The sequence below is a fragment of the Geotrypetes seraphini genome, chromosome 2, assembly GCF_902459505.1.
Source record: "Geotrypetes seraphini chromosome 2, aGeoSer1.1, whole genome shotgun sequence".
NCBI classification, from domain to species: Eukaryota; Metazoa; Chordata; class Amphibia; order Gymnophiona; family Dermophiidae; genus Geotrypetes; species Geotrypetes seraphini.
Window position 1 is genome coordinate 72953903 of NC_047085.1, and position 144179 is coordinate 73098081.

Below are 144179 nucleotides of genomic sequence, written 5' to 3' on the forward strand. Positions count from 1 at the left end.
ATGGTGTCCATCCCTTGATGCTTGTTTGAAGTTAATCAGTCATTTTCATTGGCAAGTAACTGGTTACTGACACTGAAAATGACCAGTTAATGCCTAAAGAAAAACGGCTATTTTGGGAGTATTCCAGGGCAGGGTAAGCAGGGTCTAAGATGATTCATTGTGGCTATTTCACTGCAGCCAATTCATAGCCATTTCAGCGCAATGAACTGACCACGATGAATCATCCAATTTCAGCACCCCCCCCCCCTAAATTATAACCTCTCCCTTTCCTTCCTGTTCACGATCCAGCACCTCTGAGGTGGCTGGCAGAGAGCCCAAGTCCTGGATGGTTAAGCAGCCACCAGAGTTATTGAATCTGCTGCATTGACCACCCTCTATAGCAGGGACCTCAAAGTCCCTCCTTGAGGGCCGCAATCCAGTCGGGTTTTCAGGATTTCCCCAATGAATAAGCATTGAAAGCAGTGCATTCACATAGATCTCAAGCATATTCATTGGGGAAATCCTGAAAACCCGACTGGATTGCGGCCCTTAAGGAGGGACTTTGAGACCCCTGCTCTATAGGTACCGTGAAACCCAGCTTCCTTGTAATGGGATGATTCATCACAAAAAAACCCCAGAAATCCTACCAAGTTAAAATAAATAAAAATATATAAATAATGATAATAGTGCTCAGTAGAAAACACCCTTAATACCAGCAACGGTATATAGTAAGAGGTGTAATACCACACATCATTGCACCCACCCTACATCCATAACAACTAGCAAGATATTCAATATATTGAAATGGCAACAATATAGACAAAAAATTGTTGTTTTACTTATCTTTGATGATCATAGCCACACTAAAATGTCCCGCAATGAAACAGCCTTGATGAATCGTCCCATTGACTCCAAAGCTTTTTACAGTTTAATCCAGTAGAGGTGCTTTAAGATTGGTTTTAATCTGTGCAAGTTGTAGACTTGTTATTTGATATTTTAATTTTTGTTTATAGACTATAATTCTGTATTTTTATGACTATTTTTATGTAAACATCTTGGTTCATTCATTAAGCTGTATTGCACTGAATTTTAATAAAGACAAAGATAAAATACACTTGGCTGCCATCTAGTGGCTGAAGTTAATATTTATAATGTAAATCAGACAATACCACAGCAGCACACATGGAAACCTGGGACTTCTTTTGGACAGCAATGGAACTGGAATACAGAAACCTACAATAAGAAGGGTTAGAATGAGGGTGAGCCAAAGCAACTAATGAAATCATTCCCTAGTCCTATCTTACTATAGTTCCTGGGAGTAAGGTTCCATGTGTCTCTACCATGGCAAGTGATAAATGAGGGTCTGTCTAAAGAAATCTAAAGCATGCCTTTTTATTTCTTCCTTTCTGTCTTCCTCTTCTAAATTTGCAGAGACCAATCTTGGCATTCATTGTGAATCATAACCTTATGGCTATACTCAAGTACAGTTATTTAGAAAAGGGCAGTACATCACTATACTTATTGCATGGAAGAATAATCTGTGTTAGTTAAAAAGACCTCAAGTAATACAACTTGTTAATTTAAAACCGTATTTGCTATAGTTGGCTAGAGGATTATCAAAACCAAAACTGACCATTATGTTCCGCCCCACCTTGAACAGAAGCAGCCTTCACTCCCTCACCTACCACTCACCGGTAGCCCCCACATGACCTATCCCTGGTAGTGTGGTATAGTAATGGTAGGAGCAATCCCCAGTCATTCCTGCCCATCTTCACCATCAAAATGATTGCCATGACCTCTAGTGGCAGTCTCATGAGACTGCCTTTGGAGGTCACAGCAGCCATTTTGAAACTGGAGCCGACATGGACAGGAGCAATCATCTCAAGTCGCTCAACTGTATTCAGACTAGTGAAACTGACAAGAGGAGAGGAGAGGTAAAATATGCCCCCCAACCCCATCCCCACAGCACTCTTCCCAACCCTATGACACCAGCCCAAACTCAGCCTTCCTTCCTTCCTAACCTGATCCCAACACTCTCATCCCTCACCTTCAAAACTACCAGTTTGATGCTAACCATTTCTGCTTACTCCTTTCAATGTCACCCTAATAATCTACCTAGCCCCCCCTCCCCCAACAAACACACTCACAGTGGTCTTCTGTCCCCATGAGATTCCACAGCTGGAATTGTGACGCAAGCTAACAATTCCCTTTCTCAATCTTAAGATTGGACAGAATCTCTTTATAGACCATGAATCTCCAAGTTCTGTATCACAGATTCCATATCCCCCCAAATAGAGTTACCCCATTCACAACTCACCCTGCAGAAAATATTCAAATTGTGATTATTGCCTCATGAACAGAACACGGGATGTGGAGAATACTGGTATTGAGCATGTTTATTTTGGGTGATAGGGGGCCCTCAGCCTGCTTTCAAATAGGGCCAGACATTGAAATAACTCAAAACCCTGCAGAAAGGCACTCAGAACTAAGGATAGGCAGTTGGAAAATTTCTGTTTCATGGCATTTCCCATGTTATTTCTGGGAATTTTCATTTTCTTTGAGTTTGCTTGGCCATTTTACATTATGAAACAATGTCATTAGTAGTATACCCTCTTTGCAAATAATACAAATATGATGGGGTAGAGTCGTTATCACCATAATCACCACAATCACCACTGAGAGAAAGCTGCATGTAGCAGCCCTATGCTAAAACCTGCTAGGTATAGGTTCTTCCCAGCAGGCCAATCAAAGCAAGCTCATTTGCACATTGAGTAAATTTGGAAAAAATCTAACCCTAGAGAAACAGGAGCTTGCAGACAAGACCAGAGCCCAGAAAGACAAGTGAGGGCCTGAGTAACTCTTGGGGTGATGCATGCTGGCACCTGCCTAACCCCCAGTAAGCTGAAACCCAAATTGACTGGTGGTACCAGGAAAAGTTACAAGGTACCAGGAAATCCAAGTGACCAGTGGTGTCCAGAGCAGACAGGAAGAGACCCGAGTGACCAGTGGTGACCGGAAGAGACCAGAGACACCTGAGTGATCAGGCGCCAGTCTTTGCCAATAGCAATGAAGTGACCATTCATCAACACACTACAGTGCTGTACAAAAGTCTGGAATAAGTAGTTCTTAATGTCATTTTAAAGCTTCAGTATGCAGTTTTTCACATAACTTTAGATGTTAAGGTTTAATATCCTAGAAGAGCATCAAAGTACAAAAACTTAGATTGTGAGCCCACTAGGGACAGAAAAAAAACAAACTACCTATATATAGTGTATAAAGCGCTGCGTATATCCAGTAGCACTATAGACATGATTAGTAATAGTACTACTGGGAAAGTAGAACAAGCTGGACTTTTATAGGTTCCTACACAGACACCACATCCGATGTAGAATCCTTCACTTCAGTCGCTCATGCAGAACATGGACAGATTCTCACCTGAATAAGATTAGTGAACCTCAATATACTCGTACGTACAATCAAAAATTAAAATGGAGACCCCCAGCAAGGCTATACAAAAGAAGTAACCTGGACAGGCTTGGATGCATGGAGCCAAGCATAGTAGCTTTATCAACAAGCATGTGCAGGAAACTAGAACTAGCTGAAGATATCGGCAACAAAAGGATGTAAATAGCTATCAAGTTCTGGGAATAAGTAGGCTAGAAAACTGACAATATATATATGCCTTAACAGGAAAGAAGATGGCCACAAGCAGGAAGTATTGGTTACAGAGCTTAGAAGGTGTACTGGACTGCCTATGGGGAATTATATAGTACTCTATCTTAGGAGTGGTTTCTAGACATCCTCTAGGCTGTCTTGCTAGTAGTACTTCCTTAAAAGATAGGATGCATGGAAGTCATCAGCATTAACCTAAGATCTCTCCTCAGGCCTAAAACTCTTTTCCAATGGGACACCCTCATACCTAGAATATCTTTCATGTTAAATTCAAGCTTGTTTTTGATCATGGCCAGAAGGAGAGACATCTGGCTTCTTTTGCAAGGGTCATGAGTAGCAGATTCCAGTAAGGAAACATGAAATGAGGAAGGAATCTTGAGGTAGCTGAAGAGGTATGGTAACAGGGTTGACCCTCTGTAATAACTTATGGACCAATACATTTACTGGCCCACTTTATGCAGGGAAGCTTTATACATAAGTTAATAGTGGACAATTAGGCTCTTGCCCCCCTTATACTGAGGTTTCCCACCTTATACTGAGGTTCTTGTTGCCAATGTCAGTCTATGAATCTCTTCTGCCAAGTTACGACCCTTTTAAGGACCCTGCATTTGGGACAAGGTTTTCAAGCACAGCTGAACTAGATCATCCAATGTAAGTAACCTCAGTAGGTTAAGCAGAAAAAGATAAAGGGGCAGGATATCAACCGTAAACTGTGAAAAATGGGTACTGTCCTATAGATTCGCTGGCATGGTTACTGTGGGTGAACTCGGCCTACAAAGTAAGCACATGGGGGCTGATTCTATAAAAGGTGCCTAAAATTAGGTGCCATTTATAGACTGACTCAAACTAACTGGTGTTAATGATGCAGCAGAATGAGGGATAAGCCTCATTGAAAATACAACAATACTTTGTCAAAAGATGAAGAACAGAAGCAATTTGTTCTTCAGCTACTGTTCAGTCACCGAAAAAATTTCCTTCTGTATCAGAGGCAGCTCATTGATTATTTGTCAAGTGTACAATATACCATTAAGGTTAAACAGCGTGGTGAGGCGACCCCAAACTTTGTTTTAAGTAAAATTTTGTGTGTGTTTTTTTCATTTTTATATAAAGGAATAAAATTAGCCTTGTGGACAAATGGAATGGCAGGATATTGAGCTCTGAGGTAGCTATGAGACTTAACAACGATTAAGGAAAGAAGCGTACGACGATATGTATTTTCAAAAACTAGAATGTTCTGCCTTGCTGGTGTACACTTATGGAATAATTTACCTGGACATTTAAGATTGTGCATGAATTGTGCTAACTTTAAGAAGTTACTAAAGACACAACTTTTGGTTGATGCCTATTTGTAAGGAGGCTATTTCCTTCTTCAACTGCCTTGATATTCAGTCACCATACATGATGAAAAAAATAGAGATTTGTTTTGGGGTTTTTTTTTTGTTGTTAATAGGTTTTATTAGAAATTTTATGAAATTTATTATGAATTTCTGGAAATCAATTTGGGACCAAATTAATTGTTTATTAGATAACCCAGTGGCATTATCATAAGATACTGTGCTATTTGGTATGGCAATGAGAGCAAAAAGTCAGATTTCTACAAATAATAACAAATTATTACTCATAATGACTGGTGTTGCCATTCAACAAATTACGTATAATTGGAAAAATTGGAGTAGATTAAATTATAATTTCTGGTGGAATTCCTTATGTCATGTTTATTAAATGGAAAGATTTATTGCAATACAGCACAGTTTTTTCAGGAAATTTCAGGAAGTGTGGGAGCCATTTACAAAGTATTGTTCTGATTGGATGACATTTTATTTTATTTTTTTTTCCCTTGAATTTACAAGTTTGATTGTGAGGGGGGAGGGGAGGGTAAATTTATTGTTACATATTGTATAAGGTATTGATTTTATGATAAGAAAGGATGGGAAGGGTGGGAGATAAGAGCATATTATTTGTACCATTGATGGTTATTAAGTGTTATATTTATTGTTAATTTGTTTGGATATATTGTTACACTTATTGTAAATTTGAAAATGAATAAAGAATTAAAAAAAAAAAAAAGAAATTTTATGTATGTTTGTTGCTGGAAAATGCTTAGATATTAAGCGATCTATAAATGTTTTTAATTAATTAATTTTTTGCCCACCCTAATACATACTAAAATGGAAACATAATACTTATGCAGCATCTAATAAGCACAAATTTGAACACTCAAATAACATACATAGATACGACACCAATGCTTTTCTATAATGCAACTTATCCTATAGCAAAGGGTTAAATGTAGATATAGATAGGGACAAGATGTGTGGTACAGAGTGCGTTGGGATAAACAGATGGGAGGCTAAACTCAAGGCAAGTTGTTTAGACAGTTAAACAAGGTATAAGAAACTGATTTTGTTTGTGTGTGTGGCAAGCTAGTCCTAGTATAGAATGAGTGCATAGTCATTCACCCTGTGTTTTAAAGGCTTGGGTGGAAAGCCAGGCTCTCCTGCTTTCTGAAGTAGAGGTAGTCTGGAGTTAGACATAGTCCCTCTGGGAATAGATTCCAGAGCATGAGGGCTACTCCTGAGAAGGCTCACTGGCGAGTATCACATCATACATTTTCTTTTGATGAGGGTACAGATAGTGGTGCTCCTTGAGAGGACCTCAGAGGTCTCGACTGTGTATAAAGGGCTAGCTTGTTCTGTAAAAATTAAGGCCCATTTTGTCTGAGGACCTTGAAAATCAAACATAGAGATTTAAATTTAGCCCTGTAGGTACTGGCTACCAGTGTAGTTTGTGCAGGAAGGGTGTGATGTGGAGCCTTCTATCAATTGTTCTGCAACATTCTGAATTAGTTGCAGCTGATGCAATCTCTTTTTGGTTAGACCAGTATTCAGGGCATTGCAGTAGTCTAGTCATGATGTTATGATGGCACGTATGGTCCATTCAGTCTCCCCAACAAAGTGGCTAAAATTGAAGCCATGTATAAATTATATGCAGGGATATAGGCATGTAAATATACACATTTAACTTTTAATTAATTAAGGCCAATTAACACCAATAATTGATTATTGGAGCCCAATTATCAGTGATAATGTATATATGATACAATGTCAGCACAATAGAAATGAACATTTTAGTAGGCATGTATTGAAATATTCAAACAAGATAAATTGGCGGCAGTAGGCATCCTACCGCTGTCTAGCAGCCAATCGGGACACACATTTGTAGAAAAAATCTTCCAAGGAAGGGTGCCTACACTGCAGGCGTCTGTTGCAGGTCTAAGGAGACATTTAGGACACTTAAGCTCGCCCAAGGCTGAGCATGGGCATGGTTTCGCCTGGAAGTGGCCTTGGACAAGTTTAGTCTATAGGCCAGTAACTTTTTTTATATATATATATGTCCAGAATCATATAAATTAGTGTGAATTCATATGCACAAATACCATCCTATAGGAATTGTGCTGCTGTCTGGATTACACTTGGTTTTCTACTGTTTTTTAAAGGAAGCCTCAGCCCCACCACTCCACCGCAAAATGTTATTTTATTGCGAGAAGATTTGTGTGGCTCTTCATCATTGGCCGTCCTTATTATCTGGTATTCTATTATATTTTGTTTATATTCCCATTCAAAAAAGTGTTTCAATAAGTTATTCAATAAATAGTGCTGAATGTTTATACATTTGTTATGTGTTACTTAGCTTGCGTTATTCAACTTGGCTGTGATTTAAGTTGAATAACGCAAGCTAAGTAACACATAACTAATGTATAAACATTCAGCACTATTTATTGAATAACTTATTGAAACACTTTTTTGAATGGGAATATAAACAAAATATAATAGAATACCAGATAATAAGGACGGTCAATGATGAAGAGCCACACAAATCTTCTCGCAATAAAATAACATTTTGCGGTGGAGTGGTGGGGCTGAGGCTTCCTTTAAAAAACAGTAGAAAACCAAGTGTAGTCCAGACAGCAGCACAATTCCTATAGGATGGTATTTGTGCATATGAATTCACACTTGGACAAATTTAAACATCCATATGCCTCTCCCTAGAGGCACGACAGATGCCTGAAATGTAGGCCTGCAAAATGCTGGGAGTGGCCTTTGGTATGTGGCCAATCGGAGTCTTAGGCCATGCCCAGTACATTCCAGGATGCACCGGGAAGAAGGCCTAAGGCCCTGATTAGCCCAGGTGCCCACGGCCCCTCCTATGGGCGGTATCTGGGCCAATCAAAGCCTTAGGCCCCTCCCTGGTGCATCCCAGGATGCACTGGGAAGGGGAAAGCCCACCATTTTGGAAGAGGCAGGCCTGCTGGCAGGAGGGACTGTGCATCCCTCTTGCTGGTCTTCAAAAGGTACAGGGGGTTCAAAGGTGTCAGGATGGGGGGGTGGGGTGTTGAGGGGTGTTAGGCAGGAGGGAGTGGGCATCCCTCCTGCCAATCTCAGAGGTAGTGGAGTGGGTGTCGGCAGATGCTAGGCAGGAAGCATTGGGTATCCCTCCTGCCGATCTTGGAGGTGGGTGTCAGGGAGTCCTCTGCTGCAGCCGGCTCAACTGATCGCAGCAGGGGTATTTTCCCCATGATAATCTGAGCTGGCAGGACTCCCCAAAGCCACAGTTTTGAGGAGTCCTGCCAGCTCAGCTGATCGGGGATTCCTGTGCTGTGATCAGCTGATGGTTGACATGGGAGCCAGTTAGAGAATCTGTCCACGAATTTGGTCTTGGAGGATGAGATGTACAGTGTCGGCATCTATGAGACAAACTTGTTTTTTTTCTGTTGCATAGAGCGTTGTGGACCCCTGTTCGGTTGCAAAAATTAGATAGCTCTTTGTCTAATAAATGTTGGCACTGCCATCTAGAAGCAGGAACTTTAGATCATTTATTGTTTCATTGCCCATTTATTATGAATTTCTGGAAATCAATTTGGGACCAAATTAATAATTAATTAGATAACCCAGTGGCATTATCCTATGATGCTGTGATATTTGGTATGGAAATGAGAGCAAAAAGTCAGATTTCTGCAAACAACAATAAATTATTACTTATAATGACTGGTGTTGCCATTCAACAAATTACATATAATTGGAAGGATTGGAGAAGATTAAATTATAATTTTTAGTGGAACTCTTTATGCCATATCTATATAGTGAACCGGGTGTGGGCGTTTGTCTGCTCTTGAACTTGAGCTAGTTACCACACGTTTACAGCATAATTAGTAGAATAATAACCAAACAAAACGTAAAATCAAGCATTTAATTCAAAGTATTTATTTTATATAGCTAATAAAAAGGCTCACAGAGAAAATAAGACCATATTCGATGATAGCCCTGGTAGCGGTCTAACAACCATGATTTGTTCTGGTTGCTGACTGAGGGCTCTTGAGAAATCTAGTCTTCGTCTCTGTAAGTGAGCTAGTGAGACTCCTTGGTTTCATTGTTGGCTCAGTACGGTGTTTGAGTACGGTCACTACTACCTTTGATTGAGAGTGTATATCTATAAAATGGAAAGATTTATTGCAAAAATGTGTTATTAAAAAAATGGTAAGTGATAATCAGTAAATGATATAAGAGGTAAACTGTATATGATGAAATGGTGAAAACCAATATATGCATTGCCATGGTACACTGAGAATAGCTAAAAAGCTGTGTAATGTGAATAAGCAAAAGTGAGATCACAGAAGCACTCGTGCAGACGAGAAATATGGAGGCATGAAATTTAACATACTTATTATGAATGACTTAAAAAATAAGTGAAAAAAGCATATAAGCATGAAGCATAGACTGAACAGAAATGAATTACAGTCAATTAAACCAAAGGTTACGAACATTATAGCAGCATATAAATATAAAGGCACCCAGGTTAAAGTCCCAAATAATTCACTTTACTAACATTATGACAGAGACAAAATTTAAAAACCTCTGCATAAATAGCTACAGATCTATTCAGAAGGAGTAAATGTGTCAAGCTAAAAAGTCACGTAAGACAATTTCCAGTTTAAAATCCAAAATGTTATGACTAAGGGCTCCTTTTATCAAGGTGCGGTAGGCGGTTAACGTGCGGAATACCGCACGTTCAACCGCTTGCCATGCTAGTCGTTAACGCCTCCATTGACGAGGCGTTAAGTTTTTGGCTTGCTGCAGGGGTTAGCATGTGATGAAATGTCCGACACACTAATCTCCGTAGCGCACCTTGATAAAAGGAGCCCTAAATGATTCTTATCGAACAAGCATTAACAATGCATATAGATATGTTATAAGTAAACCATTGTACCAATCTAAGGCAGCTGTCTAAAACAATTTTTAAAAAAATTTTTAAAAACTTTTTTACTTACAAAACCATAAAACATCTATCTTAATAGACACCTGAGAGAGCAAGTGCATTTGAGACAATTATGATAGACAGGGCAAAATCATTAGGATAAATGGATGGCTAAATTGAAGACAAATCATATGTACAATTAAATAAGGTAAATAAGGTGTGTTCAAGCTGGTCCACATGTGAAGTCAGTGAATAGTCAATTGCCATGGGCATTAAAGACTTGGGAGAAGAACCAGGCTTTTATCTGCTTTCTGAAGCTGAGACAAGTCATGAATTAAGTGTAGCCTCTCTGTGAGCAAGTTCCAGAGTGCAAGGGCTACTACTGAGAAAGCTCATTGGTGGGTGTCACATTGTGCAATTTCCTATATTAAGGATACCAAGGACCTTAGAGATCTCAAAAGAGTGTAGAGGGTTAACCAATTCTTTACACACTCTGCCCATTTTGGTTCAGGGCTCTGAAAATCCAAAAATAGAGTTTTAAATTTGGCCCTGAAGGGTAGTAGCAGCTAATGCAGTTCTGCAAAAAAAGTATGATGCTATCATGTTGCTTGCAATGCCCTATCAGTCATGCAAACTCTGGTTTGACCAATATCGAGGGCGTTACAGTAGTCTACCCATGATGTTATCAAGTTATGGACCACTGTGATGAGACTCAACTGCTCAACATAAGGAGAAAAATTTTGTAATTTTGTAAGTCATAGAGCTTGTTGAATTTATAGGATCAAAGTAAGTGATGACCTGCCATTTTCAGGGAAGTTCATACTGTCCAAATGGTATTTTGAAGTCAGATACCTGTCCACTTGTATAGGAACACAAAGAACTCTGTTTTATCTGGGTTCAGGCAGAGTTTGTTGTCTTATGCCCATTCCTGAGTAACTGTTAGATAGACAGTCAATTTACTCAAAACTTGGGTATATCTGGTTCAGGGGGTATGAATACGAGTAGCTGTACATCATTGACATAGATATAGAACTTTGGCCCTGATTCTATATAGTGCGTCCCGATTTTAGGCAGCTGTAGGCGTCCTACAGCTGTCTAATCAGCCAATCGGGATGCACGTTTTTTAAAAAAAAAATGCTCCCCAGGCAGGCTTTCTATATTGAAGGCGAGGCCCGCAAGACACCTAAGCTCGCCTAAGGGCCTTAGGCGGGCCTTAGGGGAACCTAGGCGGCCCTACGTGTCTCCCTAGTAGAGGAAGAGACGCTTACAATGTAGGCCAACAAAATGCTGGTCTACATTGTAAGTTGACGCGGCCGCTATACTTATTGCGGCAAGGGATCTCTCTGCTGCTATAAGTATACCAACCGCCCCCCCCCCCTCCAACACTACCGATCGCTGGCAGGAGGGTGCCCAATCCCTCCTGCCAGAAGATGCCCCCCCCGACACTACCGACCGCCCCCCCCACCCCGACACTATCGATCGCTGGCAGGAGGGTACCCAATCCCTCCTGCCGGAAGACGCACCCCCTCCGCACACACACCCCCGCGCTAACAGCCCTCAAACCTCCCCCCAAACAAACTAACCTTTCCTTGTTGGCCAGACGGGACTTGCCCGTCCAGCCGGCAAGCCCGTCTTGTCGAAATGAGGCGGGCCCGCCCCTCCCCTGCCCATCCTTCCGAAGCCTAAGGCCTGATTGGCCCAGGGTCTAGAAGCCTGGACCAATCAGGCCTTAGGCATAGCAGGTCCGCCCATCCACACTTAATCTAATGTCTGATTGGCCCAGGCTCTAAGGCACCTGGGCCAATCAGGCCTTAGACTTAGTGGGGATGGGCGGACCCGCTATGTCTAAGGCCTGATTGGTCCAGGCTTCTAGAGCCTGGGCCAATCAGGCCTTAGGCTTCGGAAGGATGGGCCGGGAAGGGGCGGGCCCACCTCATTTCGACGAGATGGGCTTGCCGGCTGGACGGGCAAGTCCCGTCTGGCCAACAAGGAAAGGTTAGTTTGTTTGGGGGGAGGTTTGAGGGCTGTTAGCGCAGGGGTGTGTGTGCGGAGGGGGTGCGTCTTCCGGCAGGAGAGATTGGGCACCCTCCTGCCAGCGATCGGTAGTTGCTAAATGCAGGGTGTTTGATCAGTTCATGGGAACTTGTATATAAATTTATCTCAAGTTCACCAGGGTTTGATACCACATATAGCACCCCATAAGTGCCAGGCAGAAATCCCCCACAAACATCATATTAAACACCCTGTGGCCAATCAAATCTATGATAATAAAAATTTCATTACTTATTTAGTTTAATGTTTTAAAACGTGCTAAATAGCCCAAAATACCCTACTGCCTGAATAATTTAATTCAAGAAATCAAAGTCACTGATACAGTATCGCATCATTTGAAAAACGTTCCTCCAGTGCCAAAACAATATATCAGTTTTTCAACAATCAATACGGCTACTGAAAAAAGGAATTTATCTTAATCAACAGACCGCTGTCGTTCTATTCAGACAGTGCCAGCTTACACTCCCAGCTGGCATTCCCTGAATATAATATTCCTCGACTGAGGAACGTTTTTCAAATGATGCGATACTGTATCAGTGACTTTGATTTCTTGAATTAAATTATTCAGGCACCAGGGTATTTTGGGCTATTTAGCACGTTTTAAAACATTAAACTAAATAAGTAATGACATTTTTTTATTATCATAGATTTGATTGGCCACAGGGTGTTTAATATGATGTTTGGGGGGATTTCTGCCAGGCACTTATGGGTGCTATTAGCGGTATCAAACCCTGGTGAACTTAAGATAAATTTACATACAAGTTCCCACCCTTATCCTTTATGGTGTCTCAAGAATAAGAGAGCAGGTCTTTTATGATTATTCGCTAATTTGAGCCATGCAAATCCTGTGGCACTGACATCTGCCTCAGCCTCTACAATATTGAAAACTGCTGAGGAATCTAGCAACATTAGTACTGAGGTGGATCCCCTATCATAGTTTCTATGAAGATTATCAAACAGTGATACAAGAACTGTCTTTATTCCATAGCCCAGGTTTGAAGCCAGATTAACATGGGTCTAGCCAATTTCTTGAGCTGCATGCAGACTGTCTGTTCCATATGTACCAGCATAAAATAGCACTGCAGTTGAGTCAAGGAAGCCCACAGCACAAAGTATTTTGGCTTGGTCATTTGATACAAATTAGAGCTTTCCAAATCTACCATTGTGTACCTGGTATATCCCTTTATTTGTCATTGTTGCTCAGAAACAACACGTGTTTCTACGGCTCTTATGGGAGATCTGCGTCTCCAAATGCCTGTTACCTTGCCACTGTTGCCTTGTTTAACATCAAGTTACGTAAAACAGCTGTTTCACCATCTGCCAATTAAAGGAATATGCACTGAACTTACCTGCTTCTACCTAAGTACAATACCTAATTTATGTTGAAATACTTGCCCATCTGACCCCAAAGCAGGAGTATTGCCAAAACATGGTTCATATTGGGTCATTCAATAAAATCTGTTCCTCCACACCAATTCTTGAAGCCTATTGTGCTATTGTTTGCTGTGCTTTGATCACTGTGTTCCCAATTCCCTCTTTCCTGGTCTTCTGTTCTATATCATCCAAACACCATGCCATTCATAGGTTCTGGGAAGGCCAGCTAAGTAAATATAAAACATATTTAAGCATCTTCCAACACTTGAAAAAGACACATTTTATTAACATTAATATGTTTTGTGTTAGCACTAGTCAAAGAAATATATGTGAATGTCTAAAAATAAATCTCCGATGAGCAGAGCATAAGAATAGCAATGGATCTTGGGAATGGACTGCTTCAAGCTGTGGTTAAGTTTCCTGTACCTCTGTATTGGGATGGATTCTAACATCATTAAGTCTATGTGTTCTTATGGATTCTTCTTACCTTTAGCATTGGATCCCAGGCCTGCAGTGAACAGGCTGACATTTTCCCACACATTATGATTGTATTCTTATGTGCATTCCCAGCATTTAATTAACATACTGTGTTCCAGCAAGCTTATAAAAATAGCTCTTTCATATTTTGTTTTGAATTTTATTTTAATTATAATCTGCATATGTTACTGGCTAATTCCATAGCCAGGACTGCTATAGTTGCAGCTGATTTGCAAGGTCTGTCTTTATTGTGAATTCATACTGCTGTTTTCAATCTACTTTTAAAATAAACTACTTCCTTATTGGCTTCAAATGTTTTTCCATGAACAACTAATTTTTGTATTCTGCTGTTTCTAATATTGTCATTTGTAAAATAGTTCAATTTAAAATGTATTAAATGAATGCACCTAATTCCAATGCCAACTTCCAGCAAAAGAAAAAAAAGAATGCTTTCACGCCCTTGAATTCTGCCCTGAGTAAGGTTTAGGACAAACCACAAGAGACATGTTGGGTTTTATTGCATTTTAACTGTTGATAAAGTGTAAGATAAATATAGTACAAAATATAGACAGCAGGTATAAATTCTCAAAACTGACACATTTTGATCACTAAATTGAAAATAAAATCATTTTTCCTACCTTTGCTGTCTGGTGATTTCATGAGTCTCTGGTTGCGTTTCCTTCTAACTGTGTATCCTTTCTTTCATTTCTTTCTGCACTTAGGCCCAACAATTGTGCCTTTCTATTCCTTCCCTCCTTCCTTCCTATGTCCTTAGTGTCCCCAGTGCCTCCTTCCTATGTCCTTAGTGCCCCTTCCTATATCCTTAGTGCCCCCAGTGCCTCCTTCCTATGTTCTTAGTGCCCCTTCCTATGTCCTTAGTGCCCTCAGTGCCCCCTTCCTATGTCCTTAGTGCCCCCAGTGCCTCCTTCTCATATCCCCCTCACTGCCTTCCAGACTTTGTCCCACCCCCATCCCCGAAGCCAGTGTGCCTACCTACCTCCTTCCCTCCCTGCCATACAAAAAAAAGCCTCCCTCCCTCCAGCGTCTGATTTAAACCCACCCCCTGGTCCGCCGCCGCCACCGCTGCTGCTCTCCTTCTTACCTCCCTGCTGCTGCTGGCAATCGCCACCCAGAAGCCTTCTTCCCGAAGTCAATTCTGATGTTGGAGAGGATGTTCTAGGCCAACCAATCCCTGCCTGGCTGGCCCGGAACGTCCTCTCTGACATCAGAATTGACGTCGGGAAGCGATTACCAGCAGCAACAGGGAGGAAAGAAGGAGAGCAGCAGCAGATGGGGGGGAGTTAAATCGGGCGCCCATCTTCCCAGCTCTATGTCCAGCCCTGGCTCCTCCTCTCGCCCTACCTATGAGTAGCAGAAGGAGCTGAGAATGATGCCTTCTTTCATCCTCTCCCCCAATCAGGGCTAGAGGGCGGACCCTACAGCCATCTTCCCGCCCATCTGCACAGCTCCATGTTAGAGAATTGCGCGGGGACAGAAATCCCACCCGTCCCTGCCAACATCCCACCCGTTCCCACGAGGAATCCCCCCGTCCCCGTGAGGAACCCCTAAGTCCCCGCCCGTCCCTATAAACTTCAGAAATAGTTATTTCATTTAATTATGCTACTGAATTAAAGGCTCTGGTAGAGACCCATTTACAAATAAGCAAAGAGACTTAATTAATTTGGAAATATTAATTGGGAAGAATACATACTTTATAAATGGGTTTCTACCAGAGCCTCTAATGTAAATATAAAATATAAATACTCAGCTGATGAGAACCCCCCAAGCTGTCAGCTGAGGACTTCCTTTGCAGTTGGCCGGGGGTACCTTTTGCCAAGCTTGGCAGGCAGTAGTAACGTCCCTGAGTCACAAATGCTGGCACCTCAATGGCTCATGGATGTTGCCAGCGACTGCTGTGCTTGGTGGAGGGGAGTTCTGGCCATCTCCAGAGGAGGTCCTCTGCTGGCGGTGGTTGGGGATCCCCACCAGTCACAGCAAGGGTCAGCAAGTATTTCAACACTGTAGAAATAAAACCAGAAATGCATTTCCTTTTCTTTTGAACACAATACAAAGACATCTGCTATATACATTTCCCAAAGCTAACATATTTTAGTCAATAAATTCTGTTTTTTAACCTTTGTTGTCTGGAGACTTATTTTTCTATAAAGTTGGTCCCAGTTTCTTTTTTCCGCTTTCCCATCTTCTGTTGCTGTCCATTGGTTCCTCCTACCATGTTCCAGCATTTATCCCTTTCTCATCTTTCGTGACTGCCTACCAGCCCCATGCCCAACATTTCTCCTTCTATCACCCCTCTCCAGCACCATGCCACATCTCTCCCTCCATTCCCTTCACCACTATGTCCAACATTCCTCCCTCTTGCATCCATTTAAATCTGTCCCACTGTTCCCTTTCCACCACAATATTTCTCCCTCTCATCTGTACCTCACTCCCTCCCTATGACCAAAAATTCTCCTTTCTTCCATTCCCGTGTACACAACCATCTCTTTCCCTCTCTTCCTCTCTCCCAAGTTCATGCCTTCTGTATCCAAAAACGCATTCCCCCCCACCTCAGCATCTCTTTCCCTCCCTTCCTCTATCCTCTTTCCCAAGTTCATACCTTGTGTCCAAAACGCACTCCCTCCCCCACCTCAGCATCTCTTTCCCTTCCTTCTTCCATCCTCTTTCCCAAGTTCATGCCTTGTGTCCAAAACGCACTCCCTCCCCCACCTCAGCATCTCTTTCCCTTCCTTCTTCCATCCTCTTTCCCAAGTTCATGCCTTGTGTCCAAAACATACTCCCTCCCCCACCTCAGCATCTCTTTCCCTCCCTTTTTCCATCCTCTTTCCCAAGTTCATGCCTTGTGTCCAAAAGCGCACTCCCTCCCCCCTTTTGTGTTCCGCGTTTGCCTCCCTGTCCTCATCTGCAAGCAAATTACCAGCAACTTTCTCAGACAAATGGAGCTCGAGCCACGAGGCTCGTCTTCTATTTCCTGCCTGCACTGCCCCAGCACACATAGCCGACCGGAAGTCTTCCCCGATGTCAGCGCTGACGTCGGAGGGAGGGAGGGTTTTGCTTAAGCCCTCCCTCCAACGTCAGCGCTGACATCGGGGAAGACTTCCGGTCGGCTATGTGTGCTACGGCAGGGCAGGTAGGAAAAAGATCCCCGCAACCCTAGGAGGCGTCCCCACGGGATCCCCGCGACCCTAGGGGCTGTCCCCACAGGATCCTCGCGACCCTGGGGGGCGTCCCCACGGAATCCCCGTGATCCAAAGGGGGAACCCACAGGATCCCCGCAAGTCCCGCGGGATTCCCGTCGTTCCCGTTCCCGTGCAGCTCTCTATTCCATGTCCAGCCTAGCTCCTCCTCCCGCCCTAACTATGAGTAGCAGAAGGAGCTGAGAGTGACGCCTTCTTTTCTCTTCTCTCCCAATCAGAGCTAGAGAGTGGACCCTTCTATGACTCTCCCCGCTCCAGGAACCGTTCTGACCAATCAGTACTGAAAGGGATTGAAGACCATGCGTCACTCAGCCCTCAGTGAGAAGATCCGCCTCTTTGTTGTGCCAAAAAGGAAATGGCTTGTTTCCTGCTTTCATTGTTGCTCTCATTTGCAGATAAACTGGAGATCCCCAGCTCCAAATCTCAGTCTCTGCCCTTCTCTCCCTCCCTCCAGTGCTACAAGAGGCAAGAAACAGAGGCTTTTTTTTTTTGCGTGGCAGGGAGGGACAGGAAGCGATTGTCTGTTCCATTGTCCCCACGCACAGTTTTGGGACGCTGTCCCTGAAAATGGGACATTTCAGCATCCCAAAGTTGTGTGTGGGGACAACGGGACAGGGGATTCAAAAATGGGACATATGGTCACCTTATCCATTGGCCATAGAGCTTTAATTACCTTCACCTGTGCTCTGAACCTTTGTTGTTTTGTTTCTCTGCTTCACAAACTGCTTACTTTTTGTGGACTCATTTCCTACCCGTTTAGGACCCCCTTGGAACTACAATTTCCAATGTTCTTATGGTCTCGCTTTTTTCAGTTCTGAAACATGCTCTGGAATTCCCTCTAAGTATTCCACTGATATATAAATAGGGACTGAGGCAGATTCATGTCCTTGGGCTCTAGAACACAGAGCTCTTCTTCCTGCCTTCCACCAGGCCATGCAGCCTGAAAACAGGAAGTGTGTGGGGTGAGGCACAAACAGTCCTCTATTTTTGCATCTCATAAAATAATAAAATTAAAAGGGGGCATATGGGCTAAAAAAAAAAAAATAGAGGGCTGTTTGTGTGCTCCCCCTGCTGGGTCAGGAAGCAAACAGGAGCCCCCCCCCTCCATTTACCCTTTTATCTTCCATTTGATTCCTGACCCAGTAAGGGGGAGCACACACTGACCAGCAATCCCCCCCCCTTGAGCCTGGTCCAGCCTGATCTGGTATTTCTTCTTCTTCCTGACCCATGAAGTCTGGTATCTCTTTAGGTAAGGTTACCATATTTGTAAACTAAAAAAAAAAGAGGACACATGACCTTACCCTAGATCAGTGATGGCTAACCTTTTTGAGCCCGAGTGCCCAAACTGCCGCACAAAACCAAAGAATTTCCTCAAAGTGCCAGCACGTCAATTAAACCTTAATAACAAGATTTTAGTATCTAAAAACTCTTTATAAAGTTTCCTGAACTATGTAACATCATTTTTAAAGGTTGGAATCTTTGTATTGTCAGAGAATCAATTTGATTCACAATCCTTTGGTTTTCATTTCAATTTATTGGCGATTTATAATGTTTTAATGATTTCATTCAATTTAATGAATTTAGGAAGAATTTGATTCAGTTACACAATATATTTTAAATGTATTATTCACATAATATGTCAAATGTATCCTGAGTAAAAAAAAAAGATAAACTTCTTAAAACTGTTAACTGTGTCAAGACTCTGTGTGTATTCCCAAAGATTTGATTTACAATCAAATTAGAAAATAGTTAAATCATTACATTTCTAATAATATGATGTAAAGAAAACAAAAGGGCTTTCAATTAAACCAACCGTTTTTATTGGAAATTCCAGATTGGAATACACCAGGGCCATGTAAAGTCCCTTTTTTAAATAACATTTTAAATAATATTTAAATAACTTAGACAGTGTCTTAACTGCAAACTGAAAACATTGCTTCATGTAAACATATGCATTGGGCATGCTCTGAAAAAAATTAATGTGATTTTTGTTGTTGCATGCATGCTGATAACTTGTCAATCCTTGGCTCATAGTGCGTTAATTTCAGAGCAACACATGCAGCACTCATGTCATCCGTTAATCTGTTTCTAGCATCAGATTTTATATGATTCAAAGCCGAAAACAGCTGCTCACAAGCATAGGATAACCCAAACAAAGTAAGAAGAGCAATCCCAAGTGCTTTCATGGACTTAAAATTGTCTGGCAGAGAATTCCACGCTTTTGGGATTTCATTTTCAGAACTGCTAGCAGTGATTTCATTTGTCACCCTTTCACACTCAATACGTTCAAGAGCCGCACGCAGGTCATTGAATTTACTTTTCCAGATAGAGCTTTCTTGAAATTCCAGTAGCTTCATTTCCAAATTTTGAATATCCAACCACTGTAAGCAGGAAAGATCAAGATCTTCAAATGTGGACTTTTCTGGGGAAGTTATAAATGAAAGGGTTGTCTCCATCTTACGGAACTGAGAAAATCTTTTACTAAAATTCTCCTTTGCTTCGGCTACAATAGTGGAATATGCTTTGTGGATTTCCTGGTGTTTTTTATGACTGTCCACAAATGTTGTAGAATTATCCAAATGTATTTTTAGGTTGGGAAAATATTTTAGCTGTCCACTCTCAAGGTCTTTTTCAAAAACATGCACTTTTCTCTCAAAAGCTTTGATGTCACTAAACATGCTTTCTGCTGTTTTTCCCATGCCTTGTAATTTTTTGTTTAGTACATTAAAGTGGTTAGTAAAATCTGTAAAGAACATGAGGTTGGTAAGCCAGGCCATGTTGGTGAGTTGAGGATAGTCTTCCCCCTTTTCGTTCATAAATAGCCTAACTTCTTCCAAGCAGGCCACAAATCTCTCTAACACTCGTCCTCTGCTCAGCCACCGGACATTATTGTACATCAATAAAGTGTTATATTGTTCCTGAACCTCATCAAGAAGGGCTTGAAATTGTCGAAAATTAAGAGCATGCGCCATGATGAAGTTCACCATTTTTGTTACATCTTTGAGGACATCGTCAAGTTTTTTGCTGCTTTCTTTGGCGCAGAGAGCCTCTTGATGTATTATGCAGTGAAATTGAATCAGTGGATGTTTTGCTTCCTTAGCAAAGAAATGAATGAATCCTGATGTTGTCCCCACCATGCTAGGTACTCCATCGCTAGTAACTGAAACCACTTTTTCTGGACTTATGTCTAGTGATGAAAAAGCCTCCATCACAGCATTGTGGATATCTATCCCTTGTGTTCTTCCAGGCAAAGACAGCAGTTTTACCAGCTCTTCTCTCATGATGTCACCAGTAGCATAACGCAAAATGAGCGCTAGTCTTGCATGGTTAGTAATATCTGTACTTTCATCCAAGCACATGGAGTAGAAGGGTGCTTTTTGTAAGTCGCAAGTAAGCTGTTGACTAACATCAGCAGCCATTCCCAGAACCCTATCTTTTGCAGTATTTCTGCTTAGCGGCATCTCAGAGATGCGCTGCACAATTTTATCCTTGTTTTGGAAATCATGGAAGAGTGAATTACTCCCAGCCAAAATTGCCTTTTTGATAAAATCTCCATCAGAGAGGGGCTTACCATGTTTTGCCATGCACAGTGAAATTTGAAAGCTGGCAACTGTAAGATGATTAGTTTTTTAAAGATAGTTGCTAAAACTAAGAGACTGGGAGTGATATTTCTTTAATTTTCCTACAAGGAACTCTTTTCTTTGAGCTAAACCAAGTTCAGCAACACTGTTATGGTTGGTCTCAAAGTGACGTTTGACACTTGATGTGCGAGACACAACACTTTCATTACACATAATACACAATGCTTTTCACTGCGTTCAATCACTCCATATGTCTCTGTCCAGGCCTCTTGGAATGGTCTTCCGCTATCTGTTTTTGCTTTTTTTGCTGTACTCATTTTCTTTGTTCAAGATTTCAAGTCTACAAAAAGATAAAATTTGTATAATAAAAAAAATCTAATGAAGTGCTGTATACAAATCCGTCCCCATAAAAAAATATGTGATTGGGGAATTTTACTAATTGTAGACATCCGTTTTGGTCAAAAAATATACTGTCCGGGTGAAAACCGGACTTGTGCAACCTGAATGTATGGGAAAAGGACTTTTATTTTTCATTATTGGAGCCTTTGTTATTTTATTATGATGTTTACAAAAGCACTGTGAAGGTCCACATATACACTTTACTGTTTTTTGCTATATTGAGTTTTCCATAAGGTACAGTGCAGAGGATTAGTGTGTTGGGTGTTCACAGAGAGCCTAGCCCTCCTCTCAGCTTACTGAACTTCTCTATGCAATCATCATAAGCAGCTTTTTTATTTCCTCAAATTTAGCATGTCCCCAATGGAAGATACAGAGGTTTTTACAGAGGAGCACATTATTGGACACATTAACATCCCCCCAAATCCTCACCTCTCTAGCATGGGAGCACTAGGAACTGTTCCTGATTACAGATGTCACATGTGGAGTCACACTACAGCCTCACTGAGTTCATGTGACAGACTCAGTGTGAAGCTTCTCTTCCTCCCCCCACTTCCCCCTTACACACTGCCTGGCTCATAGGATACTAAGGGGAAGACAGGCAGGCTAAACATCCACTCACAGGACTGCAGCCAGCACAGGAGGATGGGCCGCGGCCCACCGGGACAATGCCCGGTCCTCCCAATGGCCAGTCTGGCCCTGTTGCCAGGTGAGCTGCAAAGCAGACACCGGCACACTCGCCTCCCGCCACGCCGCATATCTTAATTGCGGACCTTCCCGCGTGCCAGCTGCAAGGCCTTCGCGTGGCGTGCCATAGGTTCGCCATCGCTGCCCTAGATCTACCTATGACTCTGTCCCTGCTCCACCCATAGTGCCCTGTCCCACTCTTGCCTCCCACTAGTCTCAACCTTACACTGCCCCATACCCCAGCATAGCCTCTATCTCTCTCCAGCGCGTCCCCCCCCCCCCCCCCCCCCCGAGTCTCCCCTGTGTCTCCACATACCTCTAGGGTGCTGAAATTTCAAACTTTGGGCAGCCGACAACCAGCAGCATCAGCAACATGATTCTGCTGCCATCGGCCTGCCTCAGAGTAGGAAGTCGCTGCAGAGCTTAGGCTTTCGGGGCAGGCCGACGGCAGCAGGATCATGTTGCTAACACTGCTGGCTGTTGACTGCCCAAAATTTGGAAATTGCAGCGTCAAAAGGGGTATGCGGTCATGGGGACAGGCCAACGGGAGAGACATATTTATTTCCAGTGTGGGGGCAGGACTGGAAAGTGAGTCCAAAACCCAAACTCCCTCTAGTCCAGGAGACTGTCCAGACACCCGGAAATTCCTCTAAAAGAGGACACGTTTAAGTAAATCTGGACATCTGTTAACCCAATCTCTAGGTCATCCTTTCTCCCTCTCACTATTCCTGAAGCCATCAGCAATATTAGCAAGGAAAGCAGGCTGTCTCAGGTTAGCACCAAAGTGTTACCTGTGCTGTAGCTTATTTCTTCTTATACAACTTCCTGTGTCCATTTAGGTGGGGAAACCTAAAAAATATTTTGAAGGAGACTGACAGAAGAAAAGTGGGAAAGAGACTGGGACCAGCCCAGTGGCATAGCGAGGGTGAGAGGCCCCTGGGGTGGTGGCGCTCCTCCCCTGCTCTTTTCTCTGCCCCCCACCTCCACATGCTTCTTCCCCGTTCCCTCCTGCCACTCGTGCACCGCTTCCCTTCCCCTGCACCTCTGTAGCATTCCTGGCACAAGCAGCAACCCCCAACCTGCTGTCGTGCCAGTGTCGGCTCTTCCTCCAAAGTCACTTGGTGGGGGTCCAGGAAGTGATGTCAGAGGAAGAGCCGACGCTGGCGCAGCAGCAGGTTGGGGGATTGCTGCTCGCGCCAGGAACATTACATGGGTCTGGGGGAAGGGAAGCGACGCACACGTGCAGCAGTAGAGAGGCAGGGAAGGAGTTGGAGGGGTGGAGAGGAGGACGGGTGCCTGCGCCCTCACCAAGACAGCACCCAGGGCGGACCCCACCCCTTCACTTATTATGCCACTGGACCAGCCCAATTAGGGGAAAAATACTCAGACAACTGCGGTAGACAAAATATACAGGGTGGGCCAAAAGTAGGTATACAGTTACATTATTTCACTTTTACTTGATTATCATTCAGTAGTTTATTATAACTATTCAATAACTATACAATAATGAATAAATACTGTATACCTTATTTTGGCCCACCCTGTATTATTTAGTACTTTTTAAAGATTGAGGTGTGTTTGTTTTGGGAAACATATGTATTTTCTGTTTTTTATATGTTGCAGAATACAGGAGAAAATACATTTCTCTTTTACCAGTGTTGCTGTTCTTATAGAGTCTGGCTTTCTTGGATGGAGGGAAGGGGGGGGGGGGGTCTCTATTTCAGTTTTTGTGTACATATCAGGTGAATATCTATCTGTGTTCTGTATGTGTGATAGAGGTGAAGAATTGTGCTAGCATGTAGCGTCTGTGTAGGAAGCTACTGGTACAGCTTGTTCTAGTTTACCAGAAGTAGGTGGAGTTCTCGCAGCTCGGGGACCACATGCGGCCCTCCAAGTACTATTTTGAGGCCCTCGGTATGTTACCATTGTTCTGGAACATTGCCTGCCTCACTGCAGTAACTTCACACAAGCGCTTTCCTGCGTCTGTACACAATTGTGAGGTGGGGTGGAGAGGACAATTGCGTACAGACGCAGGAAAGCGCTTGCATGAGGTTACAGCAGTGAGGCGGGCAACGTTCCAGAATGTAAGGTAACCATTGGAGGCAGTGCAGCTTGTGCGTGTTTACATAATCTCGTGAACTCTCGCAAAATTCGGTACCTGTCCTGGCGGTAACTGCTTGATGTAAGATGGCAGTTATGTCTGGTGCTGGAGGAGGTGAAAGCTGAAGGCAGTTGGGATGCGACCACCAGACACTTAAGGCACAAGTTTTCCAGGCACAAGTCAGATATTGATTCTTCCCTCTACAAAAAAGCCTAGAGGACTACATCAAAATTTTGTCTCTTGCAGTTGATACTTTAGATTAAAATCTAAATCACAATTTTGCATGAGGTAAAACTCTTTATAGTTTATAAATCTTTCCTTAATTGCTTCTGATAATTTTAGCTATACACAGCTAAAAGCAGTGCAACATGGATAATGTGACCATATGACCCATTTTGAATGGGACTGTCCCATTTTTAGATCCCCTGTCCCATTGCCCCTACGCACAACTTTGGGACACCGAAATGTCCCATTTTCAGAGAGAGCGTCCCGAAGCTGTGCGTGAGGACAATGGGACAGGCAATCACGGAACCTGGGCTCTTTCTCTGCTTCCCCGTCCACCGCAACTGCAGGAAGGGAAGGTCCCGGTGCTGGCCCACAAGCCTTCTCCCCGACGTCAATTCTGATGTCAGAGAGGAAGTTCTGGGCCAGCCAGGCAACGATTGGCTGGCCCGGACCTTCTCTCTAACGTCAGAATTGACATCAGGGGAAGGCTTGTGGGCTGGTGCCTGGACCTTCCTTTCCTGCAGTTGCAGCAGTGGCGGGCGGGAAGCAGCAGTGGGTGGCGGGAAGTGGCGGACCAGGGGGGGTGGGTTGTAAGCAGAAGAATCGGCGGTAGGCCTGGCTTCGACACTGGAGGGAGCGAGGGAGGCAGACAGGCAAGCTGGTTTTGATGCGGCAGAGAAGGAGGGAGGCAGGCTGGCTTTGGGGGACGGACAAAAGCTGGAAGGCAGTGAGGGGGACATAGGAAGGAAGAAGGAAGGAGAGAAAGAGGCAGAGAAAGGAGGGGGGGTTGTAAGCAGAAGAAAGAATAGAGAGAGAAAGGCCTGGACCAAATGGAAAGACAAGAGGCAGATGCTGGACTATGGGAGGTGCAGACAGAGGGGGAGAGACCCTGAGGAAGAACAGAGAGATGGAAGATCATAACAGAGGAGGGAGAGAGAGGGAGACCTGGAACAAAGGTACAATGGAGAACTGACACTGGATTTCGGGAGGGTAACATAGGGAAAAGAGAGAGAGACCCGGACCTAAAGGGGATTGGGCTGGATTGTGAAAGAAATGTTGGATGTGAAAGAAATGAAAGAAAGAAATATTGGATGCACAATCAGAAGGAAGTGCAACCAGAGACTCATGAGATCACCAGACAACAAAGGTAGGAAAAATGATTTTATATTCAATTTAGTGATCAAAATGTATCTGTTTTGAGAATTTATATCTGCTGTCTATATTTTGTACTATATTTGTCCATTTTTCTATACTTGTTGCTGAGGTGACATTGCATATTTTAAAGTCATCTACCTTGACATCTTTGAAAACCCCCCGAATATAAATGATAATTAACATTTTCTCTGTGTACAGTGTGCTTTATATTTCTTTTTTTTATTTTATGGTTACCATTATAAATTAATAAGATATTGTGTGTACATGAAAAATGAATGGAAGAAATTGGCGGTGGGGCGGGGGCAGGGCTAGGGCTAGATTGGAGGCGGGACTGAAAATTAATAGATGTCCCATTTTGATGAAAAAAAGTGAAAAACGGACTCGATCCAAGATGGCCGACGGTCCCGGACGCTGAGTAGCACGCCGGAGAAGACTGCTTGGAAAACTTCGTTTGAAGCGATTTACTTACTTGTGATGCCGAAGAGGAGAGGCCGCAGCACCGCTGGAGCCTCGCGGCGTTCAGCGGTCCCCTCGTTCGGCAATATTGAAGATCTCCTGCGTCGGATGCAGGATATCCCGGCAGCGTCGGCACACCCCCCCCCCCCGCTGGAGATGCCTCAGAGGGGCGGAAATGAGGTGATCTCCTTGGGGCTAGAAACTACGCTGAGCCCCGACGCTAGGGCACCTCCCCCACCTCCTCAGGTTACCAGCTCCCCACGAGTGGAGGAGCTGCTGGAAGAAGGCAAGCACCTATCCTCGGAGGCTAGGAAGAACAGAGAGGGGAGCGTGGAGATGGACTCCCTGAGTTTTCAGGTGAGTCCAAGAAGCACCGAGGACTTGGAAACATCAGGGATTATTTCAGCCCAGCAGAAGGATTGCCAGAAACAGCTGATAACCGGTGAGACTATTCAAACTTTTAATCTCTCATATGTTATTGAAAAACCCAGAGAAGTAACACTGGACTCAATCTGGGATTTAGTTGCTGACCTAGCCAAGTCTGTTAAGCCCCAGCTTTTGCAGCTGGAAAATAAAATTACTCTTCAAGAAACTGAGATAAAAAATATAAAAGTTGAAATTGATGAATCCAAGAATTCTATTGTGAATATACAAAAGGAGTTAAAAGCATCAAAACAGTTTAGTGAAGCAATAGTAAAAGATAACACAAATTTGCGTAGAAAATTGGAAACTTTGGATAACTTTTCTCGTAATAATAATCTCCGACTGATTAATTTTCCTAGGATAGCCTCGGTGACACCTAGGGATATGTTGAAACGTTATATGTTGGAGATTTTGGGTATTCCAGAGGATACATTACCACCACTTACTCAAGTATATTACCTACCAATGAAAGCTATTAAATCACCATCTAAACAACAGGAGGATAATCAACCACTTAATGTTTCAGCAATCTTGGAACTTTCGGATAGAGAGCTTGCATCTCCGGCAACATTGCTTCTTACTGTGGCTCTTGCACCAGATAAAAACTGGTTGCTTAGATTGTTCTTTAGAAATAAAATGAAAGAATTTCTTGGACATAAAATATTAATGTTTCCAGATTTGGCACGGGAAACCAAGAGAAGAAGGCGAGAGTTTCTTTTGATGAAGCCAGGTGTTACATCTCTTGGAGGGACTTTTTTTCTACGACATCCTTGTAAATGTGTAATACAATACTATATGAAGAAATATGTATTCTTTGAGCCATTCCAGTTGACAGCCTTTCTGGCAGGAACTCGACTGGATGAAGAGAAATCAAAGTGAAGTGCAATTGAATAAATGATATCCTTCCTCAGCCAAGGGATCTTGTTTTCCTAATATTTGAATTGATATTTGTTAGCATTTGTTAATATATCCGCCACATCCTTCTTGGATCTAATTTAGAGGACTTGAGCTGAATTTAAGCTAAACATTTATTTGATTTGATTTGATTACTATGTATTTTACCTTTGAGTATTATTTTCCTGCTTTTCTTCAACTTTCTGTACAAGTGGATACTTGATTTATATTTGATAAATAAAAATAAAAAAAAGTGAAAAACTATCTAAACACTTTCTGCATGTTGCACTGATTCAGCTGTGTACAGCTGAAATTATCAGAAGCAATTAAGGAAATATTTATAAACTTTAACGAGTTTTATAAACTATAACTCATGCAAAGTTTCTTTAATAAGACATTACTTTTTTCTGCAGCCCTCCAAGTACCTACAAATCCAAAATATGACCTTGCAAAGGGCTTAAACTGAAACTGTTGATTTAGATAGTTCCTTTTTTAGAGACTAGTTTTTTTCTACTTCTTAACCACTAGTAGTCGTGGCCGAGTGGTTAAGGCGATGGACTAGAAATCCATTGGGGTCTCCCCGCGCAGGTTCGAATCCTGCCGACTACGAGCTCTTTTGTGGAAATTATTTGCAGCTCTTTATAATAAAAACAAATGATAATTTGCAATAATATGAAGAGAAAATCATGTCAAACATGAGAACCACCCAGGGATAGTAATGTTGCTTTATAAAATGCAAGGGACTACCAGGTCGCATTTTGCGTTTATTTTACTTACCAAAAAAAAAAAAAATCAAAAATTTTTTTAACGTATGTCTAGAGACGTACACTAGTAGTAATACACTCAGAGCTCGTGCGAACCACGAAGATTCCGGAACAGGATAGTGTAGCTTAACGTCCCGCCACAGTGCGATCACAGCCAAATTGCGAGCTCCCAGACGAACGACTCGCTTCCACAGTAATCTACGCAGCGCGCGACCTAACCTTCGTGTGTTTAAGCGCGCGCGGCAGCCCCTGGCAACGGTCGGCGCTATAGCCAGGAGAGCTTGTGCGCGCGCGCAGGCGCTGGTTGCCCAGTATGGCGGATGATCTGGATGAACTGCTTGATGAAGTGGAGTCCAAGTTCTGCAGAAGCGAAGTGCTGCGAGCCGAGGCATCGGGCGGTTCCAGGAGCGGTGACAGCGGAAGTCAAGGGAGGGTGGAGAAGAACAGGTCAATATGCTGGCGGTCTTTTCCTGCCGATGTCGTCGTCATCATCGAAACGGTCCCGGGACACTAGGCATGCATTCCCTAAACCAAGCCGAGGCCAGGACACCTTTAGTAGTCTGTGGCTGTGGCTCTCCCCAGCCCAGCACTAGTTAAATTAATTTGGCTTAATGTACCAGGACACACGCTGATAAGGATAATCCACTAAACCTTCCTTGATAACTAGTGTTGTTACTTAGAAATCCCTCTGAATGATGTACATTTATAAAGTAGTAGTAGTGAAATAAGCTATTTGTAAAATAATCCTTCTATCCTTCTGTTTAGGCTCTTACTTCAGAACTGTAACTTGCAGGGGCTAGAGTTTGACAAATCCCAGATGTTTTCTTTCTCTAAGCCAGTGTCTAGCAAACTTTGCGAAGCCACAACACACTAAAGTGGGGTCCACGGCTCGAGGGCATCCAGAAGAACGTGGACATTGACACGATGATGTCACACGCATGCGCGAAGGCCCTCCAGATGGGGCCCTGAGCCACCAGTGGGGGATGTTGGAAGGGACGAGGCGTGGAGAGGAGAGGCGCTGGTACCAGCTGATTGTCTACACAGGATGTGTCTCTGGCTGTGAGGCACATCCTGTGGACCACATGTGTCAAACACAAGGCCCGCAGGCCGAATTCGGCCCGCCTGGCTATTTTATGCAGCCCCGGTGACTGTGTGCTGGCTTGAGGCTGATGTGGCGTTTCCCCTCATTGCCACCCCTAGGCGTTTTACTTTCTGTCCGGCTCCCTTCTCCTCACTGCAGCAGTTGTTTCTGTGCACAAAGCTGCGGGCGGTAACTTCTCGCACATCTCGTGCCTCATCTGGAAGCTTTCCCTCTGATGTTGCGTGTATATATTGTGTGTATATATGAAAAATGAATGGAAAAAATGGTATTACAATTAGTACTATTATGGGGGCGGGGTCTGGCCATGACTTAGCCTGTTTTAGATTTCAGTCCCTTAATGTGATTGAGTTGGACACCCCTGCTATAGACAATCAGCCGACACCTCTCCTCCTCCCTGGCGTCAGGCAGTAGTACACAGTTTACGATACACTGCTCTAGTGATGATTATATTACATTACATTACATTACATTAGTGATTTCTATTCCGCTTGTGCCTTGCGGTTCTAAGCGGATTACATTAGAATATGGCTGGTCATTTCCAGGCGATGACAATACAATTATTTGTATAACTTTACAAACTTTGCATACCTAACTTTACATAACTTTTCGTACATAACTTTACATAACTTTACGTGGTGTTACTTTGTGTTACTTTACATTATCCTTACCGTGCTTGCATAACTTGCATTAAGTTTACATAATTTATCTTACATTAAGTTTACATAATTTATCTTACATAATTTATCTTACATAACTTTACAAGACTTTACGTAGAGTTATTTTATGTTATTTTACCTTATTATTCCAATACATTGCATAACTTACATTACATGATATTACAAGGCATAACCTTATGTTATATTACAACGCATAACCTTATGTTACATTACATAACATTACAAAGCATAATCTTATGTTACCAAAAAGATCGTCTGTTCCTAGGTTTTTATATCTGATTTTTCGGTATTTGGGGAAACTGTGTTTCTAGATATGAATTGGCTTTTCGCCCGTTGCTACTAGATTAGATGTTGCCTATGGGGACGAGATTGCAGTTGGTTGTGAGTTGCAGGAGGTAGATGATGGTAGATTATAATATTGGAATATGTTTTTTGAATAGTATGGTTTTTATATCTTTTCGAAACGCTTTGTAGTCCGTAGTTGTGGTCAGCAGCTTGGATATGATGGGGTCAATTTTCGCGGCCTGTGTAGCAAGTAGGTTGTCATATAGCTTTTTGCGTTTTGTGCCTTTGAGTGAGGGGTAGGTGAATGGGGTCTGGGTTCTCCTTACTCTAGTTGAGAGGTTTCGGGTTAGGCGGCTGTTTAGGTAGAGAGGTGCTGTTCCGTTTAGTGCTTTGAATAATAGACAGTATAGTTTGAATTGAGTTCTTGCTTGTATCGGTAGCCAGTGTGAGTCGAGATAGGCATTAGTGATGTGATCGTATTTTCCTAGCGAGTAGATAAGTCTGAGTGCTGTGTTCTGTACTGTCTGTAATTGTTTGGTCATGTAAGCTGGGCAGGGTAGGTAAAGGCTGTTGCAGTAGTCTACAAGTCCTAGTACAAGTGATTGGACTAAGATCCTGTATTGTATTTTGTCAAAGAATTTTCTTATTTTTCGCAGGTTGCGCATGGTGTAGAAGGCTTTTTGGATGGTTTTGTTAGTATGAGTCTGCATTGTGCATCTCCTGTCTATCGTTACTCCCAGGATTTTGAGTGCTGGCTGTATTGGGTATGTGATTGCATTTGTCATCAGATCAGTTAAGGTAGGTTCTTTGTCTTTTTCTAGCAGCAGGAATTTGGTTTTATCCGTGTTCAGTTTCAGTTTGTGGTTGGTCATCCATGTTTCTACCGTTTCCAGAGTTTTTTTCAGTCGTCCTGATGAGTTGGGGTCTTGGGTATTGAAGGGGAGAAGGATTGTTATGTCGTCTGCGTAGCTGAATGAGACTATATTTAGGGAGTCTAGAGTGGTGCCCAGTGAGGATACGTAGAGGTTGAAAAGTATGGGTGATAATGGAGATCCTTGTGGTACTCCACAGGGGTTTGACCAAGGGTCAGATATGTGGTCTTTTGTCTTTACTTTATAAGTTCTAGTTTTAAGGAAGCCTTGGAACCAGTTGAGTACCAAACCTGTGATCCCTATGGCGTCTAGTATCTGGAGTAGTATGTTGTGATCCACTAGGTCAAAAGCTGCTGAAAGATCTAGTTGGATAAGTAGTATCCTGTTCCCTTTGCTGAGGTGTTGGTGGGCTATATCCATTAGAGATACAAGTAGTGTCTCTGTGCTGTAGTTTTTTCTGAATCCTGATTGTGATGGGTGTAGTATGTTGTGGTCTTCTAAGTAGTTGGTGAGGTATTGTGCTACAAGACCTTCTTGTAGTTTGATATATAATGGGATTGAAGCGATGGGTCTGTGGTTGGCTGGATTATTGTTTGGAGCTTTGGGATCTTTCGGTATGGGGGTGATAATAATCTCGCCTAGTTCTGGTGGGAAGTGACCATCTGTGAACGTGGATTGTAGCCAGTTCATGAGGTTAGCTTTGAACTTGATGGATGCGGTTGTTAGCAGGTACGATGGGCAGCTGTTTAGGTCGCAAGAAGTTTTACTATATTTGTTGTATAGTCGAGTCATGTCGTTCCATTGTACTTTGGGGAAGTTAGTCCAGGTTCTGTCAGCTACTATGGCTTCATCTATTGTTGGTGTTGTTGTAATCTCATCGAGGAGGGTTAGTGAATTGTTGAATGTGGATCTGATATTGATGATTTTGTGCTTGAAGTAGTCTGCTAATTGGTGGGCTGAAGGAGATTGGTTTCCTTGAGTAGCTAGGAAAGGTTTGGTGTCCGTGAGTTTTCTTACAATATTGAAGAGTATTTTTGAGTCTGGGTTTTCAGTGCCTATTAGTTTGGAGTAGTATGCTTTCCTTTTTTCCTTTAGTTTGATATTATATTGTTTGATTTGGATTCTCCATGCTACTTTTGTTTGGTCTTGTTTCTGTTTTTTCCATATTCTTTCGAGATGTCTGCATTGTCTTTTTAAATGGAGAAGTTCGGCGTCGAACCATTTGTCTGAAGGTCTACAGATTTTGTTTTTTGTTTTTATTGGTGCTAGCTCGTTCAAAGTAGCTTCGCTATTGTACTATTGTTCTTAGATTAGCAAAAATAACCTTTTCAAGCACATATATATTTGTCTTAGTCATAGTTTCAGGGTAAGAATGTTCTAGAAATATAAGTAGACTCTCAGTTAACTGGCACCCATGGAGATTGATAGAGGCTGGATAAATGTAGTTTCTGGTTGCTTGAGAGTTACTATTAAAAATAGATCTGGCTAATAATATACCCAATACTATGCCATACCATAAAGTGCTCCAGACAAACTACCGGATATGTGATAGGCAAAGCGTGTGGTAGGCAATTGCAGGTGTGTCGTAACAAGTTTACATTTAAACATCCGCCAAAAATTGATTTCATTTTCATTTTTATTTAAGGTATTACTACTTAGATTTTTTTCTGGTTGTTTGAGAGTTGTGGTTAATTGAGTTCCGGTTAACAGAGAGTCTACTGTACATGATTTCTGATAGCATATGCTTTGTGAAGAAATTGAAGATCTCTGGATTCAAAGGTAGTACACTATATTACCCATGGATTATTCCTGTTATAAAAAAGGTGTCGTTTCTCTCTCTCTAGAATTAATAGGGAACTATTATCGTACTGTGAGTTCTCAATGCTTTGTTTTGTATGGAAAAAGTAGATGGAGGAAACTTAAGTGCTGCATTTACATGCATCTCTACTTGGGATTAGCAGAATACAAAGGAAGATGACATAACTATGTGGATGGGGAGAAATCCTGTAAACAAGTCATGCATCTTGCTAGTAGCTTGGCGAGATCCTTATTGGTTTGGACAGGAAAAAGTGAATGGATTGGATGGGTCAGATAATCTTTCTGTTTGTTGTACTGGTAATGCTAATGTAGTTTCATATTCATTCCGTTCTCATTATTCATGATAGTATGGTTCCTGGAAAAGTTTGCGAATTGCAAAATCGCAAATAATGGGATGCATCTATGGGAAAACAGGTTGGGTTCCAGCGGTACATTTTGCACCTCAAAACCGTGTAAAGTGAATACTATCCTGCAAGGGCTAGAATTTGACATACCCAGACGTTTTCTTTCTTTTGGCCAGTGTCTCGCAAACTTTGCGAAGCCACGGTACACTAAACTTGGTGTCTACGGCTTGAGGGCATCCAGCAGTGCGTGGACGTTGACACGATGTTGATAATGGATCCTATAGGGTTAGGTTCTTACATTTAGAATGTTGCAAACATTTTTTTTATTTGCAGTACTGGTTATAAAAGTGACATTCTTAAAAAAATTGCACACAACAATGCTGAAAAAAAATTTACTCCCCTTGCTATGTTTGCAGGGATTAGGGCACAGCCCCCTCGCAAATAACAATAGTTTGAGAATAACTTTAGGACTGACTCTAAACCACCCTGCCTCCCAGACCTCTCCACATCTTACTTTTTAAGCCTGGTGATCTAGCAGTGAAGCGGGTCAGGAGCATGGCTGCCATGAATTCCCACTACAGTCACATATTTTATAGGTGGTAAGGGCTTGTATCCTGGGATACAGAGGGAGGAGCCTAAGGCCCTGATTGACTCAGACGCCACAGAGCTGGAGGGACCAAACTTCCCTCCTGCTCTCTTTACACAAAGTTACTGGGGGGGGGGGGTTGGGAGAGCATCCAGTGGCAGGAGGGAATGGACATCCCTTGTGCCTTTTTTTTTTGGGGGGGAGCATAGGGGATGGTTCGGGGGGTGGTACCTGGCATGGCATGGTGGGGGCCTTCATCCTGCCAATTTTTTTCTTATGCGGGAGGGGGGGTCAACTAGGCAGAAGGGAGAAGGGCATTGCTCCTGCTGATTTTCACTGGTACGGGGAGGGGGTTGGTCTCCAGTGCTAGACTGGCCAAGTGGGGGGGGGGGTGCTTTTTTTAAATGGAGCCGATATTGTGCATGCGTAACACATGCACAGCATCTGTGCCCATTAAAAAAGTGCCAGTAAGACAAAGTGACTGGTCTTGACCAGTCACTTTTTTTAATTGCTTTTTTTGTATATTGCTAAGCGATGTTAGTGCATCAATCGCTCCAGTAGTTTGCATGGGGTTTTAATATTAAATAGCTAATTTGCATGGCTGGATCAGAAAATGGGCAATCAAGGGGAAAACACGCAGAACCATGACTGGGATGTAGTTATACCAGGCTATAATCTGTTCAGGAAAGGCAGAGTAGGAAGAAAAGGAGGGGGAGTAGTGTTATATGTTAAAGATCATATTAAAGCCCACAATTGCAGGATCTGCAGGGTAAGGAAGAGGCCCTGTGGATCAATTTGAAAAGAGGGAATAAAACTTGAATATATTTACATTAGTGTGATAAAACAGGCCTTCTTCACAGACAGAAGTGGACAGAGATTTAATAGTAGACATTCAGAATATATCTAAAAAAGGGGAAATTTTACTAATAGGCGATTTTAACATGCCGGATGTTGATTGGGGTATCCCTATTACGGGGTCTTCTAGAAGTAGGGAGATCCTGAATTCTCTACAAGAACTGTTCCAGCAGATGGTAATGGAACCCACATGGGAAGGAGTCATACTAGACTCAGGCCCTCTTTTTCTAAGGTGCACTAACTGATTTATTAAGGTGCGCTAATGCTGAGTCTCTACAACCTCTCTCTTAGAACCAGGCTTACTAAGGGTTAGGCACTAGGCCAGTATTCTCCCCTTGGAGGATTATAAGAAAAGTAGCATCTATCCTTGGTTCAAACCAAAGGAGGCTACATTCCAATATTGCTAGGTCTTTAACTATATGGCATGACATTTGTGATACGCATTTTTTCATTTACTGCCATCTATAAAGCTGTAACCAAGTCTTTAGTTCATACCTTTGCCAAACACTACTGTTTGGACCAATCCTCAACCCAGGACTTTCAATTTGGACAATCGGTTTTAAGAAACTTATTTTCTTTATAAAGTGCTACCTCCACCCACATAAGGTCTATAGCTTGGGACTCACCTTCAAGTGGGGCTCCATTTCTACTGCTTATCTCCGGAGAAAGCGCAGTTGCTTACCTATAACAGGAGTTCTCCATAGACAGAAGGGGAATGCAGCCACACTTGCCCGCCCACCTTCCCCCCATTAAGTTTTCTTTCTTGCTAGGGGACAAAACTAATGACCAGGAGGAAGGGGCTCCAGAGATAGTCTCCCTGCACATGCTCAGTACGGTTTTTTACTATATCTTGGGAGAGAGCACCAACTCTCAGGCTCGGTCAAGATATTTCACCTTCAAGTGCGGCTGCATTCCCCTGTTGCTACAGGTAAGCAATTGTGCTTTCATTATAGAGTCTGAGTCTTCTTAAGCCCCTAACAGGGACTTCTTGAAAAGCTATGTTTTCAGACCTTTGTAAAAAAAAAAAAAAAAGATGGGCCACGATAAAGGGGCTGAGGCCTGTGGCAGATAGGAGTGTCAGGGAGGAATGTGCAGTTTGGAAGCGATTAGTCACAATTAATTTTTAAATCAAGACCACTTAATAATGCATTGATCATAGTGTTAACCACAATTAACATTCAGCCCTACCTTTGAAATATTTTGACAATAAGGGGTTGTTGGCAATTATACAAGACCTGGACAGACTTGCACAGTCTGTGTCTGTATATGGCCGTTTGGTTGAGGATGGTCTGGGGAGGGCGTCAATGGCGTAGATGGGCTGGAGTGAGCTTTGATGGAGACTTCAGTAGTTGGAACCTAAGCACAGTACCGGGCAGAGCTTTGGATTCTTGCCCAGAAATAGCTAAGAAGAAGAAAGAAAAAGTTTTAGATAGAATCAGGTTGGTCAGATTGGATGGACCATTTGGGTCTTTATCTGCCTCATCTACAGGTACTATATATAATCATGGAATAAATATTCACAAACTACTGGGCATACTGCATTAAGTTTCTATAAATTGGCATAGCCAAACAATAGAGACAGTTTTACCAGTCTTCAAAAAGTATGGCAGCGTGTACCTGAAGTAGTTCAAGTCTAGATTCTGAAAGGAAGTGATCAGTGTTTGTGATTGGCAGTCTTAATACAGTCACTGTTTTTCTTAGCACAAAAGGCATTGTGGATCCACTCTAATCTATGCTGGTCTTGCAAATCTGATATGGGCGCGCATTGGACCATCTTTTATTCTAGTTTACTAATATGCAACTATTTTGGCAGACGGGGGCCAACATTCAGGAAATCCTTCAGAGCAGATACTACTTTCCTACTTGACAATTATCCTACGATCATTTATCATAGGAGCTGCTGAAACACATAAGGCTGCTTGTTAAACATATTACTTGCAATTTCTGTACAATGTATGCTAGGAAATAAGAAAGGTTCTTTGTTATTAAATGAGTATTTTTTGTGGAACTCGGTATATGTCACCTATAGCTACAAAGAAATGACTGTAGAGAAACAGAATAGATAGTTTTTATGTTAATTTGGTCCCCTGTATGTAGATATTCCATCAACATGTCTCATTGTCAAGTTTTCTTAGCAGAATACAAAAGTAGATTGCCAGGCCTGTCTTCTGTGCAGTATAAATTTGATGTTGTCACTATTGCATCAAATGCAATCCTCTGCCTCCAGTACTGCCCATCTGCTGCTGCCCAGATGGATGCCCCATGCCCGTGGATAATTGGGGGAAACCATCCCATGTCATTCTTTAGTGTCTGTCTCAACCTCTGTCCTTCTACACCAGCATTCTTCAATACAAGGCATGAGGATCAGTGGCTGTGCCCATTCATAGTACTAGAACAATATTAGGAGCTCAAAAATAAATTGCTTGTGTTGAAAAGTCAATATACCAAATGCAAACACAAGTCTATTTGTTCATAAAAAGGTACACACATTACACAAAACACTCTACTAGTGCATTCAATTAATAAAGTGCTCAGTCACCAACCAAACAGTGTCATATAAAATGCCAGCAATAGTTGTCAAGAGGGACCATCATCGCACTACAAAAGTCCCTCTCACTGCCCTCCATACAAAAAATACAAGAGAAACTGCTTTTTGTATTTGTAATTCAAAAAATTACTTATCTGTTTCAAATGAAGTCACTTATGGGGGCAGACGCTTGGCGATACAATAAACTTAAGCATCACTCAAATCCATTTTAAATGCTGTGGAACCCTTTGAGAATCCATGTTCAATAAACTAATTGGTCTCCCTTCAACTCGAGTTTCGCTCGAAGCGTCGTCAGGAAGAGGGCATAATACAGCCAAGGAGTTCACTGCGGTTAACCATGGGAATGGGGACAAATTCTGTCTCTAGGTTGTACATCGTTAGTCTGGTAATACTGATATGTCTGCTGAAACCTGTCCGCCTTGAGATGCCCTTCTGGTAGTGAAACTACCAACAGCATAGCTTTCAGCTTCTCAGATGTGCACAAGCCCCCTGTACCATGATGAAAAATTTCAGCTTGAAGGTGATAGAATAGAAGTTGTAAAGGATTTCAAATCCTGGGCTCTTTCATAAAGAAAGAAGCAACTAGCAGGGAAGAAATACTCCGCAGAAAAGCACTTGGTTGTTCTTCAATGAAGGCTCTCAACAAAGTATTCAAAGGCAAGGAAATAACACTATAAATGAAGATCAGACTTGTCCACACACTCATTTTCTCAGTTGTCAATTACGGATGCGAAAGCTGGACATTACGGAAAGAAGATTGACTCATTTGAGCTTTGGTGCTGGAGAAGGATTTTGTGTGTGCCATAGACTGCCAGAAGAACTAACAAATTGATACTGAAAAAGATAAAAACCGGCTATGTCACTCGAAGCTCAAATGATGAAGTTACGACTATTATTTTGATCACACCATCAGAAGAGAGATCACTGGAGAAGGACATCATGTTTGGGAAGATAGAAGGAAACAGGCAAAGAGGGCGACCTGCAATCAGATGGTTGGACACGTTGAAAACAACCATGGGGATGACGCTGGAGGACTTTTTCGGACTAGCACAAAACTGATTTCTTTTTAGATCCTCAATTCATCAAGTTGCAAGGACTCAAACATGAGTCGATGGCATCTAACAACAACAACCTCCAAAACTTGCTTCCCAGAATTTTTTTGACTCTTGGGTAGATTTTTTGGGCTGTTTTATCGGCGGCTATATTGGATTTTCCCAGTTTTGGATTAAACATCTGCTTCGAAAAACCTCTGATTTGACTGGAAAACACTAGGGATGGACTCCTCTAGTGGAGATACCCCTATATCATTCCAGATTTGTGATGGATGGCCGGCTGATCAGCGGTCATGCGTTACGTGCCACGGTGCATGTGAGGGAGGGGTGGGAGCTGCGGGCTTAGCCCCATCTTTCACCAGTAAGACTGGGGGATTGCAAAGGCCCCTTGGGGGAAAAAGAAGCCCCCTGGAGCCTTAGGAAGGAGTGAGGGTGATGCACAAGTGCGTGGACACTGCGGAGCCCAGACAAAAGCATAGTGGGTCCCGGATGGGCACCTTGGGGGTCCCTAGTCAGGGATTTATCCCAGACTTTGTAAGCTTTTTATGGCAATCATATTTAAACTGTCAGGGTTCTTATTCCTTGGCTGGGGGATGCTAGGGGCTGTGCAAGGGGACATGGTCTCTCCCAGTGCACGTTTGTCACAGAAGTGGTTGAACAAGAGCCAGAGAACCAGTAAAGTACTAGCTAATAAGTAAGGACTATCTTTGATTTGTATATGTTATAAGTTGCAAGCCTGGTATTGTAAGTACAGTAATCAGAATTCTGTCCATTCTGTGTTAAAATGAAAACATAAATAGTATTTTTTTAAAGTCTGTTAATATGTCCATAGGTGAAAATTTATTTGACTATTTCATATATTTTATGTTTTCACAGATCTTCTAATTCAGTTGTTAGAAATTCAAAAGAAGATGATGATATAGAAGGTATAATTGAAGATATATTCCATAGTGTCAGCTTTGATGAAGAATTGGTGGTAAGGCCATGCATATTGAACTTGGTTTTCCTCCCTTATTATATTACTATCATATTCATGTGGAGATATTGGCCTTAATTGATTTAGGGGCTGCTAGAAACTTTATTAGCTGTGAGTTTGCTCACCCTCATAGAATATTGTTGAAGCCAAAGTCTTTGCCAGTCCATTAACCATGGAGATATTAATTTGGACCTAATGGTGAGTACCTTGATGCTCTGAGACCATTTTATTATAGACTCTGCTCTATCCTTTTCAGGTTATCTTGGCTTTAGGAGCACAATTTCTTGTATGACTGGTGTATTAGAGGGATAGAATGGGTAGATATGAATTGGTTGTTTATTCTTTTGAAAAGTAAAAAGACAAAGGGAAACACCATGAAGTTACTAAGTAATACATTTTAAAACAAATCAAAATTATTTTTTTCACTCAACTCACAACTGAGTTCTGGAATTCATAGCTGAAAAATGTAGTAGAAGCAGGCAGTTAGCTGAGTTTAGCAGAGGTATAGGAAGAATTCTCCAAGAACAAATACCATTAATACTTTCAAATAGTTTAATAATAATTTGTGATCCCGCTTTTTCAAATTACAAAGCGACTAATAAAAAAAAACAACAGAAAACAGGGAAATACAGACATATTAAAAATTAATTATATCAATAAAGACAAGTATAAAAGACACACAAGACAGATATACACGAGAGGAAAGAGGGAAGGAACTACAATAATCAAAGAAAAAAAACCCAAAAGGTAGGTAGTTCAAGATATTCTGCTTTGACAAACCAGAATTCAATTGCAAATTTCTTCTCTATACAAAAAAATACCCTCCTGAAAATTTGACATCTGGCAAAGAAAAAGTTGCTCTATTTAATGCTTTTTGAACCAAAGTGATTGCTAGTGTCAAAACTGAAATATAAGGCTTCAAAGATAGTAAAATTTGTTAATAATATTTTTAATGCTCTGTTTGACTTGCAATATCTTTGCAAATAAATGAAAGCAGGTCTTGAAATTTTCTTAGATGAATTGTAATCAATAGTTAAGCAGGTGTACCAAGCAAGAAGTTACCACTTAAATTTGTTACAAATCTATGGCACCCCAAAAATGAAGCCAAAAATTAGCGAATTGAATTTTTGGCTAACTTTGGCATTGAGGCATCAGAAGAGTGCTTAACCTAGACTTTTAAAACTCTAAAAGTTTATTAAGTACAAAAAGTTGCATCAGTAGACTAAGGGCTCCTTTTACAAAGGTGCGCTAGTCGCTACCGCCTCCTCTTAAGCAGGCGGTAATTTTTCAGCTAGCGCACACTAATCTGGTGCATGCGCTAAAAATACTAGCGTACCTTTGTAAAAGGATCCCTAAATTTCAGGCTGATGTTAGCAATACTCTGTGTATTGGTCCTTGAAGTTGCCCATTTGTTTCATACGACACGCACAAAAATGTGAAGGCCTTTACTTAGTCACCTCTTACTACATGAATTTCAGGTTTTAGGGGTTGAAACTTTGCATGGCTTAGTGCCATAAATTAAGGTACCTACATACCAAGTTTCATTAAAATTGAAGATGGTAAGGTGGGGACCACTTATACAGTTGACATGGACTGACCCTATAAGTAGTCTTAATTTTTATTACTCCGCACTCGACGTGATCGATCATGAAAATATGAAACAAACCCATCATACACTGCACCTTCTATTCCCATCTGTATTAATTTTTGTAATATATCAATGTCTACTCTTTTGTGTCAATTTGTCTTGTTCTGGTGGTGATTTTTGGGGGGGCATTTAATACAAAACAGCAAATCCAACTCCAAACACAACACTAAGGGCTCCTTTTACAAAGGCGTGTTAAGGCCTTAATGCACGTAATAGCGTGCGCTAAGTTGCCACGCGCACTAGCCGCTACCGCTTCCTTTTGAGCAGGCGATAAATTTTCGGATAGCGCACACTAATCCGATGCGTGCACTAAAATGCTTAGCGCACCTTCATAAAAGGAGCCCTAAATATTAACTACTTCCCTATCTTATTGGTCTGGGTCTTCCAGAGGTTGGCACATCAGCTTGGAAGAAGCATACTGGAGCAGTACAGGTCTATACTAACTTTTACTGTGCTGGTGATATCACTAAGGTCCTGATGTTCTAAACTTACTGTCCCTTTAATGATCGATGTTAAACCAGTTTAGTATCAAAGTATTTTAGCTTCCAATGCACTCCAAAATTACCACCAGGTCTGAAGGTGCTGGTAGTGTGTTTAAACGTGTTTCAGGCGCGTGTGTTAAAAGTGCGTAAAAGGTGTCCACCAGCAGGTCTGGGCTGCTGATTGTATGAGAGATGAAGATACATTTATCATTCTTGATGGGGGGTGCCATATAAGCGTGTGTTAAAAGCACGTCTCATGCATGTGTTTAAAGGTGCACCTCATATGCTTGTGTTAAAAGTGTATGCTGACAGGTCTGGGGCTGCTGATTGCATGAGAGGTGGAAGTTATTTTCTATTTTTTTTTTAATTCTTTATTCATTTTTAAGCTTTCATCAAGTGTACAAAATTCATATTAACATAAAAGCAACCCTCCCCCCACCCTCCCTCTAAGCCCATTATTAATTGTAAGATCATAATCCCTCCAACAGAAACCCTCCCCCCTCTCAACACTAAGTGGTGTATAATTAATAGAAAAAAATGGCATTTAATCATGACAAAAAGATGTTAATGGCTCTCATATTTTTATAAAATTTTTATAATTTCCATTCTGTACCGCCAGTGATCTTTCCATTCTATATAGGTGACACAACGAATTCCACCAGAAATTAAAATTAAGTCTACTGTGGTCTTTCCAGTTATTAGTAATATGTTGGATGGCAACTCCTGTCATGATCAATAAAAGTTTATTGTTACACGATGATATCTGACTCTTTTTTCTCATAGACATTCCAAATATCACAGTATCATAAGATAACGCTTCATGATTTTCCAATAAACAATTTATTTGATCCCAGATTGAATTCCAAAAGGCTAAGATATGGGGACAGTAATACAAAGATGATCCAAAGTCCCTACATCAAGATTACAATGCCAGCATCTATTAGACAAGGAACTATTTAATTTTTGTAATCTAACTGGGGTCCAAAAAGCTCTATGTAAAAGAAAAAAACAAGTTTGCCTCATAGATGCCGACATTGTACATCTTATTCTCCAAGACCAAATTTGTGGCCATTGAGATGCTGAAATCTGATGCTTAATCTCAATGCTCCAAATATCCCTAAGATCATTTTTAGGCTTTTTTTTAACCAGATCACTAATAGTTTTATACCACTGCGTGGCCTGGTGACCGAAAAAGTCCGCCTGAAAACATAAAAATTCCATACTGTATTGGGTAGTAAGAGTTTTCCATTCAGGGAACCCTGCCTGAATGACCTGCTTCAATTGCAACCAACGAAAACACTGTGATTTATGAAGCCCAAATTTATGTTGCAATTGTGTAAAATCAAGCAGTTTACTATTAGAAATAACATCATTCAAAGTTCGTATTCCTGCAATTATCCAATGCTTCCAGACGATCTTGAATCCGCCAGTTTGAATCTTGGAGTTTAGCCATATGGTTTGATTTGTTGATTTGTTAATAGGAATAGCTGTTAAGTTACTGACAAATCGTAAGGTTTTCCAAGTATCCATTAAAATTCTATTTTCTTTATATAAACTGGACATCTTGATACTGAGAACATGAGAAAGATGTAAAGGAAACATGAGTCACCATTCCAAATATAACCAATCAGGAGTGTACTCAATGAGCTCCGGGAGGACCCAATACATACCTTGACGTAAAATATAGGCCTGATGGTACCTATAAAAGTTTGGAAAATTTACCCCACCCTCCTTAATTGGCTTTTGTAAAGATACTAAAACAATTCTAGGAGTTTTACTAAGCCAAATAAATTTAATAATAATCAAATTCAATTTTTTATAGAAAGACCCCTGAAAAAACACTGGTATCATACCCATTTGATAGCAAACCACAGGCAATATAATCATTTTAACAGTTTGAACTCTCCCCACCAAGATAAATGTAATGGATTCCAATGTTCACATAATTCTGTAACCTTTTTTAATAAAAGTTTTTCATTCTCTTTTACCGTATCATCCACTGTATTTTTAATCCATATTCCTAAATATTTTAATCCATCTTCCTTCCAAACAAAAGAAAATGAATCAAACATACTTTTTAAACAATGTACATTGAGTGGAAGAATTTCAGATTTATTCCAATTTATTTTGTATCCTGAAAATTTTCCAAACATTTCAATCAACTCTAACAGGCAAGGAATGGAGGAACCTGGATTTCTCAAATAAAGTAAAATATCATCGGCATATGCAGAGAGTTTATATTCCCAATCATTACGAGGAATACCCTGTATCCCCTTTGCCTGTTGAATAGCTAACAACAAGGGTTCCAAAATAAGCAAAGGAGATAGTGGACAACCCTGTCTAACTCCCCTATGCAAATGAAAACGATCCGATAAATTATTATTAATATATAATCTTGTCATAGGGGAGCTATACAAAGTTTGAATCATTTGAATAAATCCCAAACCTATACCAAACCATTCCAATGCCTGATACATGAATGTCCATTCCACTCTATCAAATGCTTTTTCCGCATCTAAAGATATGGCAAAAGCCGGTTCATTCATGCTTTTAGTTAAATTTAATGTGTGAAAAGCCAATCTAGTATTACTAGAAGAATGTCTGTTCGCAATGAATCCAGTTTGGTGTACATCAATTATGAAAGGGAGAGCCTTAGCCAACCTCAAGGCCAATGTTTTAGCTAATAATTTTCCATCCATATTAATTAAAGATATCAGCCTGTAATTTGAGACCAAAGTGGGATCTTTATTTGGCTTTGGCAAAACAATAGTCAAAGATTCTGCCATAATACCTGTAATACAACCCTTATTTAGTTGAAACTGATATAAATTTAGTAAATGGGGTAATAAAGAATTTTGAAATGTTTTATAAAATTCCACTGTAAAACCATCCCCACCTGGAGCGGATCCAACTCTTAAGAGACTTCAACGCTGTTTCTAATTCTTTTAATGATATAGGCTCATCTAAACTTCTTTTTATATGATCAGGAAGTTTTGGACCCTCTAAAAAATTTTAAAATTCCAAACCATTTTGAACTTTATCATCATAAGACTCGGAAGAATACAAATCTTTATAAAAATTAAGAAATTGACTTAAAATATTACTAATCTGAGTATGTGTATTTCCTTTTCCATTTTTTATTGCTATTATTTTTACTCTTCTTTTTTTTGCTTTAAGATAATTTGCAAGTAGTCTTCAATAATACAAGGTTTGCTGGGAAAACAAATCTTTCCTCGCCAATCTTGAAGAAATCTCATTATATTTCCCCTTTACCTTTAAAAGAGCTTGTAAAGTATCTTGCTGCCATTTATCAACTAATTTAGATTCCAAATATTTAATTTCTTTTTCCAAATCAGTAAGTTGTTTTTTAATATGTGCAGAATAGGAAATAATATGACCTCTCATAGTAGCTTTAAAAGCATCCCATAATATTTAGGTACTAATATCTTCTGAAGTATTTATTTGGAAAAACTCAGATACCTTTAACTTAAAATCTTCAAGAAAAGCTGAATCCGCAACCAATGTATTATCAAATCTCCATATTGATCTATTTTTATAATGTTCATCCAACCTAAATTTGATCCAAACCCCTCCATGATCCGACAAAATAATTGGATCAATGGAAGCATGTGTCACTTGCTGCACCAGTGAATTAGAAACCAAAATATAATCAATCCTTGAAAAAGACTTATGAACTTGTGAGTTAAAAAAAAAAAATACAGGAGCAGCATATATATCCCACAGAAGCAGTGTAGAAAAAAGCATTTGCTTATGATGTGCGCCCATGATGCGCTAAAATAGGGTATGCCTATGATTAATGCTCTTGCATGCATACGACACAACATTTCCTGGTGCATGTGTCGGTTGTTTTCTCCAATAACTGATCTGACGGAATTTCTGTGGATTTCTGCGTAGCTCATTTGCATTCAAAGGTTTTGCAGCATCACTCATTTTTTTTTTAAAATCAGAAAATTTACCAACACTACAACGATGCACAGGATTTTAATGGTAAGTTTAGAACATTGGGGACTAAGTTCAGTATTCTCTGAACACAGCCCCTCTAGTCTAGCAGGACTCAAAAAAAAGGAACTTGTCAGGTAAGAACAAATTTTCCTTTCTCACAGCTTTACTTTAACCATCTTCAGTTGTTTGTGGCATTGGTAGCAATGCTTCATTTCTATTTCATGATTTATTTTTCAGAATTACTGTTTTCATTTATTGTTTGTTTTGCAGAAACCAAGATCTCATACTTCAACTGAGTCAACTATGAAATCTTCCATCCAGATGAGTGGCAAAAAGTAAGTTCAGCCACAAAAGAAGCTAAGCATGTGTGCACATTGCCAAACTGATTTCTGTTTACATTCAAACAAAATGCTTATTAACCCAGAAGTCACTTCAGTTTCTCTTTTTTCAGATGATTTAATTTACTAATATTTATTTTTTTTGTAAAAGAAAGATATTGATAGTGATCCCAGTGCATTGCAACAATCTGATAGTTTTGTAATTAAGTAGCATATAGGAAATTTTGAAATAGTAAATAATTTTAGCAACAGAAGTGTTCGTGAAATCTAAATACATATCTAAACTAAAAGTCTTAATTAATAGCTCTGTATTTATTACTTGTTTAAATAATTAATCTCACAACTACCCACAGACATTCAAGAATTATTTTATGACAAGGTTTAATAAGGCAAGGAAATGAGTAATCAGGCTGTAGTACAGTTACATAGGATTTCCTAATAATTCGCATCTAATCTGACCTGACCTTTGTGAATCATTCTGTGCCTATTTAGATTCAAGGCGATTTACAATTAGACAAAAGCCCATACAACATGGGAAACTTACAGAAGAAGCCGTTATAACATTTTACAATTAAAGAAGAGATTAGGTAAGCATGGGGGGCTTGCAGGAGAACCGATACAGGCAGGATTATAAAAGTCAGAGCCTAGATAACCCTGGGAGGTCTAAACCAGTGTTTCTCAACAAGCGGTACGTGTACCCTTGGGGGTATGCGGCCTGGCCGCCGCCACCGGGGATCCCTCCCTGCCCGCCCACCCCCAGCTGAAGCCACTACTGGGAATCCCTCCCTGCCTACCTACCTCCCTGCCTGCCCGCTGCACCACCCCCACCCCCGAAGCTGACCCTGTTATTTCGCTGGAGCAGGACTGGCTCCCTCCTCCTCCCAGCAGCACTCCGTGCAGGGACACAGGCAGCAACTCACACACTGCATAACTGACCTGGAACCTCTCTGACATAAGAATTGACATCAGAGGGAAGGCTTATGGGCCAGCCACGTCCAGCGTGTGAATCGCTGCACGTGCCAACCCTGCACGGAGTCGCTGCTGGGGGAGGATGGAGCAAGTCCAGCTCCAACAAAGTAACAGGGTCGGCTTCGGAGGTGGTGCGGCAGACAGGCAGGAAGGGATCCCTGGCAGCGGCTTCAGTAGCGGGCAGGTGGACAGAGATCCCTTAGCGCCACCTGTGGCTTCTATGGACAGGTCGGGGGAGGGGGATGCAGGCGGGGCAGGCAAGGATCTCCGGCATGCAACTTAATTTTGGGACAAAGCTGGAAGGCAGGGAAGGGGGCATGAACTCGACACAAGAAAGGGAACGGGCATGAACATGGGAAACAGAAGGGAGGGAATAGAAAGGGAAAATTGATGGGCATGAGTGTGTGAGTGAGAGGGAAAGAGATGGTTCACATGGGGAAAGGAAGAAAGGAAAACTGGGCACAGAGAGAGAGGAGTGAGGTAGATGTATGGGGAATAGAAGGATGAGAGGGAGAAATGTTGGATATGGTGGTGAAGAGGGCAGATTGAAGAAGATGCAAGGGGGAGGAATGTTGGATATAGTGATGGAGGGAGAAATGTGGCATTGTGCTGGAGAGGGGTGATAGAAGGAGAAATAGGGATGGTGAGCAGTGATGAAAAATGCTGCACATGATCCAGGGGATATGAGAGGGAGAAATTTTGGATGTGGCAGTAGAGGGGTGTGGGAGAGATGCCTGGATCTCTCAAGACAGATGGACAGTGAGAGAGAGGGAGACATACATAAGAACATAAGAATTGCTGCTGCTGGGTCAGACCAATGGTCCATCCTGCCCAGCAGTCCGCTCACGCAGCAGCCCCAAGGTTAAGACCAGTGCTCCAAATGAGTCCAGTCTTACCAGTTTACCATGAACTTGTCCAACTTTGTCTTGAAACTCTGGAGGGTGTTTTCCCCTATAACAAGACTCTGGAAGAGCGTTCCAGTTTTCTACCACTCTCTAAGTGAAGAAGAATTTCCTTACATTTGTACAGAATCTATCCCCTTTCAACTTTAGAGAGTGTCCTCTCGTTCTCCCTACCTTGGAGAGGATGAACAGTCTGTCTTTCTCTATTAAGGCTATTCCCTTTAGTATTTTGAATGTTTTGATCATGTCCCCTCGCAGTCTCCTCTTTTCAAGGGAGAAGAGGCCCAGTTTCTCTAATCTCTCGCTGTACGGCAACTCCTCCAGCCCCTTAACCATTTTAGTTGCCCTTCTCTGGACCCTTTCGAGTAGTACCGTATCCTTCATGTACGGCGACCAGTGCTGGACGCAGTACTCCAGGTGAGGGCACACCATGGCCCAGTACAGCGGCATGATAAATTTCTCAGATCTGTTCGTGATCCCCTTGATCATTCCTAGCATTCTGTTCGCCATTTTCGCCGCCATAGCACTTTGTGCAGATGGCTTCATGGACTTGTGGATCAGAACTCCCAAGTCCCTTTCCTGGGAGGTCTCTCCAAGTACCGCCCCGGACATCCTGTATTTGTGCATGAAATTTTTGTTCCCGACATGCATCGTTTTGCACTTATCCACATTGAACCTCATTTGCCATGTCGATGCCCATTTCTCGAGCTTGATTAAGTCCCATTGCAGATCTTCGCAATCCCCCTGTGTCTACTAACAATAGGAGTGGAGGAGAGAGGAAGAAAAGTTAGACTCATGGAGGGACAGAAAGAGAGAGAGAGAGAGACATGGTTGGGGAAGGGAATGGGGTCTGGAGGAGAGGAAGCATGCAGGAGGGAGAAAGAAAGAAATATTGGAAATGCAACCAGAGACTCATGAAATCACCAGACTACAAAGGTATGAAAAATCATTTATTTTCAATTTCGTGATCAAAATGTGTCAGTTTTGTGAATTTATACCTGCTGTCTATATTTGTCTATTTTTCTATAGTTGTTACTGATTGCATATTTTAAAGTCATCTGCCTTGATCTCTTTGGGGAAAAATCCCCGAATATAAATGATAGTTAATGATAGTTAACATTTTCTCTGCATACAGTGTGCTTTGTGGGTTTTAAAAAAAAATTTTGTGGTTACCATTATGTATTAATAACATTTATATTGTGTGTATATGAAAAATGGATGAAAGAAATTGTGTTGCAATTAGTACTGTTATTATGAGGGTGGGGTCAGGCGGAGATTGGGCGGGTGTACTCAGTTGGTATTTGTTAGGCTTAGGGGGGTACTTGGCTTGAAGAAGTTGAGAAAAACTGGTTTAAAGGGTCATCCTGTTGAAAGGTGGTTGTTGTAAAGCAGTATTCTTCAACTGCTAGTCCGCTGACCAATGACGGTCCGCAGAAATTTTCTGCCGGTCCGCACAGGGCTGGCGAGATCAGGGGAGCTCCGACATTTTGCTTCCCAGCTCTCTATACTTGCCTGCAACAGTGCCAATAGCGTCAGCGCAGCAATTCGCTTAGGCAGCCTTGGGTCATTTGATGGGTCGCGCCGCCTCTGAGGAAAGAGAAAGTTGCATCATCAGAGGCGGGCTGCGACTCGGCAAAAGCCCCAAGGCTGCCTAAGTGAATCACTGCGCTGAAGCTATTGGCGGTGTTGCAGGCAAGTACGGAGGGAAGAGGAGGAAGCCACTGTTGGAGGCTGGGAATCTGCTGGATAAAGGGAGAGCTGCTACTGGACCTAGAGGGAGGGAGGGAGAAGGAGAGATGCTGCTGGAAGGGGAGGAGGGAAAGGGAGAGAGTTACTGCTGGACAGGGGAGGAGGAAAAGGATGGAGACATCTAGCAGGGAGATTAGAGGAGGGGAAGTGGTCAGGGTGGAATGGAGAGGTCAGATGAGGGAAAGAGGATAGACAGGAATGATAAAGTAGAGAGAGATTGATGCTGGGAAGGGGGTCATCAGAGAAATAAGATCAGGTGTAGGAGAGATAAAAATGAAGAGAGCAGTGAAGCTGGAAAGGAGAGAGGGGGCACAGGCTGGATGGAAAGGGGAGAGGGGCATAGAAAGAAGGCAGATACCATATGGAAGGGGGAGAAGGCAGGCAGTAGATGGAAAGGGCAGATGCTGGATTGAAGAGACAGAGAAGGCAGATGCTGAAAGGAAGAGAGTGAAAAGATGATGAAAGCAGAAACCAGAGACAACAAAAGGTATAAAAATAATTTTATTTGTATTTTGTGATTAGAATATATCAGATTTGAAATATGCATCCTGCTAAAGCTGGTGTTAGACATAACTGGGGACTGCAAAGCCCAGGCAGTGCTTCTTTAGTTTCCAGCTGGCTTAGGTCTCTCTATGACCAGGGGGGCAGTTGCCCTAGATGCCTATTCCTATCTTGTGTGACTGCGGTATTCTGTTAGCATGATATTTCTGTGTAGCATTCTGTAATAATTTGGCTTATTCAGTTTTCTTGATAGTAGAGGGATATATGTGAAGGGGAGGGGAGACAGGGGTTTTGTTGATCCTTGCTCTGAATTATTTGTATTTATAAAATGACAATTGTACAGAATATTGTTTCTTTTTATGCTTTATGTTCAATATAAAATCATAACTATTTGAAACTTGTGCGGATGGGATCAGATGGTTTGCGGGGACCGAGCTCTCGGGGACGGGGCGGAGACGGGGAGGGGGGTGTTTATTTCAGTCTTAGTAGTTTGCCGGTCCACAAAATCATTATTTTATTTCCGCCAGTCAATAGGTATGAAAATGTTGAAGAACACTCATTCTAGGGAATACAACTGGATAAAAGAGTGCAATTTAGTAGTAGATAAAATACCGATCCGATAAGCTCCTTCTCCGTACTATAGCACAACCTTTGCACAAGAGCTCACGATTGATCCTTTTCAGCCTTCTACCCATTGTTCTCTGCTATAGCACTGCGAAGGAACTTATCGGATCAGTTTTTTAATCTACTAAATTGCACTTTTTTATCCAGTTATATACCAAATGGTTCCCTAGAATGAGGTTTTAATACCATTAGGACCCCTGAGGAAGGAGTGTTCTTTGAAACATGGATCGTGTTGGGTCCTGGTTTATAACCCCATGCAAACCATATTTTTTGGATACAAACTGTTTATTCAGTGATTAAAGACTTGGTTCTATTGTACATCATTTCTGCAGTTCTCTTTTTTGTTTGCATAGTCTTAATTGCCCAGTAGGCTTGTTCCAATATGATATTCCAACAATGGAAAACATTTGGAGTTGAGTTGTCACATATCTTACATGTATCTTTGTAGCACTGCATGTGTCTATCAGAACAATATAGATGACATGTAGAATGTATGTATTTAAGCTACTGATTACTCTAATGCAGTGAAAATTCATTCAAATTTTTATTAAGACTTGCTCTTAAAGACATGTTTTCAAGAAGGAAGTTTCCTAAAGGATCTAGCTGGATGGTCTGACCCAGTATGGCTATTCTTATGTTCTTAGGATGAAAATAGAATATGTACTTCCACAAATGTGTACTTTTAGCTAAATTAAAAGGAGACATTCCCAAAGTTATGTCATGTGAAGAAAGCATACAACATTGTTTTCAAATGTGTGTGTATATAGGTTTTGGCTATTTTCCATGCAGAAAAATGCTCCAATAGTTTTTCTTGAACAATTAACTGAAAATGGTACAAAAGGATTTGTGTAACTTGCACATAGTGAAAATTGATAGCTAAAATATTGGTTGAATATTAGTTTTTCTTTTCCTGCAGATGTTGTCCAGTCTATCTAGGTGGAAGCAAGTCACCATATGGAATAGGAACAAATCTGTCACAGAGGTTAGATATCTTAGCCATATGATTGTTTCACTGAAATATTTTCAGAATTGCTAAGCTGCGTTTTTATATTTAAAATGTTATCTGTTTTTTTCCTTCCTTCAGATACTAACTAGTTGCATTAGAAGGTCTACCAAGGACAAGCAAGACTGCAAGTCCTCGCAAAGGGATGATTTCCTACAGATCCCAGCTTAGGGTAAAAACTTCTTAGCTTTAAATCATTGCATATTCACATCCCTTCTCTTGCTGCACCGCTTTGGGGGTCTTAGTCAGTCTTTGGTTTTTCTACAGAGCCGATAAAACCACATTTCTACTAGGCGTCAAAGAAATTCTTTTTAATTCAACATTTTTCATTGTCGCATTGAGCCTCTATTCCTTTTAGTGCTCTTTAGGATTTTGTCAATTTTTATAAGTTGTCTTCTTTTTCCACTTTTGCTCTCTGACACCTCTTTTCAATGCTTGGTGATTCGATTGCACCATAGCTATTTGTTTCAACAATATGGCCTAGAAAAAAATCCCCTAGCAGATTTTTTTAAAGTGGAAGATCTACAGCATGAGCATATCTAGTGTTTTCCAGTGCAATAGGAGTTGTATGCTGAACCAAGGGTCTTGCATCCGCTTCCACGAGTATTTTGCAGGTGATACTGATTATTGTTTTCAGTACCTTCTCCTTCTCCTTGCTCTCTGCTGCCCCCAGTCAGTTATTTCTTCTGCAAGTGAGCCTGCAGGAGCAACTTTGATCTGCTTGGTCTTCATTTTTTTTCCCCAAATATTTTTTGCAGTTTTTGCATGGTTTTTGTGCTTCTGTTCAGCTCCAGTGACTGCCAAGCCAATGTGAGAGGAGCAGACTTTGTTCTGCAGCTGACAGGAGGATCCTGTGGGGACCTCCCCAGCCTGCCTGCTTGAACTGTGGAGCTCAGGGGTTTCCCCTTCTGTTTGCTCACACTTTGACTTGATCAGGAGTGCTAGTGTAGGCTTTACGGGCACCAATTGTGTTTCTTCGGAATGCACACAGTGTCAGCTGCACTTTCCTCCCCCTCCCCCACCTCCAGTTCCCAGCTCAGTGTAGGGGAAAGGAGATCGGGTTGTTCCCCTTCACTGCACTGAAGGGCAGAATCATTTTCGGCGGGAAGCCCCGCCTCCTCAGAGCCGTCTTCCACCTCTTTCCAATCACCAACTTGCCCAGCCCTGCCTCTGACTCTCTGACCCCAGTCCTGCTCTTATATTGTAATACTAAATCAGCATGCAACAAGATTCAAATATTAAATGATTTACTAGGGGACTTTGATCCGGGCTTCCTGTGTATTAAATGAGCTTTGTTCCCAATGAACTTTGTTCCCATGGTTATCAAGGCCTTTTCTCTCCCAAAAATTGCCAGAAAGGAGGAGGCCTGGCCCTTCTCTATAAATCATTTTTTGACGTACAGCTTCTCAAAAAGGGCAGTGACACATCATTAGAATATATGCTAGCTTCTGTCAATGATGAACTCCACCGTCACCCATTGGCTATTCTGGTACTATATCGTCCCCCAATTTCTTGGAATAAATCCTCGTCTTTGAGATCATAACAAGCGCTATTCTAAAATTTCAAAGATTACTGATTATTTTTGATATTAACCTCCATCTAGATAATAACACTAGTAAGGATGTAATTTAATTCAACAGTTTTCTTACTTTTCTGGGCTTTCCCTCTCTTAAGACCTCTCCAATCCATGAAAAGGGGCACTCTTGATATCATCAGCTTTATCGACCTTACTGATTATAAAAACTTTAGTTGTTGGGAACAAGTCCCTTGGTCCGACCACTTTTTAGGCACTTTCTGTCTTCCTTTATTTTTATCTCAACTTGGGGTTCAATCCTGTGCTTCAAAACCTATTACCTTCCGCAAGAAAATTGCAAATGAACAGTTCTGGACCCAATTTCTTGAGCAGTTCACTCTCTGCCCTAAGCCCAACGCCTCAGAAGTCAACTGGCATAAATGGGTAACCCTCTCCGAATCTACTTACTGCTCTGTTGCCCCCCTATCTAAGACTGTTTCCTATGGCGTTACTCGAGAGGGTTCAGAGGAGAGCGACACTTCTGATAAAAGGGATGGAAAACCTTTCATACGCTGAGAGATTGGAGAAACTGGGTCTCTTTTCCCTAGAGAAGAGGAGACTTAGAGGGGATATGATAGAGACTTACAAGATCATGAAGGGCATAGAGAGAGTAGAGAGGGACAGATTCTTCAAACTTTCAAAGAATAAAAGAACAAGAGGGCATTCAGAAAAGTTGAAAGGGGACAGATTCAAAACAAATGCTAGGAAGTTCTTCTTTACCCAACGTGTGGTGGACACCTGGAATGCACTTCCAGAGGATGTAATAGGGCAGAGTACGGTATTGGGGTTTAAGAAAGGATTGGACAATTTCCTGCTGGAACAGGGGATAGAGGATTACTGCACAGGTCCTGGACCTGTTGGGCCGCCGCCTGAGCGGACTGCTGGGCATGATGGACCTCGCGTCTGACCCAGCGGAGGCATTGCTTATGTTCTTATGTTCTTATTCCCGCAAGGCCCCCTGGTACCTTCCTTACCACAGAGAACTGAAGCAGAAATGCCGAGTACTGGAGCGGAAATGGAAAATATCCAAATCTCCTGTGGATAGATAGTCTTGGAGGGACAGTATCAGGTTCTGTAATATAGTACTAAAAAATTCTAGAAAAAATTCTTATGGTGACAAAATTACCAGATCCAATAATCAAAGTAGTACTCTATTTAACATCTGGCGCTCCTTAACTTCTAACAATGATTCATCCATACATCCTTCCTTCCCAGTAGCAGATGATCTAGCAAAATTTTTTAACGACAAGGTTGCTACTATAAGAAACTCTTTTTCCATCATCGGTTTCTTACAACTCTCTGGTGCCCTGCGACACCACTTCTACCCCAGTAGACAGATCCTGGACTACCTTTGAGTATGTATCTGAGGCTCAGGTTTCAAAACTGTGTCACAAATTAAGATCTTGTAAATGCATTTTGGATCCATTTCCCTCATACCTATATGAGAAAATTCCCACTCAGGCTATCTCATCGCTCACCAGACTTATAAATTCTGCCTTACTGTCAGGTCTATTTTCTGAAGAGATGGGCCACATTTCTCTGTCCCCACTCCTGAAAAATGTTGACCTAGACCCTTCCTCACCGTCTAGCTATTGACCCATAGCAAACATTTCCCTTCTGACCAAAATATTAGAATCTATCATATCTCTTCAGCATTCATCATATTTAGAGAGATTTTCCATTCTGTTACCTTACCAATATGGTTTCAGACCTAACTTCAGTACCAAATATCTATTGGTCTCACTAATCTCAAAGGTTCAGCAACTACACTCTTGTAATAAGTTTGCTATTCTATTACAATTTGACCTATCTGCGGCCTTTGACATCATTCACCATGACATTCTGATCTACCAACTTTCTGAGAAAGGTATTGATTCTACTGTCTTAAACTGGTTCTCAAAATTCTTACGATCTCGCTTATACACTGTTAATATGAATGGCACCAGGTCATCATCCTGGAAGCCGTTATGCGGAGTCCTGCAGAGATCACCTCTGTTCCCTATTCTTTTCAATATCTATATGTCCACCTTGAAGCTTTTCCATCTCTCCCCCTTTGAAACACTATATACATATGCAGATGACATTTTCGTCCTTCTCAAGATAGATTTGAATCTTACTAACCTCACCAAGAATATTATAGAATGCATAACGAAACTTCAGTCTTGGGCCCTTACTGTACAAATGAAGCTAAATGAGTCCCAAACAAAACTACTTTGGCATGGCCCAAAGTTAGATCAGCTACTTCCGTTCATTCCACTGACTTCTGGACCTTCACTGCATATTGAATCCTCAAGCAAAGTTTTGGGCGCCATTATAGACCCAACACTTTCATTTACTGGTCATCTTAACTCTCTAGTTAAAAAAATGCTTTTTTAGCTTCCATATGTTGAGGAAAGTGAGATCCTGTTTCCACCAACAACATTTTGCTGTCCTTGTTCAATCAATCATTCTTTTGAGGCTGGACTACTACAACTCGGTCTATTTAAGTCTGACCAAGAAAAGACTTCAAAGACTTCAGCAGATCCAGAATACTGCAGCTAGGCTGATCTCTGCAAAGAGCAAATTTGACCATGTTTCGCTGCTCTTGCTACAACTCCAATGGCTCACAGTAATTTCCAGGATCTACTTTAAATGTGCCTGCCTAACTTTCAAGATCCTCCATGACATTCTTCCCCCATTAATTCTTCTATCTTGGAATGCTACGAGACCTGACATCACCAGATCTATCCAAAAGCTCAAATTATCTTTCCCCTCACTAAAAGGCATTACTTCATTGGAAAACTAGGGAAATCTCTTCACTTCAAAACTACAGAGCTCTAGAATAATTTCCCTGCCCAGCTGTGCATCTTGGGCTCTTTCCAACTATTCCGTAGACACCTGAAAACTTTGCTATTTTCAAAAATGTAAATTTCCACTTCCCCCTACCACTAATTCCCACTACTTCCCTTTTAATTTTTGTAAACCGTGTCAAGCTCTATATTTATAGAGAAGCTTAAGGTTTGGTTTAGTTTAGGAGTTCAGATTCTGGTCCTGAGCGTTGAGAGTCAGTTTGGCTGCTGAAGAGTCAAAAGAAGCAGCTTTCCAGGTGGCAGAGGTCCTCTCCGAATTCTAGCTATCCTGAAACTGTGGCAGGACACAGAGCATCTTCCTAGCGTCTTGTATGCGAGTAGGGCTGTCACAGCCCATAGGGCAGTTTGAGGGGGAGGGGGGTTGATTCTGAATTTGATGTTGCTCTGGTTATAACTTGTGGCCTTGTTCCCCCACCCCAAAAATCATAAAATCGCTGGTTTTGGCTGTTTTCTTTTGGAGTTACAATCGTTTTTTCAGTGGTAAATCCTGGCGGTGGCAGCCATCTTTGATTTTTCCCAATTTGATTTCTAAGTTCTCAAACTTTTCATAAAGCCTTGTTTTAGATTCTAACCACCAGGGATGGAGTCCTCATGCTCCAATAACATTAATTCATACAAAGGTTGTGCCGGTTGGGCACCAGAAGAGCATCCTTGTACCACGTGTTCTGCCGCGTATGCTGGTGAGGCAGGGACATTGGGTTCAGCCTCTGACCATCTTATTAATGCTGACAAACGACTGTTGGGATAGTTAGGAGACGATTTTACCCTTTCAAAGTCTCGTAATGCAGTGTTAGTACCTAATAGAGGTCCTATGACCCCAAAGCAAAAGTAAAGCATTCTAACCCTCTTCTTGAAGAAAGTTTTTGGTCCTCTATAACCTTTACACCTGACTTTGTGAACTTGCTCTGGCAAGCCTATGTCGGTGGAGTGGGTGCACCTTCTGGCTCAACTAGAGAGTAACCTCCTGCGTAGTTTCCCAATGCTGCAGCATCTGGTTCAAAATGGAGCCACGTGTCTCCCCTGGACACTGACAACTGGTTGGACGAGGTTCCTGAAGATGATGATCTGGACACTTATACTCTTTCTTAGAGTGAAGCCTTAGTCAGAGATGATGCGACACTGGGCGAAGTGGATCAGGTTTGAGTGCTGCTATGGACCAGGGTGAGGACCCCTCTGTTCGCAGTCTGTTACGTCTGCTACTTTGACAGATCTTCTCATTGAGTTTCTTAAAGAGCTCAAGATTGATCTTTCTCAGCCTACTACCCATTGCTCTCTGCTCAGCGGAATCCACTCTCGGCCTACCACCTTTCCGTGGCATCCGAATATTAACGTTTTCATTTCTTAGCACTAGGAGAACCCTGAGGGCTCCCTCAAGGTGGCTAAAGTTATATCTAAGTTATATCCCGTTGACCAGAAGTTCTAGCAGATGTTCACTTCGCCTAAGGTGGACTCGCTGGTGGCTCAGGTGACTAAGCGCACATCCCTTCCCAGTGAGGGAGGCATAGTGCTTAAGGAACAGCAAGATCACAGACTGGACATGCTGTTTTCTGACAACACAACAGCAGTGGCTTACGTCAATAAGCGGGGATGCACCAGGAGTGTCGGCCTCCAGAAGGAGGCACAAGCTCTCTTCCGTTGGGGAGAGTCTCATCTTTTGGCCATTAGTGCAGCTCACGTTGCCAAAGTACAAAACGTAGAGGCAGACTTTCTAAGCAGACAGATTCTGGACCCTGAAGAGTTGTCTTTCTCGCCTCAGGTGTTTCAGTGCATATTCAACCTCATAGCGACAGTGAAAATCGAAAAATTCTGATTTTTTTTTTTAGCCATAGATACGAGTACGGAAGCACCAAGATCAATGCACTGGTTCAGCCTTGGTCTGTGGATGAACTCCTGTACATGTGTCCTCCCTGGCCCATAGTAGGGAGAGTCCTGAGAAAAAGTAGTCAGGCATCAGGGACAGGTTATCCTGGTAGCTCCGGACTGGACCCAGCATTCGTGGTACATGGTCCTGGTAAGTCTTCAGATTGGTCCCCCTCTAATTGGCATCAGTTCCTCCAATGACTCCTTTCTCAAGGTCTAATCATCCTGCAAGATCAGGAGCACTTTGGTCTCACAGCATGACTCTTGAGTGCTCGGGTTTGAGCTGGAAGGGCTACACTGATCTGGTTGTATACACCCTCTTGAGAGCCAAGAAGCCTGCCACGTTTGTGGCATATGCCAATGCATGGGATACCTTCTAACATAGATACCACAAGGAGCAGCTAGATCCTACCACTGCTTCTGTGTCAGCTGTACTGTCCTTTCAGCAAGAAGGGCTGAATATGGAGCTGGCAGTTTCTTCCCTGAAAGTTCAAGTGGCTGGAATTTCCTGTTTCAGGTCCCAGGGTGCCAGATATTCTCTCTTCGTAGCTGGATGTTATCAGATTCTTTAAGGGTGCTCTGAGGCTGCGATGTCCAGTTCGCCAGCCCTGTCCATCCTGGAACCTAAACATCATGTTGGAAGGGCTTTCGAGGCCTCCCTTTGAACCCTTGCAAGTTGTCACTCTTATGGACCTATCAAGATGGTGTTTTTGGTTGCCATTACTTCTGTAAGGCTTGTCCTGCAGGGACCCTTACCTGCGTATCACAGAGGCCGGGGTTTCCTTGAGGATGGTTCCCTCCTTGCCAAAGGTGGTTTCGGCATTTCACATCAATCAGGAAGTTTGACTTCCAGCTTTCCAGCCCTCTGGTTCTAAGAAGAAGGACAAAGTCTTAAAGGTGCTGGATATCCGGAGGGCTATCTTGCGTTAACTGGAGGTTACAAATGACTTTCAACTCTCAGACCACCTCGTTGTGTTGACAAGCTTCCAAGGCTACCATTTCAAGATGGGTCAGGTCAGCTATTTTGTCCTCCTACATTGCCTGCAGCAAGTTCTCTTCTTTCACTCTTCAAGCACATTTAATAAGAGGGATTGCTTCTTCATGGCTGAATCCAGGACAATTCCATTGGATAAGATTTGTTGTGCGGCAACTTGGTCATCACTTCACACTTTCACTAAATTTTATAGGGTAAATGTAGCAGCTCAAAAGAACTCCTCCTTTGGAGCCTCAGTTTTGAGAGCAGGCTTATCTTTCCCACCCAGGTTTTCAGGGACTGCTTAGGTGCATCCCTTGGTTCAACATACCATCTTTGTTGCACTGGAAAAAGAGATTAGATTCTTACCTTGATAATATATATTCCAGTATATTGGGATGGTATGCTGAACCAAGGGACTTGCATGCCTGAACCTCCTGCTACAAGAAGGCTGCGTCTCTGACTTTTCTGCTAGCTGTCATAAATTAGAAGACATTGTATATTGTTTGTATATAGTTTCTTAGGGGTTTCCCGAGAGTTCCATAATTTTTTATGGCTTTCCTCTCCATGACGTGTTTATGAGCTATGAGTTTGTATTTATAATCAGATCAAAGTCTTGTGGGGGGGGGAGATCTCCTGTTCTTTTTTTCCTGTAGGGCTGTCACCAGCTTTGAAACCCACTGACTGGGGGGCAGCAGGGAGAAGGAGGAGGTACTGAAAACAGTAATCATCTCCTGCAACGGACTCACGGGAGCATACCATCCCTATTGACTGGAAAAGATATTATCAAGGGCCCTTCATTTCCTCCCCCCCTCAAGACAGAAAAAACTGAAAAGGACTTGTTGCCACCAAAACAATTTTGTTCTCGGTCTTTCTGTCTTGGGGGGGGGGGGTAGGTGAGGGGTTATTTTTATTTTCTTGAAGGCAGTCTGTAGCTACAGAGTCCTTTGTGAGAACTTCAGTCCTACTTGTTCTTGGAGAAAACCTAGTTACTAACTTGTAGCAGGTATTCTCTTTGTACATACCTGCTTTCTTCACCTAGAAGTCAATCATGTAAATAAGCTAGTTAGAAACTCAGGAGACCCTACACAGCAAAGCACGAGGAGCTATGCACAGGTACAGTGGGTCGCTAAAAGGTCATATAGAAATAATTTCTAGGCTAAGAAGATTTTTCCCACATTGTGCTTTGTCAATTGATGCCACCCAGTTGTCAGGACTTGAATCTTTCTGTCCACAAAAGACACTTGCTTACAAGCTGTTATTGTTGTTAGGTGGGGTTTCTGATGTCACAGTATGACGTTGTAAGGAGTGACAATTTGTTTACTCCTGGGGGAATTCTTTTCTACTGCACAATGCAGAATTTGTGCAGAATTCCCCACCTCCACAAACTAAACAGAATTCTGTGCAGTCTGCTTTTGAAGTACAGAGCAGTATAGGAGTCAGCTTTTCCAAAATGATTGGGGGTGCTCGACTCATCACAAATTACCAAGTCCATATAAAGAAAATTCTGTTACATATACACAGGAGTCCATACATTAGGTGATTAGTCTGTGCTCATAAACCACTTCAGTTTTCCTTCTGCAAGTGAACCAAGAAGAGGTGTTCTGATTCGTTTGGTTTTATTATTTTTGGGTCTTTTGGGGAGGCTTTGATGCCAGAGGACCCCCACATTTAGGGCTACTCTTTCTGGGAGAGAACAAGACTCCACTAGGGTGGACTGCAGCTCACCGGGCAACTTCTAGGTATACCTGATGAGCTGATCTGTTATGTGTTACTTCGAGGCTCGGGGTCCGTTCCTCTGTGAGCCTGCTCATCTTCTGATTTATTAGAGGCTTGAGTGCAGGCTGTGGGGCCCCTATGCCAGCTGCATTTTATTCTCCTTCCATTATGCCACGAAGATTTATGGGGGTTGAGCCTTCGGTCAGTTCCGGTCTGACTGGCAGTCCAAAGATTTCCAGGTCTGGACTGTTCCACAAGGATTCGAGGCAGAAAGTTCTCTCCATGTCAGTCAGGCTGATACAAAGCTAACACAGGTAGGCACCAGCAGCAGCACTTTGCATACAGCCCATGGGGAAAATCAGGGAGGTTTGAAAAAGTTGAATTTAAGGGTTTCTGAGGCCAGAGATAGGGTCCCCTACCTACAAAACCCTTCTCCCTGAGTTTAACTTTCGGATTTAGGTTTATTATTATTTTGTTAATCCTTTGAATATTGACCTTGTATTCATTTATCTGCTGTATATTACTGATATTGGTCAATATTACTTTGTTTGTTGTAAATTCTAATAAAGAATATTGAACTTAAAAAAAACAAAACTTTCAAGGAAGCCCCCACAAACTATTTTTGGCACAGTTTTTCTGGCAAAAGCTGTTTTGGATTTTAAACAATTTTTTCTAAAGCCTCCATCTGCTTCAAAACCCCTTGATTTGGCTCAAAATTGACTGGGTTGGACTCAGGCTGTTCTTCATATATCATGCCAGTTTTGTGCTAGATGGTCGACCAAGTAGCGTCCATGTGCTGCAGCGCACACAAGGGAGGTGCTTAGCCTCCTCTAAGTCCTTTAGGGCTGGGGAACCACTGGCTAGCTTTGTGGTAGGGAGAAAATCCCTTCCAGAGTTCCTGTTGTAGTCTCGTGAGACCACGGGAACTAAGCAGCACGGCTCTGCATGGGGCAGGAGTGTAGGAAGATCGCTCCTGCCCCGCGTCACTGCTAGACTACCAGGTAAGGTCCGGGGGTGGGTCAGAGCCAGTCAAAAGTTATTCGCGATTTTTCCCTATTCGCAGCAGGAGTGTAGGAAGATTGCTCCTGCCCTGTGTCACTGCTAGACCACCAGGTAAGGTCCATGCTCCAATCGCCCCCCCCCCCCGCCTCCTCTGATTGCCTCCCTCCGCCTCTGATCACCCCCCGCCGCCTCTGATCGCCCCCCCCTCCGCCTCTGATCGCTTTCCTCCAAGTCCTTGCGCTGGGTTTTTTTTTTATGCCAACGAGTGATTCTCAGGGGGGCGGCCAGGGGAATAAACTGCGGATAATCGAAACCGCGAACATCGAAACTGCGAATAGGGAGGGGGAAGTGTATATCCATTAACCTCATCCAAAGCCATAACATAACATGTTACTTGTATACCACAAAACCATATGGAAACTTGCAGTTTACAATAAGCAAGAAAAGCTGAACATCAAAGAGTGAATTATAATTTGACATATCATAAGTTACCAATTATAAAAATTTATCATATAAATAAGCTTTGAGCAGTTTTCTAAAATTTGCGTAAAAAGTGGAATTGGAAAATAATCGACGAAAAGCAGAATCCCAAGTGGCTGTCTGATAAGAGAGTAATCTGTTAATGAATCTTTTGTAAAGGCATCCCCTAACCAAAGGAAAATCAAATATTTGTATTCGTAAGGAACGTCAGGAACTAGAAAAATTAAAATGCTCAGCTAGATATCCTGGGGCTATGCCATACATTGCCTTATAACATAGACATCCATATTTAAACAACACCCTCGCCTTGAAAGGTAACCAGAGGGCCTTGAGCCCTGGCAGCTTGGGAGTCCCACATGTGAGAATATAATGCTTACTTGTCCTTGGAGAAAGCAAAGATGCTCTGTAGCAGGTGTTCTCCAAGAACAGTAGGAATAATACTGTATACTCACAGCTCACTCTCTTCCCCTAGTTGGCTTCTTAGCTTTTTTACTGAACTGATGGTCCGCAGGCTGACATTTGGTGAAAGGCACCCATCATGCGCACGGTATGGACGCTGCCAAAAAATTTTAAGTGACAGTGCACTTTTTATTGAGAATGGCAAACAGCTCATACGAAAAAGTACACACATCAAAATGGCAATACAGGAGGAACAGAAACAACAAAGAGGAAAGAGCAAGTAGGATGTCTCCCCAAAGGAAGAGAGTCCACATGGAGGCAGGTCAAAGTTCAACAGAAGGAGAAACAAAAGACCACCAACGCCTCATGAGGGCAAAGCCAAACTGGGCTATTCACCATAACTTTTTCAAACTGTTAGGACTCGCCAGACCACAGGCAAACAAGCAGCAACTCACACTCCCCACGTCACACACCACTCGCTCAACAGTCACACAACAGCCACCTATACAAAATCCACCCACCCCCACCCTCGGAGTACATGCAGGGAAGCAAAAATGCCCCAACCAAGGGGTCCAGGAGAGCAAATGCATGCGGTATACATAGAGAACTCAGGGAGGAAGGAGGTCCAATAAGTTCCCCCATAAGGCAACATAATCAGATCTAATTTGGGCGATTTATCATAAGAATGAATCTCAAATTGTGCCATCTCTCTCAACTTGCTGCGCCATGGAGCAGTGGGTGGGGGGTCCTCAGACGCCCAATAGGTCAGAATCAATTTTTTCGTCACCAAGGTGGTGTTGTACAGGAATCTACATTGAGAGGGAACGAGGCCTTGCCCACGTAGTGATTTCTGAAAGCCCAGAAGGAGGGTGCCATAATCCCACTCTATGGATCTGTGGAGAACAGAGTCAAGAAGGCCCAAGAGCTCATGCCAGAGAGAGATCTCAGTGCACTCAAGAAAGGAGTGGAGATAGGTTCCAGGCTTACACTTGCACTTGACACAAAGATTGCTGCTCCACAGCCCAATTTGTGCCCCCGTATGCCTAGTAAGATAAGCTCTGTGTAAAATTTTATACTGCATTTCCTGATAGTCTGCTGATTTAGAAAAGAGGTAAAGGGTCTGGAAACAGTCCAAGAATTGAGAGTCTGAGATGCCCTGGTCCAGGTCCCCCTCCCACTGCTCCCGCAATTTGCACATCCCAGGAACCCAGGAGGAGAGCCGCAGAACCCCATACCAGTGGGACAACCAATTGAGCACAGGCGGGGTAACCACAAAGATCTGGTCCAGAGGCCCCGAGGCCCAACCACCCTCAATCTCCCGGTTGGCAGAGGATCAGTAATGTTGCAGCTGTAGAAAGAACATAAATTTATGGGGAAGTGCCCATGCCCTCCGGACTTGTTGGAAAGAGGGAAAAGAAGCCTCCAACAAGTTCAGCAACTGTACCATAGAACGGCAGCCACACTGCACCCACTCCCGAAACACCGACCGGCCCCAGCCAGGCAGTAATCCCGAATTGCCCTCAAACAGTAAGTAAGGAGAAACCGCAGACAGTAAGCCCTGGCGAAGACACCACCACTGCCAAGCCCGCCGGAAAGGCATCATAAATCGAGAGCGACCCCCCGGAGTGAACAGCGTGGTCCGGCTGAGAATGTAGTAAATTGAAGAATTGAAAAGGTTGGCTCCAACCCGCAACCTGAGGGGAAATAACGATCCTGCCCCGTGTAACCCTCTTGTATCCACCTCAGTAAAGCAGCAACATTATACAGTCGTATATCAGGAACATTCAACCCACCAGCCCCTTTAACCAAAGTCAATTTAGCCAGGGCCACTCAAGGGGCCTTAGACTTCAAGATGAACTGAGAGATTGAGGGATTTAAAACGAAGCTCATCCTGGCGGCGAAGCTAAAGTGGCACCGTTTGGAGGGGATAAAGTAATTTAGGAAGCAGGACCATCTTTACTAAGGCCACACAGCCCAACAACCCAAAGGAAGATCTTGCCATGCCTGACAGTTTATCGACGTTATCAAGATGGCGAAGAACATTCATGGAGTAAAAGGTAATGGGGTTGGTACTCAGATAAATTCCCAGATAACGCACTGGAGTAGCCAAGGGCAGAATAGGAAATAAAGCATGCCACAGATCCGCGGGGCCTCCAGCCAGCAACAGAAGCTCAGACTTGCTGCACTTAACCTGCAGACCTGATAGTGACCCAAAGTCCCACACTATCCCCAAGGCCTGAGCCAGATGGATGGGGGCCTGGTCCAAATAGAGCAAGATGTCGTTGACAAATAGACTGATTTTGCATTCCCCCCCCCCCCAAAATTCCCCGAATACTAGTTGCCTGTCAGATCTTGAGTGCCAGAGGCTCTATGGCGAGGAGAAATAGAAGTGGAGAAAGCAGACAGCCCTGCCTAGTCCCCTGTTGCAGCTCAAACGCCTCTGTAAGACCCCCATTGATGAGCAACTGGGCCTGAGGCTGAGTATACAGAGCCCTGATCCAGTCCAAGAAAAGCCCCATAGCCCTCCAAGATCCAAAATAAATACTCCCAGGAAACACTATCAAACGCCTTCTCCATGTCCAATCCTGCCACTGCAGTTTGTCCCCCTTTACCCTCATGCTCATCAATGGCCCCCAAAACTTTCATCAGGTTCATCGATGCGTACCGCCCAGATACAAAGCCCACCTGATCCGGGTGGATCAAGCCCAGTAGAAAACAGTTGAGACATCGCGCCAAGGTCATAGCTAGCAATTTGACGTCCCGGTCCAAGAGTGATATGGGGAAAAATGAGCCCACCAGTTCCGGGGACTCTGGCAGCAGCACAATATGCGCCAGAGTCTCAGGAAACTGACTTACAGTGCCTGCAATGACGTTGCACATCTGGCTCAGCGGTATAGCCACTAAGTCCCGGAGCAGCCAGTAATAGCGCCCAATCCATCCGGACCCGACATTTTAGCTAAGGTAAGGGAGCCGATCATGGTAGACATCTCCTCCGCCGTAAGGGGCGCACTCAAAGTCGCCACCTAGCCATTGATCAACCGAGGCAGACCCAGATCCGCTAAAAAGTGGTCAGAACCTCCCTATCTAGGGGGCGCCGCCCATAAAGAGACTGATAGTACTGGACAAGCTGTGAGGCTATATTACACTCCCCCATGTGACAGACACCCCTGGTATCCTTAATAGAAGTGATATATGATGCTTTTTATTTGGACGAATCAGATTGGCCAGCAGTTTCCTCATTTTTCCTCCCCAAAGATAAAGCTGAAACCGCTGATAGTACAGAGTGCTCCGTGCGTTTATTTAGAAGCTCCTCCAGTTGACCCCCGGATTGCCCAGAGCTCCACACGATACATCTTTGAAGCTTGCGAATATGAGACCACCAAAGATCATGAAGCCTCTTTGAGAGCCACAAGAGCTCATCTTCCCACTTCCTTTGTTGACCCACAATGTAGGCGATAATGTGCCCACGAAGCACTGCCTTAGAGGCATACCAGAAGGTGACGGGACCCACGTCAGCCGTGTCATTCAAAATTTGGTACGCAACCCATCGCACTCGCAGAAAAGTGCAAAAGTCCAGGTCATGATACAGATGTGGGGGCAACTTCCAGGAAAAGGTGCGAGATGTAGGAGCTATGCTCAACTGGAGGCCCACCGGGGCATGATCTGAAAGTGTGCTCTCATATATTTAAGAATGAGTGGCCATGGAGAAGAGGTGCTTATCAAGGAGAATATAATCCAACTGGGCATACAGCTTGTGGGCATGTGAGTAAAAGGTGAAGTCAATGTCATAAGGATGCAAAGTGCGCCAGACATCCACCAAGTCCAAATGTTGAGCAAGAAAGCCCACCCCTTGATTATCCTGATCCCTAGTGCGCACTCTAGGTGGTTTACAATCCACCCCCAGGTTCGCAGTGATATTAAGGTCCCCGCCCAGAACCAAATAGTAGTTAGTATGTTGGGATATACGGGCCAGAACAGCAGAGAAAAATTTATGACAATAAACATTGGGAGCATACAAATTACACAGTAATAGCTTAATGCCCCACAGTTCACCCAAAACCATCACAAAGCGGCCCTCAGTATCTTGAATCTGTTTGTGGAGATGGAAAAAGTCTCTTGTGTAAAAGAATGGCAACCCCTCTCTGCCAGCTCCCAAAAGCCGAGGAGAACACCTCCCCCACCCAGCTGTGTTTGGAGAGATGGGTTTCTTGATGCCATCCACATTAAATGTGGTCACTTTCAGTTCAGCCATACTCACCTCGGAGGAGAGAGAAATCAAACAGAAATGTACCAGCATCAGCCGCGCCAGGGCCTCCCAGCTGAGCCCCACAGCTGTTTGAAGAAAGCCTGCCAGCTCTGTGGGAACAGAATATCCCTCCTACCTGCACTCCGAGCAATATCCCCCCCACAAACACACCCCCATGCACACACCCCAAAGCCCACTCCTCCTCCCAAACCTCGTGTACCCCCACACATCACCAAAATCCATCCTCACAGCATGCCCAGAGAGCACCCTCGCTCTCCCCCCCCCCACCCCTCCAATCCACCACCCCAAAAATAAAGCTAGAACAATGTAAAAAAGAAATCCATCCAACACCCTAAATACATGTGCCCACAGAGGGAAATAAAAACATGGTTAACAAACAAAAATCCCAGTACAGGAATGCAGATCTATTACAAGCAGAGAAGCCCTTTGGCCACAGGCGTCTGAGATGAGGCAGTCCCAGGATAGACCAGACAAGAAAAGGCCTACCAAAGGCAAGAGACCCCGATGCAGTCAATCAGAGAGCAGGGCCGGACTGCCGACCCAAGGCCAGCTCATGGGGTCTCCAGAAAACAGCTTGGCAGAGCAGAGGCCCGGCCTGCCAGCTCGACCAGCATTCACAATGAGGTTGACGTCCGCTCCTCCAGGATGCAGGCAGACACAAAGGCACCAGAAGCCATCCCCGGCAGAAACAAAACAGAACCAGACCAGGAGACTCAGGGTGCCAGCAGTCCAGGAGGCCCGAAACCAGCCAGCACCCGAGATGGCCTCGGGCAGGCTGACTAAGCGCAGGTTGTTGCGTCGGCTCCTGTTCTCGAGCTCCTCTAGCTGGTCCTGCATCTCGGCGTCCTGTTGCTTCAGCTCCAACATCTGCCGCTCCAGCGTGGTGCACGTGTTTTCAGCCGCAGAGACTCGCTGTTCCACGTCCACAATCTAGCAGTTTTGGGAGTCAAATTTCTCATTGACCTTCTCCCCCGCAGACTAGAGCTTGTTAAGGTGGTCCGCCAGGGCCGCCGAGACTGAGCGGGTGATCTCTTGGATCCAGTCACCCGCCAAAATCGTGAAAGACGCGTGCTCCGCCACCATCTTAGCTTTGGGTGACTGGGGTTTTTCTCAAGCCGGTCTCGTCACTCTGATGGGCATACGCTGCACTGCATAGACGCCTCCGGCAAGACGCGGGCAAGTCACCACCGCAGCGGAGGTAAGAAAGGGTAGCAGGAGAAGGCAAAAGCTGAGAAATATAGCCAATTTAGTCGGGGTGGAAGCGGAGCTCTCCTCTCCTGCTTCCTCTCAGACAAGCTGCATCATGTGACGCCCCTGGTAGTGTCTTTACTGGGTTCCATGGATGATGTCACCCACATGTGAGAATATATGCCTGCTGTTCTCGGATAACACCTACTACAGGTAAGTATCTTTGCTATTTCTGTGTATTTCACTAAACCTTTACATAGAGAGGAGTAGCTCTCTATGTAAAGATCAATATCCAAGCGACCGAAATGCAAGGGACCTGGGGAGAGGAAGAAGCGATATGGATTGCTCTGAAAAGAGAAGATGGAACTTCTATCTACGTGGGTGTAGTCTATAGACCTCCGACTCAATCGCAGCAAATTGATAAGGATCTGATTGTGGATATCCAAAAGTTTGGAAGGAAAGAGGAGGTTCTGCTGTTGGGAGATTTCAACCTGCCGGATGCGGACTGGAATGTTCCGTCTGCGGAATCGGAAAGAAGTAGGGAGATTGTGGATACCTTTCAAAAGGCTCTGCTCAGACAAATGGTGACGGAACCCACAAGGGAAAAAGCGATATTGGATCTGGTCCTCACAAATGGAGAGAGTATCTCTAATGTTCGAGTGGGTGCTCACCTGGGTAGTAGCGATCATCAAACGGTTTGGTTTGATATAACGGCTAAAGTGGAGAGCGGCCAACGATACTTAAAGTCCTAGATTTCAAACGTATGGACTTTAATGCAATGGGAAAGTACCTGAAGAAAGAGCTGTTAGGATGGGAGGACATAAGAGAAGTGGAAAGACAGTGGTCTAAGCTGAAAGGAGCGATAAAAATGGCTACGGACCTTTATGTGAAGAAAATCAATAAAAGCAAGAGAAAAAAGAAGCCGATATGGTTCGCCAACCTAGTGGCTGAGAAAATAAAAGCGAAAGAGTTGGCGTTCATGAAATATAAAAAAACCCAAGAAGAGGAGAGCAGAAAGGACTACAGGGTGAAACTGAAAGAAGCCAAGAGAGAGATACGTTTGGCGAAGGCACAGGCGGAAGAACAAATGGCTAAAAATGTAAAAAAGGGAGATAAAATTTTTTTCAGATATATTAGTGAAAGGAGGAAGATAAAAAATGGAATTGCTAGGCTAAAATATGCTGGGAACAAATATGTGGAGAGTGATGAGGAGAAAGCAAATGTGCTAAACAAATACTTCTGTTCTGTGTTCACAGAAGAAAATCCTAGAGAAGGACCGAGATTGTCTGGCAAAGTTACACGAGAAAATGGAGTAGATTCTGCACAGTTCACGGAGGAGGGTGCTTATGAGCAACTTGAAAAACTGAAGGTGGACAAAGCGATGGGACCAGACGGGATCCATCCCAGGATACTAAGGGAGCTCAGAGAGGTTCTGGCGAGTCCTATTAAAGACTTGTTCAACAAATCTCTGGAGACGGGAGTGATTCCTGGGGATTGGAGGAGAGCGGATGTGGTCCCTATTCATAAAAGTGGTCACAGGGATGAAGCAGGAAACTACAGGCCGGTGAGCCTCACTTCAGTTATTGGAAAAATAATGGAAGTGTTGCTGAAAGAAAGGATAGTGTACTTCCTTGAATCTAATGGGTTACAGGATCCGAGGCAACATGGCTTTACAAAAGGTAAATCGTGCCAAACGAACCTGATTGAATTTTTTGATTGGGTGACCAGAGAGCTGGATTGAGGACATATGCTAGATGTAATTTACTTGGATTTCAGCAAAGCCTTTGATACAGTTCCTCATAGGAGGCTGTTGAACAAACTTGAAGGGTTGAAGTTAGGACCCAAAGTGGTGAACTGGGTCAGAAACTGGCTGTCGGACAGACGCCAGAGGGTGGTGGTTAATGGAAGTCGCTCAAAGGAAGGAAAGGTGACTAGTGGAGTCCCTCAGGGTTCGGTGCTGGGGCCAATCCTGTTCAATATGTATGTGAGTGACATTGCTGAAGGGTTAGAAGGAAAAGTGTGCCTTTTTGCAGATGATACCAAGATTTGTAACAGAGTAGACACCGAAGAGGGAGTGGAAAATATGAAAAAGGATCTGCAAAAGTTAGAGGAATGGTCTAATGCCTGGCAACTAAAATTCAATGCAAAGAAATGCAGAGTAATGCATTTAGGGATTAATAATAGGAAGGAACCGTATATACTGGGAGGAGAGAAGCTGATATGCACGGACGGGGAGAGGGACCTTGGGGTGATAGTGTCCGAAGATCTAAAGGCGAAAAAACAGTGTGACAAGGCAGTGGCTGCTGCCAGAAGGATGCTGGGCTGTATAAAGAGAGGCGTGGTCAGTAGAAGGAAGAAGGTGTTGATGCCCCTGTACAGGTCATTGGTGAGGCCCCACTTGGAGTATTGTGTTCAGTTTTGGAGACCGTATCTGGCGAAAGACGTAAGAAGACTTGAGGCGGTCCAGAGGAGGGCAACGAAAATGATAGGAGGCTTGCGCCAGAAGACGTATGAGGAGAGACTGGAAGCCCTGAATATGTATACCCTAGAGGAAAGGAGAGACAGGGGAGATATGATTCAGACGTTCAAATACTTGAAGGGTATTAACGTAGAACAAAATCTTTTCCAGAGAAAGGAAAATGGTAAAACTAGAGGACATAATTTGAGGTTGAGGGGTGGTAGATTCAGGGGCAATGTTAGGAAATTCTACTTTACGGAGAGGGTAGTGGATGCCTGGAATGCGCTCCCGAGAGAGGTGGTGGAGAGTAAAACTGTGACTGAGTTCAAAGAAGCGTGGGATGAACACAGAAGATTTAGAATCAGAAAATAATATTAAATATTGAACTAGGCCAGTTACTGGGCAGACTTGCACGGTCTGTGTCTGTGTATGGCCGTTTGGTGGAGGATGGGCAGGGGAGGGCTTCAATGGCTGGGAGGGTGTAGATGGGCTGGAGTAAGTCTTAACAGAGATTTTGGCAGTTGGAACCCAAGCACAGTACCGGGTAAAGCTTTGGATTCTTGCCCAGAAATAGCTAAGAAGAAAAATTTAAAAAAAAAAATAAAATTTAAATTGAATCAGGTTGGGCAGACTGGATGGACCATTCGGGTCTTTATCTGCCGTCATCTACTATGTTACTATGTTAAACCTTTTTCCACTATTATTCTTTTTTTACTGTCCCTTGTAAGCTCATAGAATTGAGGACAAAATCACAGGACCCCTTACTAAAAGCTGCAAGACATATTCAAACCTCTGCCTTTTTAAGAAATCCATACAGGAAAAAGTAGTAGTAGGGCACATAGGGGCCAGCTGTGTGTATGCAATGGGTGCTTCAGAACCCCCGTTATTGAATAAAGTCCTTGTTTAGGAAGAGGCAATTTTCATTCGGTTTAGTACCTCCAATAATTTTGAAAAGTTGGCTCCGATGGTGGGGCAGGATCAGTATGGAACAGGGAGACTAGGAATCAAAAGGTAAATTTGCAGTTTTAAGACAGGGTTAGTATTCTACAAAACGAATAGACTATTCAATAACATTTGGCAAGTCTAAACCAACTGTACACTATCAACCTTTTCAATAGAAGCATTAAAAATATTAAAATTTCTTGCTTTTTGCTTGCTGGTGTTTCTTAGATTAAAATAGTTACAGGCTCAAGTGTTCCCAGTGATCATAAGATTTATACGCCTGAGCTTAGAAGAATATTCATCTACATTTCTAAATGATATGAACATCATATAGTGACATGATAAATTTATGGTGGTTTTAATTTCTTTGCCTTTAATAGAACATGCGATCACCTACGTTGCACTGCTTGTGACTTCAATGTTGCAATCTATGATGACTACCAGTGGGACACATCTTGTGATTATCTGTTCTTCAGGTATGTTGACAGGAGCACTGATCAAACATTCATTCTATGAAGCTATTCTAGTCATAAACAGTACCTTCTTTCATGACATCATAACATAATAACATAGTAAATGACCTAGGGGCCACCGCGGGAGTGGACTGCTGAGCACAATGGACCACTGGTCTGACCCAGCAGCAGCAATTCTTATGTTCTTATGGCTAGACATGAGGGAGAAGAGGAATGCAGAAGAGCGATGTTGGTCTTGAGGGGTGTGGAGGGCATAGGGACACAGAGGATTGACACTGGGCTCAGAGGGATAGGGACACAGAATTGTGCTCATGATGAAGACAGGGAGATGGGCACTATTAGTAAGGGAAGTATAGGAAACAGAAGGGGGAGATGCTGAACATGGGAGAAAAACATATACAGATATGGAAGATGAATGGTGAGCATGGGGAAAGAAGACATGTCAAATGGTCAGGCGACCTTGGCGAGTGAGTTAAGAGTAGACAGAAGAAAATAGAAACCAGAGCCTGAGACCAATGTGAAGTGAAAAATAAAATGACCAGACAACAAAAGGTAGAAAAAGATAATTTTTATTTTCTATTTTGTGATTAGAATATATCAGATTTGAAATATGTATCCTGCTAGAGCTGGTGTTAATCAAATCTTCAATTCATCAGATTATATCATGCTACTTCCATCCAAAATGTTTTGTAAAACACACGTAGGGAATCTCAGAACTCCAGCAGCACTCTTCACTGGCTCACCCAATCGTGCATTTACTTTCTTAATCTATATATATTTTTTTCTTTTTTTACTTTTTTACTACTCATTTCATTTGTGCTGGCAATTTAATAAATTATCTTGAAATTTCTCTTCATATGTCATAAATGCTTATTCAATCAACATTTCTTTTTAGTTCATTTTAATTCATTTAGTTCCCATTAAAGTCTAAGCTACTTAGCTTGTCAAATGTTGCTATTACACTGAACCCCACCAACGCGTTTTGCTTCTTCAGGATGGGGAAAGTGCCATAACTGTAACAAATCAGACAATAGAAAATCCTCACTCTAAGGGAACAATAAACTCAATAAAAATATCTGTAAAACCTAAAAGGAACCTTACGAACTACATTTCTTCCACTCATTCGTTAAGGAAGCACCCAGCCAGTAAATAAAAATGGCCGTGGTGTTTCCTTCCTGCATGATATACCCCGACTGACGTCATCCATAGGATACCCAATCAAACATAGCCAACCTCAAGATTTAAAACAAATAGAGCTGATTGAATAAGCACTGTCTTAAACATACTTAGACAGCTCCTCTTCATCAAAACAACCCCAGAAAAATCTCATTCAGCAAGTGTCATCCAGTCGCTAGTTTCATTTAACCCTAAAGGTTGCATACTTTGTAATTCAAACATCCAGCATAGTTCTTTTAAATTTAAAGTCTGGTCAATGTTCCCACCCTCCCACCCAATCTTGACAGAATCTGTTACTCTCCATTTGAGATCTTGAATGGTATGTCTGAACAATTTCCAATGACGGACTAAAGGGGCAGTCTCATTTTGGGTATGAACCCTCAATTTGTGTTCTATTAGTCTGATCTTAACCAGACAAATAGTCCGGCCCACATAGAGTTTAGGGCAAGGACATTGTATGACATAAATAACATGGGATGAACTACAGTCCATTCTATGCTTAGCAGAATAAATTTTTCCTGTGCCCGGATGAACCCAACTCTCGCCCTCCATAGTATACGGGCACCACTGACAATTTCTGCAAGCTGTATGGAGACCCTGATCCACTCTCTCCTGTCCTTTTTATAATTCAAAAGTTCCCCCAAATTCCTAGCCCGTCTATATGCACAAATGGGAACCTCCCCTATTGTCTGATCAATTAGTTGAACCACATGCCAATGGCTAAGTACAATCTGATTAATTTTGTTGGCAAGGAGAGAATACTGCTGGACAAATGCCATCTGTTGGTCTACCTCTTGCTCATGTTGATACTGCAAGAGTAAAGAACATTGAGCAAATTTAGCTCTCAAATAGGCTTGGTGTACTACAGTTCTGGGATAACCCCTCTGATAGAATCTGTGTTTCATTATTCAAGCCTGATATTTAAATTTAGTCAATGAATGGCAGATCCTATGACGGCGTAGGAACTGACTAATGGGGAGACTAGCTTTCAATTTCTGGGGATGGAAACTATGATACCTCAAGAGACTATTACGATCAGTAGATTTGCAGAAGATCGTGGTAAGAAGCTGACCATGAGATTTGACTATTTTAATGTCTAAAAATGAAATCTCTTGATCATGAATGGTAGTAGTAAAGTGAATATTATTATCCACTTGGTTAAGCCACTGTATAAATTCTTCCAAGCTTTCTCTGTAGAGGTCCAAATGCATAGCACATCATCTAAAAAGCATTTCCATAGTTTAATGTTAATGAAATGCTGAGACGTGTATAGGAATTTTTCTTCTAAATCAGCCATATATAATGTGGCCAACGAGGGCGCCAACAATGCATCCATAGCAATGCCATGGATCTGCTGATAAAACACATCTTGATGCCAAAACTAGTTTGGCTAACTCCATGAGGAACTGGGCTGATACTCGCTCACAAATTTTTTGTTGTTCAAAAATAGTCCGCAATAGGTCTAAATTTCCTTGAGTGGGTATCATTGTGTATAGAGCAGTCACATCCAAAGTGGCCAATAGCCAGTCCTCATGGACGTCCTGAATTTCAGCTAGGACTTGTAACACATGTGTAGTGTCTTTTACATATGACTTTACCTTAACCACCTCCTTCTGCAAAAATACTAGCACTGAGGAACTAGCACTGAGTTCTTCATGGACACTATGGGACGTCCAGGGGGAGATGTTAGTTGCTTAAGAATTTTTGGAAGAAAATAGATTTTGGGAGTCACATGGAAAGGAGGATGTAAAAACGCTACCTCCTTAGATGTTAACATTTTTGTCTTATATGCAGATGAAACAATCTGAGATATAACCCACTTCAATTCCATCACTGGGTCCCCCGGTAACCTATAAAATTTGGGATCATCATCATCAATCTGTCGACGAGCCTCTGTCAAATAGGCTTCCTTTGTTTGGACCACTGTAGCTCCTCCCTTATCCTGAGCTCGCAGGGCGGGGACAAATTTTTTCCTGTGTCATTTTCTATGGGGAGCCATATAAGGAGAGACAAGAGGAAATACGAAGGGGTGCTGAAAAATTCTCAGCCCAACCAAGAAGGGAATGACATGGAACCATGAAACTTGTCACCCTTCAAACTCCTTTTAAGGTTTGGAAACAAAATAGTCAGATGGAGCAAGATCTGGTGAGTAGGATGGATGGTCAATGCACTGAAACTCCAGCTGCATCAAAACATTCATCATTTTGCCAGCCATTTGAGCAGGTGCATAGTCTTGCAAAAAGAGAACTCCTTTCCGTCCGACATGATTAAAAGGTGAAATGAAAAAGGCTATTAGAGCCATAAAAACATCTTTCAAAAAATGGAAAAAGGATACAAATGAAAATAATAAGAGACATAAGCACTGGCAAGTTAGATGCAAAGCATTGATAAAGAAAACTAAAAGAATATGAAGAGAAACTTGCCAAAAAGGCAAAAATACATAGTAACAATTTTTTTAGGTACATCAGAAGCAAAATACCTGTGAGGGAATCCGTGGGACCTTTGGATTAGAGAGTTGCGCGGGGATAGAAATCAAACCCATCCCCACCCATCCCTATAAACTTCAGAAGTTTGTTGGAGGCAGAGTGAACATTCTAAGGGCACATGAGAAAGGAAGAGAGGAGATCAAAAGAAGAAGAATAGGAATAAGTTTGGGGCATTTACACATATGGGGAAGCAGATAGTGTAGAGGGTCTAGGTTGGGATTGACACCCCCCTCTTGGTGAGCAGGAGAAGAAATAGAAGAGTGCGTTGAAGTGAAGGGGAATTGTGACAGCAATGACGAAGACAGGAGATGCTCACAGAGAAAGGAGATGAATGAATGGAAGGGAGAAAATGTTTGCGCTTCACAGTAGAGAATAAGAAAGATGACAAGATGGCTGGTGAGGGAATAGGGAAAAGATAAGGGTGGTGTGGGCTTGTGTGAGGTAGAGTGGAAGGGGATAGGGAGTAAGATTGGGGAGAGTGAGTATGAGAAGCAGAAAGTGAATTGGAGCCATAAGGAGAGGAATAGAGAAAGGAAACAGAAATGTATAAAGGAAGTCAGGTAGGAAGGTTTTTTAGTGACCATTGGGAGGGGTGTTCCCCAGGGCTCTTCCTTATCAGCGTTGTTATTTTATATCTATGTGTCTTCTATTGGTTATTTATTTGAATCTTTGGGTATCTCTTTATTTCTACAATATTCCTTTTTTTTCATCCCAGTGGATATACAGAATTCAGAATGAAGGTACGATTGAGTGAGTGCTTGAAACCCATCATGGTTTGAAATTAAATATAAGACTGAATTGATGTTGTTTGAAAAAAATGATGAAAATCTTTGGCCTAGAGTATGTATGTGGGGGATAATTGTTTGGAAATCAAGACTGAGATGACTGTTGGGAGTAAAACTTGATGCTCATCTTACCATGCAATCACAGGTGACTAAGATAATACAATCCTGTTTTGCACAAATGCATTTGTTGTTTCTTTTGTTGCCCTTAGTGGATTTTAGATCAATAGTGCAGATGATAGTACTATCCAGGCTTGATTACTGCAATGCTTTGTTCTGGTTATGTCAACTCCTAGGGTCAGAGCTCTGCAGTTGATACAAAATGCTGCACCTCGGTTGATGACAGGAACCTTGAGATTTACATATATAACTTCGATATTGCAAGAATTGCATTGGTTAACAGCAAAGTATAGGACATAACATGAAGTCTTGTCTATAGTTCACAAACATTGTATGCACAGACACCATTGAAAATATATTGTCATATTATTATTTTTTTTTTTTAATTTATACCCCACCTAAAAACCTAGGCAGTTTCCAAACAGAACATGCAATGTTAATATCTCAGGAAAAGATGGTAAAGGTGCAGTATGCTTGTATGCGGGACTCTTTAATTGTGGTGGCAGGAGTACAGCTGTGGAATGGCTTATCAGGCCTTCTACGGTTATGTGCAAGTAGTGCTTAAAACTCATTTTCTTGGCATTTTGAAAGCTTTCTATAATTTAAACATGTCCTAATACTTCATTGTAGGATATGAAATATATAAGTCTATGACAATACTTGTATGCTCACCAGGGATTAGGGGAAACACTAGCTGCATGGGTTAAGGATTGGCTGAGCGGTAGACTTCAGAAGGTGATGGTAAATGGTACCCCATCCAAAACATCGGATGTGACCAGTGGAGTGCCACAGGGCTCGGTCTTGGGTCCAATCCTATTCAACATATTCATAAGTGATATGACCCAAGGGCTCAGAGGAAAAATATCATTGTTCGCCGACGCCGCCAAACTGTGCGACATAGTAGGTAAAAGCACTATGCCTGACAGTATGACGCAGGACCTACTACTATTGGAACAATGGTCATCGACTTGGCAGCTCAACTTCAGTGCTAAAAAATGTAAAGTGATGCACCTGGGTAAAAGAAATCTATGCAGGACTTACACGTTAGCTAGGACCACGGAAGAACGGGATTTAGGAGTAATCATTAGTGATGACATAAAAACTGCCAATCAAGTGGAAAAGGCTTCCTCCAAGGCAAGGCAAATGATGGGTTGCATCCGTAGAGGTTTTATCAGCAGGATGCCAGAAGTCATAATGCCACTGTACAGATCCATGGTGAGACCTCATTTGGAATATTGTGTTCAATTCTGGAGACCACATTACCGGAAAGATGTGCTGAGAATTGAGTCAGTTCAGCAGATGGCCACCAGGATGGTCTTGGGGCTCAAGGATCTCCCGTATGAAGTAAGGCTGAATAGATTGCAGCTGTACTCACTTGAGGAACGAAGAGAGAGAAGGGACATGATTGAGACATTTAAATATATCATGGGCCGTGTTGAGGTGGAAGAGGATATCTTCCGTATTATAGGACCTTCGTCCACCAAAGGGCATCCGCTGAAAATTAGGGGAGGAAAATTTCATGGTGACTTCAGAAAGTATTTCTTCACCGAGAGGGTGGTCGATCATTGGAACGAACTCCCACTGCAAGTGATTGAGGCCAACAGCGTGGCAGATTTTAAAAATAAATGGGATATTCACGAGGGATCTCTAATGATGTAAAGGCAGGGGGTGGTGAACAAATTCAAGGCGAAGGGTCACTAGAGTGGGCAGACTTGATGGGCTTTGGCCCTTTTCTGCCGTCATTTTTCTATGTTTAGTTAGCATGATACAGCTCAAAAAGGGACATGCATTTACTGTAACGCAATATCTTGAAGGCAGTTATAAGTGTATGCCTTCACACAGGTGCCTGAAGGGCACTTGATTGATGTACATTTAATAAAGTAAAGGAGGTGCTACTTCCCTTTATTGAAATATACTTGTATAATTTTGGTGTAAACACACCAAATCTATGGCATAATGTGCTCATGCCTAAATGTTGGAGATAGATGCTGAAAATATAGTACTCTATAAGTTACACAGAGAGATGTATAAACATGTATGTTAGGATGATCCATGACAGTATGAGAAAAAAAATCAACCTTGTCAAATCTTATTTCGACAAAGCTTATTTTTGTCCACTTAGTATGTTTTTCTCATGTGTCAAATTTCAGCTTGATTAGACAATATTTAGAGGTCACCCCAGCATGCACGTTACATATGTTTAGTCTGTTTAGCCTGTTTGTTTTGCTGCCCTCTTAATTGTATATAATTTTAATGATATGTTCATTGCTTAGAAATTTGAGTAAGCGATCAATCAAATATGCATTAAACTTGAAACTTAAAACTCAGCTTTTTGCATCTGCTTTTTTAATACCTAATTAGTTGAATTGAAGATGTTAATAAATTTTATGGGTGTCACAGGAATAGCTAATGTGTATTGTTTTTAATATTATGTATGTTTCTTGAAAGCCGCCTAGGTTTAGGCGGTGTACAAACTTTTTAAATAAATAAGTACAAAGGAAGTTTGGTAGTAAGAATAGGGAGGCGTCCTCAGGAGACACATGAAGAAGTGCACTAAGGAGCACATGCTCCTTGTTCGCACTTCGTCAAGTTCTGGTGGCTTGCAGCACCCTGACAGGGCTTTGTTTTACTAGGTAGCAAAGTTTGTGAAATCATCTGAGTGACTGATTGGCAGTTAGTGGGTGGGATTACAATCAGCCAGTAGGCACCAGTCAGAGGCAGTAAGGGGCGGGGCTACAAGCAACAAGAGAGGAGGGGGCTGGAGAGGTTGGTCTGCAGTAGTGCTGCCTGATTTCCGATTCAAATCGATTCACTTCGGGTGAATCGATTCAAATCGGGGTTTTTTTGGTTTTTTTTAAAATTGACCTCCCGATTCGGTGACTGACCCTCCGCCTCACCCCCAAAAGCAGGAGCAGTAGCACTGCTTTTTGCTGGCATGCCGCTGCCGCTCCTGCTTTAGGGGGCGAGGGGGGAGGGTCAGTCGGGAAGTGCTGCAGTGTCCTCTGGCCTCCCGCTCTTACATTTACCTAATTACAGCAGCAGAGCAGCCTTCAGAGAGGATTGCCGGTACTGTAGTGATCCTTGCAGGCTGCCATTGGCCTCTGGAAGTGTCATTCCCTCTGCCGCGATCCTGCCCCTGATGTCAGAGGAGGGGCGGGACCGCAGCAGAGGAAGCGACAGCTGTGGAGGCCGGTGGCAGCCTGCAAGTATTGCTACAGTACCTGTGATCCTCTCTGCAGGCTGCTCCGCTGTTGTAATTAAGTAAAAGTAAGACCGGGCAGCCAGGGGGGAACATGCAGGCCTTCAGGGGGGCAGGCATTTCGAGGGGAGGGTACATGTAGAAGTACATGGAGGGAGGGAGGGAAGGGGGGTTCAAAGAGGCGTGCATATGCCGGACTGGGGGGGGGGAAGAAATAATGGGTCTAAAAACAGAGGAAAGAGAGATGGTGGGAAGGAACAGAAAGGGAGAGAAGTTGGACACAAGGAATGGTGTGGAAGGGGGATATAGATACTGGATAGGAGGGTAGTTGGGAAGAGAAAGGGAGAACTCGTAGACACTGGAGTAGTGGGGAAGGAGGGAAAGATGCTGGATGAAAGGGTAGTTGAGAAAATGAGAGATGGTGGATCTGGGGATAGTGCAGCTGCGGGGATGGAGATGAAAAAAAGGAAATATGCCAGACCTCCGGGGAGGGAAGGGAAACGGAAGGGGAGGACAGAGATGGAAGATGAATGGTTAGCACGAAGAAAGAAGGAAACCCTGGCAAGCGAGTTATCAGAAGACAATCAGAGCCTGGAACCAACATGATTTGAATGATGACCAGACAACAAAAGGTAGAAAAAAATAATTTTATTTTCTGTTTTGTGATTACAATATGTCAGATTTGAAATGTGTATCCTGCCAGAGCTAGTGTTAAATCCTAGCTCACGTTCGGGGTCTAACAGAGAAGGAAAAGTCTTTTTTGTTTGTTTTGTTTACACCACAGCGCCAGTGTGGGTAGGACGGCAAAGGGAGTGAAGAGGCTATAAAATAAACCCACCAGGATGTTTGAAAAAAAACACCCAATTGGGCAGGAAAATCAAATCGAAAAATCGATTCAGTAGGCTGAATCGAATCAAAATTTTTTTTTCCTGAATAGGGCAGCACTGTTCTGCAGGCAGACCTGAGTGATTGATTGGCAGTTAGAGGATGAGATTACAGCCAGACAGTTTATTATAGTATCTGAACAAACAAGGGAGAACTGGATCTCACACCCTTTGTATGGAACCACTCAACATTTGCACTTAGGCAGCTGCTCGTTGAATACTTCTTAGAGTGGTTTATTTAGCGAGGAAACAGAATAGTCTGGTAGACAAATTGAGCAAACTTCTTCAGTCTCATGAATGGTCTCAGCACATCTGTGTTGCATTAGATCTTCTCTCGTTGGGGGACACCAGGTATACATAGTAACATGCATAGTAGATGACGGCAGATAAAGACCCGAATGGTCCATCCAGTCTGCCCAACCCGATTCAATCTTTGCTTCCCCTTGTAACAACAAACTTCCACAATTCTGTTCCAGGATCTTTGCCTCCAGTCACATTGTTTCAGATGCCTCCCTGCTTCATTGGGGAGGCAATTTCCTGTACACATTTCTTCCAATCCCTGTCATAGGGAAAACTCTACTCAAATTTTGCCAGGATCAGGGAACTATGGTTCTAGTAGTGCCTCTCTGGCCATGCAAGGTTTGGTTTCCACTCTTCCTAGAGCTCACAGCCAAGAAACCATGGAAATTGCAACCATTTCCAACACTACTCACTCATTACAAGGGATCTGTCCTTCTTCCTGACTCCTGCTCATTGGTACTAAAAGTGTAGTTTCTTTTTCCGAACATGTAAACTCATATTGCTTTTTGGCTGCAGTATCTACTGTTTTAGAAGTCTCTAGAAAACCTTCCACTCAGCGCTGTTAATTTATTAGGTGGACACAATTCTCCTCTTGGTGCGCATTGCATTCTCTAGAACCCATCACCTGTCCACTTCCATCAATACTGGCCTACCTTCTGCATCTATCAAATTCTGGACTAAAGACCATCTCAGTTTGAGTTCATCTCAGCACTATCAGTGTGTTCCACTTCTCAACAAGAAAATTACTTATTCATCTCTTGCTACTTTGTTTCATGAAAGGCCTATTTCACACAAAATCGCCTCTGAAGCTTCCACTTGTTAACATAAGAATAGCCCTATGGGGTCAGACTAATGGTCCATCAAGCCCAGTAGCCCATTCTCACGGTGGCCAATCCAGGTCACTAGTACCTGGCCAAAACCCAAGGTGTAGCATTATTCCATGCTACCTATTCAGGGCAAGCAGTGGCTTCCCCATGTCTTTCTCAATAACAGACTATGGACTTTTCCTCCAGGAAATTGTCCAAACCTTTCTTAAAACCAGCTACGCTATCTGTTCTTACCACAACCTCTGGCAGTGCGTTCCAGAGCTTAACTATTCTCTGAGTGAAAACAAATTTCCTCCTATTGGTTTTAAATATTTCCCTGTAACTTTGAGTGTCTACTAGTCTCTGTAATTTTTGACGAAGTGAAAAATCGATCCACTTGTTCTACTCCAGTCAGGATTTTGTAGATTTTAATCATATATCCCCTCAGCTGTCTCTTTTCCTCATACGAGAGGAGTTCCATCCCCTTTATCATCTTGGTCGCTCTTCTTTGAACTTTTTCTAGCGTCACTATATCTTTCTTGAGATAAGGAGACCAGAGCTGAACGCAGTACTCCAGATGAGGTTGCACCGTGGAGCAATACAGGAGCATTATAACATTCTTAGTCTTGTTAACCTTCCCTTTTTTAAATAATTCCTATCATCCTGTTTGCTTCTTTGGCTGCGGCCACACATTGAGCGGAAGGTTTCATCGTATTGTCTACGATGACACCCAAATCCTTTTCTCGGGCGCTAATCCCTAAGGTGAACCCTAGCATCTGGTAACTGTGATTTGGTTATTCTTCCCAATGTGAATCACTTTGCATTTGTCTACATTAAAATTAATTTACCACTTGGACACCCAGTTTTTCAATTTCCTAAGGTCTGCCTGCAATTTTTCACAATCTGCTTGCATTTTAAGAACTTTGAACAGTTTAGTGTCATCTGCAAATTTAATCACCTCACTCGTCATTCCAATTTCCAGATCATTTATAAATAAGTTAAATAGCACCAGTTCTTTATAGCTTTTGACCCTTATAGGCTAAAAGTTTCTGTGTCCAAGAGAACCATCTCCACTTAGCTAGCAGACTGTATTTCCTTTTCATATGCTCAGTCTGAGCTGATGCTCCAAGGCCGTGTGACAGCACAATAATGTACAGGCTATTGCTGCTTCAGTAGCTCATTTCTGCTCTGCATCTATTGACATCTGCAAAGCAGCTACTTGGTCCTCAATCCATACCTTTACCTCTCATTATTGTCCACAACAAAACTCCAGAAGAGACAGTCAGTTTGGACAGCAGTTCTGCAAAATCTTTTAACTGAGTGCCAACTTTCCCTCAAGCCCTGTTGGGTTTTGCCAGGCTCGTGTTTATTCAATATTAAGCCTCTTCCAAAGGACATGATTCTGGCAGCTTGGGAGTTCCACATGTGAGGATATTATGCCTGCTTGAACTCAGAGAAAGCAAAGATACTTACCTGTAGCAGATGTTCTCTGAGGAAAGCAGGCATAAATTCTCGCAACCCACCCATCTCCCCTAGTTGGCTTTTTAGCTTTATTACTGAACTGTCGGTCCTGCCTAAAGATTTTAAGTGACAGTGCACTTGGAAGTCTTCATACCAGGTTCCATGGATGACGTCACCCACTTGTGAGAATTTGTGCCTTCTGTCCTCAGAGATCTTTGCTTTACCTTCCTTAACAAATTTGTCTAAGCCTTTCTGTTATTGTATGAACATAACCAAATCCACTATTCTATGAAAAATGAGAGCAGAAATTTAGCAAATAGAGGGGTAATTCTATAACTGTGTGTCTATAAACAGGCACCCAAAGAGGGTCCTGGTAAGAAATTATTCTACAAGTGAAACAAAATAGCAAGTTTCAAGCATTTTTTGTTTTTTATTCATACAGTATCTTCTTTTAAACAAAACTTATGGAGGTGTAAGCATTATTGATTGATTGATTTAATCCTCTTCTGTTATGCACATAAGTTCTTCACCCCCTAAACTGTACTATTGGTGGTATGCTGCCTAGCTGCCAATTCCCGCCTGCCCATAGAGACGGCCCCAACGGCAGGGATTCTGGATTCCTAGGCCCCCCCCCCCCAATTGTTGAAGTCACTTCTGGCGATCTCTGCCTGCCCCCTTCCACCCCTGAAGCCAACCCAGTTACCACCTTCTTCAAGCCACACTTGCTCCTTTGGTCTTCAGCAGCACTGCTTGCATGGACACGGCGTACGCAGCAATTCACACACTGCACATAAGTAGCTGACCCAGAAACCATCTCTCCAGCGTCAGAGTTGACATCAGAGGTAAGGCTTGTGGGTCAGCCACGTGCAGCGTATGAATCGCTGCTTGCGCCATCCCCGCTGCAGGCAGAAGGAGCGAGTGCAGCGCGAACAAGAACTGGGTCTTCAGGGGGGCAGGGAGGGAGGGATCCCCGGCTGCAGCAGGGGGCAGGCAGGAAGGTGGGTTCCCCGGAGGCAGTAGCAGCTTCTATGGACAGGCAGCTGCTTACATGCAGGGAGGAGGAGGGGACATGAACTCGATACAGGTGGAAGGGAGGTGGCATGAACATGGGACACAGAAGAGAAAGGGGAAGGGAGCACTAACTTGGGACATAGGAGGGAGGGATTAGAAAGGGAGAATTTTGGGGTTTGAGTGTGTGAGTGAGAGAGAAAGATGGTGGCACATAGGGAAAGGAAGAAAGGAAAATTGGTCATAGAGAGAGGAGAGGGAGATGCATGGGGGGGAAGAAGGATGAGAGGGAGAAATGTTGGATATGGTGGTGGAGAGGGACAGATTGAAAGGGGAGGAATGTTAGACATAGTGATAGAGGGAGAGCTGTGCTATTGTGCTGGAGAGTGGTGATAGAAGGAGAAATGGGCATGGGGCTGGTGGGCAGTGGTGAAAAATGCTGCACATGATCTGGGGAATGAAAGAGGGAGAAATGTTGGATGTGACAGTAGAAGGGGTGGGAGAGATGCCTAAATCTCTCAAGACAGATGGACAGCGAGAGAGAGAGAAGGGAGACTTATTGCCAATGGGGTGGAAGAGAGAAGAAGAAAAGTTGGATTCATGGAGAGACAGAAAGAGATGTTGGTTGGGGAAGGGAATGAGGTCCGGAGGAGAGGAAACGTGCAGGAGGCAGAAAGTGTTGGACTCGTAGAGAGAGTGAGATGGATGGGGAGGGAAGAAAGGCGGGAAGGATAAATGTCACACTCAGGAGAAGAGGGAGAGGGCAGGGAGTAAAAAGTTGAACTCATGGAGGGAGAGAGAGATTGGTTGGGGGAGGGAATGAGGCCTGGAGGTGAGGAAGTGGTCAGGAGGCAGAGAGAAAGAGATGGACAGGTGGAAAGGAGGGAGAAATGTTGGATGTGGCAGTAGAGGGAGTGGGAGAGATGCGACCTGGATATCTCTCTCTCTTCTCACCCTCTCTCTATCCCCCCTACTCCCTCTCTATCCCTCCCCCCTACTCCCTCTCTCTCCCTCCCCCCAACTCCCTCTCCAGCAGGGGAGGGAATGAGAAAGAGAGGGAGACAAGTTGCCAATGGGGGCGAAGGAGAGAGGAAGAAAAGTTGGATTCACGGAGGGACAAAGAGAAATGTTGGTTGGGGAATTGAATGAGGTCTGGAGGAGAGGAAGCATGCAGAAAGAAAGAAATATTGGATGCACAGTCAAAAGGAAGTGCAACCAGAGACTCATGAAATCACCAGACAGCAAAGGTAGGAAAAATGATTTTATTTTCAATTTACTGATTGAAATGTGTCAGTTTTGAGAATTTATATCTGCTGTCTATATTTTGTACTACATTTGTCTATTTTTCTATAGTTGTTGCTGAGGTGACATTGCATATTTTAAAGTCATCTGCCTTGACCTCTTTGAAAAAAACCCGAATATAAATAATTAATATTTTCTCTGCGTACAGTGTGCTTTGTGTTTTTTTAATTTTGTGGTTGCCATTATGTATTAAGATTATTAAGTAGTAAGTGTTATTTGTATTAAGTGATATTGTATTCTAATTGTTTGATATTTACTGTACATTTGTTGTGAATTATAAAATGAATAAAGAATTAAAAAAAAAAAAGATTATATTGTATGTATATGAAAAATGGATGGAAGAAATTGCATTACAATTAGTACTATTATGGGAGTGGGGTCAGGGGTGGAGCCTGGGTGGGGGTATTCTGTTGATATTTATTAGACTTAGGTGGTACTTGGCTTGAAGAAGTTGAGAAACTCTGATGTAATCCACCTTATTCCAGAAATTTCACCATTCTCTGTTTTAAAAGCGTTTCCATTACTTTGCTTACCACAGAAGTCAGACTTACCGGCCTGTTTTTCCATACTTCTTCCTTACTTCCACTTTTCTGGAGAGAGACCACATCCACCCTTCTCCAGTCCTTCGTACCACTCCTGACTCATTGAAAAGGTCAGTTAGCGGAGCCACCAGAAATTCCCTAAGTTCCTTCAGCACCCTCGGATGTACACCATCTGGCCCCATTGCTTTGTCTACCTTTATTTTAGCTAGCTCCTCATGAACACAACCCCCTGAAAATCAATCAGGGTCTACCACTCCTCTATCCCTATTCATGTTTGTCTTCTGCAGTCCTGCTCCCGGCGCTTCAGCCATGAACACAGAACAGAAATATTTGCTAAGCAATTCAGCCTTTTCTTTATCAGCTTCTACATATTTCTCCCCTTCACCTTTGAGTCTCACAATGCCACTTTTGCACTTCTTCCTATCACTAATATATCTTTATAAAAGTCTTGTCTCCCCGTTTTACCATGTCAGCTACACAACCAGTCTCTTAACTTTTCCAGATATTTTTGCCTGTCTTCCTCTTTCTGTGATCTTTTGTAGTTTATGAAAGCTAACCTCTTATTCCCTACCTTCTCAGCTACAACTTTTTGAAAACCAATGCAGCCTTCTTTTCCTCTTACTTTTACTTACTTGCCTCACAAAAAGGTTTGTTGCCCTTACAATTACTCCTTTCAGTTTTGCCCACTCCTTCCATACGTTCCCATCCAGCCAAAGTCTAGAACTTTGGCTTTTAAATGAGCCCTCTCTATACCCATCTTAATATTAAACCTTACGATGCAGAAAAAAGTAATGAATAAGTTACACTTTTCCCAATTTTAATACACATGTGGATTTGGGGTGGGGGGTTTCTTCGTTTTCCATTAAGAATATATATATGAATGTCATAAGATATTATTTTCAGGTGGTATATATTAGTTATATATGAATTTGGGAGGGGGTGGGGGTTAAATCTTATTGGTGTATGATATTGAAGATTTTTCAAGTGATGTTGTATTATAATTGCTTGATATTTACTGTACACTTGATGTAAGTTATAAAATGAATAAAGAATTAAAAAAAAAAAACACCTTACGATGCAGTAATCACTGGCTGCCAGATGATTCCCACTGTAGCATCAGAAACACTTTCCCCATTTGTAAGCACTAAGTCCAGTATGACCCCATCCCTCATGGGTTCCATTCTAACTTCTGGAACAGTTCTTGTAGAGAATCCAGGATTTTCCTACTTCTAGAAGACCCTGCAATAGGGATACCCAATCAACATCTGGCATGTTAAAATCACCTATTAGTAAAACTTCTCCTTTTTTAGATAGATTCTGAATGTCTACTATTTCTCTGTCCACTTTTGTCTGTGAAGGAGGCCTGTATATCACACCAATGTAAATATATTCACCATTCCCTCTTTCCAAATTGATCCACAGTGCCTCTTCCTTGTCCTGCAGATCCTTTAATATGATCTTTAACATATAACCACTACTCCCCCCTCCTTTTCTTCCAACCCGGTCTTTCCTGAAATAAGCCCAGTTTAACTACATCCCAGTCATGGTTCTCCCTGAACCACATTTCCGTGATCACCACTATATCCAATTCATCTTATTCCATCACAGCTTTGGAGGTTCTTTCTTCTTTCCCTTCCTATTGTTTTTAACCTTAAATGTCTTTTCTTCTACTAAGCAGATTGTATTTCTTTTCCCATTCTTTTCTCTTGTTTTTATTATGTATATAAAATTAGTCTTTATTATATTTTGTAAGATTTAGTTTTTTTTGTTAGTTGTGTTTGTTTCCCCAATTTTTGTGATTTTATTGATTTGTTCATCGCTTAGAATTTGGAATAAGCGATTAATCAAATTTTATAATAAACTTGAAAACTTGAAACTTTCTCATACTTCGAGCATTAGAATACCGTATATTGCTTTCCAGACATTTAGCTGCACTAAATAATAAAGAAGGAAGGAGGAGGAGGTGTTACTTGGACATCTGGAGCGGGCCCAGAGGTACACTCTCGCAGGAGAGGGCCATGGAGGGGCGGGGCCAGAGGTTCCAATGTACTTTGGTGCCTAGGGCCCACCGAAGAATTAATGTTGCCCTGAATAAAAGGCTTCATCAGGTTTTCTCAGAGGACTTGTATGCAGTGTTTCTCCCATGCTTTGATTTGAAAAAATGGGAACATATTAGTCCTTATTTTAAAAAATTGCATTGGTTGCCAATTGAGGAAAGAGTTTTATTTAAATTTATTTGTATCTGTTTTAAATTACTATTTGGTATGGCACCTGCCTACCTGGTTTCGCATTTTTCTTTGGACTGTTCCAACAGATCCACACATCGAATTCATCTGTTCACTTTTCCAACAGTAAAAGCTTGTAGGTATAAAAGATTTTTTTATAGAACCCTTGCTTTTCAAGATGGCAGAATGAATGACTAGTTGGGTAATATCTTTATACATGCGCCTTCTTATCTTACTTTTAGAAAATTAGTAAAAACCCAGCTGTTTGATCGATTTATAATTTGAAGGTTTATTGTTTTAACTTTTTAACTCATTTTTATTCTTATTTTAATATTGTATTTCATATGATATGTATCTTTCTACTGCTTGTCCAGTTTTTTTTGTTGTAAAACACCTCAAACTATTATGGCTTAGGCGGTATATAAGAATAAAATTATTATTATCTATAATAATAAAACCCTAAGCGCACATTTTTGCATGTTCCATTTTCCAAGATCAGTATGTCCCTGGCAGGTAGTAGTGCAAATGCATGCTTAGGGTTCTGTTTCCGTGTAAGCACACTCGCGGACCTCAAGGTGATGTTCGGTCTGGCCTGCTCCCTTAGTGCCTTGCCCTTAGTGTATTTTTAAGTTCAAAGACGCGGCAGCGGCTCCTGTCATGATCCCCACCTGTGTCAGAAGTCCAACACAGGTGGGGATCTTGAGAGGAGCCGCTGTGGCAACTTTAAACTTACAAATAATTCTGCCAGAGTCGGCCAGATAGCAGGAGATGAAGAGCAAGGGTGTACGGGATTCTTGGAGGGCTGGAGAAATGTAATGGGGTACGTTAAGGCGAGAGGGAGGCCCATGACAAAAACAGAGAGGGGTGGGAATTTGAATTAACATCGGGGAGGAGGCAAAGGGGAAAAGTCCAGGAAATCAGAAAGTTCAGGGTAGGAGGGAAAGAAGGAAGGAGAGGGTCCGGTTAGTTCCTCAGCCTGGAGGAGGGAAGTAGATAATAAGTGGCATTGTATCGGGATTGGAAAGGGAAGGAGGAAGGCCTGGTTTGAGAATTGTGGAGGTGATGGGGAGGTGCAAAGACCAAGCTTATTCTTTATCAATATATCTTGTTGTATTACATGCAGTTGCCAAAGGAAGGGGAGGGGATGGGTTTATAATTGAGAAATAGTTGGTATACTTATTAAATATTATATACTGTTTCAAGATTATAGTAAAAGATTATATAATGATACGTTATATATATAGTAATCTATGAAGGAATATCGAGTGTGTACGTAATGAAATTGTATAAATTTAAATGGTACACTTGTTGTTATATGAAAAATGAATAAAAAACTTAAAACAAGCTTATTCTTTCTCTAGGAAGGGGTGCTGCTGGACAGGGGGGAGATAAAAGTAAGGGAGAAGGGCTGCTAGCACCCATTAATGTAACAGGCTAAAAAACTAGTTATTATTAATCATGCAGTTGATTTTTGTTTATAATGCATAGAAACAGAATGGTAAGTAGTCCTCGGTTTAGAATAGTACTGAGATGTATGTTTGCTATTGACAGAAATAATATGCCTGAGTTCAGCAGATTACAAGAGAAGATGTTAAAGAAGAAGGGAGCACGGGCATACGCATGTCAGTGCAGTTGGAGATCTGTTCAGGAGCTAACCAACCTTGCAGAAGATCAGCACCTTCATTGGGTTTGTGGTAAACATGCTGAGTGAAGTTTTCTAGCATTGTGTACCCAGGGTTTTGGTATAATGAAGATGGATAACAGACTGTCAGCTTGTTCAGTTGGCTATGAAACAGAAAGAGAAGCACTGGCTTTCCTTCAATCACTGAAGACACATGGTCACTTACAGGTTTCTGTGAGATGGCCTATTAACTGTGACAATAATGTGGATACATCTGTTTTTATTGTGAATCGCTGTGATTATCCAACATAAGTCATGGTCAGTGGAATATACAGAAGAAAAGGTATGTGTGACAGTTTTAGAAAGAACAAATTTTACTAAGTGCTTGCTCTTTCAAAGCCAATCCGTAATTTTGAGCAGTGTAAAATGGATGTTTTAGCATTTTCTTCCTGGGTCCTGAGAGTGGGATAGCAAGAATTTGCTACTCTTGGCAGCCTTTCTGCATTGGTTAGTGCTATGTTTATAACCAGACAGAATTTGTGCCGAAAGATGTAAGATTTTGCAGATGAAAATTTTAAGTATTATAGCTTCATAAACATAGCAGAGCTGAAGAGCTATGACTGCAAGAAGACCATGGTAGCTAATGAGGAGATTAGTGACAAGTGGCGTGAAGGAAGGAGCAGGAGGCAGTGAGTCCAAATTTTCAGAGCACCTTCCACTCAGAATCAAGTACGTATCCAAAGCATAAGGATTTTTTATTGGATGAGATGGGAGATGTAATAGGCTTAGAATCACAGAAAGCCTAATTTAGGGGTCTGTAGTTCGTAATCTTGATTAAACCTATGAGAGTTAAAAATTATAAGGTCTACACCAGTAAAGGTTTTTGTTTTCCTAACTGTTGTCTATAATAAGACTTCTAAGGGGGTTGATCCAAACACAGACCTGTCTCATTAGCTGCTTTATACAATTCAAAACCGAACCACCCTGTGTAACGAACAGAAAAATTTCTGGATCCACCATATAATGTATGTAGAAAATATGATTTTATAGCAGTGTGAGAAAACTTGGTAGCAAAAATATTTTAAATTATCATTTGTTTTGCTGAAGCTGTTTCAAACTTTAGTTATTAGTTTACAAATTAAGGGCACTATTAACAATGAATTTCTCCCAGAGGCACAAAATGTGAGAAAAAAAATCACTGGATATGTTCAGAACTGAAGTTCAGTTTAATTAAAATAAATATAATGCCATCTCGCTGTAGTAAATTTGCATTACTCTCTTCGTTTTTTTACTGTCTGAAAGCTGACAAAATATGATTTTTTTCCACCCAAATTTATTTATTGACATGTATATACCATGTTCTTTTAGATGTCCACAACCAATGTTATGCTTACCAGGTGCTATGCTGACCAGGTATCAACAACCAATGTTATGCTGACCAACCATGTCTGAATTTGCTTGTCGAACATTTTTGCCATTTTACTGTGGCTTCCTTCAGGGTGACAGCCACTCATACAAGGGTTGGGCCCATGTGCCTAAGGACCTGCCCACAGGAGGGGCCTAAGGCTCCTGGGCCTATTCTGTTTGGCCCAGGAGCTTAGGCCCCACCTGTGGGCGGGGTTTCAGACGCCTGGGCCAATCCGGCCCCATTCCGGAACCGGCTGGCCTGCCGGACGGGCAGGCTTGGCACCAGTCCGTCCGGCCAATGTTGAAAGTACGGGGAAGGAGGGGAGGTAGGGGTCGTGGGGTCAGCTGGGGGGGCCGATCGGGGATTCGGGGGGGCGGTCGTTGGGGGGAGGGGAGTTGTGTCGAGGGCAGGAGGGCCTGGGATCCCTCCTTCCCATATTGTAGTGGGGGGTAGGGGGGTCGCCGTGGCCAGGAGGGCTTGGGCTCCCTTTCTGGCCAGATCGAGTTGGGGGGGGGGGTCGCCGGGGCCAGGAGGGCTTGGGCTTCCTCCTGGCCAGATCGTACTCGGCGGGGGGGCACGATCACCGGGGCAAGAGGGCTTGGGCTTCCTCTTGCCCCGATATTGGCGGGGGTGCCGCAGCTGCCGCAGAGCAGGAGGGCTTGGGCTCCCTCTTGCCCCGAAATTGTCGGGGTGGGGGATGTTTTGCGGCAGGAGAGATTGGCCATCTCCCCTGCCGCAATGCGATCACTCCTCTACCCGAACTGCCACAACCCGCGGCAGGAGAGATTGGGCATCTCTCCTGCCGTGGGTCAGTGGCAGTTCGGGTAGAGGGCTGATCGCATCGCAGTAGGGGAGATGAGGCATCTCTCCTGCCACGATGGTTGCTGTGGGTGGGTGGGTAGGTTGCCGGGCCGCTGAACTGATCGCGCCAGCGGCCATCAGCTTAGCGGCCCCTTTTTCGGCACTTAGACCTGGTTTGACTTTGTCTAAGTCAAAAAGGTATAAGTGCCAACTAGGCAACCTGCCTAAGGTTTTGGTTATACCTGCTGCACGCCTAGGTGTAGGTCGGCCCACTTCCCGCCCACCACTCACCCTTTCCCCTCCTCTAAACACGCCTCTTTTCTCTCTGTGCGTTTAGAGCTAGGGGAAAGGCCTAAGCTGGTTTTAGATACATCTAAAAACCAGCTTTGATTATGGATACTTGGACGATCAGGCTTTTTGATCGTCCAAGTAGCCATTTAGGACACTTTTTAGATGGTTTGTTCTTTTTTTTGATTATGAACCCCATACTGTATATTTATTTATTTATTCATTCATTAATTTTTCTATATTGTTCTCCCAGGAGAGCTCTGAACGGTTTACATGAATTTATTCAGGTATTCAAACATCTTTCCCTGTCTGTCCCGGCAGGCTCACGATCTATCTAATGTCATCAAAGGACAGGACACTTTCCCATCCAAATGCAGCAGCGTTTATGCACCCACATTGATGAATATAAGGAGTGCGCACAGGAGATGAGGAGCTGGTTTGTGGAGAGAGGGTATCCTCGTAAAGTAATTAAACATGCTTACAAGCGGGCCTTATATGCACCTCGTGTTTATTGCAGTCCTCCAATAGGGTTTCTGAAACGAATTTGACATGCGTCTTGCCATATTCAACTCAAGCTTTCGCTATCAAGAACGTTATCAAACAGCACTGGCAGGTGCTAAGCACTCATGAGGTGTTCCAGCAGGGTCCCAGATTCGCTTTTGCACGTCAGCGTAATCTTTGTGAATGTGTGACAAGATCTCAATATGTTACTCATAACAGAAATTTGGAAAGCTTCACAGGACACAAACCCTGTGGTCGAAGCACGGTCTGTGCCCACGCAATCACTATACAAGCGTTCACCCATAGAGATGTCACGTAGGCCCTGCAGGAGTCTACTGACTGCCTTACTGCAGCAGATGTTTATGTTGTTACATGTCCCTGCAAGAAGATATATGTGGGGGTGTACCATTAGAATTATAAGAGCACACATATATGAACATCTCAGCAGAATACTCAAAGGAGTAACAGAAGCCCCTCTGGTGCAGAACTGGAGGGATTTAGGGCAACAGCCGTCAGATTTGCAGCTTTTTTATCATTGACACAGTTACTCTTCCCCAAGGAGGGGATCTAGCTAGAATACTATGGAGGAACGAACAACGGTGGATTCACCGCTTACAATCCATACACCCTGCAGGTTTAAACAAAGAGGTTGAGTGGTGTGCATTTTTGTAATCTTTTATTCTGCTCTGGTGATTTTTCCTGTCTGGGAGGGTATTTTATAATGTTCTTTACAAAGTTTTTGTTTCTTAACATTTGGCTCTTCCTCTCTCTGCTTTTGAGCTTTTTACACTCGTGCTGTCACATATTTGATTTCTCTCCTGAGCAGCATATCAGTCTGACCAATTACAACAAAAGTCTTTCCTTTTGAGCAGTATACCATACTGACCAATCGCAGTAAGAGAGGCGGGTCCTCATGCTCCCTGTAGTTATTGACGTCAGCTGGACCGCTGCTTTTTTGCAGCCTGTTTGGTGCTGTTCCCCAGGGTGTCTTTTTTCAACATCAAGTGTGTAGATAAAAGGACTCCGGTAACCTGACTGGCAGCCAGACTAAAACAATGTTTAAATACATGGTTGTTAAATATTTATAATGAACTTTGTTTCTTAAATATGAGCACAATTTTCATAGCACATTTTTGTTCTTAGGCACTGCACATGGCAAATAAAATCAATATAAAAAGCTTATCCTTCTGGCTTCCTGATGTAGCTTAGCGAAACACAGACTGTGTTAGAGCCGTGAACTGACCTTTTCAGATAAATGGTCTACTGTTAAACAGTTTTTGTAGAGCCATAATATTTGCCACTCCAGTAGAAGCAAGATTCCTTGCTCCATGCAATGTGTTATGATTAAAATTCAAGCACCTTTCCAGCAATGACGTACCGCTGTTGTGGCGCCTTGTTGAAGAGCTTATGAGCACATTTAAACATTTAAAAGCCTTTAAATGTTACATGATGATATTATTTGAGAAACTTGCCCAGTATTGATGAGAGGGGGGTGTCTTTTGTGTTTTGTTCTATACATCCATCTTTAGCATTAACTTTTAACATTCAACTTTCTTCCAATTTTTCTGCTTTCTTCTCAAAATCTATCTACTTTTCTATGTCTTCCCTTCCCATCTATTCTTGTGTACTATCTCCTTCCTCTTTCATCTCCCCTATTCCCATCTATCCATAAGAAGCATTTCTTCTTTTATCCCAGGACAAGCAGGCAGGCATTCTCACTAGTGGGTGATGTCATCCGACAGAGCCCCGATACGGACATCTTGCAAGCATGTCTTGCTTGAAGAAACTCAGAAGTTTCGAGATGCCCGCACCGCGCATGCGCCAGTGCCTTCCCGCCCGATGGTCCGGGCGTGTCTCCTCAGTTCTTTTTCTTCCGCGGAGCTGAGAAGTCTATCTTCAATTTGCGCCCATTGAATCTTTTTTTTGCCTTCTATTTTGCTGCGGGTTGAGTTCTTTGGCTCTCCTGTGCATTTATTTCTTTCTTTGATTTCTTATTTCAAAAAAAAAAATAAAAAAAAAATTTTTCCTTCCGATACCGGGTCGGCCGCGTGGCTGGGGCCCCGCGCCTTCGACCTTGCGGCGGAGCTTTTCCGGCCTATGTCCCGGCCGATTACCGGTTTTAAAAAGTGTAGCAAGTGCCAGCGCGCGATTTCGCTCACGGACCCTCATCGACGCTGCTTACAGTGTCTGGGACCGGATCACTTCCCGAAATCGTGCCGGCCTTGCTCCACTCTGACGGCGAGAGCGTTTAAGCGCCGCTGTCTGCTGTGGGAGTCCATGTTCAAGATGGAAGCTTCATCGGATCCTGCAGCTTCAACATCGACATCGACGGGTGCTTCGACTCCTTCCGCGAAGCCCTCTGCCTCCCCGGCTGCTTCGGGCCTCCTGAAACCGGCATCGTTCACACCGGTTTCGGCCCCGGCTTCGGCGCCGGTGCCTTCCTCCGTCTCCTCGGAGCAGGTATAGACCCCGACAGTTCCACCAGTGGTGCTCAAGGTGCCGAAGACTGGCAAGCAGAAGCACGCAGCACCGAAGGAGCGCGGAGACCGTGCGGAAGGGCCCCCTTTTGGTGCGGATCCCTCCTTATCGGCTTCGTTGCGGTCCCTTCTGGAGGCTCAGTTCGTGGAGCTCATGCAGACCATGGGGCCTCGGCTGATTGCCACCATCCAGGGTGACCTCCCAGCTTCGGCTTCGAAGGGCGGACCGCCCCCTCCTCCTCCTCCTCGCCGCACGACCTCGTTACTCGGCGAGGAGGAGCGGCGAGCGGTGTCCGGGTCCTCGAGGATGTCCTCCATTAGTGCTGTGCCTCCTTTGGAACCAATTCCCTCGAGGAGGGCTTCTCTTAGTGATATGCCTCCCTTGGAGCCCATCCCCTCGAGGAAAGCCTCGTTTAGTGACCTGCCTCCCTTGGAACCGATTACTCCGCCCCATGACTCAGTGTGGCGTCCACCTTCGGGGCCACCCAGTCCTGGGCATAGCAGGAAGCAGGACGAGTTCTTCCGAACCCCCTATCAAGCCTGGGCGTCGTCGGGGGTGGCGCCGACTCTTCCGCCTCTGCAATCGACAGCATTGAGTCCGATCTGCTCCTTGGAGGCATCTGACCCAGTTTCTCACAGACGGGCTCGATCCCCTTCCAGGCATCGAGAGGGGCATCGATCCAGACATTCTTCGAAGCATTCCTCTCGGCACTCGACCGTCTCGCCTCAGAAGAAATTGCCTCGGTTGGGGTATGCTGCTTCGACTGGGTCTCCTCCTCCGGGCTCGGAATTCGAGGACACCGAGGTTTTCTACTCGTCCTGTTGCTCGCAGGCCTCTCTGGAGCCTGAAGCCTCTTCTTCTTCTAGTCCGTCTCGCAGACCGGCGACGGCGGACCAACTGTCCTTTTCGTCGTTCCTCAGGCAGATGGCAGATGACATGGACATTACTCTCGATGCTGGGTCTCGATATTCCAAGAAGTACCTCGATACCATGCACTTGCCTCGTCCTCCGGCAGAGTCCTTGCGGCTTCCCCTGCACAAGCTCCTCGACCAGACCTTCATGCGATGCTTCGAGTCTCCTTACTCTATCCCTGCGGTCCCTGGCAAATTGGATGCGCGGTACCGCACGGTGCATCATAAAGGCTTCGAGGGTCCTCAGCTTTCTCACCAGTCCCTCCTGGTCGAATCCTCGCTCAAGCGGTCTCATCCTGGCCAGGTCTATGCTTCAGTGCCTCCGGGCCGCGAGGGCAGAACTATGGATAAGTTTGGTCGACGCATCTATCAGAATTCGATGATGGCGTCTCAAGTCCTGAATTACAATTTCCACTTTGCAGCCTACTTGGAATTTTTTCTACCTGTGCTTCGGAAGTTCACACCATACATCGAGTCCCAGGCTAGGTTGGAGTTTGAGGAAGTGGTTCCTTCGCTGTCCCAACTTCGGCTTCAGTTAATGCAATCTGCCTATGATGCGTTCGAGCTCTCAGCCCGAGCGGCGGCTTGCTCGGTGGCGATGCGCCGGTTGGCCTGGTTGCGGACCATTGATATGGACCCGAATCTTCAGGACCGCCTGGCGAACGTCCCGTGTGCTGGGGTGGATCTTTTTGACGAATCCATCGAGACTGTCACGAAGAAGTTGTCTGACCACGAAAAGTCCTTCCAATCTATCCTTCGGCCGAAGCCTAAGCCTCAGCAGTCTCGACCTTCTCGTCCGCCGTTGATTTATCAGAGGCGTTATCAGCCGAGGCAAACTCCACCTGCGAGGCAACCGGCGAAGTGTCAGCCTCCCCAGAAGGGTCAGCCTAAGTCTCAGTCGCCTGCTGTCCCTAAGACCACTCAGCCTTTTTGACTGTCTCGTCGAGAGCATAACCAACCTCGTTCTGCCTCCCCCTGTTTTTCCCATCGGAGGGCGCCTCCATCATTTTTATCATCGCTGGGAGGCCATAACAACCGACTTCTGGGTCCTTACTATCATCAAGGAAGGATACTCTCTTCATTTCCATCGGGTCCCTCCGGACCACCCTCCAAGAGAGTATCCTTCCAACTTGACTCAGACCGCCCTTCTTCTTCAGGAAGCTCAGGCTTTGCTCCGGCTTCGTGCCGTGGAGCCGGTTCCGACGGACCAACTGAACCAGGGGTTTTACTCCCGGTACTTTCTTGTTCCGAAGAAGACGGGCGACCTGCGACCCATTTTGGACCTCAGGGTCCTCAACAAATTCCTAGTCAAAGAGAGGTTTCGCATGCTGACACTTGCTTCTCTCTACCCCCTCCTCGAGCAGAACGACTGGTTATGCTCTCTGGATCTCAAGGAGGCCTACACTCATATTCCCATTCATCCGGCCTCTCGCAAGTTCCTCAGATTTCGGGTGGGACATCTCCATCTGCAGTATCGAGTGCTTCCATTCGGCCTGTCTTCGTCCCCCAGAGTCTTCACCAAATGTCTGGTGGTGGTGGCCGCAGCCCTCCGGAACCAAGGTCTTCAGGTATTCCCTTACCTTGTCGACTGGCTGATCAAGGCTCCCTCGGCCTCGGGGGTCCTCTCAGCGACCCTGTCAACGATTCTGTTCCTACAGAGTTTGGGATTCGAGATCAACTTTCCCAAGTCTCATCTACAGCCGACCCAGTCTCTTCCCTTCATCGGGGCTGTCCTGGATACCGTATGTCTCAGAGCATTCCTTCCTCCTCAGCGCATGGATGCTCTCCTTCATCTCTGCCAGTCTGTGTCTTCTCGCCAGACCATCTCAGCGAGACACATGATGGTCCTCCTGGGCCACATGGCCTCTACAGTTCATGTGACGCTGTTTTCCAGACTCCACCTCAGAATTCCTCAGTGGACCCTGGCATCTCAGTGGACTCAGGTGTCGGATCCGTTGACTCGACACATCACAGTCACTCCTGCTCTTCGGCAGTCTCTACTCTGGTGGATGACCTCTTCGAATCTATCCAGAGGTTTGCTGTTTCATTCTCCTCCCCACCAGAAGGTTCTCACAACCGATTCCTCGACCTATGCCTGGGGAGCGCATGTGGATGGGCTTCGCACTCAGGGATTCTGGACCTGTGCGGACCGACTCCATCAAATCAATCTTCTGGAGCTCAGAGCCATCTTCAATGCTCTTCAAGCTTTTCAACATCTGCTTCACGACATGGTGGTCCTCATTCGCACCGACAATCAGGTCGCCATGTATTATGTCAATAAGCAGGGGGGCACGGGCTCGGCCTCCCTCTGCCAGGAAGCTCTCAGAGTCTGGGATTGGGCGGTCCGCCACAACGCCTTCCTCAAAGCTGTCTACATTCAGGGGAGGGACAATGTCTTGGCGGACAAACTGAGTCGTCTTCTCCAGCCTCACGAATGGACACTCCATTCCAAGCCCCTTCATCAGATCTTTGCTCAGTGGGGAACGCCTCAGATAGACCTCTTTGCGGCTCCCCACAATTTCAAGCTGCCTCAGTTTTGCTCCAGGATCTACGCTCCTCATCGCCTCGAGGCAGATGCTTTTCTGCTGGATTAGGGGAATCGCTTTCTGTATGCGTTTCCACCGTTCCCTCTCATTCAAAAGACTCTGGTCAAGCTGAAGTCCGAACATGCCACCATGATTCTGATAGCTCCTCGGTGGCCCAGGCAACCTTGGTTCTCCCTTCTACTTCAACTCAGCAGCAGGGAACCGTACCTACTTCCAGTGTTTCCTTCACTGCTTACTCAGCATCAGGGGTCTCTGCTTCATCCCAACCTGCAGTCTCTCCACCTGACAGCTTGGTTCCACTCAACGTAACTCCGCACCAGTTTTCCCAGGCGGTGAGGGATGTCTTGGAGGCTTCCAGGAAGCCTGCTACTCGTCAATGCTACTCTCAAAAATGGACTAGATTTTCTTCATGGTGTATTTCCAATTCTAAGGAGCCTCAGCGAGCCTCCCTATCCTCTGTTTTGGACTATCTTTTACATCTGTCTCAGTCTGGTCTCAAGTCGACATCTATACGAGTCCACCTATTGCGGCTTTCCATCAGCCTTTACATGGGAAACCTCTCTCTTCTCATCCTGTGGTTTCCAGATTTATGAAAGGACTTTTTCATGTCAATCCTCCTCTCAAACCGCCTCCAGTGGTTTGGGATCTAAATGTTGTCCTTTCTCAGCTTATGAAACCTCCTTTTGAGCCTCTGAGCAAGGCTCCACTAAAGTTTCTCACTTGGAAAGTGGTTTTTCTGGTGGCCCTCACATCTGCTCGCAGGGTCAGTGAGCTTCAGGCCTTGGTGGCGGACCCACCTTTCACAGTATTCCATCATGACAAGGTGGTCCTCCGCACACCCGAAATTCCTGCCTAAAGTGGTCTCTGAATTTCACCTCAACCAATCCATTGTGCTTCCAGTGTTCTTTCCAAAGCCTCATTCTCATCCTGGAGAATCAGCTCTTCACACTCTGGACTGTAAACGTGCTTTGGCTTTCTACTTGGATCGCACCAAACCACACAGAACTGCTCCTCAACTTTTCGTCTCCTTTGATCCGAACAAGTTGGGACGACCTGTATCGAAACGCACCATCTCCAACTGGATGGCGGCTTGTATCTCTTTCTGCTATGCCCAGGCTGGATTACCCCTTTCCTGTAAGGTCACAGCCCATAGGGTCAGAGCAATGGCAGCCTCTGTAGCCTTCCTCAGATCGACACCGATTGAGGAGATTTGTAGGGCTGCCACTTGGTCCTCGGTTCATACGTTCACCTCTCATTATTGTCTGGATACTTTCTCCAGACGGGATGGGCAGTTTGGCCAAACTGTGTTACAAAATTTGTTCTCCTAAGTTGCCAACTCTCCCTCCATCCCATTGAGGTTAGCTTGGAGGTCACCCACTAGTGAGAATACCTGCCTGCTTGTCCTGGGATAAAGCAATGTTACTTACCGTAACAGTTGTTATCCAGGGACAGCAGGCAGCTATTCTCACGTCCCACCCACCTCCCCTGGGTTGGCTTCTCTGCTAGCTACCTGAACTGAGGAGACACGCCCGGACCATCGGGCGGGAAGGCACTGGCGCATGCGCGGTGCGGGCATCTCGAAACTTCTGAGTTTCTTCAAGCAAGACATGCTTGCAAGATGTCCGTATCGGGGCTCTGTCGGATGACATCACCCACTAGTGAGAATAGCTGCCTGCTGTCCCTGGATAACAACTGTTACGGTAAGTAACATTGCTATCTCTTCCCTGCCCCTCCATCCCTGTGCACCATCTCATCCCTCTCCCATGGTCAGACAACTCTGTCTTCCCCCCTCATATGGTCTGGCATTTTTCTCCTCTCTCATTGTCTGGCATATCTCTCCCTTCCATCCCTCTTCCTGAGGTCCAACATCTCTGTCCTTCTCTCCTCTCCTTACTGCGGTCTGGCATCTCTCCTTCCTGCAATCTGGTATTCTTTCTCTCCCCTCCTCTTCCTTTCCATGTTCTGGCATCTCTCTCTCCTTCCCATTCCAGTGGCCTGAAATCTCTCTCTTCCCTCCTTCCATCACCCTTCTTTGGAATCTGACATTTCTCCCTTCTTTAAGTCATCTCTCCTCCCTCCTAGTGTAACATTTCTCCCTCCCTCCTATCCACTACTATCATGTCCAACAATTCTCCCTCTTCCCCATGTATACCATCTCTCTTTCTCTTTCACTCCACACACCTATGTCCAAGAATTTTCTTTTTTCTCTTCACTCACCCACCAGCAGCATCTCTTTTTCCCTCCCTTCCTAACCCCCAGTCTGTGCAGCCTCTGTCCTTCCCAACCCCTTCCGAGCTTGTGCAGCATCTGTCCTTCTTGCTTTCCCAAGCCTCCTCCCCATGCAGCATGTCATTTCCTCATTCCCAACCCCAGGCCTCTCCTCTCGGCTGGATCTTACGGTATGACCTGTTCCCAGTTCCTGACTCCCCCACCTACCACCTCCCCGCAGCTGAAATTTAAAATCTTTGTGCAGCCGACAACACAACAAAGCCAACCTCCCACCGTCAGCCTGCCCCGGAAGTGTTTTTTCTGCAGCACTTCCTCTTCCCGCGTAGGCAGGACACTGCAGAAAGAACACTTCTGGGGCAGGCTGACTGCAGGAGGCTGACTTTGTCGCACTGTTGGCTGCCCAAATATTTTTAATTTCAGCGGCAGGGAGGTGGTAGGTGTGGCAGTCGGGACTCAAGGAGGTTCTTGGAGCGGGTTTCACTACAGTGTAGTGTCAGGCGCAGTGTCACCACGAGCTGCATAAAACAGACAGATGGGCCAGATTCGCCCTGCGGGCCTTGTGTTTTACACATGTGCTCTATGCATTTCTTCTGATATTTCTCATCAGGAAAATTCTACTCAAACTTTACCAAGATCGAGACACCATGATCCTTATAGCATCTTGTTGGCCAGAAACAAGAAAGCAGCTTACTTCTTCAGTCGACAATCCAAGTACGGAAGCGAAGGACTCAATGCTCTGGTGTAGCCGTGGCCTCAGGAGATTCTCCTGTATGGTTTTCCTCCTTGGCCGATGGTCGGCCGAGTCATTTGGAGGATCGCAGCTCTTCCAGGCTGTATCATTCTGGTGGCTCCAGATTAGACTCACAGACCATGGTATGCAGATCTGAAGCGTTTGTGCGTGGGTCGCAGCCTTTGGCTGAGCGCTTGTCCAGATCTGCTCACACAGGGTCCAGTTGCCCTGGAGGATCCGGGTCACTTTGCTCTCACAGCATGGTTTTTAAGCATGCTGATTTAGAGCATAAAGGATATTCTATCCTGGTTGTTGATACTCTTCTTAAGTCTATGCAGTCATCCACAGTGTTGGCTTATGCTAAGGCATGGAAGATCTTCCTATTTTGTTATGCCCAGGACTAGGTGGATCCTTATTCAGCTCTGATCTCAATGATTCTTCAGGCTGGTTTGGATAAAGGCCTTTCTGTTGCATCTCTGTAGGTCCAAGTGGCCGGGCTCTCTTGTTTTAGATCCTGGGATAGTCGGTCCTCATTGGCGTCTCATCCTGATGTTGCTCGATTCTTGAAGGGGGCTCTTCGTGTCAGACCACCGGTTAAGCTTTTCCCTTCTGGGACCTTAACCTAGTGCTGTCTAGCCTTACCAAGGCCTCTTTTGAGCCCCTTCAAGATGCATCCCTCTTGGACTTGATGATCAAGACTGTTTTTCTGGTTACCATTACTTTGGCACGTCGTGTGTCAGAACTGCAGGCTTTGTCCGAGACCCTTTTCTCTGGATTTTGGAGTCAGGGGTTTCTCTTTGAACAGTTCCTTCTTGCCAAAGGTTGTTTTGGCTTTCAATGGTAATCAGGAAGTGTGTTTGCCTGTTTTTCAGCTGATTGGTTCCAAGACACAGAACTGCCTATTGCAGAAATTGGAGGTGCGCAACGTTCTTCTGTGTTATTTAGAGGTCACTGACGAGTTTTGCTTCTCTGATCATCTGTTTGTGCTGATTCATGCTTTTAAGCGGGGCGCTCCCACTTCCAAGGCCACAGTTTCCAGATGGATCCCAAGGGCTATTTTGTTAGCCTACCTATTTCTGGGAAACAATCCCCTGTTTCCATCAAGGTGTATTCTTCCAGGAGTGTGGTTTCTTCATAGGCCAAAGCTGAATCTGTCTCTCCTGAAGAGATTTGCAGGGCAGCAACATGGTCTTCTCTTCCCACATTTGCTAGGTTCTACAGAGTAGATGTAGCTGCTTAGACAGGACTTGGCTTGGTCTTAAGGGCCTGCACAGCAAGCCCACCCTAGCTGTTTGGGATACTGCTTTTGTACATCCTAGCTGTCTAGAATGTCTCACCTATTGCACTGGAAAAAGAGATTATGTATTTACCCTGGTAAGCTCTTTTTCCAGTAGATAGGTGAGACATTCTAGATTCCCTGCCCTGTTCTTTCTGCGCCTGCTTACAGTTTTCAGTCTGTGTATGCTGATTCTTGGATGGGGGCTGGGAAGAATTTGTATATATGTTGCATTTATTGGGGTGTAGTTTCTGAGTTCCTTTGATGCCTGTATTGGTGGTTAATGGTACTATTTAGTTATCTTTGAGCAGAACAATTTGTTTCGCCTGTTGCTACAGGTACCTCTACTTCACGAATGTTGGGTGCTCCTTGGTTCTTGAGTATTAAATGTAGAGGGTGCTAAACTGCACTGTGAAGTACTCCAGAAGCAGAGTGAAATTCCTTCTGCATCATGCGGGTATGGGGAAATAACCCAGCTGTTGAGAATGTCTCACCTAACTGCTGGAAAAGAGCTTACCAGGGTAAGTATATAATCTTTTTGGGGTTTTTTGTTGTTGTGTTTTTTTACAACTTGAGATCTAGCTAAGTACTTGGAACTTGGGCTGGCCACTGTTGCAAACAGAATGCTGGGCTTGATGGACCTTTGGTCTGTCCTAGTATGGCAATTCTTATGTTCTATAGTAGCACTAGCTTAACTTTTCACCAAGGGTATACAGTCAATATAAACCAAGTCAAAGGGTGAAACAGACCTTAGTCACCCCTTAGTGCCCTGGAATACTCATGAATTTTACCCCGATCCTCAGCGGCACCACTTGGAGCTCAACACAATCTCATTGCTCCAAGCTTTACGTGTCAAATCGTCACTGGATCGTTTATGTTGTAATATTTATATTTTTTCAAATTTTTCTTAACTTTTGCATATTCTATATTCACATTTTGAAATAATTTTAAGCATATCACTTAGCTTAGTCATGTGGTCTTTGGCAGGGGATTAACACCGACATGTTTCGCTATACAAGCTTTATCAAGGATAACCCCTATTAATGAACAAAAGTTAAAATTAATCATGTTCAAAAGAATAGTTGTTAAAGTCACCAATCTTAATGGAACCTAAAACAACTAAAAATGCCTTACCTCAACATGAATTGCCGCCAAACTCTGACCACTATATCAAGAGAGATGGCGGCGGCGTCTTTACAGAAATTAAATAGAGCAGAACCCGGGACAACTGTACCCACGTGATTACGTGGCCAACAGCGTCACGGGACTACTTGCCGGATTTAAAGCTACAGGATCAAATTATTATGGAGGAGACTGACAACCACCCAAAACAAGGACTAGATTAGCGTTCCCCACTCTAATTCCCCATTCAAGCCGTTAGGTGTTACTGTGTCAAGAACATATATCCATCTCTGCTCCTTGTAATTCAGCCATTCTTCACAATTTCCCCCCCATCATACCCCGCATCAAGGCTCTCAATTACCCGCCATTGTATCTGTTCTATAGTGTGCTGACTAGCCAAAAAATGCTCCACCAACGGAGCTTGTATATTCTTAGTTTTAACACGTGACTTGTGCTCGTTCAACCTTATGTGTACGGGCCTTGACGTACGGCCCACATACACAAGGTTGCACGGGCACACAATCACGTATACTACGTTGACTGACTGGCAATTTGTATTGCTGTTGGACTTTATTATTTTACCAGTATGAGGGTCCTTCCATGAGGCTCCCGAAATCGTGGTGGCGCACCATTGACAGTGTCCACACCCCATATGAGTGCCCTGTGTTTGCTCCCTATAATTACCCAATTTCTGTTGAATCAGGACCTGCCCTATGGTCTTCCCCTTCCTAAAAGAGAACATGGGAATTTCATGAAATATGGGGTGTACCTGCACTATATGCCAATATTTTTTAATAAGAGATATCAATTCTTTAGCAGCTATCGAGTACGGGAGCACACAAATTAATCTATCTATACTATCTTCGTGTTCCCTTTCAGCTAACAACAGGTCACGATTCACGTATTTTGCTCTTATAAAAGCCTGTTTTATTGATTTTGAGGGATAACCCCTAGCTTTAAACCGACTAGCTAACTCACTAGCCGCTATTTTAAAATCCCTATCGTCAGAAGATATTCTACGAGCCCTCAAAAATTGGCTGACTGGGAGATTAAATTTCAAATGATAGGGGTGATGGCTGGAAAAGTGCAGCAGAGTATTACGGGCCACAGATTTTCGGAAGAGTTGGGTGGTCAAACGACCTTCTTCCTTGATGATTCGAATATCCAAAAAGTCAATTTGAAGCTTGCTAAAAGAAGGGGTAAAGTGGAGGTTAGGATTTCTAGTGTTGATCCACTGAAAAAATTCCAAGAGCTCCGTTTCAGGTCCTTCCCACAGAAAGAATATATCGTCCAGGAACCTCTTCCACAGGGTAATATGGCAAAAATATTCAGAAGGATAGATTTCTCGATCCTCAAAACGTCCCATGTACAGTGTTGCAACTGAAGGGGCTAGCGTAGCCCCCATAGCGACGCCTTGAATTTGCTGGTAATAGACTCCTTCAAAGAAGAAGTAGTTACTCCCTATTACCCATTGAGCCAATTGGCATAAAAAATCACTGCTAATACGAGGAGTTGGTCTCTCGTTCAGAGTATCCTTTATAACAGTCAAAGCTTCACCTTGAGGGATCTTTGTATATAGGGATACCACATCAAGCGTCACCAATATCGTTTGAGGATTCATATGAACTTCCTGTGACAAAATTCTCAAGAGGTGTGACGAATCTTTCAGATAGGAAGAGACCTCCTGAGCCTTTTTAGAAAGGAAAACATCAACAAACTTAGATAAAGGCTCTAGCAAAGACCCCCTAGTGTTAACAATAGGTCTGCCCGGAGGGGCTTCTACATTCTTATGGATCTTTGGTACAAAGTAAATATTGGGAGTGCGAGGATATTTTTCTAATAGGAATTGGTATTCTTTCTTTGTAAGCATTTTCATTTCATAATGCAGCGTAACCCAGTCAAAAATGTTTTTCATTAATTTATTTTCAGGATTTTCCTGCATGGGTCTATAATTCTTATGTTCTTACATATTGATCCTCGTAGCAGCCACCGAGAACCCTTTGCAAATGAATTACAAGGAACTCGTTAGTATTTAAATGAGCTCTTCATGTGATGCCCATGCCCCTTTTTGAATTTCATGTGAGACAATTTGTTATGCAGTGTTATAGAATAGTTCATAGACAGATATGCATGTAAGTCCTAATTAGTTCCAATTAACATCAATAATTAATTGCTAGTAGCTCATTTGAGCCTGTATAGGTATGTGCAACTCACAAATGGAAGATTCGATTACATTAAGTAATTTGTTTATGTGCAGATCTGGGATTGGCACCCACCATAGAAACACTACTCTGGAAGCAATGGCAAGAAAGTCCCTGTTTATCAACCAAAACAAAAAAATGGACTTTTACATACAATTGTCTTAAAAGTAGAGCATAACACTTTGGTAAGAAGCTCTCAGATTCCTGCACTGATCAATAAGAAAATTGATACAGCTATTGGCAGGTTTTACAGTTTCTTTCATCAAGCTTCTTATAACCACCTACTCTGGAGTCACGTGATGTGCTGAGCTGAGCAGGACGTGCTTTGCTCGAGCTCCGGGGCCTCGGGTCCCCCTGTGCCTTACCTTCCGTGTATCTTTACATCCACCATTCCATTCTTCATTTGAGCGGTTTATGGATCGATTTTTACAATCTGGGAGCCCGGCAATGAGCGGCAAAACGACCCGTGGCAATAGGGACCGGGACACGCGGACACCGAGGCCCGACCCCAAGATGGCGGCGGTGGCAGCAGAATCGGGTTCTGAGCTCCCGTTATCGGCTGCCCATATTGCGGCGTTATCTGCCTCAGTTGTACGGGCCTTAGATGCCCGATTTGATCAATTATCGGGCCAGTTGACATCGCTCGAGTCTCTACTCCGAAACGACTCGACGAACGGGTGAATTGGAGACCGTGTGGCTCATGTTGAGGAGGCCCATGCTGCATCGGCGGGGGATCTGGTGTCCCTGAAGGAACAGCTATTACGGCAAGCAGAATTGAGGATCTCAAGAATCGCTCAAGACAGGACAACTTGCGTTTGATTGGATTGCCTGAAGCTCGTCTGCTTGCCGCTTTGGAGACCTGGCTCCGCACGGAATTGCCGCTCCCCGATGGCATGGGGCCTTTGAGGTTGGACCTGGCCCACCATCTTGGGAGGCATGCTGATGACCACACTAGGGCCCGGGTCACCATCTTCAAGACCCAGCGCCAAACCTTCCGCAAGGGACGGTGGAGCACCTTCACAGAGAGAAATTCAGGCACAAGAGAAGGAAGAGAATGAAGAAATGCACTAAAGTGAGTAGAGCGAAAACAGAAGAGTTCTAAAGAAGTGTTAGTGAACACTGAAGTACCTCTGAAAAGATCATTAATGTGGCGCATGCCACAACAAACAATCAAATAACGAAGGTTCAATAAACCCAATCCACCCCTGTACCACGGAGCTGCGGCCCTTTTATAAGGCAGACAAGGCCGCTTCCCAGTCCAAAGAAATCTCTGGACCAAGTGTTCCAGTCGTCTCTCATCTCGAGAAGTCAAATAAAGAGGAAGGACCTGAAAGACGTATAGCCAACAGGGGACAATAAGCATGCACCCGACCTAAGAGCGAAAAGGGAAGAGTTCCCCATAACTGTAGTTTATTCTGAAGGGCCTGGAACAACGGTTCCACGTTCAAGCGATACAGACTAGACAAGTCCTGAGGAATAAAGACCCCCAAATATTTCAAAGTAGAGACAGCCCAACGAAGAGGAAAGACACCCCTCCACCTGGCACATAACTCAGGTGGAAAAGGTAAGGCCAAGGACTTATCCAAATTAAGAGACAGACTAGAATAAAAGCCAAATTCAGAAATGAGGTCCAATGCCTTCGGTAAAGAATCTTCAGGCCTAGTGAGAATCAAAAACATATCATCCGCAAATGCCAAAATCTTTAACTCAATCCCATCAACGTGAAGGCCCCGCACTGCCGCGAACCCCCGAAGAGTACACAGCAAAGATTCTAAAGAAAGAAGAAACAGCAAGGGGGAAAGGGGGCAACCCTGCCGGGTTCCGCGAAGGATGGAGAAAGAATCCGTGCGGGTCCCGTTGACTAGAAGCAAAACTCTTGGGTTAGAGTAAAGAGAGCGTATAGATTCAAGGTAGAAACCCCCCAACCCAACATGTTCTAGGGTACGAAACAAGAAAGACCAAAGGACACTATCAAACGCCTTTGAAGCATCTAGACTGACAAACAGAGCTGGAATCTGATGAGAATGACAATGGGCAAGTGCAAAGAGAACCTTACGGACATTACCAACTGATTGACGTCCCCGGACAAACCCGACTTGATCCTCATGAATAAGCTCAGGGAGATGCGGAGCAAGACGATCAGCCAACATACGGGCAAAAAGCTTTAGATCCACGTTGATCAAGGAGATGGGACGATAGGATCCCGGGGAGTCGGCCTCCTTACCAGGCTTCAACAATAAAGAGATAAGGGCCTCGTTAGCATAACGCGGAAAAGAGCCCTGAGCAATAGCAGCATTAAAGTAAGCCAGCAAAGGGCCACAAAGATTAGAAGAAAGAAGTCGGTAAAAGTCTCCCGAAAAGCCATCCGGACCCTGGGCTCTGTCAGAGTGGAGAGCTTTGATTGCAGATTCTAATTCAGCCGCCCGAAATGGGCTATTAAGAGAAGACACTACTTCTTCTGGCAGGTGAGGAAGACCAGAAGACTGAAGATAATCTGTCAGTAATTCCGGAGAGATGTCATCGGGAGCATCATATAACCGGCTAAAAAAGTCAAAAAGTACCCCAGAGATATCAGACGTATTGGTCACCACCCCACCACTCGGGGTCCGAAGAGACAAAATCGGTTTCCTACAAGTCTCAACTTTAACCAAGCGGGCCATGAGGCGCCCAGGTTTGTTACCAAAACGTTGAAAACGGTGTTTATGAAAAGCCATCCATCTTTGGGAATGAGAATGAAGTAACAAATTTAATGCCTCTTGGGTAGACAAATAGCATTCTCGAGCCTCCCGAGAGAGATTCAAATGAAAAGACTGCTTAGGCACTCATAGGGTCCGTTCTAAATTAATAATTCCTCTGTTAATACGCTTGTTGCAAGCACTCAGAAAAGAGATAATATGTCCCCGAATCACTGTCTTACCTGCCTCCCAAAACAAACTGGGATCATCCAAGTGGGGAGCATTATTGGTAGAGTAATCCTCCCATTGGGCCTGCAAAAAGGTTTGAAATTCCTTGTCATGAGCAAGATAGAATGGAAATCCAGAGAAATATCTACCCAAATCGGAGTATGGTCCGAAATATTCAGGGGGCCGATCTCTGCCGACTGGACAAAAGGGAACAACGTAGAGGATAGAAAAATATGGTCTATCCGGGACCAGGTCCCATGGGCCCGAGAAAGGTGGGTATAATCACGAACTTTAGGATGGAGAAGTCGCCAAGGGTCTACCACAGAAAGAGTATCACAAAAATCAGAGAGAAGGCGACCCTTAGCCCCCAAAGAGGCAACAGAGGTACCGGACTTATCTAAGTCAGGATGCAGTACCAAATTAAAGTCGCCCAAGATGAGAAGTGGATCCCCAGAAAAACGAGAGCAAAGCTGAAGCAATCGTTGCAAAAAAGCTGATTCCCCCGAGTTAGGGCCATAAGCCACGAGCAAAAGATAAGATCGAGCACCCAAAGTGAGGCGCAAAAGCAAAAATCTCCCATCAATAGCTTTATCAAGAACCTGCACTCCAATAGGCGAAGATTTGCGGACCAACACTGCAACGCCACCATGGCGGCCCTGAAAGGAAGCAAAATATACCTCACCCACCCAGGAGCGGGCCAATTTAAGATGTTCCGCGTCAGTCAGGCGAGTTTCCTGTAAACAAGCAATATCCAAGCGATAACGCTGCAAAGCAGCTAATATTTTGGACCGCTTTATCGGTGACATAATGCCCCCAACATTCCAAGAGGCAAGTCTAAAAGGGGTACTCAGGTCAGAAAATCAGGATAGAAGCAACGCAGAAAAAACAAAAGAAAAGGGTGTAGACTACCCCAGGGGCCCAGCCACCCCCCAGAGCAGTGATCCCACACTAACAGCAAAACCTGAAAGAGAAAACATGAGTAATGCAAATTCAAAATAAACAGAGTATACATACTGAAGGAGGACTCCCCACCCCCACAAACCCAATGCACCCCAACCCAAACCCCACCCCCTCCAAACCCCCCAGAAACCCAACCACAAACGGACATGGAGTGTAAAGGAAGCCACACAAAGATGTAAATAGGGACCCCAGTCCCCCCCCCCACCCCAATGATCAGAGCAAACCAGAAACCCCACTCACGCACACACAACAATCCAGCCATGCACCATCCACCCCTTGCCCTCCCCCACCCAGACACCCAGTACAAAAGTGGAGACCAAAGTGCAACGGCCTCCATGGAGTACCAAACAAAATAGCCCAGCCAGAATTGTGCACTATAACTCTCACTCTCCCTCCCTTCAAGTTCACGCACACACAATGGCCAACCAATCTATCCCAGCCCAAGACAACGTTAACCCAAATGAGACGCAGAACCCCACTCACACTAAGAAACAGGATTCCCCTCAAGAAAACCATTCCCCAGTCAAACAAACCCAAACAGACAACCTCCAACCGCAATCAAACCCCCCAAAGAAACCACAAACACCCCTAACAGAGTCTTCTGGAGACAAACAGTGCAAGAAGGGCTCAAGGAGTCCACAGGTAGCCCCAGTCCTCCATGGGTCGGGCCCTCCCAGTATGGCAGCGAAAGATGCCCATGACCACTGAAGCACACTACTGCCACCCGGCTTCACCCCAGACACCAGGGAAGAGGGAAAACTCCTGCAGGAGGGCCGAAGACCAAAGCACAGTCAGAATCCAAACAAGGATCACCCACAATAAAAGGGCCAATAACAGTCCATAGGGAAAGAACAGCTACGAGAGGGGAACTGCAACAATGATGTCCGGAACCTCAAGGGGCCGATGAAGGGCCAGTTTCCCCCGGAAGGGCAACCAAGTATGCCTGTGCGTCCTCCGCCGAGGTGTAGCTCTTCCACCCAGCAGCCGTCCAAATTCTCAATAGTGCAGGATAAGAGAGTTGGAAACGCTGTTTGCGCTCAAACAGGGCTGAGCAAACCCTGGAAAACCGCCACCGCCGCTCCTGTAAGGCAGGGGAATAGTCCTGGAACAAACGGACTGGAGCTCCCTCGTATGTAAGTGTGTTTCGCTTCTTCCGATATTGTCGCATAAAATGAGTTAAGAACTTTGAAAATAGTTGATCCTCACTCCAGCCATATGGGCCCCATCCCAGCAGGGAGCGGCAACTCTGCCTGAAGCCAGGACTCCAAGGTGGTAAGCAGTCGAGAATCTGAAACCGCCTCAGGCAGACCGATCAGACGCAAATTATCGCGTCTCAAGCGGTTCTCCAAGTCCTCGAGTTTGTCCTCCTGGCGCTGAAGCAGCGCTTTTAGAGAGGTGAGGTCCGCTGCAGAGGCAGAGTGGGCTTCCTCCACGTGCACGACACGGGTCTCCAGCTCCCCGGTGCGTCTGGTGGTGTCGGTTATGAGAGACTCCAGCGAGGTAAGCTGTGTGGAGAGCAGATCGAATTGGGCATCCAAAGCCCGCACAACCGAGGCGGACAACGCCTCGATATGAGCCGTCGATAAGGGGAACGCGGAACCCGTTTCAGCTGCCGCCGCCATCTTGGATTCAGCCCACGAGACTCTCACCTCCCGATCCTTAGCAGCGCGGCTCGGCTTTCCACTCATGGTCGGGCTTCCGGACTGTAGATACCGATCCATGCATCATACAGGCGAAAAACACTGATGCAAATGGGAGATCCGATGGTAGGCAAGGCACGGAGGGACTCGGGGCCCTGGAGCTCGAGCAAAGTATGTCTTGCTCGGCTCAACACATCACATGACTCCCCCTATGTTTTAGTTTATAAAGTACATGCGCAGCATGGATAGCCTGCCGGCGCCATTTTTTCACTTGTAAATCACAGGTTGAGCTGTTCACAGTGAGTACCGTTTCTAAAAGATTTAAAACATGATTGTTTTGTAGTAGTTATTACCGTATTTTCACGCATATACCGCGCACCCGTGTAAAACGCGCACGCGGGTATAGTGCGCGGGAAACCAAAATTTATGTAAACAAATTAATATATAGCACGCACACGCGTATACCACGCATGCTGCTCCTTGAATTAAAACCTCCTTCTGCTGTCCCGACTCTCCTCTCGCAGCTCTGCCCTGAATCGCCGCCCTGCTCCTGCCTTGACATCCCGACTCTCCTCTCGCCGCCCTGTCCTCTGCCCCGACTCTGCCTGTCCCCCTTGAACTCCTGTCCCCCCTTGAAGTCCTGTCCCCACCCTGAAAGCCTGATGCCCCACCCTGAAGGACCGCTGGCCCCCCCCCACCCTGAGGGACCACTCGCACCCCCACCCTGAAGGACCGCTTGCACCCCCCCCCCGACTTCCGATTCATCCCCCAGCCCCCCCTGCACGGAGAAGCAGCCTACAGTTGGTTCCCGATGCCAGTGAGCCCTGCTGCTTCCTCTGCCGGCGGTCCCGCCCCTTCTCTGAGCCCTGCGCTGCTTCCTCTACTGCGGTCCCGCCCTTTCCGCGGCAGAGGAAGCAGCGCAGGGCTCAGAGAAGGGGCGGGACCGCCGGCAGAGGAAGCAGCAGGGCTCACTGGCATCGGGAACCAACGGTAGGCTGCTTCTCCGTGTGGGGGGGGGGCTGGGGGATGAATCGGACGTCGGGGGAGGTGCGAGCGGTCCTTCAGGGTGGGGCATCAGGCTTTCAGGGCTGGGGAATGAAACGGACGTCGGGGGGGGGGGGAACTGTGTAAAAAAAAAAATTGTACAACGTGCTCACGCATATAACGCGCATGGTTATGCTCGGTTTGTAAAATCGTGTATAACGCATGCGTTATATGCGTGAAAATATGGTAATATGGTTTTAGTTCACTACACAATTTATTATGGCAATGATTTTGTGATTTGTCGTAGCCTGAACACATAAACCCCTGAAGAAGCCAATATTTGGTGAAACAGGTCCCGTCGGGCAAGCTGTTCATGTTACAAAATAAACGACCAGCTATTAAGTGACCAGCTATAAGATAAGTGTGGTTCACTTTTAAATTGTACGCATAATTAGTAGAGTAGGTGGTTATAAGAAGCTCAATGAAACTGTAAAACCTGCCAATAGCTGTATCAATTTTCTTATTGATCAGTGCAGGAATCTGAGAGCTCCTTACCAAAGTGTTATGCTCTACTTTTAAGACAATTATGTGTAAAAGTCAATTTTTTGTTTTGGTTGACCCAACATAGAAGTCAGGAGATATTTTGGACATATGGAGGACTATGATAGAGAAATAATATCCTAATCCCTAAATAAATTGTTATACACCATTTAACATATCTAGTCTGTTTGACAGCCCCAAATTTTTTATTGTAAACCTGTGATCTAAATTATGTGAAAACGCTGATACAACTGTACAGTTAACACAGAGTGATTGCATAAGCTGCTCTACAGAGGGCAGCCTTTCACTGAGGAGACTGCCTGGTTTTCACATCTTTATTCTAACACCGAATCATCTCTGTTGCCATTCGTCCAGTGTTTAGAAACCAAACACAAAGAGACATTCAGTAAGGTGGCCAAAGGAGAGGAGATGGTAAAACGACCCAGACTTTATATGTCCCATCTAATATCCATAGTAAAAGCAAAGCCATATACAGTGGAACCTTGGTTTGCGAGTAATGCGGTTTGCGAGTGTTTTGCAAGACGAGCAAAACTCAGCAAACTTTTGTCTCACAAACCCGAGCACTTACACTGCAGAAAGCGCCGCTTCAGGGGGATTCCTCTTCCGTCCGCCGGCCAGCCTTCCACGTCGGGTGCCTTCCACATGTTGGAGAGCTTCTATCTAAGCCTAAGCAGCCGAGTGCTGTCCCACCTGCGCGTTGCATATGACATGCACAATGTCAATCATCGACATTGTGGGTGTCATACGCAACATGCAGGTGGGACGGCACTCGGCTGCGTAGACTCAGTTAGAGGCTCTCCAACATGCGGAAGGCACCCAACGTGGAAGACTGGCCAGCGGCTGCAAGAGGCATTCCTTTGAAGCGGCACTGCGGGGTTCTTCAGCGGATGATGGACGGAGGAGATGGTGCTGCAGCACCCGGCATGTACAGACCCCTGGGCCACCTTTTGGGTTCTCGAACGAATCGTCTACGTTGCCACTATTTTCTATGGGGCACTTTGCTTTGATATGTTAGTACTTTGGATTACGAGCATGCTTCTGGAACAAATTATGCTTGTAAACCAAGGTACCAGTGTATACTTAAAATGCAAAAGTAATTAATTATGGCAAAAAAGAGTAAATAATTTTGGAACTAAATTAATACATTGTTTTATACAGATATTTTGTTTTTTAGGTGTTTTTATATTAGATATATATATATATATATATATACATATATATACACCGCCTATCAAGTTATCTAAGCGGTTTACAATCGGGTACTTAAGCATTTTCCCTATCTGTCCAAGTGGGCTCACAATCCATCTAAAGTACCTGGGGCAATGGAGGATTGAGTGACTTGCCCAGGGTCACAAGGAGCAGCATGGGATTTGAACCCACAACCTCAGAGGCCCAAGGCTGTTACTCTGACCACTACACTACTTCTTCCTTCTACTCAAAACAGAAAACGCACCTATTCTTGAAGACCTGTCCATCCAGATGTTTGCATTTTTTTGCTCATATACAAATAGATTACAGACTAAAAGTTAATGGCTTGGAAAAAGCAGTGAGTTGTGAAACCAGATTCCACTACCCCCACAAGAGCAGCTGTGGCCAGCAGCATCCCCTGTATTCCTCTTCCCCCTAAGAAATGAAGTGACCCTGGGAAATGTCTATATTTTTAGAAAGCTTTTGACAAAGTTCCTCATGAGAGGCTTTGAGAAAATTAAAGAGTCATGGGATAGGAGACAATGTTCAGTTGTGGATTAGGAATTAAGTTATCTGACAGAAAACAAAGGATAGGGTTAACTCTCATTTTTCTCAAAGGAGGAGGGTAAATAGTAGAGTGCCACAGGGGTCTGTTCTAGGATCGGTGCTATTATTTAACCTATTTATAAATTGGAACTAAAAATTGTTAGAACTCATGTGGACTGTGGAAAATTGCAGACAGACCTTTGGAAAATGGAAGAATAGGTGTCCACATGCCAGATGAAATTTAATGTGGATGCCCTGATGATTTCAGAAAGTTCTCCCCTCCCCTGGACTCCCTGAACCTCACAATGTTGTTTAGAAAGATCCCCCTCCTAATCATTCCCCTGGACTCCATGATATATTATGGAACATTTTCCTCTTACCCATATCTCTCCACCTTGATAACTCCTCCTCTCTTACTGGGAGTCTCTGGTATCTGGCAGGTAGCATAAGCAATCCTCAGTTGCTACTGTGCCATTGGTAGCCTGGAAAAAGTGGTACCTGTGACCCCCCCTAGAGATAGTCTCATGGTTGTTGCTGCTGCACTAGCTATGTTGACTGTATTCACAATTAATTTGGATGAACTTAACATTTCTTCTTGAGGGGTGGTAAGCGCACCCGCTCTGGCTGCACAAGTGACAGCATTTGGTACAGTACTGTGCCTGAACTGCAATATGCAGTCTACATTCATTCTCTACCCCAAAAAAACAGCATGCAGTTTGCATATGAATTAGTGCATGCTGTCATGCAAATGTGGCTAAGCATTACCAAGCTAATTTTGTGTGCCGACTGTTTGGCGCACATTAATAAACAAGTCCCTTAGGCTCCTACGTTTTTGGACTGCTGTTTATTTGCCTATATTTAGGATCCTAAATTAATGTTTAGTGCTGAAAATCAGTGCTTTGCCTCTCATATTTCCCCCACCTTCAAATCTACTCCTGTAGGTGCCTAAATTTAAGTACTCAGCCCAAGCTAACTTTCAAAGGTGCTAATTTAGGATCCTAACTGCTAAAGAGAGGCTCCTAACTCCTGTGAAGATAAGTGTGTAGGTGTTTAGGATGGCTATAAACGCTAATGAGAGAGTACATTTGTCCAGCCTCTTAATCAGGTGTAAACACAATGTTGAAATATTTGAGCTTTTTTTTTTTCCTTTTAAAATACCATGTGTTCCTTCCTGTGCTAGCTCGATTTTGGTTTTCCAAACAAAATTGGGATTTCCAGTTGCTTTGGCAGGGCCTATAGTTTAACGTCATGGACTTCCTATAAACAGCAGCTTGCTGGGCAGGACTTCAAGAGGATATTGTGAATTACTATAATGCACAATCCCCCACCCTTTGGTTTTCTCTTCTCAGAGTGAAAAACCTCTCCAGAATGACACGTTAAGTTTCTCAGCTTACTCTGTTCATGCATGTTCCATGCATTTTGAAGTGATTGTCAGAAATAAATTGTGGTGTACTGTGTGCCTGGTAACACTATAATATTAGCTGGGTGTATCTCAGAATGAGTCAAACCAAAGCACTGATACTTTTTGATCCTTTATAGTAATATACTTTTTTAGATAATATTTTTTGTTGGTATGTATGAATCAAAATTATGGCAGAAAAATAAAACATTATACAAAGGTGGGAAGGTTCCCAATTGTCTCTCTTTCAGTGACTGACAACTTTATTTGTACAAACAATATATTTCAGAATCCTGAATTTCAGGCCTTTTTCAGGGAGTCTCCTACCCACACAAGTGACTCACTGTATAAGACAGGAATTAATCATGCTCCCTGCTGAAAGAAAATCCTGTTCCAGACTTTTTATCCTTGGCATGTCTATTTTTGTTCTTGTAAATCAACAGTCAGATTCAAAAGTACGTCTCACAGTACCATCTGCAAAGACTGTTAAAATGTGCATTTTTGTAAAAACAAGACAGTATGGGGCTCATAATCAAAAAATAAAGATGTCCAAAAACCATCATAAATTGGCACTTGGATGACATAATTGCTGGAATGTCCAAGTGCCAATTTTTGAAGCTGACTTTCTGGATGTCTAGTGTGGCGTTTTGCCCACTGTGCATCCAGAGGTCTATGGGGTGTTTTGGGAAGTGTGTTATGGGCAGGCACTGGGCAGGTTAGACTTGGACGTCTTGTGGCAATAATTGAATCTTTCCCAGGATGTCCTAGATGTAACTTAGATATTTTAGGCTAGATCTGCTTTAAAAACATCTAAGTGCCACTGGAGGGATTAGTAATGCCCTCCCCCCACTCACACACACACTTCCCCAGTGATCATTAACTCCCTCCCACCCCATAAAGATCTGAATTAAAGAGTACATACCTGTCTCTAGAACGGCAGCACTTGGTTTGGAAAAGCCTAGTAGAACATCAAACAGGTGTCATAGATAGCCAAATAGGTGGGTTAGTGAACCATAGAGAGGAGGGGCCAAAGCCATAAGGCACTCTAACCACAACTATTGTGTTAATTATGAACCAATCAAAACTCTGCTATACTGCCATAGAGGTGCCACCTGCAGCCATAAGGGCTATTGGGGTGGCAGGTGGATATAGTAGGTTTTGGGGGTGTTTTGAAGGACTTGCCACAAATTATATAAATGGTATATGGTGAGATATACGGTATATTTGGCATCCTTTATCTGAAGTTCACAGCACTGCCCTCTAAGGTACCCAACTGCTCTGTGGCATGTCCATGTAGCCAGTCCATTACAATGCTGGCCCCTCCCATGTCTAAATAGTCTGGATTTGAATATTTTCAACTTGTATATTTCTTTGTTCAAAAACAGGGTATAAAGTTAGGCTTCCTACAGGTTGGCTGTCCTGTCGGCCTAGACGTCCAAGTAGATGATTTGGCGTTCAAAAATGGACATTTCTGTGCTTCTGACTCTGAATGTTTAGTGGGAAATGTCCAAATCGGACCCTCCACAAATAAAAATGAAGCATCATTTCAAACCCTAGGGGCTGAAGGGCTAGAAAGAGACTGCTTTTCAGTCTGGAGAAAGGGTCACTTTATATTTCCTTTCATGGAATATTGCTTTAATGGAGCTGTTTTCGCAGCTCAAGTTTTAAGTATAATTCAAAAAGACAAGTTGTTTAATTTTGTATATTTTCAAATATGAATGGCATTATATGCACTGATTAAGGCCCTGTTTTACTAAGGTGCGCTAAGCGTTTTTGCGTGTTACATCAATGTGTGCGCTAACTGCTAACACATCTATAGGATAACATGCACGCGTTAGCGTTTTGCACGTGTTTAGCGCATGCTAAAAAGCATAGCGCACCTTAGTAAAGAGGGGGTAAGGGAGAAGTTAGCAACCTGAATTGACAGGTTATTATACTGTTAATCTGGGTTATTAATAACTGGGTCTCATTGCATAAAATGGGACCTGTGCTACTATTGCATGGGTTGTGATAAAATAAACTGTCTTTTAACGGTAACCCATGTTGTTAACTTCCCACCTTAGTGACTTGAAAATAAATGTTGATTATTTGAGCAAATGTGAGAAAATATTTGTGGATTAAAATATGAATTTGAACTAGTTCAAAGGAGCCATGTGCTTTCTAAAGAGGGATGCAAACAGGAAAATATATTTGGTTTATTTTCCCAATTTTTTAATTTTTGTTTGTTTTATTTAAAACAATGTGTGAAACAAAATGTAATCCACATAAAAACTGTTTAACATACACAAATCTGTTGTATGCATGATGATTCATGGTTTAATGGGTTAAACATTGATTTTGTGTGCACACAATATTTTTAAGGTATGCTAACAAATACGCTTAGCTAATATATTGGTCATTTTACTCTACAGTTTATTAAAAAATTGATACACTGCCAAGCCAGCATGGATATTGGCAGTTTACATACAAAAAATAGAAATGGCCTTATTTAATATATAGAACAGACTTACTACATACATTCAACAGCAGTATAATAGGATTTTATGACTGTGTGAGAGGGATAGTGATGCAATACATCTGATTCTGCAGTAGTTTGTATGCTGTTAGGTGCCATCGACTTGTGTTCGAGTCCTAGTGACTTGATAATGATATCAAGTTTTCATGGCAAAATACAGAAGTCGATAGCCAGGCCTTTCTTCTGCTCAGTATAAATTTGATGTTGTCACCATTGTCACATCAAACATGATCCTCCACCTCCAACACTGCCCAGATGGGTGGAACATTGTTTATCTGGCATCTCCACTGAAAACTGTCAGCCTTGGCAGACCCTGCTGGAAGTGAAACTACTGACGATATAGCTTTCTGCTTCTCAGATGTGCACAAATCCCAGTGGCATGACAAACCTACCATGACTGGAGAATTTTTATTAATTTATTTTATTATATACCACGTACAGTCTAAGTGGTTTACATTCAAGTACTCAAGTATTTTTCCCTATCTGTCCCTATCAGTGGGCTCACACTCTATCTAATGTACCTGGGACAATGGGGAATTAAGTAACTTACTCAGGGTCACCAGTAGTGTGGAATTTGAACCCACAGCCTCAGGGTGCTGAGGCTGTAGCTCTAACCACTGTGCCACACACTCCCAGTAGTTAGAATTAAATCTTAGGGTCAAAATTTGAGCTGAGGTACTCTCACTAATGAACTCCTCTAAAATACTAGGAGTTACCCTAGACTCTTCTCTATCCTTCATGAGTCAGATCACATCCCTGACAAAGGGGTTCTACTTCAGACTAAGAGTTAAGATCAATCAGATCAATTCTGACCCAATTTAGCTTTAGGAAGACGGCACAAGCTGTCTTGCTGCCCTACCTGAACTACTGCAACTCCCTCTACTTCGGCATTATAGAGAGAACAGAAGTGGCTGCAACTACTCCAAAATGCAGCAGCAAGACTGATTTTCTAATCCAACCACTTTGAGAGGGTTAGTCCTTTACTGCTGAAACTACACTGGTTACCTGTCAAAAACCAATTAATTTCAAGCTAGCTTGTATGATCCAAAAGGTTCCAGTGGACTAGTAACTTGTATTTCAGTCTCACACACTTTCCTGAATTCAAGACTTACACAATGATTTAAGATACCTTTCCCATCTTCTCAACAAATATGCCAGAAAAAGCTATTTAATTCCACTTTTGAGTTCCTTGGACCATACATCTGGAACAGTCTACCAACTCATCTGTGGCAAATTCCCACAAAACTGTCTCTTCAGGAAAAGACTAAAGACATACCTTTTCTCCTTGTAGTTATAGACACTTATCTGCGGTGTAACACTTCCCATTTATTATTCCCTCCAGTCATGAACAATCTATGTTGAATATATTCACTTCTAATTTGGAATCACAATTGTAGTCCTTGCTGTAAGCTGCAATGATTCCCTATTGAAAATTGTGGGATTTAAGATATTGTATTGTATTGTATTGTAATTCCGTATTAACAGAAAAGATTTAAGATTTTCAGACCTTGGCCATTTCATTCAACTATTAATCTGTCAGAGGGCTGGGTAGCTCTTTTATCTTCCATTATTTTGAAGAAACTACAAAATAAAGGCTAGAAAGTACATGAAAACCAGCTGGGCAATCTAGGATGCTGTTGAAACGTGGTAAAGTGGGTTAGAGAAAACATGAACAGTAGGCAACATACTGTAAATCGAGTTCAGGCCAAGGAGAGAGGGCTCTGATTCTACAGATGGCGCCTCATGGCTAGGCGCTGTTCACCACAGTTATTAATCAACCACTAGACTTCATTTGTAGAATCACATCTAGTGGCATCTAACTAGACTTAGACACCAGTATATTATGCCAGGGTTTCCCTGGCCTAAAACACTGGCACCTAACCTCGACACCAAGCAGCAACTAAGCAATCCACACCCAAACTCCTCCCATACCCATGCCTACTTTTTGTGTAGGCAGTGGTAGGTGCTTCAGTGTAGGTGTCGTACTGATTTCTGCACAGAAATTAATCATGTTTTAATTGGCTTTTAATTGCATTTTAAATTATCACGCCAATTAAAAAATGTGAAGTTCCATGCAGAAATTGACTAGGAACTACCGATCTATGTACTCTTTATAGAATCATGGCTAAGGGGCTCATTACTGGAGTACCTCAGATTAGTTCTTTTTCCTTTTTTGTTTCCAAGTTTATTTAATCTTTGATATACCATTTATCAAATATATACCTAAACGGTTAACATTTATCAGGACAAAAAAAATTAAAAAGAAAATTAGAAGGGAGAACAATACAAACTGACTTACTGGAACCAAGGAGGGAAAGGCGGGAACAGTCCCCAGTCCATATCCCCTCCACCTTTCTCTGTCCATTTCTCCTCTTCTTCCCCTGCTTTCCCTGAGTAGTCCATCTTTCCTCCCCCTTCTGCCCTGTCCTCTAAATCTCCTTCCCTTTCCACATTTTGCCTTCTCTGCCAAATTCATCTCTCCATTTGGCCCTCCATATCCATCTCTTCATCCCTTTCACCCCCTTCTACCATCTTTCCCTGACCCCCCCTCTGCCTTCCCCCATGTCCTTCTCTCCCTCTCTTGCTCCCTGTCGTCCTTCAAATCCATCTCTCATTGTACCCCTTCCACCCCCTCTGCCATTGTACCCCCTCTGCCATTGTACCTCTCTCATTATACCCCTTCTACCCCCTCTGCCATTGTACCTCCTCTCTCATTATACCCCTTCTACCCCTCTAGCCATCTCTCCTTGTCCCTCACAAATCTAATATCTTTCCCGCCTCCCTTTACCCTATTCCTGAGTGTCACATCTCTCCTTCCTTCCTCATTGGATCCAACATCTCCTTCCCCCACTCCCTCTCCCAATCCTATATTGCTTCTTCTTTACCTTCTACCTCTACCCCAAATCTGGCGGCACAAGGCAGCACTCTGGTGGAAGCAGCATCTTCCTGCCGGCCAGCGTATCTGCTGGTTGGCTATCTCTGCCGCAACCCTTCCCTGACATCTTTTCCTCCCCCCCCCCCCCCGCGCGTCGACTTTATATTTCTTGCAAACATTGCTGGGTGGAGGAACCAATTCTCAACACCACCCTGCTGCCACCTGGCAACTTCTCTCCACTGCCTACCCCAGCGGAAGCGGGCAGGCAGTGGAAAGAAGATGCTGGCAGCAGGGCGGGGTTGAGAATCAATTCCTCCTCCCAGAAACATTTGCAAGAAATGTAAAATAGACGTGTGGGGAGGGAGAGTAGATGTCGGGGAATGGTTCGTGGCAGAGAGAACTGACCTGCAGGTGTGCTGGCCAGCAGGAAGATGCCGTTCCCAGGAGAGTGCCCCCTGTGTTGATACACTGTGGAGGCACTGGCCCCTGTGCCCTTCCCCCCCGTTCCGACACCTATGGTAGCAGTAATATATCACTAGTAATATACTACTTTTAAAAGTATGAATAACCACTGTTGAGTGAGTTACTTTCCAAAAGTAATATAAAACAGTCTCTAGTTTCATTAGGAAACAGGAATATGTTACAGTTACTAGTCTAGTTAGTTCACTGTGGAAAATAATATATTACTTGTAAAAGTAATAGTTCCATTAATATGTAATAACTAGTATTTTAGCCCGTTATATTAACGGGTGCTAGAATATATGTCTGTCTGCCTGTCTTTATTTCTGTCTCTTCTCTTCCTCCTGCTGTCTTTCTTTCTGTCTGTCTCTGTCCCTGGCCCCCTTTGTCTGTCTGTCTTTCTGTGTATCTCCCTGCCCCTGTGTCTTTCTTCTTTTCTTTCTGTCTCCCTTCCTCCCTCTGTCTGTCTGTCCAAACCAGCATTCCCTCCCCCTCCATTTCCCTCCCCCCACACCACTTCCCTGTGCAGCAGCATTAGTGTTTCCTCTGCCCAGCTTTCCCTTCCCGCGGTTCCGACTACGAACCTGGCGATTCCAGCGTGTGCAGCAGTCTTCACACGCTGCTTCGGGTCCTTCTACTGCCCTGATTTACTCTGGCACGTCCCTGATGACATCATCAGAGACGCAGCAGAGCAAATCAGGGCAGTAGAAGGGCCCGAAGCAGCGTGTGAAGACTGCTGCAGACGCTGAATTGCCAGGTTCGTAGTCGGGTCCGCGGGAAGGGTGGGGCGGCAAAGGACTCGGGTCCCGGGCGGCGGGGTCATCGCAAGAGCCGGTTCGGAAAGTTGCTGGACTCCTCTCGGCTCCGTTTTTCGGTTCACCCCGGGGGGGGGGGGGAGGCAGGAGGCGCTCTTTGTGCCCCAGTCCCGGCTTGTGGAGGCAATCATCGGCTGGTGACATACAACGCGTATGTGCACTCTCGCCTAGTGCGACAGATCAGATCTCAGAGAACATGCAGTGAGAGTGCGCATGCGCGGCTAGCATTTTATTATTATAGATATACTAGTTTTTTAGCCCGTTACATTAACGGGTGCTAGAATAGATGTGTAGACTTAGGCATTTCTTTCTATATATCTGTCTTTCTCTCTCCATGCCCCCTTTCTTTCTTTCTCTCTCACTGGCCCCCTGTCTGTCTTTCTTTCTGTCTCTCTTCCTGCCCACTGTCTGTCTTTCTTTCTGTCTCTCCCCCCTGTCCAGCAGCACCCCTTCTCTGCTCCCCCTGTCTAACAATAGTCCTTCTCCCTGCATATGGCTGTTTGTGGGAGGCTGGGGGCAGGGTCGTGTCCTTTTTTTTCATCTTCACAAATGTGGAAACCCTAAGTCAACCTTTTTCCACATCTCCCAAGTCTGCTGCTGCTCACCTGAAAAAGAAAAATAAAGGCGGACCCTTCAAACGCTGATGGCCTTCCAGTACCCTGCCTACCCCGCCCCCTCTGATGTGTCCGTTCAGCGAATGGCCCTGAAAGTGCAGAAACAATGGCAGTGACAGAGGGGGGGCCGAAACGCCCTGGAAGAGGGTGAGAACCGAGAGCGCCGGGGGCGGGGAACGGTTAAGGGGGCAGACGCTACCGTTATGCAGGAGAGGGGAGACTGCTGTTGAAGGCAAGACAGGTTGAACTATTTTTAGAGCCGGCCCGACACAGGAAACCTCTTCCAGCTTGTGGGCCCGATTCGAAAGGGCTTCGAGAGCCTGGGTCCCCATGCTGCGTTCAACGGCAGCTCGCGCACCGATGGAGAGAGAGGCTGCTCGCGCTCCGCATCCTTCTTCGCTCCACCCGCCCGGAGGAGGGGTTTGGCAGCCAGAGGCGGCGGGACCAATCGCAGCGCCGCTCCCGCTGGCTGCACATCTGGGCTATTCTGGGCAGAGGCAGGAGGGCTGAAAATGTGACTCCGGCAAATTTCGGGGCTGCCAATGAGCGGCTGGTCGCCGTCGGGGCCGTAGAAGCGCTGCGCTGGGGCTGCAATCGCCTGGCTAGCGGTGAACTTCGGCCACAGCTGGGGCACAGCAGGTAAGATGAAAGGGGGGGAGGTCTGCGGGGGCCAAGGGTGTCCCTGCCTCCGATTGCATGCGGGTGGATGGGGAAAAAGGGCCCGGGGAGACCGGAGGAGCCGAGCGAGCTTGTGGAGGTGATTGGCGGCTAGCTGCAGTCCCGGCTGGAGACCTGGTGACGTATTAAGCGCGCATTTGCACTCTGCCGGCCACATCCCGACAGATCAGGACTCGGGGAACACGGGATTAGAGTGTGCATGCGCGCTTAGCATATTATTATTATAGATTATTTATTGATATTAAAATTTCTCACCCACCCAACACCTAGGTGGGTTACAGGAATACATATGCAATTTATTCACAGGAAAGAGAACTATAACAATTTTTCATATTTACAAATAAAATATATCTTCTTATATAGAGAAAACATCAAAAACAACAATTCATCCATTACACCCTGATAAATTAGGAGCAGTACTTTAAAGCTCCACATTTCTTGCCCAAATCTGATGCAAAATCACTAATATATTCAATAACATTTATTAGATATCATATCAACTTATAATGAAACCAGTGCTCAGAGACATGGAGGCAGAAACGAGGGGCGAATCCCAAGACTATCACCTCACCACCCAATCATCGCATTTTCCATATATTTCAGTTGATATTCAAAAATCTTCACTCAGCTATGTACCCACAGATTATCACTTTTTCATAAAGAAATGGTTCAAAAATGATTCAAAAGGCAGACATCTTAAATCACAGGTTCCGACAAGGCCCGTTTCGATCCTGTGTCAGAGAACCAAAATCTTAATTCAAAACATTATTTCAAAGGTGGAGATGTCTCTGCTATTTATTTAAGAAACACGTTTAAAAACTAAGTTATAAATTTAAACTCAAAATTCATGGCTATTACAGAGGGCACTCAATAAAAAATTGAATTCATTTGAATCTGTGAACAGAATATAATCCTTCCTATACCAGTTTTAACAGCAAAAAGAATGCTGTGAATCCCCTTTTTTTTTTTTTATAAGCAGCTGATGGACCAACGTCATCACATAAGGACGTCACATGTGTGTAACAGTAGTAATGCACGTTATCCTGTTTGACAATTAACAAAAAAGAAAAACTGCTTTCCTGACTTGTACACAGGGTATCATAGAAACTACAAAAATCTGAAAAACAAAACTATATGTAACTTAATGTGAAAGCTAGATGTTAAAAAGCCGACTTAAAAATCAGCGAAGTGCAGTGCATATGTAAGATCTAAACGAAACAGATCTACTTGGTGTCCTCCGGGCCCAATTGACCCTCACATTCAAGTTTTTGAGCAATTAGTGGAGAGGGATATCCAGCATTTAGAAGTTTTAGATCCTCATATTAAACATAATTTAACCACTGCTCAGCATGTAGCCCTGAATTCTTTATCATCAGATGGGACTATAGTGATCTGTCCAGTGGACAAAGGTGGGGGTGTGGTAGTTATGGATTCCTCCACTTATGTCCAGGAAGCTCAGATGGTAGAAAGCCGACTTGGCCCTGGAAGCAGGAGTTATAACAGAGGGAGAATACAAATTTTTGCAATGTACCCACCCAGTGACATCAGTAATCTATTTTGTTCCCATAATACACAAGTCTTTGAATAACCCACTGGGATGCCCTGTAGTGGCGGGGATTGTATCTGTGTTGGAACCATTGTCTGAGTCCCTGGCAGTAGCGTACTAAAATGGGGGGGGGGAGGTCTGCCCCGGGTGCACGCCCCAAGGGGGTGCACAGCCGGCCACCTTCCCTATTTTGCCGCTCACCACCGCATCCCGGCACCGGATCCCCCACAGCGTCATTCCTTAACCCGGCCGGCCGGCAACTGGTAGGTGAAGACAAAAGATGAGGCGGGCTGGTGGGCGGGGAAAAAGCGTCTGGCCCACAAGGCTTCACCTCCGGCGTCAATTCTAACGTCGGAGGGTAAGTTCTGGGCCAGCCAATCGCTTTCTGGCTGACCGGCAACTTCTTCCCCGTTAGAACTGACACCGGAAGTGAAATCTTGTGGGCCCGATGCTTGTACGTGTCGGGCCTAGCTCGGGAAAGGAGCAGGGAGAAATCGGCTGCCGGCTTGGGGGTGGGGGTAAGGAAAGAATCGTGGAAGTGGAGAAATCGGCACGATGGCTTTGTTGGGGCTAGGGGGAGAGAGAAAGAAAGGCAGAAATAAAGAGGGGGCCAGGGGGAGAGAGAAAGAAAGGCAGAAATAAAGAGGGGGGCCAGGGGGAGAGAGAAAGAAAGGCAGAAATAAAGAGGGGGACCAGGGGGAGAGAGAAAGAAAGAAGGGGGGCCAGGAGGAGAAAGAAGGAGGACCAGAAGAAGGACCAGAGACTTATTAAATCACCAGACAAAAAGGTAGGAAAAATGATTTTATTTTCAATTTAGTGATCAAAATGTGTCCGTTTTGAGAATTTATATCTGCTGTCTATATTTTGCACTATGGCCCCCTTTTACTAAACCGCAATAGTGTTTTTTAGCGCAGGGAGCCTATGAGTGTCGAGAGCAGCGCGGGGCATTCACAGCTCCCTGCACTAAAAATCACTATCACGGTTTAGTAAAAAGGGTGGGGGTATTTGTCTATTTTTGTATTGTTGTTACTGAAGTGACATTGCATAGAGTCATCTGCCTTGACCTCTTTGAAAACCCCCCCAAATATAAATGATAATTAAAATTTTCTCTGCGTACAGTGCGCTTTGTGATTTTTTTTAAATTTTATTATTGGTAGATCATTTTGACTTGGTCATTTTAAAAGTAACTCGCAAGCCCAAAAAGTGTGGGCATCCCTTCTGTAAACAGTGGTGTCCGAACCAGCTTGTGCTCCCTCCGGTGGTTGTTTCACTTCTGGCCGGCTCCCCTGCTCAAAGCCGCAGGTATCGGCTCCTCATGCAATCCGCGGCTGCGTCAGAAGTGTTCCCTCTGAAGTCACGATGTCAGAGAGAAGGCTTCCAACGCAGCCGCGGATCGTATGAGGTGTAGACGCCTGCTGCTTTGAGCAGGGGAACTGGCCAGACATGCTGGGCAGGGAAGAGATGTTCCTGCTGCACAGGGAAGGGGGGGAAAGAAATGCTGCACAGGGAAGGGGGGGAGAAATGCTACTGCTGCATAGGGAACGGGGTGAGAAAAATGCTGCTGCTGCTGCACCCAATTGGGGAGAGAGAGGAAAGAAGGGAGACGGAAGACAAGGGAGAGGAACCAGAGATGCCAAGTCCATGGGAGGGATGAAAAGGAAAGGAGATACCAGACCATGGAGGGGGAGGAAGAGATGCCATGGCAAGGGGGGAGGGAAGGGAAGGAGATAGAGTTAGAGATACTACACCATGGTGTGGAGTGGGAAGGAAGGAAAAGAGAAGAGAAAGAGAGAGATGCCAAAGCATAGGGGAGGGGGTGGAGACAGAAAAATGGAGAGGGGGTGAAGCTGAAATGAATCATGTGCAAAGGAGAGAAGGGACCCCGGATATACAGTTTATTGAAGGGACATAGAAAGAGGGAAGATGCCATATGGAAGAGAGAGAGGGTGGATAGTAGATGGAAGGGGCAGAGGGAGTGTGGGCAGTAGATGGAAGGGGCAGAGGGAGTGTGGGCAGTAGATGGAAGGGGTAGAGAGAGAGGGCAGAAGCTGGGTGGAAGGGGAAAAGAGAGGGCAGATGTTGCATGGAAGGGAGAGAGGACAAGCGCTGTATAGAAAGAAGAGAGAGAAGATGATTAAAGCAGAAACGACAAAAGGTAGAAAGATTTTTTTGTTGCTTTACTTAGAATCAAGTAGCATTGTAACTGTATTGATAAAAATTTATACATAGGAAATGGAAATAAGGCAATTTTTTGGACTACACCCCTTTCCTCAGGACAGAATAGCATAACAGCAGTATACTGTACTGTTCTGAAGAAAGATTTGGCCTCTGAAAGCTAATTGAAAAATGAATTAGTCCAATAAAATGGTATTTTCTTATTTCTCATTATTTGTTTTATTTTTATTTGTTAATTTGTAAAGTGGTGATTGTTATGTATCAGTTTTTTCAAATTTACATCTACTGTCTTTATATTTTGCACAGTATTAGGGGACATGTGTCACTGTTTTTGTGGTGTTGTGGTGTTGCATTGTATGCAGAGTCTGGTTTCTTGGCGGTTCAGTTTAACTTTTGTCTACATATTTCTATTTTTAGTTTGTGATTATTCCATATTGGGCGAGGGTGTATCTCTGTTCTGTGTGTATGAAAAGGACATAGTTTTCAGTTGGCATCGACTGCAGGATCAATTGACTGAGCGGGATCTGGCTTCTTTAGTTTTATAATGTATGTGTTGGTGTTCTCGTGCTCACTGCAGTGTTTAAGATGCTGCCTTTTCCTAGGTACACTCTTGTGTGATATGTGGATTGTTACTAAAAAATATATTTTTCATATAGATGGGGGGGTGTCAAAAAATGATGGGCCCCGGGTGTCACATATTCTAGGTACGCCACTGGTCCCTGGATTTACAGTTAAAAGAAGAAGTGCCAAAGATTACATCTTACGTCAAAGACACAGCAAGTATGATCACTCTATTGAGCTCATTTCATGATGTCCCTTCTCATGCTGCTTTATACACTAACATCCCACAAGAAGCTGCAGTAGACATTATACAATACCATCAACAGAAAATGGAGTTATCACCTCAGAGGATAGAATTCTTGGTAAAAATAGCGCAGATTGCACTGAATAAGAACTATTTTCAATTCAATGAATCATATATTTTTACAGGTGAAAGGTACTGCCATGGGACAAAAAATGGCCCCCATAGGGGCTTGCCTGTATGTAGCATCGTTTGAGGACAAATATCTATATCCTTCAGTGCATTTCACTAAGTTGATGATGTTGAAAAGATACATCGATGATGTTTTTGCGGTATGGCTTGGGACTGAATTGGAACTGTCAGAATTTTTGGTATGGTTAAATCAGGGTGACCAAAATTTAAAGTTTTCATCCAATTCTCATTCCCAACAATTGTCATTTCTGGACATTAACATCTCAGTGAGTAACAGTGGATTTAGCACTATAATTTTCAGGAAATCTACAGACCGCAACAACTTGCTCAGATATGAGAGTCATTATCCAAGACATCTGCGCAATAATATTCCTGCGGGTCAGTTTTTGAGGTTGCAACATCTGTGTACCTCCCGCCAAGAATTTATTGACAGAGCAGTGGAAATGACAGATCGTTTTAAGGAAAGGGGGTATCCCAATCCAGTACTTAAAAAGGCATATAAGAGAGCATTGTACATATAAGAACATAAGAATTGCCACTGCTGGGTCAGACCAGTGATCCATCGTGCCCAGCAGTCCGCTCACGCGGTGGCCCCCATGTCACAGACCAGTGCTCTAAATGAGTCCAGACTCACCTGCGTACGTTCCAGTTTAGCAGGAACTTGTCCAACTTTGTCGACCATCACTCATCTGTCCTTCTGATATCAATCGACCTTTCATCAGCTTTTGACACCATTGATCACGCTCTTTTGCTCAATAGACTCAAATCTATTGGCATCTCTGACCAGGTACTTACTTGGTTCCATTCTTACTTTGACAATCGTTGTTCTACAGTCAAGTTTAATAATACCACCTCAGAAGGTATTTCAGTGCCATATGGAATTCCACAAGGATCTATCCTTTCGCCTCTTTTATTTAATATCTTTCTTGCACCTCTCATGACTCTCTGCCAATCCATAGGTTTCACAGTATTCGCATATGCAGATGATATACAACTTTTACATTCCTTGGATCCCAATAATTCTACTGAAATAGCACATATTAACTCCAAACTCAACCAGATTCATCACTGGTTGGAAACAAATAGACTTGCCCTAAACATTGATAAAACAAATGTTTTACTATTCCCATGGAAAGATACTCCCACTCTTATTAATCCAATTACTATTAAAGGTATTTCTTTGAAACTTATTCGTAGGATTAGAATTCTCGGTGTAATTTTAGATGATAAACTAACGTATCATGATCATATCAGTCAAGTCGTGAAATCTACTTTCTATAGTCTCCGCCAAATACGTTCAATGAAAAAATTTCTTTGTCCAAAATCTCTGAATATTTTGATACATTCTTTAGTAATTTCAAAGATAGACTATTGTAATGCCCTATTTAACGGAATAACACAAAAAGAAATCAAGCGCCTGCAGATTGTTCAAAATACCTCGATTAAACTGATTGAAAACGCTAAGAAATTTGATCATGTTACACCGTTACTCCGGAAAGCTCATTGGTTGCCAGTTGCATATTGAATAATATATAAATTAAACCTGCTTACCTTTAAATCAATCCAAGTCAAAGAGAGACACAAGCTTAAGTCAACCCTTAATACCTTGGAATATTGGTAAACTTTTACCCCGATCCTCAGCGGCACCACTTGGAGCTCAAAACCATCTCATTGCTCCAAGCTTTACGTGTCAAATCGTCACTGGATCGTTTATGTTATAGATTTTTACTTTTTTTCTTTTTTACTTTTTTACTATTGTGTACTTTGAAAATACTTTGGCTCTTGATATAGTGGTCAGAGTTTGGCGGCATTTATATTGAGGGGTTCCTTGATAAAGCTTGAATGCGAAACATGTCGGTGTTAACCCCCTGCCAAAGACCACAAAATTAAGCTAAGTGACATGCTTAAAAATTATCTTTAAAATGTGAATATTTTCAAAGTACACAATAGTAAAAAAGAAAAAAAGTAAAAATCTATAACATAAACGATCCAGTGACGATTTGACACGTAAAGCTTGGAGCAATGAGATGGTTTTGAGCTCCAAGTGGTGCCGCTGAGGATCGGGGTAAAAGTTTACCAATATTCCAGGGTATTAAGGGTTGACTTAGGCTTGTGTCTCCCTTTGACTTGGGTTATATTGACTAGTTAACCTTGGTGTAAAGTGAAAGTAGTGCTATTATACAATACCTTTAAATCAATAACATCAAAGACTCCAGCTTTTATTTATAAATTCTTAATTCCCTATAAAACTTCAAGAGTATTACGATCAACTGATCAACATTTATTAGTTGTCCCATCGTTAAAAGTTATAGGCACACGACGACAGACTATTTTCTCAGTTACAGCCCCTCTAGCCTGGAACGCTTTGCCGATCTATTTGAGAGAAGAAAGAATTTTAGATAAATTTAAGAGTAATCTTAAAGGATTTCTTTTTAAAAATGCTTTTAGTGATTAATTGATTTTTATATTTTATATTCTAACTTCTTCAATCATTTTAAAATCACCTACCTTTCCCCATTGTTTTTATCTTTAAATGTTTCTATTATATTGAAATGTATTTCTACTCCTCATCTTACCTATTGTTTTCAAGTTTGTCTAGTTATGTTATGTATACTTCGGATATTTTAATGTGTTTTAAATTGTTATAAATATATATAATTTTGTAATTGCTGATGTACATCGCCTAGAACCTGGAATAGGCGATTAATCAAATTTTATAATAAACTTGAAACTTGTCTTGAATCCCTGGAGGGTGTTTTCCCCTATAACAGACTCCGGAAGAGCGTTCCAGTTTTCTACCACTCTCTGGGTGAAGAAGAACTTCCTTACGTTTGTACGGAATCCATCTCCCTTGGAGAGGGTGAACAATCTGTCTTTATCTGCTAAGTCTATTCCCTTCAGTATTTTGAATGTTTCGATCATGTCCCCTCTAAAGTTGAAAGGGGATAGAATCCGTACAAACGTAAGGAAATTCTTCTTCACCCAGAGAGTGGTAGAAAGCTGGAACGCCCTTCCAGAGGCTGTTGTAGGGGAAAACACCCTCCAAGGATTCAAGACAAAGTTAGACAAGTTTCTGTTGAACAAGAACGTGCGCTAGTAGGGCTAGTCTCAGTTAAGGTGCTGGTCTTAGACCAGAGGGCCGCCGTGTGAGCGGACTGCTGGGCATGATGGACCACTGGTCTGACTCAGCAGTGGCAATTCTTATGTTCCTCTTTTCAAGGGAGAAGAGGCCCCAGTTTTTCCAATCTCTCACTGTACGGCAACTCCTCCGGCCCCTTAACCATTTTAGTTGCTCTTCTCTGGACCCTTTCGAGTAGTACCGTGTCCTTCTTCATGTATGGCGACCAGTGTTGGACACAGTACTCCAGGTGAGGGCGCACCATGGCCAGGTACAGCGGCATGATAACCTTCTTCAATCTGTTCGTGATCCCCTTCTTAATCATTTCTAGCATTCTGTTCACCCTTTTCACCACCGCCACGCATTTCGCGGACGGCTTCATTGACTTGTCGATCAGAACTCCCAAGTCTCTTTCCTGGGAGGTCTCTCCAAGAACCGCCCCGGACATCCTGTATTCGTGCATGATATTTTTGTTACCGACATGCATCACTTTACACTTATCCACATTGAACCTCGTTTGCCATGTCGATGTCCATTTCTCAAGCTTGATTTTGTCACGTTGCAGATCTTCACAATCCCCCTGTGTCTTCACTACTCTGAATAACTACACTCAGCGGTACATTCTTTTGACTCCAGCAGCGAAAACCAGTGATATGTCCATCTTGTGTGTGCTTCCTTATACGCATAATGCATTAAAAATCAAGCAAATTATTAATGCACACTGGGGCATTATTCAATACCATATAGTGTTTACAGTTTGCCTTCTCCCAAGAACGCAATGTAAAACAACATCTGGTGAGAGCTCAATTTCGTTCAAGCAGTGTACATGTAACAAGATCCTTATCGGGACATGTGGCTTGCGGGAATTGTAAAGCATGCCAATACAGTAGGTATTTGAAAGCTATGAATGTCCCAGAATGGGTATGGAAAAGGAAATTGATAGTGGCCACGGATTGCACCACAAGTGGAGTGGTATATGTGATCCAATGCCCCTGTAAGTTATTGTACATTGGACACACAATGAGAAGCATAATAGTTCATATCGGGGCGCATATCAGTAGAATTACCATGCAAGTGTTGGAAGCCCCACTGGTCCAACACTGGCTTGACAAACATAGTCTGGCTTCAATGTTGCAATATTCTGTTTTGGAAGCACCCATACTCCCTCGAGGGGGCAATTTGAAGGAACAATTATATGTGAAAGAACAAAGTTGGATATACAACCTTGGTACACTTCACCCTGGGGGACTTAATAATGATATTGAATGGCGCGCTTTTTTGTAAGTTATCCCTTTTGAGAGAAAACTTTTTTTACGATATGCCTTTCTCCATCTAGTTCTTACATTAAGTTATCTAATTTTTCTATACCACACTGGTTGCTGCTGAATTTGAAAACAAGGCTTTTTATTATTCATGTTTCATATCAAATTGCGTACAGTTTCCTGCATTTGCACTGCACTTTGCTGATTTTTAAGACGGCTTTTTACCATCTAGCTTTCACATTAAATTACATATTTTTTGTATGAAGGGCATTATGTTGCATTTAGTTTTGTTTTTCAGATTTTTGTAGTTTCTATGATACCCTGTGTGCAAGTCAGAAAAGCAGTTTTTCCTTTTTCTTAATTGTCAAACAGGATAACGTGCATTGCAAATGTTGCACGCATCTGACGTCCTTACGTGATGACATTGGTCCTTACGTGATGATGTTGGTCCATCAGCTGTTTTTTAAAAAAATGGATTCACAGCATTCTTTTTGCCATTAAAACTGGTATAGGGAGGAATATCTCAATGAATTCAATTTTTTGGCGAGTGCCCTCTGTAATAGCCATGAATTTTGAGGTTAAATTTATAACTTAAGTTTTTAAACGTGTTTCTTAAATAAATAGTATTTTGAAAATATTTTCTTGTTTCACAGACATTTCCACCTTTGAAATAATGTTTTGAATTAAGATTTTGGTTCCCTGATGCAGGATCGAAATGGGCCATGTCTGAATCTGTGATTTAAGATAAGTCTGCCTTTTAAATCATTTTTGAACCATTTCTATATGAAAAAGTGATAATCTGTGGTTACATATCTGAGTGAGGATTTTTGAATATCAGCTGAAATATATTGAAAATGTGATGATTGGGTGGTGAGGTGATATATCGTCTTGGGGTTTGCCCCTCATTTTTGCCTCCATGTCTCTAAGCACTGGTTTCATTATAAGTTGATATGATATCTAATAAATATTATTGAATACACTAGAGTGATTTTGCATCAGATTGGCCATAGCTCCTTTAATCACACATATAATATCAAGCACCGAACTTGTAGTCCCCTTTATTGATTCAACTCTGTCTAGCAGCTGCTCCAATTATTTTTCCCTTTCTCTTATCTGTCCATGTTGCCAAGAGTCTTTTAGGAATGGAGCAATGATCAGCACTCTATAGCTTAAGAACATAAGAAGTTGCCTCCGCTGAGTCAGACCAGAGGTCCATCTTGCCCAGCGGTCCACACCCGCGGCGGCCCATCAGGCCTGATTGCCTGATCAGTGTCCCTGAGTAATTTTGTAACTGCCTCTAATCCTCTCCCTATAACCTATCTCTACTCCTATCTGTACCCCTCAATCCCTTTGTCTTCCAGGTACCTATCCAAACCTTCTTTGAAGCCCTGTAGCATGCTCCTGCTTATCACATCCTCCGGTAGCGCGTTCCATGTATCCACCACCCTCTGGGTGAAAAAGAACTTCCTGGCGTTTGTTCTAAACCTTCCCCCTTTCAATTTCTGTGAGTGCCCCCTTGTACTTGTGGTTCCCCATAATTTGAAAAACCTGTCCCTGTCTACTCTTTCTATACCTTTCATGATCTTGAAGGTTTCTATCATGTCTCCTCTAAGTCTCCGCTTTTCCAGGGAGAAAAGCCCCAGCTTTTTCAGTCTGTCAGTATATGAGAGGTCCTCCATACCCTTTATTAGCTTAGTTGCTCTTCTCTGGACTCTCTCGAGTACCGCCATGTCCTTCTTGAGGTACGGCGACCAGTACTGGACACAGTACTCCAGGTGCGGGCGCACCATTGCACAACACAGGATGACTTCCTTCGTCCTGGTCGTGATACCCTTCTTAATGATGCCCAACATTTTGTTTGCCTTCCTTGAGGCTGTGGCGCACTGGGCCGACGCCTTCAATGATGTGTCTACCATCACTCCCAGGTCTCTTTCAAGGTTACTCACCCCTAGTGGTGATCCCCCCATTTTGTATGTGAACATCGGATTCTTTTTCCCTACATGCATGACCTTGCATTTCCCTATGTTGAAGCTCATTTGCCACTTTTTGGCCCACTCTTCCAACGCTGTCAGATCTTTCTGGAGATCTTTGCAGTCCTCCGTGTTTTCAACCTTGTTGTATAGTTTGGTGTCATCCGCAAATTTAATAACCTCACATTTTGTTCCTGCCTCCAGGTCGTTAATAAATATATTGAACAGGAGCAGTCCCAGCACCGACCTCTGCGAAACTCCGCTCGTGACCCTTTTCCATTCTGAGTAATGGCCCTTTATTCCTACCCTCTGTTTCCTGTCCGCCAGCCAGTTTTTGATCCATCGGTGGACCTCCCTTTGCACCCCGTGGTTCCATAGCTTCCTTAGCAGTCTTTCGTGTGGTGTGTCTGGGAGGGAATGCATGGATGGGAGAACATCGCAGGGGAGGAGACATAGGCATCCTGGGACTGTCTGCCAAGTCTCTTCCCTGAAGAAGCCCTTTCTGGAAACGTCAATCGCTCCTCCTAAACTTACTTGCTCCACTTCATCACTGACACTGAAACCGTGGATTGAAGACAAAGTTTTATTTTATTTTTCTTTCCAGCTTATGATTTATCTTTAATCTTATCTATTGTTTTGCCTTTTGTCTTTGTTTTGTTCTATTTCTATCATTTAAATTTCTCCAGAATTCTACTGTTCAATGGCTCCCCCTTCTGCTTCTATTCCTTTCTCTCCTCTCTTCTACCTTCCAAAGTATTTAGATCAATGCTGTCTTGTTAAAATGTTTATTTTATTTTTATTTTTCCTCTAACTCTACTTTTCACTTCTCTATTACCCTCCAGGTACTTTAGTTAGATTGTGAGCCTTCGGGACAGTAAGGGAATTTTTCAAGTACCTTTCTTATTTCTAATCTTAATGTATATTTTCTGTAAACCGCTTAGAACCTAACGGATGTAGCGGTATATAAGAAATAAATTACATTACATTACATTACCTTGTCGAAGGCTTTTTGGAAGTCAAGGTAAATGATGTCTATAGATTCGCCTTTATCCACCTGGCTGTTTACCCCCTCAAAGAAGTATAATAAGTTTGTGAGGCATGACCTGCCCTTGCAGAAGCCATGCTGGCTCGGCATTAGCTGCCCAGAGTTTTCGATGTGTTCCCAGATGCTGTCTTTAATCAGCGCTTCCATCATCTTTCCCAGGACTGAGGTCAAGCTCACCGAACTATAGTTTCCTGGGTCTCCCCTTGAGCCTTTCTTGAAGATGGGCGTGACATTTGCTATTTTCCAGTCTTCCGGAATCTCTCCACTTTTTAAGGATAGGTTACATATTTGTCGAAGTGGTTCAGCTATTTCGTTCCTTAGTTCCTTGAGTACCCTTGGGTGAATGCCGTCCGGGCCTGGTGATTTGTCGCTCTTTAGCCTGTCTATCTGCCTGAGGACATCCACCTTGCTTACCTCAGTTGGACCAGATTTTCATCCTGGTCTCCTTTTATGATCTCCTCGGGTTCCGGAATGTTGGTTGTGTCCTCCCTCGTGAAAACTGAAGTGAAGAACTCGTTTAACCTGTCAGCTATCTCCTTTTCCTCTTTTACCACTCCCTTTCTGTCTCCATCATCCAAGGGTTCCACTTCCTCCCTAGCTGGTTGCTTCCCCTTGATGTACCTGAAGAATGATTTGAAGTTTGTTGCTTCCCCCGCCAGTCTCTCTTCATATTCTCTTTTTGCTTTCCTAACCACTCGGTGACACTCCTTTTGATGTTTTTTGTGCTCCTTTCGGTTGTCCTCTGATTTGTCCTTTTTCCAATTTTTGAATGATGCCTTCTTATCACTTATCGCCTTTTTCACTGCATTTGTTATCCACACTGGGTTTTCTGTTCTATTTTTTTTGCACCCTTTCCTGAACTTGGGGACGCACAGGTTTTGTGCTTCGTGCACCGTGCCCTTGAGAAAGGTCCAGGCTTTTTCTACGGACTCCATCTTCCTTGCGGTGTCCTTGAGTTTCTTTCCCACCATTTTCCTCATGGCATCATAATTCCCTTTTTTGAAGTTCAGTGCTGTCGTTGTAGTTCTTTTCACCTTTGATGATCCAATTTCTAGCCTGTACTGGATCTTGTTGTGATCGCTGTTTCCTAGTAGGGCTAGTACCGCCACCTCCTTAGCGGGTCCCCCTAGTCCGGTGAAGATTAGGTCAAGAGTGGCATCTCCCCGTGTTGGTTCCGTGACCAGCTGTTCCATGAAACAGTCCCTCGTGACCTCCAGGAATTTGGTCTCCCTCATACTCCAGTCTATTCTCGGGTAGTTGAAGTCCCCCATCACCACCACACTTCCGCTTCTGCATACCTGTCCCAGTTCAGCCTCCAGATCCTGGTCGATTTCTTCCGTTTGTCCCGGCGGGCGATAGTACAGACCCAATTTTATGTCTGCTCCAGTTCCTCCGGATAGCTTAACCCATAGTGATTCCAAGTCATTCGCCCTTGCTGTTGTTTCCATCCTGGCTGAAGATATGGAATCCTTTATATATAGTGCTATTCCTCTACCCTTTTTGTGTGACCTATCTCTCCTGTAGAGTTTGAACCCCGGTAAAGCCACATCCCATTTATTGTCATCAGTCCACCACGTTTCTGTGACTCCAATTATGTCTAGGCCCTTTTTGTTGGCTAAGGCTTCCAGCTCTCCCATTTTAGCCCTTAGGCTCCTGGCATTAGTGTATAGGCAATGTAAGTCCCGGTTGTTCCCCTTTCTTGCTGGTTTTCCTCATGGTTTGGCGCTCCTGGCGACCCCCTCGTGAGCTGCCAGTCCCCAAGCCTTGTCTCGGTCATCCTCCTCCTGTGGTGTGTCTGTTTCATCCTCAGCCTGCTTCCTCATTTTTGGTTGTCCCTCTGGATTCCGTTGTTCTCTGCTAGTCCTGTTTGCCAATTTCATTTGTGTCCTAGACCCCTGCAATTTGTCCTTAGATCCTTCTTCAAAAAATTCCCACTCAGACCGGAGCCCTCTTTTACAGCGTCCTTGTTCAATGTCCTTGGCCCTGGGCATCTGCATTGCGTCCTTAGGTTCTTTTCCCAAAATTTCCCACTCAGTCCCGATCCCTTTTTTACAATGTCCTTGCCCAATGTCCTTGGCCCTGGGCCCCTGTATTGCATCCTTAGGTCCTTTTTCCAAAAATTCCCACTCAGTCCCGAGCCCTCTTTTACAATGTCCTTGCTCAGTATCCTTCTTTGATACTTTTGTCCAATGTGTCAGATCGACTGTCGGCTTTCCCCTCTTCCTCAGTTTAAAGCCAAATCTATGACGCTCTGGACGTTGCGTTCCAGCATCTTTGTCCCAGTCGTGCTCAGGTGCAGTCCGTCTCTCCTGTACAGCTTATTCTTTCCCAAGAAAGTTGTCCAGTTCCGAACAAAAAGGAAACCCTCCTCTTCGCACCATCTCCTGAGCCAACCGTTTATTGCTTGTAGCTCACTCTGCCTCCCTGCGTCCGCTCTCGGTACTGGCAGGATCTCCGAGAAGGCTATCTTCCTTGCCCTCAGTTTCAGTTTCCTCCCAAGGATCCTGAACTGGTCAGTTAGTGCAGTCCTGTTGTAGCTTCTCCTGTTGACATCGTTGGTTCCAATATGGATTACTACAGCTGTCTCCTCCGTCTCGGCCCCTTCCAGGATCCTCTCAATTCTGTTGATGACATCCTTTGTTCTTGCCCCCAGGAGACATGTCACTAGTCGGTCCTCTCTCCCTCCAGCTATGTGACTGTCCACTCCTCTCAGGATTGAGTCTCCCACTACGATAGCAGATCTCCCCTTCTTCAACTGTCTCTTTGGTCTCAGGTCTGTGTCAGTGCCGCAGTCCGCTAGTCCTTCCTCCGGGTTCTGTTGGGTCTCCTCTTCATCTGCCTGTCCAGATTCTCCGCAAGGTCCTACTCCCATGGTGTCTGGTAGATTTTGTCATCCGACTGTTAGTTCTCCCCTGATGTGTTGGTGATCCTGTGCCTCCACCATCCTGCAGGCCTCCTCAATGAATCTCTCGAGCTCTCTAACTTGTTCCGTGATGTGGTCCTCTCTGGCGGTGTCCTCAGTTGCCCAGCACTATTCTTCTATGGTGCACAGTCCCTCCAGTTCCTGTACTCGAACCTGCAGTCTCCTGACCTCCTTCTTCAGGCTATCCAGTTCCCGACATCGACTGCATATGTACGCCTGCTTCCCGGAGGGGAGGTAGTCATACATATGACATTCGATGCAGTATACTGGGTAGCTCCCCTGGGTTCCTGTAGCCTCCATTCCTTTATCCTTGCTCCTATGGTCCCTCGGTGATTTGGGGTTGGTGCTTGGCGTGCAGCTAGCTGAAAAATGGGAATTATCTTGGATGTCATTAAAATATTCACCCATGTTTCTGCTTTTTGAACTCATCTGACAAATTCACGTTTTCCTCCTGCATGCTGAATTGTGTGTCCCAGAGAGTTACTGTGCCTAGAGGCACACAAACAGATATTAATCCCTTTTCTATATTCTTTCCAGCATAGAAGCATAGCCTAATGGTTAAAGCAGCAAGCTGAACTCCATGTGATCTTGAGCAAATCACAACCTTCCATTGCCTCAGGTACAAACTTAGGGCTCTTTTTACAAAGCAGCACTACCAATTAGTGTCACGCTGGATGCAAAAAAGCCCATTCAGTTCCCATGGGTTGCATTGCATTCAGCACATGCTAATCCATAGCACCACTTTGTAACAGGAGCACTTAGATTGTAAGACCTCCAGGGACAGGGAAATATGTACTATAGCTGAATGCAAGTTGCCTTGAGCTACTTGATAAATCATAAGCTAAATCCAGATTTCTAACATTTACAAATGACTGTGGGACCTGCATTGATTGGGAATTTTGTTAATTGGCATGATTGTTACTTAATATTATTTTTTTAATGAATTATCAACTGGAAGGTTTATTTTCCAAGTTATTAAAGGTTCTTTGAGGATATAAAAAAAATCTGGTCTACTTCATATTTCTGCCACTTATTCTATAATTTACATGCACAAATTTAGGTACTGGTCACAAATCTGGATGTGCAACTTTCTATAATTAGGGGGACATGAGCATAGCAGAAATGGACAGGCAGTGGCTGAGGAGTGGGTATGACCTACTCCTTGCAATTAGCATATGGTAACTTATTGCTCATTGACTGTTCCCACTGCAAATAGAGCAGATCACATGGGAAATTCATCAAGGGGTGCTAATCAATTTAACACATGCTAAATCAGCACCCTTTGATAAATTTCCCCCTTAATGCAGTATTTGGATCTTCATCAGCAATCAACCTGTTAATGCAGCTGAATATCCCTGCTAACAGGCCATAGGTTGGGGCAGCTGGGGATGGAGCATGAGAGGAGCATCAGCTTGGCTGGTTAATGGTGATATTCAATCCACTAACTGGCTAAGTAACTACATAAAGTTAGGACAGCAAAACACCTGTCCTAACCTTTAGCTGGCAAGTTAACCAGGCGCTGCTGTGAATATTGGCTGGTGCCTGGTTAACCTCCAAGTCAGAGGTCATACCCAAATATTCAGTACCAAGGGCCACACATGCCCTGTCATTGAATAGCTCAGCCCTCAGTTGGAAGCAGCTTGCAAGTTGCTTAATGCTGTGGGCTGAATATCCCCACCTAGATTTTAGGCCTGTCTAATTACCCCACCATTTACAGGAGTGGAGGACTAGCCTAGTGGATGCTGCAGCCTGAGAACCTGTGGAACTGGGTTCAATTCCCATTGCAGCTCTTTGTGACTCTGAGTAAGTCACTTAACTCTCCATTAGCCCCACAGAAAGGGGGTATATCAAATCCCATCCCCCCTTTCCCTACATGTCCAAGCAATTCAGATATTTAAGTGCCAGCAGGTGGAGATGCTTCTAAACTAACCTCCTTTGTCTGAATATTCACAGTATGGGTTGCTGGATTAGACTGTGTTCTCCCATGTGCTTGAACCAGCACAACCTGTTTTTAGTTTGTTCTGAATGATAGAATTTGGATTACCTGGTTACTCCCCTCTTTGATATGCAAGGAATCAACCTCCCGAGCTGTAATTTACAATATGACATCGTTAAAGAACAGATAAAATTACTGATTTATGTACCCAATAAAGCCCAAGATCATTCTTCTGAGGGATTGCTAGCATGTTTTATTTTGTAATGAGAAGACAACAGGGTGTGAATCCAAATGTGTGCAAAACAGTCTCTAATTCATTTTTCTAATGTGTATCATTGGAAATCAAACGTGATACCTTCATAATAGTCTTTCACTTTATACTGAAGAAACCCAAAAGCTAACTCAAGTTTCTACTATTTGGGTTTCTGCCAGGTACTTATGACCTGGATTTGCCACTGTTGAAAGCAAGATACTGGGCTATAGACCATTGGCCTGACCCAGTATGGCTGTTCTTACGACTCTTAAGTCACGGAACATTAGAGTCACCTAACAGAATTGATCCATTGAATGGAAAAATGTGTAGTTTTGCTGTTCTTAGGGAATCCACTTTGAGAATCCCTGTATGGAATGGGTGAAACGTAGACCGAATCAACCCTGTTGGACAAATCTAGAACTAGTTGGAAACTCTAATAACACTAACACCAGTGAATCTGGAAAATAAAAACACCATTTTTGTTTCACTCTGAGACTGTCTAGCAGGATCTACTTAGGATCTAGCTAGGTAAGAACATAAGAATAGCCTTACTGGGTCAGACCAGTGGTCCATCAAGCCCAGTAGCCTGTTCTCAAGGTGGCCAATCCAGGTCACTAGTATCTGGCCAAAACCCAAGGAGTAGCAATATTCCATTTTACCGATCCAGGGCAAGCAGTGGCTTCCTCCATGTCTCTCTCAATAACAAGACTATGGACTTTTCCTCCAGGAACTTGTCCAAACTTTTCTTAAAATCAGCTACGTTACCTCGACCTGGCTTGGCCACTGTTGAAAACAGGATGCTGGGCTTGATGGACTTTCGGTCTGTCCCACTATAACAGTTCTTATGATCGAACTGTTATAAAATCATTAGCCAAAACAAGGAGAAATTCAACAGGTCTGCAGTGAAAGTCAAACAACGAAAACAAAAGGAAGGACTGCAGAGAGAATGTACAAAGCACAGGAACTTTATTTGAGTCAATATAATTTATTTATTTATTTAAAAAATTCCTATACCTCCAAAAATCTCAGCAGTTTACAAATTCACACACATAAAAGCATAATTCACATACACACTAAAACATAGCAATGCAAAAGCATCACACACATAGCTATCGACACAAGAAAATGTGGTTCTCATTAGCATTACAGGAATATTATGTCTCCTGTTTCTTTTGGACCCCTGAGGAAGGAGTGTTTTTCGAAACACAGACCATGTCAAGTCCTGTCTTACTAATGAGAACCACGTTTTGGACAACGACATTTTATTGACTCAAATAAAGTTCCTGTGCTTTGTACGGTCCTTCCTTTTGTTTTCATAAAATCATTAGCTGCAAGTTGAATACAAACTAAGAGAAAATGTTTTCACCTTTTCACAGTTCTGCCTTTCCAGCCTCTAATAATAACTAGTTACTGCCATCCAAATGCCTGGGATCTTTCACTGGCCTTGCTGTGACACTTAATGATGGGGTGATTAACTTAGCACAGCTTCTGTGGCCAGGTTCCCTGAGAAAATAAATGAAGAACTAAAATTATCTTGCTACCTCAACACCAGATGCTATTAAGCTTTTATAGAAGGCTATAACCTTACAAATAAATCTGTGACTGCAAAAACATCTACTGTCACCAAATCAAAGTCTGTGCTCTAGGCTGATCAGTTTCTAATACACTCCACAGAGTCTCAACTCAGACTCCCCATGCTTAAAATTAGTAAAAAGCTATTCTTGTACAAAAATGAAAGTGCTTCTGGTTTTTACTAATATATTATAAGAATTATTTAAATTTGCATCCGCTTAGAATACTGTTTTCCTCTTCTGAAATATTTGCTACTAAGTTCATTTGTTAACCAAAAAGCACAGTTACTTACCGTAACAGGTGTTATCCAGGGACAGCAGGCAGCTATTCTCACATATGGGTGACGTCATCGACGGAGCCCGGATGCAGACGCCTCGCAAGCAGACTTGCTTGAAGAAACTCGAAGTTTTGAGTCGCCCGCACCGCGCATGCGCGAGTGCCTTCCCGCCCAGCGCAGGACGCGTCTCCTCAGTTCAGATAGCTAGCAGAGAAGCCAACCAGGGGAGGTGGGTGGGTTGTGAGAATAGCTGCCTGCCGTCCCTGGATAACACCTGTTACGGTAAGTAACTGTGCTTTATCCTAGGACAAGCAGCAGGTATTCTCACATATGGGTGACCTCCAAGCTAACCAGAATGGAATGGTGGGAGTGTTGGCAATTTAGGAGAATAAATTTTGTAATACTGTTTGGCCAAACTGTCCATCCCGTCTGGAGAAAGTATCCAGACAATAGTGAGAAGTGAAGGTATGAACCGAGGACCAAGTAGCAGCTCTACAAATTTCCTCAATAGGTGTAGATCTGAGGAAAGCTACTGAAGCTGCCATTGCTCTGACTTTATGGGCTGTGACTTTACTGTGAAGGGGTAATCCAGCCTGGGCATAGCAGAAAGAGATACAAGCCGCCATTCAGTTGGAGAAGGTACGCTTAGAAATAGGATGGCCCAACTTATTTGGATCGAAGGAAACAAAAAGTTGAGGAGCAGTTCTGTGTGGTTTGGTGCGTTCCAAGTAGAAGGCCAAAGCACGTTTACAGTCCAGAGTATGAAGAGCTGATTCTCCAGGATAAGAATGAGGCTTTGGAAAAAACACTGGAAGCACGATGGATTGGTTGAGATGAAATTCAGAGACCACTTTAGGTAGGAATTTAGGATGAGTATGAAAAACAACTTTGTCATGATGGAACACCGTGAATGGTGGGTCAGTAACTAAAACTTGCAGTTCACTGACTCTTCGAGCGGAAGTGAGGGCTATGAGAAACCCCACTTTCCAAGTGAGATACTTCAGATGAGCCTTATCAATTGGTTCAAATGGAGGTTTCATGAGTTGAGTAAGGACAACATTGAGGTCCCAAACCACAGGAGGCGGTTTGAGAGGAGGTTTAACATTGAAGAGTCCTTTCATGAATAAGGAAACCACTGGATGAGCAGAGAGGGGTTTCCCTTCAATAGGCTGATGGAAAGCTGCAGTTGCACTGAGATGGGCTCGGATAGATGTAGACTTGAGGCCAAAATTGGATAAGTGCAACAGGTAGTCCAAAACAGAAGATAAGGAGGAATGCTGAGGCTCCTTATGATGAGAAAAATACCACGTAGAAAATCTAGTCCACTTTTGATGATAGCATTGTCTAGTGGTAGGCTTCCTAGAAGCTTCTAAAATATGTCTTACAAA

The 144179-nt window shown here is 43.7% G+C and overlaps 1 protein-coding gene and 1 non-coding gene across 4 annotated transcripts; both read left to right on the plus strand.

Annotated features, from left to right (window-relative positions):
* The first annotated feature begins 27466 nt into the window (after positions 1-27466).
* TRNAS-AGA lies at positions 27467-27548 on the plus strand. Its single transcript has one exon. It is a non-coding gene; the product is annotated as a tRNA-Ser (tRNA).
* Positions 27549-27943: 395 nt separating this feature from the next.
* Positions 27944-90351, plus strand: C2H8orf37 (chromosome 2 C8orf37 homolog). Of its 3 annotated transcripts, XR_004538339.1 has the most exons (7): positions 27947-28150; positions 38719-38818; positions 45182-45246; positions 50911-50976; positions 51079-51169; positions 71088-71183; positions 89023-89060. XR_004538339.1 is itself a non-coding variant. In XM_033933679.1 (6 exons), the coding sequence occupies exons 1-6, from the start codon at positions 28017-28019 to the stop codon at positions 89180-89182; spliced, it is 621 nt and encodes a 206-aa protein (XP_033789570.1). In that variant the 5' UTR covers positions 27955-28016; the 3' UTR covers positions 89183-90351. The 3 variants fall into 3 exon arrangements, 2 of the variants coding, with proteins under 2 accessions (XP_033789571.1, XP_033789570.1); XM_033933679.1 differs by lacking the exon at positions 51079-51169 and having other exon boundaries at positions 27955-28150; positions 89023-90351; XM_033933680.1 differs by lacking the exons at positions 51079-51169; positions 71088-71183 and having other exon boundaries at positions 27944-28150; positions 89023-90351.
* Positions 90352-144179: the final 53828 nt, after the last annotated feature.

Coding starts and splice junctions, on each gene's coding strand:
- C2H8orf37 (XM_033933679.1), top strand. CDS start 28,017: ATGGCGGATGATCTGGATGAACTGCTTGATGAAGTGGAGTCCAAGTTC. Junction 50,977..71,087: donor GGAACAAATCTGTCACAGAG/GTTAGATATCTT, acceptor TGCCTTTAATAG/AACATGCGATCACCTACGTT. Junction 71,184..89,022: donor TGTGATTATCTGTTCTTCAG/GTATGTTGACAG, acceptor TGCTATTGACAG/AAATAATATGCCTGAGTTCA.